Raw genomic sequence first — 135946 nt, 5'->3', positions numbered from 1 at the left:
AATTACGTATGAAAGTGTTCATTTTACTATGAAACATAATTCAAGTTTCCAGGAATCAGGGCATGGACATTTTTGGAACATCTGCATGGAACATGGACATTTTTGGAATATCCTCATCATTAAACTTAAAGATGTCATCATCTAAAGGAAAAGCATCCAGGTACAACACTAATCACGTGGGGAAAATGTGGGCTTGAGGAATTCTCGCCCTATTCAAGATAAACACTGGCTCTGATTTTAGTCATTTTAGAAGGAGATCCACTTCCCAGATCCCAACCAAGAATGCATTGATTAGTAATACAAAACTTCATCTGCACTGAGATAATGTTCTTTTGGGGGATATGCAAACTGAGAGAATATCCATCTCTTGGGTCTGCAAGCCCATTTTTAAAATAAGTGTAAGTATAGGTGTAATCAATTTCATGGTCCTTGTAAGATGTGTGTGCTTTACCAAAATCATGCTTTTAGAGAAGCTAATACATTATATCGGTGATTCTATCAAAATATGAGGATTTAAGTTTACAATCAATGTTTAAGTCATTTGATTTGTAAAATACATAGATTTTGATTTATTGGGTATATAAATCGTGTTTAAATGTTTAGACGATTTTGCTTAAGTAGGTTTACAAGGTAAATAAATTAAACAACAAATAAAGCACAGGTGGAAGTCAGTGTTCCTCTCCAGGTACAAAAAACTCCTCAGACTTTAAGGTTCCAAAGACTAGAATCCAGCTGTCCCACCCCCCTGTACTCACATCCTGACAGCAGATTGCAGCAGAGCAAGTCTCACCACTGAAAGATGAGCTGTAGATCTAAACTCATGGTATCCAGCCACCCCTGGTCCTCAAGCCTCCGTGCAGGTCTCCTGTGGTTTCCTCTGCCAGGTGTTCTCCTCATCCTCCCCAGCATCCAACTGAAGCCTCTGTTCTCTCCTGAAACCTTTCACCCCACCAACTCTGCCCCCACTGTCGGCAACAGACAGCCTCGCTCCAAGAAGCAGCAGAAACACCAGGCAAGAACCCTTCCGACCACCACATCTAGAAACTCACCATTCTCATTTCTGCTTCCTCCTATCTGGCTCAGTAGAAGACGGGTCCCTCTTCTTGTCAGGGCAGCCATCTCCATCCACCAGTCACGGAGCTCACTTCTTCCAGACATCCTCTTTTCTTTTCCTTGCTTCTCTCTTGTAGGTGCAACCTCTCCCTCTCTACTCCTTCCCTTCAGCAGTTGACTGGACTCAAGTATCTTAAATCTGAAAGAGGAAAAGATGGGTGTGGAAATAGTTGTAGGTATAGAGTTGTCCTTGGCTCTGTATGCCCCCGAGGCCAGTTGGCGTCATCTCCCCTCCTCTTTAGAGTCAAATATTTATGCTCACCAGTTTCTCGCCACTTAAGTCAACTATGGCCTCACTACTCCACCTGAACTGCTCTCAGCTGGTCACTTACAACTTCCGTGTCACTAAAGTCAGTGGACACTTCCTGGTGCTTCTGGTTTTCAGGTTCTCCCTAACATTTGACCCTGTTGGCCACACCCTCCTTCTAGAAATTTCTACACCAGTTTCCCTGGCTATATGCCTTCTGGGCTTGCCCTCCACTCTCTGCCCAGGCTCCAATTCCTCTTTCAGGCTCCTCTACCTTTACCTCTACCTCTACCATTACATCAGCCTTACAGCCCCCCAGGAAGGAGAAAGGAAGAAAGGGCCACCAGCTCACTTTACAGAAGCCTTCTGAAAGATGCACCCCACATTTCGGTTGCATGTCATTAGCTACAGTTTAGTCACACCTGCCACACCAGACCAGGGAGAGAGGCTAGGAAGTAGAGTCTCTATCCCAGGCAGCTATGCTCAGCAAAACATCAGTAGTTTTACAATGAGGAAGAAGAAACAGTATATGGTCGGGGCGGGGGGTGGGGGGCGGACAACTAGATGTTTTTGAAAGTGCAAATGGGCTGCAGACATTTGTGAATAATGACAGTGAAGTTGTTAACATTAAGCCCATGACTTAAATGTTGGTTTTCCTCAAAGTTCTGCCCTAGGATTCCTTATCTCCTGACACACATTCGCAAAAGCTCAAATTCCCATCCATGTGCTGACAGCTTCCACATTTGTTCTCTCTATTCCCGATCTCCCTCCTAAATCGCAGACTTACACATTGGATTTCCCACCTTAAAGTCAACCTCCTAAAATGATAGTCTTTCCTCCCTAAATCCGTTCTCTCTGTGTGTCTGTTCTCTGTAAATGGAAGCTCCCAGTTGCCCTAACCCAGCAGTAGCCATCGTCCTCAATCTTCCCCTCTCTCTTATCCCCCATAGCCAATCACTTACACCCATGGGTTTCATCCACTGTTCCCCATCCATGCTGGCTCAAACTACCAATCTCCCAGACAGGGTTTCCCAAAACTTTTTTTTTTTTTTTTTTGAGGTGAGGGAGGGGCAGAGGGAGAGGGAGAGAGAAAATCTTAAAAGCAGACTCCACACTCAGGATGGATTCAGGACTCGATCCCACAACCCTGAGATCAAAACCTGAGCCGAAATCAAGAGTTGGATGCTTAACCAGCGGTGCCACCCAGGCTTTCTAACCGATCCTTGGCCTCCAGTTTCACTTCCTCTGCCCATTCTCCACACTGGGGCTGCCATAGTGATCTTAGTAAATGAGCTTCACCATCTAAAGCCCTGTAGGGGATGGGGGGAGAATCTCAGAATGAGACATTTCTTGGTGTGGTTTTTGAGATCCTTGGTAGTCCAGCCGCTGCAGACTCTCCTACTTCATTTTCACTGTCTACAAGAACGTGGAGGTTAACAAAGTAGCACCAGGTACTCTAGCTGAGGGAACGGGGTGCCATCCTCTGTTGGGGGGCTGGAGCTGGTGTATTAAGTTAAAACTCTGCAGCTTGTGGGCCTGGAGGCACAAGCCACTCACATGGACATAGTAGGCAGGTCGCTCCCTCCCTGGGCGAGCTCTCACCCCGGGGCCGTTTTTACTGATGGTGCAGTTTCAGTACACGCACCAAAGGAAGGAAAGACACAAGGTTTATTACTTACAAATCCCAGAACTGGGGGTGAGGGTGCCTGCAACAAACCAAGGGAAGGGCAGTTGTCCGTCTCTGGTCACAGGTGAATGAGCCGGAGGTAGAGAGCCGGGTGACAAGCATCTATTATTCATAAGGCAGTTAGTTGGCCCAGAGGTCACTGAAATGTTCGTGGGCTCAACTCTCGGCGATTATTTTAAAAGGTGCCCCTAGGAAAAGCAAAGCGGGAACTTGGGGCGGGGTGGGGGCGGGGGGAGCGTGGCCTTCTGAACTCTGATCCTTGAAAATGGCCCTGCCTCTGGGCACCAGCAGGGCTGCCGGACTGCAAAATGGCCAAGTGGCAATTCAAAATCTCACCTCAGAAAAGGAAGGACAGCTCACAAGTCAACATTCATCAGGGCCAAGAGAATCGTTCCTGGACCCACCTGTTTCAGTCTGTAAAGCATCTTAACCTGAACCAGCCCGAAATGGAGAAATCGTAACTGGCACTGGTCAACAACACAGTGAAATATGGAGAGCCACAGACTAAAGGCAGGTGGTGCGGAGGAGCTCTCGCAACGAAGCGAGTATGCTCACGTGAGAAGCAGGGAATAGCGGTTACGATGGTGGCCCAGGAGCTTTGCACTTAGTAGCTGCACGTGACCTTCCGTGACTTAGCCTCTCTGTGCCTCATTCTTCCTCTATACAATGGAAAAAAAAAAACAAAACTGGATCTGCTCCACAGGGTTGGAAAACACTTCGAAGGTGCCTGGACAAAGCAAGGGCTCTCTGTATGCAAGTGACTGTTACCATTTGGATCAGTCAGTAAGTTAAAACTGGTACATGTCCCAAGGATTCTTGGGCAACCTTTAAAAGGCAGGTAGGATATTTTGTTTTACAGGGGCCACTTACCTGTTACAAAACTTCTTTCATTCAGATGTGTTCACTTTTACCCTGAACACAAGGGCTTAGTGACTGGTTGCTCAGAAAACATGGTAGAGCAAAGCTGAGGGGTCCTCATCTCACCAGCTGGTTTGTGTAAGTTGTTTTTTGTTTGTTTGTTTGTTTGTTTGTTTTTGTTTTTTTAAGATTTTTATTTATTTATTTGACAGAGAGAGAGGTCACAAGTAGGCAGAGAGGCAGGCAGAGAGAGAGGAGGAAGCAGGCTCCCCGCGGAGCAGAGAGCCCGACGCGGGGCTCCATCCCAGGACCCTGAGATCATGACCTGAGCCGAAGGCAGCGGCTTAATCCACTGAGCCACCCAGGCGCCCCTGTTTTTTTTTTTTTAAGATTTCATTTATTTATTTGACAGACAGAGATCACAAGTAGGCAGAGAAGAAGGCAGAGAGAGAGGGGGAAGCAGAATCCCTGCTGGGCAGAGAGCCCGATGCGGTTCTCGATCCTAGGACCCTGGGATCATAACCTGAGCCGAAGGCAAAGGCTTTAACCCACTGAGCCACCCAGGCACCCCGGGTTTGTGTAAGTTTTAACATGAGAACGGGATACAATGTGGAACTTTTTTGTCTTAACAGCTTGTGTTGTTACGTCATGGGACTAGCTGTATATGGGCTGGTTTGTAATTTCTCTGCTAGAGACTTGGGGAAGCCCATCTGCCAGTCCCCCATAGATGAAGGGAAAATGGTGGTGGGTATAAATGAAAGAAGCAATGACTGGTAGTCTACCATGCCCCATGACGCTCGACTATAGACAAACGTTTTTTATTCACTCCCCCAAAGAGAAGAGGAATCTCAAATCCTGCTCAGACCTTGTAAGTCATTCAACAGTGAAGAAGCAATATCTCACCATCAGAGGGCTCAGAAGCCAATGTGGGTAAAATCTGATTATTACTTAAAGTTATCCGGAGTAGAAAATGGATTCTGAAGAACCACCTTTCTTTTTATTTTTTTCCAAGATTTTATTTATTTATTTGACAGACAGAGATCACAAGTAGGCAGAGAGGTAGGCAGAGAGAGAGGGGGAAGCAGGCTCCCTGCTGAGCAGAGAGCCCGAAGCGGGGCTCAATCCCAGGACCCCGAGATCATGACCTGAGCCGAAGGTAGAGGCTTAACCCACTGAGCCACCCAGGCGCCCTGCTGAGCCACTTTTCTGATCAGCCCTCCCCTTAGGAGCTCCGAGCCTTTCACTTGCTGATCTGTACTAAGAACGTGTGCCCTGCTCTTAGCAAAGGATCAGGGAAGACCAGGACTTCCCTGAACGGCCTGTGAGCTGAGACCACAGGCACGTGAGCCACAGTCCCCTCTGCCACACTCTCTCTTTCTGCCCTGCCCTGTGTTTGCTTGTTGAATCATCCTGAATCATTTACCTCACCTGAGTGTGGATACCAAAGGGGCAGAGACCATATCACTCCCATTACCTACAACCCACACCTAGACGGGGCCTGGCACATAGTAGGTGCACCATAAATAGAGAATGACAAGGTACACACCAACTGGGGAGTTCTCAGGAAGGACATTTCCTTCCTACCACTCCATACCCCTGCCAGTGCTGAACAGAAGCTTGGGCGGGTGCTGGGTGTCCGGATGGCTCGGTCAGTTAAGCATCCAACTCTTGCTCTTGGCTCAGGTCTTGATCTCAGGGTGCTGGGACCGAGCTCTGCATTAGGCTCTGCACTCAACATGGAATTTGCTTGAGATCCTCTTCTTCTGCTTCTCTCCCCTCTGTTTCTATCTCTGTTTCTGTCTCTCTCTTTCTCTCTCTAAAAATAAATAAAATCTGAAAGAAAGAGAGAGAAAGAAAGAGAGAAAGAAAGAAGGAAAGATGTAAGTTTGGGTAGGTGAAAAGGGCAGCAAGGAGCAGAGGCCCAACTTTGGGAAGCTTGGCCACCATTAGGAGGCCACCTTGGCCTCCTTGGAGGCCACCTTGGCCACCAAGGTCTCTGAGCCTGACGAGCCCAGGGAGAGGGAGAAAAGAAATGTTAGCTGGCATGCAGTTGGCATTGTCAGCTCAGGCTACTAGAACAAAATGCCATAGACAGGGGCTCACACATAGGCATTTCTCTCTCACGGTTCTGGAGGCTGGACATTGACGATCAAGGTGCTGACAGATCCGGTGTGTGGTGAGAGCCCGCTTCCTGGCTCGAAGATGGCCGTCTCCTCACTTTACCCCACATGTGGAGACAGAGCAACCTCTAGCCTTTCTCCTCTTAGAAGGACACGAATCCCACCATGGAGGCTCCACCCTGACGACCTCATGTAAATCCGAATACCTCCGGAGGGCCCTTCTGATACCTTCTAATACCTCCAATATCAAACACCTCCTAACAGCATCCTACTAAGGGTTAGGGTTTCAACATACGAATTTGGGGAGGCTCAAACAGGCAGTCTATAACAGGTGAATGTTTACGTCATACTCGGCACCCCAGTAGCCCCTTTGCACAGATTATTTCGTGTAACCCTCGCACCATCCCATAACTTGGGAATTGTTATCCTGCATCAGGCAGATGGGGAAACCAAGGCCTCGGGAAACGGGTCATACAGGTAGCAGAAACAGAGTCAACCTCCAAGCCTAAGTCTATCCTGTCTCCAGTCCCACAAAGCGGGGCCAGCTCTGCAGCCGTTCTCTCACGCCAGCCTTAATCCAGCTCTTCCAAGAGCTGAAAAAGAGCACCCCCAAGGAAGCGCCCGGCCCCGGCCCCTGCCCAGCCCTGCCGCAAAACCGGCTGTGGGGCCTGCCACCTGTCGCTGCTGGGTGCCGGTCTCCTCGCCTGTGAAATAAGAGCGTGCGTCAGAGGAGCTCGGGTGGAATGTGCCCAGGCCTTCAGCTCTGCACATCAGCCTGGGACTGCCTCCCACCCTTCCCACTCCCAGAACTGAGTCCACAGCTAAAAAGAACAAGACACCAGCTCCATTTGGATCCATTTATTGACAAATAGAATGAAAAATCATATAAAAGGGTATAAGATCATAAATGTGGTTAACAGCAGGGGTGAGGGTAGGGAGACAGGATGTGGGTCCAGCATGGAGGAGCAGAAGGAGGTTGGCATACCATCGGAGGGAGGAGGGGAGAAGCGGAAGCGGAGGGAAAAGAGGAAAGAAGGTATCTGCTAGCAATCCCACGGCTCACCTTTCATTTCTCAGCTGTCACCCATTCTCTCCTGGACAGAATGGAAAGCTGGAAATGGTTTAAGGGTAACATCGAAGCAGTTTGTCTATAAGAGCTGGGAGATGGGGACTTGGAGAGGATTCTGAGGGATTCCCTCCCTCAAACCTGTCACCACCATTCTGTTTAAAGCGAACTGAGAGTTGAGAAGCTAAATCCTGGTCGCAACGCAGCCACCAACTAGCTGTGTGACTTTGGGCACACGGCTTCCCGCTCTGGGCCTCTTGGTAAAACCAGCAGATTGGACACGACAGTGAGCAATGCCTAGCTCTAGGAGTGCCAAGTGCTTTGGCAACCTGGGCCGGACCAGGAGACTGGCTCCGCTTTGGGAAAATAGAACGACTTAGAGGCCCCACAAGAGTGACACAGTGCTGGCCTTCATCTGGAACTACTCTGTTGGTGGAACTGGCGGCCAATCGGAGGGGTCAGTGTTAAGCATACACACCTAAGAGAAATTCACTCTCCCTAAAAGATATCTCTGCAGAGCGGCTCAGAGGGAGCTGAGGTTTGCTGTACACATAAGGCAGGTGCCAGGGACAGGTGATCCAACCAAAGCAGCCACACACGGTGCAGGGTCTGGGGGACACACGGCACAGTAGACAGGGGAGGAGAGGGCTGTGGGCTTTGGGGTGCAGTTGGGAGGGAGAGCCACGCCAGCACATCACCATGTGCCAGACTGCTCGTTTCAGATGCCTTGCCCCCCTTGAAACAGAGGCCTGGGCCCCTAGGTCTAGCTGAAGTAGCTTGTCAGATAGAGATGCCACGCTTGGCATCGAGATCCTTGATTTCTGTGTGTTGACGCCATTTAAGCAGGGAATGGGGACTTGGCTGGAGCCAACTGAGGTAGGCTGTCTGTCTCCCCTTGCCGTTCCCCTATGACAAGTGGGATGCTCTATGTGGCCGGCCATACTCCTACCCCGGCTCCGAGCCCCGGGCTCAGGACGGCCAGCCCCTCCTTGACAGCTGGGCAGACCTAGCCTGGCCTGAGGAAGGTGGCCATGAGACTGGGAATGGGCTGTGACAACCTCATGGATTTGTGTCAGCTGTGTTAACTCGAAGGGCAAAGGGTCCCCAAATGAACAGTTCAGGGGAAGTCCACATTACAGGAGGGAATGTAGTTCCAATTCTGAGGCCCAGAATCACACAAGAAGTAAAACTCTGGGGGGCATGTGTATATACCTGCCCGCGTGTGACAGGATGATGGGAATACTCGGGGAAAGACATTGAGCCTGGCCTACCCTTCCCCCAGGGTGAAATCGCCAGAGGCCCATATCTCACAGCCTTTGACACATTCTCCCAATACCCCAAACTGGGGATGCTTCCATAGGGACACTTGTCCCCAGTTCAAGGCAATTCAGCAAAGCTTTGTGAATCAACTTCTCCACAAAAGGCACAACCGAGGCCCCCGGGGGGCTGTGAGACCACTCCCTGGGGCTGGGGGAGGCCTAGCAGCAAAAGCCCAGGACCTTGGAGTGGGGGCTCTCCCACCGCCCCAGTCATTGCTCCAAGACCTTGAAGGACAGGGGTGTGCCGCTCTTGGCAAAGGCCTTCATCAGACTGCTAGGATAGATGCAGCCAAGCTTCTCCGGAGTTGGGAAGCCCCAGACCCTGTAGAGGGACAGGCTCAGGCGGTCCCCGATATAGAAGGGGCCCACCCACTTGGCACTGCTGCCATTCCTGGGGAGGGACAGCAAAAGGACTTGGTCGCCCACATTCCACTCTTTCTCCTGACTCTCCCGCTTGAAACGCCTGTTCTCTGCCTTTTCACTAGCCTTGTCGGCCACCCGCCAGTGCAGCTCCAGCAGCTCCCCAATGAGCTGCAGCAGGAAGACATCCATCTTGAGGCCTTCGATATTGGCACTGCTCATCTCCCACCACAGGGGCTTGCCGAGCCTCACTTCGTCCCCCGTCAGGATCTGGACAGGCGTGGCCTGGGTGGAGGAGGCCCTGAAGGCCAGGTGCAGCAAGGGCAGGGAGGCTGCCCACTTCTTGCCATGCAGGAAGATGAACTCCTTGAGGGCCCTCTTGAATTCCCAGTAGGCGTCGGAGCTGGTCAGGCAGGGGAACTGGAGGTCCCGGCTCAGGGAGGCTGCCTGGGCTCCCAGAGCCAGCCCACAGCTCACCAGGACGTGCCGAGCAAACTGGGGGCCCTGGGCGGCCTCCAGCCTCACGGGGACGCCCCACCTGGCAAACACGTGCTGCAGCAGCACCTGGGCCACCGCCGTGTGCGTGTAGGGTTTCAGCGGGAAGGCCTCCACCCACCTGGTGTTGGGGTCGGCCACGATCAGCACATGCTTGTGGCCCTCCTCGCTGATGGTGATGGGGCCCACTACCTCGATCTGCAAGGTGGACCAGGGGGCAGTGGACCTGAGAGGCCACGGGGACTCAATGACCTTCAAGTCACTGCCGGTGAGGTTCCGGGGGATACAGAACAGGCAGCTCCGGCAGTAGTCCTTCACATGCTCCTGCATCCCAGGCCACCACCCCAGCAACCGCAACTTCTTGTAGGTCTCCTCGGGCCGCTGGTGGGCGCCCAGGGGCACGTCATGCACAGAGAAAATAAGGTCCCTCCGGAGTTGCCTCGGGACCACCCAGACCCTGGGCCTCTTATCGCCCTTGAACATGAGCAGGCCGCTCTCCTGGTCGAGGCTGAGGGAGTTAAAGACAGAACTGAAGGGGGAGGAGCCGGGCAGTTTCTGCCCGACCCGCAGTTTGGCAATGACCTCAGCCAAGGTGCTGTCACTCTGCTGCAATGCCAGCAAGTCAGGCCTCTTGCCCATGGTGTGGGGGGACACGACGGGGACCGGCACGTCCTTGGGCGGGTCCCACCACTGCCCACCCCCCTGTGCGCCCTGTTTGGCCAGGGTGTCCACTGTCACGGCAAACAGGGAGCCCCTGTAGGAGGTTCGGTAGATAAATGGGAGGGAGGAGAGGCCAGAGGCGAGCGAGATGATGTATGAGAGCAGGCTTGGGTGAGGTAGCGGGGCCCCGTCCGAGGAGAGGAAGCCTCGAGCCCTCCACAGGGGCAGGAGCTCCCAGAGGAGGCTGAAAATCCAGTTGCAGTGCGTGAGGAAAACCACGGGGAGGCGGGACTGGCCAAAGCGCTCCAGGCCACAGGCCACGGCTGCCAGGTGGGCATAAGTTGGTGTGTAAGGGGAGCAAGAGAAGGAAAGGGAGACCGGGGCGCTGGTGGGAGACAGGACATAGAGACCAAAGCCGGCACACCACTCGTCCTCACGGTAAAAGCAATAGCCCGACATGTGGATGCAGACGAAAGTGGACAGGTCGGAAAAAGGAGGCAGGACCTGGAAAAAGCGAGGCATCGAGGATGCGGGCGTCAGCAGCCGGTTTTCTCTCAGAAGGCCTTGGAGAAGGGTCAATTCCAGGGCCCTCTTGCCTTTGTCCTGTACCAGGAGGGACCATCGGATCAACCATGCTTTGGAAACCCTGCGACCCTCCCGTGTCTCAGGGCCCACGGTGGTCCGGGAGGCGTAGGAAAGGTCCAGGACCACCGGGGTGTCTCCAATGCAGCGGGAAAAATGTTTGAGGGCCCAGGCCACAGCATAGGGGCTGTCTCCCCCTGACTGGGGGCCCTCACTCTCCTCGTCGGGGAGGAGAGGTTTTGAGGTATAAGCTATGGGGTGCTTCCTCCCTGAGTGCTCCTGATAGACGACGGCCGTCAGGGCCACCTGGCTCACTGTCACCTCCAAACGGAAGGGCAGCTGGGCGTTGGGGGCCGTCAGACAGAGGGCAGACACCAGGGCTCGCTTCAGAGCCAGGAAGGCCTTCTCGTGCTCCCAGTCCCACTGCCAGTCCGGCTTCTGCTTGAGGAGGCTGTGCAGGGGGCCCACAAGAGCTTCGTAGTCGGGGATGACATCACGGTGGGAGTCCATGAACCCCACAAAGAAGGACAGGGCAGTGAAGTTACTGGGTATGGTCAGCTGAGCCAGCTGGGCCAGGACCTGCTGGCAGGGCGCCTTCCCGTCCCAGGGGATGCCCAGGTAAGGAGAAGCTGGCGCAGGCAGGAGATCGATGTCTAGGGCCCCGTCCGGGGGGTCGTGGAGGCTGAGGCACTGGAGGATTTCCTCAGAAAGGGAAGAGCACTCAGCCCTGAACACTGAGGCCAGGGAGGAGTCTGGGGCGTCTTCTTCAGGCAGCTCCTGCACTCCCTGCCCCTCCCTCTGCTCCTCATCCTGCCCCTCCTCCTTCTCCTCCTGGACGTCCTCTGTATTCGGCAGAGTCCCGGGAGGCGCAAGGTCGACACCGTCGCTAGGCTCAGAGGTGCTGGCCGAGCTGGGAGGAAGGGTCTTCCACACCTTCAGGAAGTTGCCCACATCAGTGTCCAGCCTACACCAGAAGAGCAGAGCAGAGGCGTTAAAGGGCCTCGTGGAGGACGGAGAGGCCCCGCAGCGGAAAACCACAACTGCAGAGCCTTGCCTCGTGGCCAAGTGTCCCTGAGGCCAGGCCAAGTGCCAGCCAGAGACACGGCAGAGCCTCCGTCAGGACCCCGCCCACCAGCACCCCCTCCAACTCCAGTGTGGGATGGGCCTCCATGTCAGAGATCCAGCTGCCCCCTGAAGCCTCATCCAACCAAATCCTCATTAACCAAGCAACATTTTCAACCAGATCTAAGCCGATGACTTGGTAAGAGTGAGGTGACTGGCACTTCCAACTGGCCCCAAGGACGAGCAAGCCAGGGGAAGATCAATAGAGGGAACGGGGCCCGATGAGGGATTGGGAGGGGACAGCAGACAAACACAGGGAGATGAAACTGAGCGAGCTGGGCCTGGGAACAATGCCTGTCCATAAGGTCCTAACCAGAGTTCCCCGTGGGGCCCCGGCAACCGGGAGGTGGGCAGTAAGGTAGCTCAGAGAGAGCAGATACCAGGGCATCGGAGTTACTGAAAACCTGGCCCAGGATGACGGTCATGTATGTCTGACCCCAGCTGTGAGAATCAAAGACAATACATGGGGGGGGGGGGGAAATCCATCAGAATGGACTCTAGCACAGCTGGCCTCGTTCACCAGGAAACAAGAATGAGGCTGTCCACGGCAGCACCGGTGCGATAGCATAACATGGAAAATGTCCATGAGCCTCAAGGAAAGATTCGCTACATCTGCTGGGTACTCGTGGAATGGAATGCCACACAGCCATTAAAATGAACCATGTGAATTCACGTGGCATGGATCTGGGAAAAAAAACAATAAGACGCTGAGTACAAATGCCAGCTGTGACAGGGTGTGTGCAGGATGAAAGCACGTGGGCAAAACCGGAAAGCTGAAAAACCACACTACGGTTGGTTTATGGAGGCATCAATGCGGGAGAAGTATGAAGACCTGAAAAATTGAACTACTCTGCTCATCGTTAAGCACTCGACAAAAGTTGGTGAGCACTGAGGCGTTTCTGGTCGGTCCCGGGGTGGGGGAGGTGGGGCCTGGGAGGCAGCAGACGCCCAGCCCATTACCTGTTCGGCTTCTTCAGAAACTCGTCCAGGGTGGGACCATCACGGCCCAGGGGGTCATCTGGCACCATGAAGAGATTCCCCGCAAAGGTGAAGGGCAGCAGGCTGGACCCGGGAGAGAGGAGACGCGGTCATAGGGGAGGCCTTGACCCACCCATGGCCCCATTGCCCTCCCGGGTGTCCGTACAGGGGTTGAGACCCCCATCTCCTCTCGCAGGCAGGTGCTGGTGGGCACAGCTCCAAGGCCCCTCTCCCGGGCCCAGCACCCACTGCCAGGGGCTGCCTGACCTCCCCAGGCAAGGAATGGCTCCAGCCCTGGGGATCACCTCACCGATCTTTGACCATCAGTTTCTTGGAATTATTCATCAGGACATGGAGCTGCTCGTTGGTAACAATGATGCCGTCTGTCTCCTCTGCCAGCTTCACCATGAACCTGCAAGGAGAGGGGCTGCTGCTCACCACCCAGAAACCCTCCCTTGCCAGGCCTTTGGGGAAAATGAACTCGCAGTGTCACTTGGAGGTGTGCTGACCAAAGAGGCTGCCCGCGGTGGTTGGGGAGCACCAAGGGCTCCGGAGCCCATGCCCTTGTCTATGAGGCCATCCGGGGTCACCACTAGCCCCTGGGAGGGGGAGGTTGGATGCACACCCCCAACCGTACAGGGGTCTGTACATACAAGCACAGACCCCTACTGAAGAGACACACATTCACAGACACATGCACAGACACGCACACGGGAGCCCGCACACGCGTCCGCATTCACACATGCGTTTTTTACCGCTACCGTTTCCACATAGACAAAATGGACAAAAAATACCTACCTTGTATGGCTGTGAGGATTAAACTAAGTGAGACAGGACACTGAAGTGCCTGCCTCAGTGCCTCCCACACAGCATGCACACAAATATTCCATTGTTCCTCTTCACCAGTGCACAACATTCCCATACGTGCCAAGACAGACAGACATACGTCTCTATGTACATATACACGCTACATATACACACCTGTATGTATGTATGTATGTACATATAACCATATATAAAAACACATACCTGAATAAACAAATCCACTTTTCCAAGGATCACCTCTCCTTGAAAGAGGGCTGTGACCAGGAAAGAAAGCAAAGGCCACCTACTTCTCGGCATTCCCTGGAAGCGGCCATTCTGGTGGCCTCAAGCATGCTATTCCACAAGTGCCCAGCAGAGGGGCCTCTGCGGAAAAGCCACCATCCCTCAAAGGCAGCCCGGAAATTGGAGGCACTTCAAAACCTTACCAAAGGGCCTAGCCCTTGAAGGAGGGATGCCTGGGCTATCATGCCCAGCCCTTCCCAGGCTGGGTAGAGACCAGGTCTTGGGAAAAGTGGGGAGAAGCCGAACTTCTCAGTGCCCAGCACAGGAGGTGCTTAAGGGCAGCCAAGACCTGTGTGTGCACGCCATCGGCTCCAGCCTAAGACCAGTGACCAGGGCAGAACAGTCCCTACCCCCCAGAGGCAACATCACAACCCTCCCCCGCACCCCCCCCCCAGGTGCATACTGGTCCTGCAGTCACACTGGGGACTAGGTGTTTAGGACTGACAAGTAGGGAGGCCCTAGGGCTTTAGCGAGGAGACAGGGCCAGTCAAACTCCATTTTCAGAGCCCAGCCAGGGCTCCAAGCACATACAATCACACACATGCCTCCTCCAGGTGCCAGGGCTGGAGGGAGGAAAAGACTGAGGCAGTTCCTTGAGACATGAACTTTAGCCCAAACTGAAGCCCTGAATCAGTCACTTGGGGAAGCAGCTCACTGGAAACACCGGAAGTCCCCTGGGCTAGTCCTACCCAATGTGGTGGGTCTCAGCTGGTAGGTCACAGGAGAAGAAAGCCTGTTGACTAAAGGAATGCAGCTGCAGAATCCCAAAATCGGACTCACCCTTGGCCTTGGGTAGGGCCAATCTTGGAGCCCTCTCCTCATGGCGTCCCTCCCTCTGCTTCCAGAGGGCCCCACGCCCCAGGCCATCCTCTCCAAGGTGCCCCTCGTGCCCCTCGGAAATGCCGGCCTCCATCTCCCCAGAGCAAGGGAGGCAGGACCCTGCCTGACACAACTGCCCAGCCCCTCCCCACCCCCATCCTACCCTCCTGAGCCCTACAGAAGGCAGGCCTGGGCCTGGCACACCTGTAATCGTAGGTGGTGATCTTCTTGCCATTCTCAAGCTGGGAGGGGGTGATTGAAAGCATCTTGAGGGAGTGCAGCTTCGTCAGGAAGTGGCTCTCTGGAGGCAAAAGGCAGAAGACATAGGTGCTCAGAGGACAGGCCACCAGCCAGAGGCCACGGTCGGGATGGAGAGGCAGTGGGCAGCTCACCTCTCACCCTCCGGTTCTTCTTCAGCTGCCAGGTGGGTACGAACACAGTGACCTCTCGGTGGCCCCGGTTCCAGAAATATTGCACTGCCATGGCAATGCCACGGCAGGAGAAGAAGTGCTGGAGACCATGCCTGGGGGGCGGGCAGTGGGGGCAGAAGGTGAACAAATTCCTCCTGAGGAACATGGCCCTGCCCCTCCGCCCTCCCTCAGAGCCAGGCAATGCCACACACCCGCATCCGCGCCAGCAATGTCCTTGTCCCTTTCCTCCATCATCGAACATTCTGGAAAGACCCACTCTGTGAGTGTGTGTGCACATGCTTGGGTGGGGGGTATGTTGAGCACCCGTGTGTGTGTGTGTGTGTGTGTGTGTGTGTGTGTGTGCGTGCGTGCACATGTATGCGCGTGCGCATGCGCATGAATAGGGCCCTCCAGGGCAACAGGAAAAAGAAGGCAGCCTCTATACCCAAAGAACTCAATTCAGGGCTAGAAACAAATGAGCAGCCATTGCCACTAAGTGTCTGCTGGGAGCACGTTCAGCACAGTAACTCCCATCCTCTGTGCGGAAAGACCACAGGTCTCCCACACACCTGGGCGAACACGTGTACAGCAGTAAGCGCTGGGCAGGCAGGACAGTCTCTATGGGTGGCTTAGCGGAGGGAGCAAAGGCCACATAAAGGACACCTGGGCTGGGCCTCCAGGTTCCGGCTCAACACTGACTGCTGGCCTGGGGTTGACAAACACCATACCACGTGGGGCAGGCCGCAGCGGGAGCACAGGACTTAGCAGGGGACAGATGGGAAGCCAAGGCCAGCCAGACCCCTTACTAGGCTCTGGAATCTGGGGCAAGATTTGTCACCTCTTTGGGCCTGGCTCTGCTTCCATCAAAGAGGAAGAAGAGAAATCTCCCTTCGCGGGGCTGTCTTAACCATTCCGTGCACACTGCCGTTTCCCCATTTGAACCCTGTGGCCCCACCGCAGAGCTCAAGAGGGGATGCCACACTCCGTCCCCCTGGGCCACCCCACGCCTGTGGGTACTCACACCATGGCCACACTGCTCCCATCGATGACCACTCGCCGCAGGCCCTGGTTCCCGGGTTCCCCCGACAGGTTCAGCTCAAAAGGTGTGTTCAGGGCCTCGTGGTACCTCTGGAAGCTGGTCACTGTGCTGTTTGCCTGCGGGTGGCGAGGTGGCTGCCTCGGGGCCCCCTCCCGCGCCCCCAGGAACCCCTCCGTCTGAGCTTGGTGCTTACGACTGGGAGCCGAGGTACTGCCGGACTGGGGGCCCTGCCTTTCGGCCTCCCCCTGGCCCTTTGGGAAGGAGGCATCACCCCTTGATGAAGACTGGCCCTCGCTCGGGAGTTTGGCCGCACCTGAGACAGGTCCCGGATCTGCGAGTATCTTCTGAGCCGCAGGTGTTTTGGGAGCTCTGGAGGCTTTGGGGCCAGCAGACCCTGTTTTGGCTAGAGGCCCAGTTTGGGTTTTGGGAGTTTTGGGCCCTGCAGGTGACGATTTCGCTGAAGACGTTTTCTGAGCCACCGGAGCTTTTGGATTTGCAGGTGCCCCTGGAGCTGTTGATGCCGGCGGAGCCACTGCTGTCTTCTGAGCCGAGGGCACCCCTGGAGCTGCTGGCTTCGTGGGGGCCGAAGGCACTTCGAGAGCTGCAGGTTCCGCAGGGACTGCCAGCGTCGTCTGGGCTGTAGGCACTTTGGGGGCTGCAGGCAGCCCTTGATCCGCAGGTGGGGTTTGAGCTGTGGCCACTGCCGCAGCCATGGGCACTTCAAGAGTTTCAGGCACTGTTTGAGCATCAGGTACTGATGGCGTGGTCGGCCCCCCTTGAGCCACGGGCCCCCCCTGAGCTGTAGACACTCCTTGCCCTGGCAGCAGCGCCGGAAAGGGCCCCTCTTCTGGCCCCTTACTGTCCCACTGCCCGCTTCCTTGATCCCCTGGCTCGCTTCCAGTTTGCAGCGGCAGTACAGAGGTCAAGGGTGGCCCTATCTGGGGAAGTCCGGGGCTAGTCTTGTCCTTTACACCTGAGCCCTCTGAGACCACCAATAAACTCATGACTTTCGGGGGGGTCTCTGGCCTCGGACAGTTCTGTAGGGCTGCCTCTCCTCCTGGTCCCGCATCTGGTCTGCACTCAGGGCTTTCCATGCTGGGCAAAGGAACCAGCTCCTTCTGCTTCCACTCGAGATTTAAGGGCAAAGGATTCTGCCCTGGTAGCTTGAACTGAATGGGGCCCAGGGGCCTCTGCCAGAAGGGGAAACTGAAGCACGCCTGGGACAGGAGCCAGGCCAGGTGGAGGGAGTGCAGCTCATTGATCCTCCAGAAGGTGGCGGCGATAGCCCCCGGCCACAAGGGCCCAAAGGCTTGCCCGGGGGTCCAGGCCTTCCAGGGCGGGCACGCGCCCAGGGCTGACACGGGGGGCTGGAAGGGGAGTTTGTCTTCCGCTCTCTGGCCCGGCTTCTGCTGGGACAGGGCCTGTGTGTGGGGTGCAGAGTCCTGGCTGCTGGTGGCTCGCGCTGGTCCTTCCTCTCGACCGCTGTCTGCGCCACCGTGGCTGTTGGAATCGATCCTGGAAAAAGCCCAGGTTTATTGGAAGGGTGGTTAGACCACGTAAGTCCCCCACAACTTCCTTGGGGTGGGGGAGCAGGGAAAGGATCAGAGAAACAGAGAGCTTCTTCAGCAGAACTTACCGTACCAGCTGGTTCGCTGTTTCCTGTTGTGTGTTCTGGCCCGGGGCACCCAAGACCAGGGCCCTGGTGGCTCCCAGGCTGGTTAACCTCTTGGAATGTTCTAGACTCCTGTTCTGGAGGGTCCCCACCTCCAGGAAGGGCCCAGGACCGTCTCCCACAGACACCATGGCCGGGCCTTCCCTCTGCTGGTGGGGAGGGCAGATCAGGACCTCGGGGTCAGAGCGTGACTCGGAAGTGCCGATGCGGCCGAGCCACTCGATGATGTCCTCCTTGCCCGCAGCGTCCCGCACCAGGCTCAGCAGCAGCTCTTGGACCGCTGGGGGCAGCTGCAGCAGATCCCCTGCGTACTGGTCACCGCGGATCCAGACCAGGGCCCCGAAGGCCCTGGTCACCTCAGCCTCCCAGATCCCCCTGGGGGTGAGCAGAGCGGCAGGGCCCCAGCGCAGCCGCCCCACCAGCTCCTCCAGCCAGTTCTGGGTCATGATGAAAGACTCAGTCAGCCCCCCCACCATCAGGGAGCCAGGGGGGCCAGGCACCAGGTAGGCCAGGGTGCTCCAGCAGAGACAGTCGAGAAAGAGGCCCTGAGCCCCAAGGAAGGCGCAGTGCAGGGCCTGCGGGTAGCGAACCTCCTTCCACAGCTCCGGGCTGCACAGGCCCTTCAGATACTCCTGAAGCCACAGTGGGGAGAGGAAGCACAAAGGAAGTCATCCTTTTATGGGCTTGCACTCACTGGCTTGCACTCCCCACCCCAAGGCCTGCCCCTCCCCAAGGACTTGTCCTACCATAATTCAATGCTGCCCTCATGGCCAGCCCCCTCTCTCCTGGTCCTGCCCCCTCACACACTCATTTCTTCCCAGGGAACTCTCCGAAGGGATGAGGGAGGCACCGAGGGGAAGGGGAAAGCACCTAGGCTTGGAGTCAGGGCCCTTGCTCTAGTTCCAACTTGGCTGCACCAGGTGAGGCAGGTTAACTGTGGAATTTTACCTGTTTCCTGGGACCTCTGTCCCTTCGCCTATAAGATGGCAGGTTAAGCGAGATACCCCAGTCCCACCTGCAGTTCTAGAAACAGGAGCCAGCTAGAAGGGGAACTGCACACTACTGAGTATCCTCCCGGTGCCAGGAAGCTACGTGACCTGGGGCCAGTGATCTACCCTCCCTGTGCCTGGGATTCCTCATCTGTAAAATGGGGATAACAGTACCCCCTCATTAGGCTAATATGAAGCTTCGATGCATTAATACAAAGGAAGTGCTTAGCCTAGAGTCTGGCTCAGCCTATTCCCATTCTGCATGCTCAGAAAGGACACCTCACTTGCCCGATGACACACAGCTACAGGCTGAGGGGCCAGGAGCGCAATCCACATCTGTCTGACTCTGAAACCAGGGCTCTTTCTACCTCCTGAGACTACACAGTGACCGCAGGGTAATCCTGTGGGATTCTGGCTTAATCCCCCTACAGAAGGTCTCTAGCACAACCCATACCTGTAACCATGGTAACTCTGTTGCTCAGAGGAAAGAGAGGAGGAGGTAAGTCACTGGGCCAGCATCCAGGGGAGCCCCACAGATATGCATGATGGCTGAACCAGAACGAAGGCCTCTGGCTCTCTGGGAAGACCATCTCCTCATGTTTACAGGCCTCACACACTCAGGCAGCTGCTGGGAGGGGACAGGTTGGAGTTCTCCCCTGCACGGCTAAGCTATACCAGCATGGCCCTATGAGTTCCAAGGGAGCATGGACACTCCCTCGCCGACCCATGTCGATTACACTCACCCTCATGTCCCTCCTGTCCCTCCACATCTCCACATCCCTGACTGTCATCCCTCTTCCTGTTTTCCCCTAACAGTTCCATTACGGAGCAAAGGCTCCATTTTAGATCTCCAGCAGCTATCCTGAAGACCACTCCAGCCCCTTGCTCAGACCACCCTGCTCAGAACCGTGCTTACCTCTTCCACCTGGGCTGGGCCACAGGCCTCCAACCCTTTCCCCAAAGGGCCTAAAATACACCTAGGTACTTAGGCCCAGGTCTAACCCCTTCGTGATCAGTCCAAAACCAGCTCAAAACATGATAGACATCCCAAGCATACCCCTCCCACCCAGAACCTCAGCCGGTCCCACTGCCCAGCAGGGTGAATCTGACCAGGAGCGGGATAACTGTCACAGTCATCCAATCTGTCCCTTCGCCTGTAAGACCAATCCCCACCCCAGCACCCTACATTCCAATTACTTGAAAAACAATATGTAAAAATGAAGAAATATGCTAGAGAAGAAGACTGTGGGTGGTTTCTTCTCTTTGTGCAAAGAGCTTAAAATAGTTATTGTTCCATTAACTGTTCAATATTTTTTAAAAGATAGATTAAAAACTAAGATCATTTTCCAAATAATAAATGTGAACTAACATTCATTGAATACTTACTGTGCATCAGGCTTATATATACATGATCTCATTTATTCCTCTCTCAGCCCTAGAAGGAAATGGCTACCATCCCCATTTTAGATGAGCAAAGAAGGGCACAAGTCCAAGGTTACACAGATAGTGGGCTGGGATACTCAGGCGCTCTGACTCCAAAGTCTGGAGCCTTAGCCACGGGGCTGTCTACACCATTCAGCAAAAAAAGGTAAAGAAACAACAGAGTGGTTAAGTTTGAGCCCCACGTTGGGTATAGAGATTACTTAAAAATAAAATAAATAATAAATAAAATGTAAAAGTAAAAACAAATAAATAAAAAGTCAGACTGAGGCAAAGTTTGAGGAGTATTTAGAGCCGGGAGACCAACCAGCCCCTCACGCGAAGGCTGGGCAAGTACCTCCACATACGCAGGGAGGCTTGCTCTCTAGACAAACTAGCAGGCGGGAAACAAGGTCCTGGGATTAGAGGTTCATCACCATACTTGAGGGTGTGGAGACCATACAAAAAAACATGAAGGAAGGGAGGAGGGCCAAATGATAAAAAGTCTGCAATGAAAGCTGAATGCAGAGCAACTCATTCTTCCCATTCAGCAACTCAGCAGCCAGACCGTGACCCTCCAGGACAGAGAACAGAGAAACATTCTGGAAATCTGGCCAGCCAGAGAGCAAAGACCTAAAGATCACCAAACAGGCTCCCTGACAGACAGTGCCCTCAGGTCTCTGCACAAACAAGTTCAAAACCAACAAGAGTCGGCCTCGTGCAAGGATTACCATGACACATGGAAAAAGCTTCTAATGTGAAATAAACAACACAGGGGCGCCTGGGTGGCCCAGTACATTAAGCATCTGATTCTTGATCTCAGCTCAGGTCTTGATCTCAGGGTCAAAAAAAAAAAAGGAAAAATGGAAGGAAAAGAAAAAGAAAACATACAGAAAGGGGCAGGTAACAATTTGAAGGAAGAGAAACAAGGCAGGGAGAAGAAAACTTCAAAACATTTACTATCATTGCTCTCTCAGGGAGATAATAGACAACACTGCCATATTAAACAAGAATAAGATACTATTTTTTTTTCAAGATTTTTTTTTTTGAGAGAGAGTGTGTGTGCAAACGGGGAGGGCTGGCAGAGGGAGAGGGAGAATCCTCGGGCAGACCCTGGTGAGTGTGGAGCCCGAGGCAGGGCTTGATCCCAGGACCCTGAGACCACAACCTGAGCCATAACCAAGAGCCGGCCGCTTAACTGATTGAACCACCCAGGCACCCCTTTGAAAAGAGAATTCAGAGAACATAAATGACTTTTTTTTTTAAGATTTTATTTTTAAGTAATCTCTATACCCAATATGGGACTCAAACCTGCAATCCAAGATCAAGAGTCACATGCTCCACCAACTGAGCCACTCAGGCACCCCCATAAATGACTTTAAGATACTAAAAAATATGATGGCAGTGCAGTGCCCGACTCTTGATTTCAGCTCAGATCATGATCTCAGGGTCATGGGACTGAGCCCCAGGTCAGGCTCCACACCCAGTGAGGAGTCTGCTTGAGATTCTCTCCCTCTCACTCTGTCCCTACCCCCTCCCAAATAAATATATAAGATCTTTTAGAAAATTAAAAAATAAAAAAGTTGGAAGATAAACTTCAGGAAATCTCCAGAAAATAGAGCAAAAAGTCAGAATTGGAGAACAGCAGAAAAAATAAGAATAAGTACACCAGGCCAGAAAGCTCAATGTCTGAAGAGGAGTTCCAGAAAGAAAGGATAGAGAAAACACAGAGGGGAGAATCATCAACAAAATAGTTTCTGAAAATTTTCTAGATCTGAAGAACATGAGTGTCCAGACAGACAGGCCCACAGAGCACCACAGTAGTAACTGAAGATGGATGAGACAGACCCAAACAAAGGGTTCCTACTGAGAAACCTCAAAACAGTGGGGAAACTACAAACTTCCAGAGGTAAGACATTTCACACACAAAGGACCTGGGTCCTGAAGAGCTTCAGATATCCCAAAAACAAGAAGTCAATGGTGTAAGGCCTCTGCATTTCTGAAGGAAAATGATTTTCCATTTATAATTCAATACCAACCAAACTCTCAACATCAAGTGGTCTTCAGACTTCCTATGTAGATATGCAAATATGCATACCATTTTACCTCCTATAAAACCTTTGGGTTGGTTGGGGTGCCTGGGTTGCTCAGTGGGTTAAAGCCTCTGCCTTCAGTTCAGGTCATGATCCCAGCTGCTTCCTCCTCTCTCTCTGCCTACTTGTGATCTCTGTCTGTTAAATAAATTAAAAAACAAGACAAAACAAAATAAAAACCTTTGGGTTGGCAGGGGGCTTTCTCAGGAAGCTACTGGGGAATATCTTCCAGCTAATCACCAAAGGAAACCAAGAAAGGACATCGGAAAAAAAAAACAAAGAATCTCCAGGATGACGATGAAGACAGATCTCAGAATGGATCCATCCATCCAACAAATCATCACCGAGCACCTGCTATGTGCCGGCCACTGTTCTAAGAGCACAAGCATCCGCAGGCAAGGCAAACAGCTAGTTTGGTCTAGAGGGTCAGACCCAAGAGACAAGCTCGTTGAGAGCAGTCACCAGCATACCCTTCAGCACTGTACCATCTTTCTCACTTGATGACACCACCGATGGATGTGCTTCACCAACCCAAGAAAGAAAAAGACATTCAGTCCAGGAAACAAGGCATTTGACAAAGAAAAAAGGCAAATGATGCCAAGGACAGCAAACTGAAGTCTCGGATGCCAGCTGTGCAGTCCTGGCTAGACAGAAAGATGTCTTCAAGAAAAAAGCTGGAACTGAATAACACCCTGAGCTCATAGATTGACCTTCTAGAAAACTATAGTGAGAGGCTACTAAAATTTTAAGAATTGGCTACAGGTACAAAGGAAAACCAGCAAATTGAAAAATAAGGGGTTCTTAGCCTTAGTGAAGTATAAAAGTGAGAAAGAAAACATAAGCAGAATACAGGGCAATGCCCAGATGTGAGTGATGCAGGTTTGACGGAAAACTGAAATATAACTCTATTGGGAAAAAAGAAAGGATGGCGATGTAAGGGACTAAAAAACTAATAGTACGCTATCTGTTATTTAATTGGATTTAAACTTTAAAAAGAGAAAAATACATGAAAATAAAACCAATTAATCAAAAGATAATAATATACATATACATATATCTGTGTGTGTATGTATAACATATACACTATTTTTTTAGGAATGTGGAGATGAGGAAATGCCAAAGGGAGTACTGTCTAGGAGGAAGAGCACAGAAGAGGCAGTTGGGAGGGACACAGCAGGGAATCACGGTGTCCTATTGTCTGCTTTTTGAAAAGTATTGGACTTTTTAATTGTGCATTACCTTTATAGAAGAAAAATTAAGTTTAAAAAAAGAGAGAGAGATGAGTTGCCCAAAACACAATTAGATGTGCTGGTAAGAGATTGACAATCAGCCCCTGGGGGCGGTGGGGTGGGGGGTGGCGAGATGATAACCCTGATTTGTAGCATTTGACAATTTCTATGGCATAAGTACTCCCACAATGGCTGATTTCAAACTACCAGTGGGGTGCCACTGGTTTGCAAACTTCCTGAACCGTTAACATGGGGTTCGTAGCACCCGAGCTCCAGCATATACCTGGCCACTAACCTCCATGTGACTTGCTTAGGAGTGGATCAAGGGACCTATCAGCTTTCATCTGACAAGCCAAGCCCAAAGTCAGCAAACCACGCCCTGCCTCACAGCTCTCTGAACCCAGTCTCTGGTTCCCCCTCCCCTCCCTCCACCATCTCCAGAAAAGAGGCATCTCCAGAAAGGAGGAAAGTGAAATGTCACCTCTCCTCTCTGTGCTCAATGCTTCCTTGCCATTGTCAAGGACAGAGCGCTGAGCAGGGCTTGTCCGTGGGCAACTCTGATCATTATTAAAACCCTCCTTTCAGGGACCCCTGGGTGGCTCAGTCAGTGAAGTGTCTGCCTTGGGCTCAGGTCATGATCCCAGGGTCCTGGGACCCAGTCCCGCATCGGACTCCCTGCTTGGTGGGAAGCCTGCTTCTCTCCCTGCCTGCCGCTTCCCCTGCTTGTGCACACTCTCTCGCTCTCTTTCTCTAACAAATAAATAAATAAAATCTAAATAAATAAATAAAACCCTCCTTTCCACTTGCAGATCTCACCTCAGAGAGGCCAGCCCTCCCGCCCAGTGTTTGTTTTTTTCCACCTGGGAAGGTGATTTCTGGCAAATGACTTCATTATTTCTTAAATCCCACCACAAGATAACAATTTGAAGGCCCTCTTGAGTTCTACAGACATTTTCCTGGAAAGCCAGTGCATATAATTCAGAAGCATACCCAGGCCCTCCTCCAGATGAGCCTGTCTCTTTTACCCCTCCTCCCCTCCCCATCCAGCCACCCCCATGCTCACCCCTCTCCCAACGGTCAGCCTCTGGTCTCACTAGGTCCTCTTTGCTCATTGGCCTGCGTATCACAGCACGTTATCAAAGTGCAGGCTTCGGTGTCCCCACAGCTGGGATTAGAGTCAGCCCCAGCACCTCCACATGGAAGCCACAAGACATCATTAGATTTGAGAAATCGTCACAGATCAGATTGCTCGACCCTGGGGAGCATTTCGTCTTACTTTAATTTCAGCTTTTCATTTTACAAACAAGGAGACTGAGAATCAGAGACAAAAGCACTCGTTCAAAGTTGTACAGTAATAACTGACATCGTGGGTGGCTGGATTGGTCGGTTCAGCGCCCGGCTCTTGGTTTCAGCTCAGGCCACAAGTTCAGGGTCCTGGGATGGAGGCACCTCCCTCACCCCCATGGAGCCCTCGGTGGGGAGTCTGCTTGAGGATTCTCTTCCTCTTCCTCTGCCCCTCCCCCCAAAGTAAATAAATCTTTAAAAAAAAGAATAACAATAACTGACATCTATATCACATAGCTCTCCACATCTGCAAACATTCTTAAGCCTGCATTATTTCAGCAGACTCACAACCCCTCTGTGATATGGGTGCTATATTATTATTTTATAGATGAAAAAATAGGCTCCAGAAAGAGTCAATTATTTGACCCAGGTCACCCGGTTAGAGGCTAGCAAACCCTGATCTCAAACTCTCTCTGCCACATCCCTCAGTCCCAGACACAGCTTGGTGACAACAGGTTGAGCCCAGATCTCCTGAGTCCTGGGACAAAGCCTTATCCTCCCATCCTCCCTGCTCTCCTGCTCCAAACCTCCAACCGTCTCTTCTCTCTGCTCATTTTGTGCAGTAAGAGAGGGACTAACCTAGAAGACCCTCATGTTCTGTTTCCATCTTAAACAGGGCCTTTCCCCGAGGGAAGACAAAGGGGAAGGAGGTGACAGGTAGGGGAATCAAGAGAGCCACTGGTTACATTAGCAGGGCCTGGGGTGTGAGGGAGGGAGTGGCCCACGGAACCCTGAGACAGTAGTAGGAGCAGGAGCAGACAGGTCTGGAGAAGCTGATCCAGGATTTAAAGCAAGGGGCAGGAACGCTAGGCACCTCTGAAAATACAAATCAAAAGGATGAGTTGTTCTATTTCAAATTAATAAAAAGATTAAGAATTGGGGTGCCTGAGTAGCTCAGTTGGTTAAGCATCTGCTTTTGGCTCAGGTCATTCCCCCCCCCCCGAGTCCTGGGTTCGAGCCCCGAGAGCCCCTAGCCCAGAGTGGGGCTTCCTGCTCTGTGGGAGCCTGCGTCTCCCTCTTCCTGCCATTCCCCCTGCTTGTACTCTCTCTCTCTGTCAAATAAAAAAATACAATCTTTAAAACAAAATAATAAAAAGATTAAGAACCCAAAACAACCCCAAAGGCTCCTCTTGTTAGCCCACCCTATTCTAGCTACGGAAGTCTGAATCTCAGGGGCTCCGGCCCATCCATTCTCTGGGCAGGCACCCCTCCCCTCCCCCTGCACCTCTGTCAGAACTGGAAAAACTGCTGACCAAGCAGCTCAGTGGAGGGGCTGAGGGAGGAACTTTCCAGCCTGCCTGCCTGCCACTGGCCAGTGTATTCTGGGTTCCCCCACCCATGGCCTTGACCAATTAGGATATTGGCATAGACCCAGCTGGAGAAGGGGGGTGTGTTGGGGGGTGGGGGGTGAGAGGTGCACAGGAAGTGGGTGACCTGGGACCCAGGGAAGCTGAAGCATTCCTACCAGGAAAAGATAAGGGAATCTAGGGGAAGAGGGAGACCTTGGCCATGACTGGGAGTCAGAGGGAACCGGAGAGGCCCAAGTGGAGAAGCTTGTGAGAGAAGCCAGGGAAAAGGCAAGAGAGGTGCACTGTGACCTAGCCTTTCCAGCACCCAGCCCCACACAGCAACCCCTTTCATCTGAAAGCCCACAGCCCTCCTCCAAGATTCCCACCCGTCCCCAAGGACTGCTGTCTTCCAGAGCATCTGCACACACACAAACACACACACACACCCCAGCCCCTGCAAGAGGCTTCCTAGGGCATTAAGAGTGTGGGGCAGGGAACCCAGAGCCCTGGGTTCTGATTCCAGCACTTGCCACCCTCCCCCCATCCCCACCTGACACTGTGGTCAAGCAAGCCCCTTACCCTTACCCTCTCCAATCCCCAATACCACATCTGTAAAATGCCAGCATTGCTCTAGAAGGGTCTCTAAGGGCCCCTCCTGTCCAGCACTCTGAGAGGTTCCAAGGGGGCAGCCCAGGATTTAAGGAGACTTAAAAGGAGATAGAAGGACCTGCGCCTTCTAGCTTCTTGGTAGAGAACAAAGAGGTATTGCAGAGGCCATAGAAATGCTGAACCTGGGCGCCTGGGTGGCTCAGTGGGTTAAAGCCTATGCCTTCGGCTCAGGTCATGATCCCAGGGTCCTGGGATCCAGCCCCGCATCAGGCTCTCTGCTCAACGGGGTGCCTGCTTACCCCTCTCTCTCTGCCTGCCTCTCTGCCTACTTGTGATCTCTCATCAAATAAATAAATAAATAAAATCTTTAAAAAAAAATTGCTGGACCTTAAGTTGTTCCCCAGATAAGAGAGCAGGCTATGGATGCTGGGATCCTGGCCATGGAAGGCTCATGGGTGAACACACACCATGGAGGCTCTCTCAGCGCACTTGAGAGACAGAAGTGACATGCAGGAGAGGGGTGAGGCCGAAAAGAAAAAGGGAACCAGAGGGAAGGAACCAAGGCTGCAGATCTGGAAAGACGGGAGACTGGTCCACCACCTGCCCGCCATAGTGCCGAATCCAGGTCGAGGGACCTCTGGGTACCCCCGCCTCCCCTGGGCAGGGGAGCGCGAGAGGAGTCTGGCTGGAAGGGGCGGGTGGGGTGGGGACGAGCTGTTTACCTTGGCTTTGCTCATGTTCTCCTTGGGCCCCTCGAGCTGCAGCCAGAAGTAGGGGGTGTCTGGGCGGCTCTGGAAGGCGTTCAGCTTGACCCTGAAGATGCGCTGCACTTGCAGCCGCTGCCGCTGCACCCGGGGCTTTGATTTGGTCTGCACCATGAACCATTCCTGCGCCGGAGGGTCGCCCCCGGACAGGAGCATGGCTGCCCCGCCCGTCCCTGGAAGGAGGTCGCCGACAGTGTCACCGGGCTCCCAGCGCGGGAGGCGCCCCAGCCGGGTGCCCGAGGAGCCCAGGCCACGCCCCCTCATGCGAGGGGCGCGCCCCCCCGCGGGAGCCGCGGTCCTCCCGGCTCGCGTACCCTCCCGCCACCGCCCGGGCGCCGGTCCGCCGGAGCTGCGTCTCTTTTGGCCGCGGCTCCCGCGACAATCTCTTCCTGCCGGGGGCTGCAGCTGGGGGTGGGACGGCTAGGGCTCCCGCCGCCCTTCCCTCCGCCCCCAGCCTTTCCCCTTCACCACTGCGCCAGCCCCCGCAAGATGAACCCTCTCTCCGCCCGCCGGGTGGCTAGAAGGGGCGCGGAAGGCCGGGGGAGGGGGGGACGAATGGGGGGGAAGGGACGGGAGGGTCCTCAAAACCTCCGCCTTCCACCCAAGTTTTAGGCCGCGAGCCAGAATCAGGGGTCAAAGTTAATTTCCTTCCACGTTCCCCTTTCCTGGGTGGAAGGAAGAGGAAGGGGAAGGAGGGGCGTTCGGTGCGGGAGAGGGGGCTTGGTTTCTGGGACTTTCTCCCAGCTCCTCCCACCGCGCCCCTCCCAGCCCTCGCAGGAGTAGCGGACCGGTGCCACTCCTCCCCCTGCACCACCACCCCGCCCACCCCACCCCCACCAAGGAAAGGGTTAAGGGAGAGCAGGGTGGGGAGCGGGGGAGGCCGGGGCCTGAGGAAACTCCGGGCTGGAAACCTAGCAGGAAGCTGAGAGAAACTGCACCGCCTCCCCACCCCACCCCCAAGTCGGGGGACAGCCAGCCGGGGCTGGCAGACAGCCCAGACCCTCCTGAAGCCCCCAGGGCTGGAGGGGCGGGAGAGCCGCCCGAGTTTTCAGACTCGCGTTGTTTATGAAAGCCCCTTTTAGCGAATTTCAGTAATGCCGGGAGGGGAGGCTCCAGGATGGGAGTGAGGGTCTGGCCTGGAACGCCGCCTTTGAGGGTTCCCTCAACCCTTGACCCACAGCCAACCGTTTGGCATCAGCGTTCACGGAGCAGCTCTGGGCTGGGGGAGGCCAGCCTCCAACACCCCGCGCCAGAGACATCACCGGCACAAAGAACACCTTATGCAGCCCTGCAGCCTGAACAACCTAGCTCTGTGGAAGGGCACAGTCTGGGTCCCGGGCTTCAGTGACCTTTATTTTACAAACCCCAAATGAGACCAGTATTCCAACAGGCACAAGTGTACCTATGGGGAAGGGCAGTGGACTTTAATTTTAGGCCGGCCCTGGAACATCTGGCTGGCCTGGGCCATGACATGACTGTGTGCATGAAGATGAGGGGCGGAGAGCACCCCACTGCAAGGAAAGGGCCCAGCTGGGGAGAGGAGGGGGCTCATACCACTCCTAGTCTGGACTGGACACAGCCCATCCTGTCCCAGCCCACCCCCACTCCTGCTGATAAATGGATCAAAGAGGGTAATTTATGTAAACTCTTGTGACTGAATTTCTTCAGCTCATAAAAATGGGGATAATAATCCCTACAGCACAGGCTGTAGATCTGACCGTACAGGGACCACATCTGGCACATTTTCTGGCACAGAGTAGATACCCAATACATTTTAATTTTCCCTCCCTAGATCTTGTCTCTTGTCCCCACCTCACCTCTGGCCCATATGTCACCACAGCTTTCCAGAGATCCCCTCTTTCCCACTGTCAACAGCCTGGCTCCTGGATGGGGCTCTCCTCACCCTTCCTGCTAACCCATCCCCTCCTGCTTCTCCTCCTGGATACAGTCAATTTAATTAAATAGCCTGGCTCCAGTCCTGACTTCACCAGTGATGAGTTGTGCACGATTAAGCAGGTAGCTGAGTCCTTGACCTCTCTGGGCTTCCTCATCTAAATTCATTCAGTGGGCCAAATCCATTCACTCATTCAACAAATTCAGTACATCTTTATTGTTTACTCTAAGCCAGGTCCTGGGAGTATAGCACTGACTAAATTAACTCCTGGCACTCATGGACCGGGAGAAGAAAGAAGAAAACAGCTGTGATTTCAGGGGATGGTAAGTATTCTAGAGGAAAGAAAGTAAGTTGTGCTGATGAAGTGCCAGATGGGGTCTCTCTGGTGAAGGGGAGATTTCAGCTAGAGGGAGAGCAGGAATGGGCACTGAGATGGTAATGTACAAAGCTCTTAACAATTTTTGATCCAAGCCTCCCCCGGCATGAATCTTTTTAGTGATTCTTTGCCTCCAACTTAGGTTAAGACTTGCTCGATTGTGTTAAGAGGCTTTCCTTGCCCTGGCCCAAATCTACCTTCCCAACCTTGCGTGGAAGGCTCCCAGCTCAAGTTAAGGAGAATTTGATCTGTCTGGGCATGTCTGGCAAGAGGAAAGCACACCCTGCCTGGAGCCTGTTTGAAAAGGAATGAGAAGCCTCCAGAAAAAGATAGAGATGAAAGGAGGGGCCTTCCCTGGAGCCTGACAGATAGGCCTTTTCCAGTTGCTGGAGGTGGGGGTGGGGAACCCTGGGATCCAGGCAGCCTGCTTGGGACCTTGGTGTGGGAGTAACCCAGAGCAGAGACAGGCTTCTCCCTGACTTTGCCAGAATCCTGAGCAGCTTGCCCTCTCCCACTGGAACAGAAGTTGCTTCCCAGAGGCACAAAGAACGGTCATGACGTAAGGATGTTCCAAATAACCAAGCAGAGGCAAGAGCCAAAGAAACGAGATTTACTCTGGGGGAGAGTGATGGTTCCCCATATTGGTCATGAAACACATGGTCGCCTCAAAAGGAATGACTGAAGGAAGTTTACACAATGGATCTTTATGGGGATGTGGGCAGGGTGAGGGAAAACCAGTAAAAGGTTCTAGGGCTAGTGTGGGGGAAGCTGTTACCACCATAGGCCTGAAAGGGAAAGGGGAAGAAGTGGTTACTGGCACCAACTAAGAGACCAGAGCTGGAGCTGTAGAGGGCCACAAGACAGGAGCTGTGGCCTTAGGTAAAGACGAACAGCCACTGACAAGCTGTGACCCAGCGTGGAGGGAGCAGACTTCCAACTTGCTGCCAGTGACTGGCATTGGCCAAACCCAGACGGAAGCCAAAGGGCAAAGAAGCAGGGTGGCGGCAAGGCCATTGAGGTCAGCCTGCTGGACACTAGGCAGGGCGCTGGAGAGCAAAGAGGAGAAATAGAAGGGACACAGAATGACCAGCATACCCCTTTGTAACACCCATAGGATGATGAGACCCAAGGAAATTGGGGATGCATTAATTTCTCCGGCTCTTCCCCTCACATGCCCTTTCAGCGATAGGGATGAATGTGAGCCTTCTGAGCTAAAATAAAATATCCATACCTCACCTCGTCCACCAAAACAAGTTCCTGAAAAATCACCTATTTAAATATTGAAAAAGAAATCATAAAAATACTATAACCATGGGAGAATATTTTTATTATTATATTTGGGAGAAGCATGCTTTTCTAAGAATGACACCAGATCAGAAGTCATCAAAAACGTGTTTAATACATTCGGTTACATAGGGGCGCCTGGCTGACTCAGTCCACAGGGCAAGTGACACTCGAACTCTAGGTTGTGAGTTTGAGTCCCAAGCTAGATGTAGCGATTACCTGAAAATAAAATCTTAAAAAAAAAAAAAAATGAAAGAAAATACAGGGGCTCCTGGGTGGCTCAGTCGGTGAAGCGTCTGCCTTATGCTCTAGTCATGATCTCAGGGTCCTGGGATTGAGCCCTGCATCGGGCTCCCTGCTCATTCTCCCTCTCCCTCTTCTGCTTCCCCTGCTTGTACTCTTTCTCTGTCTGTCTCTCTCTCTCTGTCAAATAAATAATCTTTTTAAAAAATACATTCAGTTACATAAATGCATTTTTTCCCCAGGGGAAAATAAACCCCATAAGCAGAGTCAACAGACAAATGAAAGCCAAGAAAACTGATTTGCCAATTATATCCAGACCAAGAGCTGATTTCCTTGATATTTCAACAGCTCCTACAAATCAATAAGAAACAGACTAACTCAATAGAAAAATGGACAAAGGATATAAACAGTCCACAAAGGAGAAGATATAAATAGTTTTTAAACATATGAAAAGATGCTCCCTTTCATTCTTGATAAGAGAAATCCAGATCAAAACTATGGCAAGATTTTTCACCTACAGAGTGGCAAAAATCAGCAATGTTTGCTAACAAAGCGTTGGCTACGCTCAGACCCTGCTGGCAGGTCCTCACAACCTCCAAGGACAGCAGTTAGCAGAGCCCAGCGATCACACTCTAAGAATGTATTTTATAAATATATTCTCACACATGCTTAAAAAAATAGAAGCAAGGGTATTCTTTGCAGCATTGTTTGCCGTGGCAAAATGTGGATGTCCATTCATGCAATGGGATACTATCATTCCAAAAAAGTAGGGGGTAGGGGCCCCTGGGTGGCCCAGTTGGTTGGGCGGCTGCCTTCAGCTCTGGTCATGGTTCTGGGGTCCTAAGATCGAGCCCCACATCGGGCTCCCTGATCAGAGGGTAGCCTGCTTCTCCCTCTCCGTCTCCCTGTTGCTCTGCCTACTTGTGGTCTCTCTCTGTGTGTCAAATAAGTAAATAAAATCTTTAAAAAAAAATTTTTTTAAAAAGTAGGCACCTGGGGCACCTGGGTGGCTCAGTAGGTTAAGTCTCTGCCTTCCACTCAGGTCATGATCTCAGGGTCCTGGGATCAAGCCCCACATCGGGCTCTCTGCTCAGCAGGGAGCCTGATCCCCCCACCCTCTGCCCACCTCTCTGCCTACTTGTGCTCTCTGTCAAATAAATAAATAAAATCTTTAAAAAAAAAAAAAAGTAGGCATCTAATATGTCCTAGTATGGAACTAGGTCCAAGACCTATACAAGTGAATTTTATAAAGCCCAGTGCAAGAGAAGGAGGGCTGGGGGGGAACCAGCCAGTTGCTGATTGCCCCAGCGCACCCACCGGTACTGTGTGCTAAGGAAGCTGAAGCTGAAGGGGCCCTGTGGAGCACAGGCCCCTGTCATGTGCTCACACAGTCTTACGTTTTTGTGAAATGTGCAAAAGATATTTTAACCCCATTGTATAAGACTACTGTGTCTTTCCCTTCAGACTTCCCTCTCCCACACTTCCCCAAGGGCAGTTTTGGGATCTGGCAAAAGGGAAGGTGAGATGAGATATATTAATTGTAAGTTTAGTGAGAGAGATTTATGCGGCTTGTGGTAACTTCCACACAGAGTTACTGCTCGCCAGCCCTGTGCTAAAATGGCTTTCAGAAATATGCCTTTTGCCTGACCTGGGATAGTCACACAAAGATTGAAGTCACACAAACTCACATCAGGCAGTTTATTATTTTTTTTAAATTTTATCCATTTATTTGAGAAAGAGAGAGAACATGAGCAGGGTGGAGAGGCAGAGGGAGAGGGAGAAGCAGACTCCTGGTTGAACAGGGAACCCAACATATTGCTTGATCTCAGGACACCAGGATCATGACCTGAGTCAAAGGCAAATGCTCAACTGACTGAGCCACCCAGGAGCCCAGTTAATAAATTTTTAATACCATGCTATTTTTCCGGATTTGGGGGTGTTTATGGTATTTATCAGCTTTTTTAAATGTGTGATTTAGGGGCACCTGGGTGTCTCAGTGAGTTGAGCCTCTGCCTTCCACTCAGGTCATGATCTCAGGGTCCTGGGATCAAGCCCCACATTGGGCTCTCTGCTCAGTGGGGAGCCTGCTCCCCCACCCCCCACCTGCCTCTCTGCCTATTTGTGATCTCTCTCTCTGTCAAATAAATAAATAAAAATCTTAAAAATAAAATAAAATGTGTGATTTAGGGGTGCCTGGGTGGCTCAGTTGGTTAAGCGACTGCCTTCAGCTCAGATCCTGATCCTAGAGTCACGGTATCGAGTCCCACATGGGGCTCCCTGTTCAGCGGGGAATCTGCTTCTCCCTCTGACCCTCTCCCCTCTCATGCTCTCTCTCTCACTCTCTCCCTCTCAAGTAAATAAATAAAATCTTTAAAAAATAAAATAAAATTTGTGATTTAGTTTGAGTTTCCTAAGTTTTGTATCAAAAATTAAAAATAAATGCAAGGGGCGCCTGGGTGGCTCAGTGGGTTAAAGCCTCTGCCTTCAGCTCAGGTCACGGGATCGAGCCCCGCGTCGGGCTCTCTGCTCCTCAGGGAGCCTGCTTCCTCCCCTCTCTCTCTGCCTGTCTCTCTGCCTACTTGTGATCTCTCTCTCTGTCCAATAAATAAATAAAATCTTTTTTAAAATAAATAAATAAATAAAAATGGAAAATATCTTGCTAACCTCTGTCTTTAATTAAAAAAAAAAAAAGCCATTGTCAAGAATACCCCTCCTGTTGGCCTGGACCTCAGGAGTCCCAGTAGCCTATTTGTCTCTCCTGTTTGTCTCCCCAAAAGGGAAGCTTGTTGGTGGGAGACCTGCTGGGTGAGTTGAACCTCGGATAAGCAATAGGGAGTGGTGGGGACTCCAAAGATTGGAGATGGAATGTACAGTGTAAAATGGACAAGTCGTCGCTCAGCTCCAGCAGCTTGTTGCCAAATCTCCTCATTTTTCAAGAAAAAAATAGTAAATCCGATCTTTATGTAAAATCTCATTTTGTTTTTACGTCACCAACTGTGGTAGACTGCCAACCATGGCCACAAATTCCTCCCACCCCCATAGGCACACCCTTGGCAATGGGACCTTGCTGTTCTGCCCAATAACGGTGGAGTCTGCTTCTCTGCTCCCCACTAATTCTGGCCTGGCCTGTATCTGTTGTTGACCGAAAGGATGCAGTGGGAGTGACACAGGCAGCACTGAGCCAAAACCTCAAGAGGCCTTGTGACTTTGTCTTTTGCCCTTTTAAATTGCTGAGTAGCCCAGGATCACCTAAAGGAGGATGAGGCCCCACAGGGAGAGAGGCCATAGGGCCAGAGAGAAGCAAATTAATCCCAGCCATTCTAGCTGTCCCATCTGGGGAGACGTGGGAGTGAGGCCATCTAGGACCCACTAGCTAAACTGTCCCCTCAATGCAGCCACCTGTGTGTGCCCAGGTGAGACCAGCAGAAGAACCACCAGAGTACACAACAGAATGGTGAGGGAAAGTAAATCATTATAGTTATAAGCTACTAAATTGGGCTGGTTTGTTACATAGCAAAAGAAAAAAGGCAGAAATTATTAAAACACCACATTAACCAAACTCTTCAAGTCACCGTTAGTGATCTCTTCAATGTGAACCCCTGGAGGACAGGAAACAAATCTTACTGATCTTAGCATCCCCAGTGCATAACATTGCCGGTGTTTCCTACTTAACAAATCCTTTGTGAAGAGGGCTCCTGGGTCGCTCAGTCTTAAGTGTCAACCTTCAGCTCAGGTCATGATCCCAGGGTGCTGGGATCAAGCCCCACACTGGGCTCCCTGCTCAGCGGGGAGTAGGCTTCTCTCTCTCCCTCTGCCACTCCCCCTCCTTGTGCGTGCGCTCTCTCTCAAATAAATAAATAGAAAGAAATGATGGATTAGTAGTGTAAACTGCACACTAGAATGGAATTCCAGATGAACAGGTAAGTCAACAAGAATTTTGGTGACAGTGTGCTACATCTTGGGAGAGCAAGAGAAGGTCACTCTGACCAACTACAACCTCGAAGAAACAACAGGGAGTCTTGATGGAGGCAGGAAACAGAGTGGAGCCAGGCCACCTGAACCTGGGAAGCTCCAAAACCAGGCACAGTGACAGTCGGTGGCCAATGGGGTGGTAAATTAGAAAGTGTTGGGATTTTCAGGATGGAGAAAATAATCCAAAAACAATGCAAAATGGAACTGAAACATAATCTTCTCTGCCTTGGAGAAAGCTTTAATGCTCTGCAGCATCATTCCTGTTAGGGGTCATAAAGCATTCCAACATTTGGTTGAATTTAAGGACTATGGCTTTGTCTGCACAGCCAGGGTGTGGCAGCTGGCCAGGTAACAAGACAGGCCAAGGTGCTGGCCCACTTTCTTTTTTTTTTTTTTTTTTTTTTTTTAAGATTCTATTCACTTACTTGACAGAGAGAGAGGTCACAAGTAAGCAAAGAGGCAGGCAGAGAGAGAGGGGGAAGCAGGCATCCCCGAGACCACGACCCGACCGACCGAAGGCAGAGACCCAACCCACCGAGGCCCGGCCCACTTTCTTCTTCAGCCCTTTGCCACAAGGGGGACAAAGAATGAAAAAGACCTCTCTCTGAGGCTGAGCAAAGTCCTTAAAGGACTTAAAGAATGCAGGGAAAAGGGCTTAGTGGGGGTTCAAAACAAGATCTTCCCCTCATCTCTACATACACCCAGCCTGTGTACCCCTTCCCCACCCCACACCCTCAGAGGCGATGAGGACATCCTGTTGTTTATTTATTTAGCGACCCTGAGTGGGCAGTCTCTTTCTGCAGCTTCCTCTGTCAGCTGCCATTTGCAACATAAATTCCTGGAGTGTTAGAGTCAGAAGAGATTTCAGACACTGTTTGAACCAGCCCAACTTCTGTAATTTTTTTCCTTAAGAAGTGAATGATAGCCAGACAAGTGCATGAATCCTAAAACCTTTGATTGAAAGTCTGAAGTTCAGGGGCGACCAGGTGGCTCAGTCAGTTAGGCATCTGCCACCAGCTCAGGACCTCAGGTCAAAACGCAGGGTCCTGGAATCCAGCCCTATGTTGGTCTCCCTGCTCAGTGGAGTCTGCTTCTCCCTTTCCCTCTGCCGCTCCCCTGCTTGTGTGCTTTGCCACACTCTGTCAAACAAATAAAGTCTTAAAAAAAAGTCTGAAGTTCAATCTCTGGGCTGTCTGGTTACCTCATTCAAAGGGAACCCTTGATGTTTGTGGTTTTTTGGGTTTTTTTAAGATTTTATTTATTTGAGAGAGGGGGAGAGAGAGAGTGCCAGTGAAGGGGAGCAGAGGCACAAGCAAACTCCCCCTTGAATGGGGAGCCCAACGCAGGGCTAGATCCCAGGATCCTGACAGCCACCCAGGCACCCCTTTGGACGTTTACTTTGAATCTGATTTCACCCATGTATAAGGAATCAGTTACAGGATGGTGGGAAAGATCACTGGACCTAGAGTTGGGAGTAGTCTTCCAATCCCCACTCTGTCCCTGGGGAGCTGTGACTCTAGACATTTAAGTCTTCTGTGCCTCCGTTTCCTCATCCACAAAACACGGATAATTATAGGACCGTGCCAGGATTGTTGGGAGAGGATTAAATGAGATGAGCTATGTAAAGGGCTTGATGAGGTCCTGGGAGCAGAGTGAGCACCCCTGTTGCCTATTTCTGTCGTTGCTATCCTCAGTGAGTATCTCCCAGCGTTAATTTGAGATTACAGCAAATTTGGAGTTAAAACACAGAAAGCACTCCTAATATGCACACAAAATGGCAGCTTTTATTATTCACTGTAGAAGGAGGAACAAAGAATTATAAATGTAAACACGGGCTCTGCTTTTTAGGACCTCACAGTCTGGCAGGGGAAACAGGGGAAGCTCCCTAGAAGTACAGTTAATGAGGCAAAACTATGATTGCCAAGTGCCAAACGACCAATGATTCTGAGAAGTGGGAGCCGGTCTGTGAAGGGCGGTCGGAGAAAACGCACAGGAGAATGCGCTGTGAGTTCACGTAGGCACAGAGGCGTTGTTTTTCTGACCTTTCTCCTCCTCTCGCCTGCCCACCCCACCTTCCACTTGGTTACTGCTGCCCCCTGGTGTCAGTCACCTTCCCAGCACTCCTGGGTGATAATCCGGACATTGTTCACCCCGGGCAGTCTGGAAGGGGAGACAGCCACCTACCCCACCGCACGTCCGGGCAGGACTTGAAGCTGAGTTGGGTACCCCCCCCCCCCCCGGGAAGAAAGGAGGTCTCTCTGCTTCAGTTCTCCAGCCTGGACAAGGACACAAACAGCAACTGCCTAGGTGAAGGGAAGGGGGATGGAGGCAGGGTCCAAGTGTTTCACTACGAGTGCTGCATCTTCAAAGGTTACAGAATCACAAAGCTTTAGACGGCGCCGCCCCTCCCTCTACAAGAACTTCAGCTTCCCTCCCTTCCGGCATCAGTATATAAATCTGCGTGTGATTTTCCTCGAAATGAGAAAATTGAAACCTCAACCTCTTTCAGGATTTGTGGGTAGATCTTTTGTAGGATGTTGCCCAATTTAGGTTAGACTGAGATTATGGGATTTGGGAAAGAATTTCACAGAGGTGATGTGTGCTTCTCAATGCATCACATCAGGGGCGTCTGATATCAACCTGAATTATTGCTGATGATGTTAACCTTGATTGCTCGGTTAAGGTGGTGTTTGCTTGGTTTCTGTACTGTAAAGTTGCTCTTTTTCCCTTTCCATACTTTATGTGTTAGAACAAGTTGCTAAGGCCATACCATGTTCAAACGAAGAGGAGTTAAGTAAGCCCTGCCTCTTAAAGCAAGGCATATTAAAGAACCTGGGATTGTATTTTTTTTTAAGATTTTTATTTATTTACTGACAGACAGAGATCACAAGTAGGCAGAGAGGCAGGCAGAGAGAGAGAGAGGGAAGAAGGCTCCCCACCGAGCAGAGTGCCAGATGTGGGGCTCGATGCCAGAACACCGGGATCATGACCCTAGCCAAAGGCAGAGGCCCAACCCACTGAGCCACCCAGGCGCCCCTCTGGGATTGTATTTTAAAACCATCACAGTAATGAGTGTATTTTGGAACAGATATTTTGCGGCCTGCAAACATCTTATTCTTCCTTAAAGTTATACCTACTGATTTTAGTTAGGATCCATCGATGGATCTTGCCTGTAGAATTATTAATGTGATGATCTAATGATGATTTTTTTAAAGATTTATTTATTTGACAAAGAGAGAGAGCGCACAGAAGGGGAAGGAGCAGAGGGAGAGGGAGAAGCAGGCCTCCTGGATGAGCTGGGGAGCCCAATGTGGGGCTCAAACCCAGGACCCTGGGATCATGAGCTGAGCCAAAGGCAGACCCCTAACTGACTGAGCCACCCAGCTGCCCCTAATTGTGATTTTCTACTTCACCTATTCCTTCTACATTTATTAACTGGAATTCTTTAAAAGAAACTTGTCCCTTCTCCACCAGTGAGTTATTTATTCAGTCATTTATTTGTGTCTGTATGGACTTATATAGATTTATTTTATAATTTGTGTTATAATCTAATATCATTGTTATTTATTATACTGCTCAAATTGTTTCAGCCTTGGCTATTAGGACATCTTTGAGTTGGTTCCTGCATCCTTTTGATATCCACCCCACAGTTTGATTTTTAGCCCTAATTTTCTAGAAATTCAAGTTGCTCCAGGTTTATCTTGCATTAGATAGTCCAGCCCTAGAATTAGTCATTTTCCCAAGGAACCCTTGTTCTTTTTATTGAAGAATGGTATTTAGAAACCAACATCTGGATGTTAGGTGTGTTCATTGTTAACGTGGTGCCCCTTCTTTTGTGACTTCTTAGCAGACAAAACTAGCAAATATATGTATGTATATTTGCTCACATATACACACCATTTATCTCTATATTATTTGTATGCCTATATATACAATACAGATATATAACATATAATTATTCATAATATAATTATAAATATATTTTCTATATTATATAAGGTTTTATATGTTATATAAACTATTTTACAGGTATATAATATATATAATAAGTATTATGTATATATTATACAGATATCTGTGGCTTATGGATCTATATAGAGTGACATTTATCTGTATAAATCTCTCACATATAGTCTCTAATACTATGTGTATATGTATATAAAACAAGCATGAGCTCTTACTGGTATATCCAACTCAAATCCAGTCCCACAAGGCTTATTCTAGCCTTTCTCCCCAACCACCACCTCTTTCTCTGACTATAAGAAACTTATGTCCCATTAGCTACTGTTTACCTACTTATTTGTTCAAAACTAATACATATTTAAATCATTTCAGAATTGTTAACCTGTAACAAATTTACCAACTCTAATGTTTATATATGATTCCTTTTTTAAAAAAAATGTATGGTTCCTTTTGTCTATAGCCTTACTATATCCAGTCAAAAGATTGTTTTCCAAATTTACTTATTTTAGCTTTTCTCCCACCTCCACCCCCACTACCTTTTTCATATATATTTGTAATACAGTTACATTCATATGTGACATCCTGGGACTGATGATTTTTTTTGTTTGGACACAATGAAGTTTAGTCTCTGTAGAGGTCTATGGATTTTGATAATGGCATAGTCATGTACTCACCAACCTATTATACAGAACAGTTCCATGGCACTAAAAATCCCTGTGTGCTGTCCCTTTATAGTCAACCATTCCTTGTTTTCTAATCATTCCCTCCGATGATCACTGATGTTTCCTTTCCCTATCATTTTGCCTCTTCCAAAATGTGAAGCCTAGGTCAGGAGCCCCAGTTTCCACAGTATTACGAGTTTCCCCTGTCTTGGCATTAAACTTTCTGTATTCACACTTCTCACCCTTCTATGTCCTTGTGAAGCAGTATATCCCAAATTGTGTCAAGCAGATTTTGAGTGAATAATGTCACTAGAATGTGAGCACACGAGGATAGGGATGTCTCTGCTGTGTTTGAAGTTGTGTCCTTGGTGTCTAGAACAGTGCTTGGCATATAGCTGACACCAGTAAATATTTGCTGAATGAATGAATAAGTGAAGATTCATATTTGTGGTACCAGCCTCCCAGATGGTTCCTGTGAGCCTCACTTCCTGCTGTTCCCAGAGTAAATCAGGGCTATGCTCTGTAACTAACAAAGTATAATGAGGATGACCAAAGCTAGCTTGTAAAGTTTCCACCTTGGCTTCTTGGATGGCTATTGCTAGAGAAAGCCAGCTGCCATGTCATGAGAACACTCAAGCAGCCCTGTGGAGAGGCCCATGAAATGAAGAACTGAGACCTTCTACCAATAGCCAGCATCAACTTTCCAGCCTAACTGAACAATCTCAAAAATGCATTCTCTGATTCCAGCAAAGCCTTGAGATGACTGCAGCCTCAGGAAAGACTCCAAGCCAAATTGCTCAGCCAAATCTCTGACCCTTGGAAACGGTGAAAGATAACTTTTTATTGTTGTTTTAGGCCACTAAGTTTTGGGATAATGTGGTATCTCAGAACAGATAACTAATCATATATTGTCCTAAATAAAAGAACTTCATGACAAGCTGCATTTAGGAAACACTGGATTATATAGCTAAAGGGATTTATTTACTGGAGGAATCTTCAGAGCTTTTAATATGCTAACTGCTCATTGAGAATGCCCATTCTCATTTAACTGTTTACTCCTTGTTCAACTTGTTACCTTTCCAGTTTGGAGATGTCAGTTGTAAATAAATCTACAATCTCCCAGCATCCCAAGTAAAATGGAGATTGTCCAAAAACAGCAGGAAAAGGAGAATCTCCTGAGGATTGAGAGAGTTGGCCTTAAAATTCCTATTCATCACTACTTCAAGTAGCTACTTCAAAATCACCTTTCATTTGGGAATTCCATGCCTCATGGCTGCATCCACCCAGCCAGCATCAAAAGCCACTGCTGTCCCATGCACTGCTTGGGTCCAAACATGGACACCCTTGCTTAACTTGCCATAACACAACTGAGATCAGAAAGATTGACAAAACTTTATGTGAAATTCAGTGTGGTAGATTGAATTGGGTCACCAAAAGAGATATGTTCCAGTCCCAACCTCTGGTACTTTTGAATGTGACCTTATTTGGAAATAGGGTCTTTGCAGATCGTATTCAAGTTAAGATATAGTCATACTGGATGAGGGTAGGCTCTAAATTCAGTGACTGGTATCTTTATAAGAGAAATTTGGACATAGAGACACAGAGGAGACATAAGGAAGAATTACACGTAATAATAGAGACAGAGATTGGAATGATGTTTCTGCAAGCTAAGGAACACCAGAGATTGCCAACAACCAGGAGAAGTTGGAGAAGAGATTAGAAAAGATCCTCCCTCAGAGCCCCCAGAAGGAACCAACTCTGCCAATAACTTGATTTCAGACTTCTGGCCTCCTGAATTGAGAGAAAAATGTCTATTGTTTTAAGCCACCTAGTTCATGGTGCTTTGTTATGGCAACCCAAGGAAACTAAGACATTCGAAAAGGGCTAAAAAGGAAGGACACCCGGCGGGCTCAGTAGGAAGAGGATGTGACTTTTGATCTCGGGGTTAAAAGTTCGAGCCCCATGTTGAGTATAGAGATTTACTTACATATATACATACATACATACATGAAAGAAAGAAAGAAAGAAAAGGAAAGGAAGAAAAGAAAGGGGGCACCTGGACGGCTCAGTCAGTTAGGCATCTGGCTCAGGTCATGATCTCAGGGTTATGAGGTAGAGCACTGCAACCCATGCTGGGCGTGGAGCCTGCTGGGATTCTCTCTCGCCCTCCCTCTGCCCCTCCCCCTCCTGCCTCATTTCCCCCACCAGAACCCACACCCACCCCCCAACTCAGGCCCATGCATCCTCTACACCAGCCCTCACTCTCTCTCTCTCTAAAATGAGAGAGTGAGAGAAAGAAAGAAAGAAAGGAAAGAAAGAAGAAAGAAAAAACTTAAAAAAAAAAAAAAGAGCTGGGGCACGTGGGTGGCTCAGTCATTAAGTGTCTGCCTTTGGCTCAGGTCATGATCCCAGGGTCCTGGGATAGAGCCCCACATTGGGCTCCCTGCTCATCGGAAAGCCTGCGTCTCCATCTCCCAATCCCCCTGCTTGTGTTTCCTCTCTCGCTGTCAAACAAATGAATAAAATCTTTTAAAAAAAAAAAAGAGCTAAAAAGAATTACTCAGAACATAAAATGTCGTGTTACCTACACATGGAACTATCATCTTGCCCAACCTTGGCCCCTGACTTACTGCCCTGCCAGGATCCTGACCCACTGTGGTAGAGGATGCTTGGACGCACTCAGGTCTAACTAGACCCCTCAGGGTTCAGGCCTAAGAGAGAAAAACAGAGCAATGCTCCTTCCAATGCTACACAAGGTCTCATGATAAATCCACATTTCCTGACCCTGGACGCTCTTCATCCAGGATAACTGACATTGTGAATATCCATTTCTTTCAGGGAATGTCTTGTCCACACCCCTCCCCCACCCCTCAAAGGGATGGGTTCAATAGATTCTTTCAGAGCATAGTCATCTACTGTTAGATGATACACAAATAGTGGGAACAGAAGGTTCAGTGAGCTTTCTGAAAGATCCAGGAGCGCCCAGTACTTCCCCACCATTACACATTGTTCTGTAACTGCCTATTATAAACTCTTGAGTTCCGTGAGAGAAGGAACCATGTTTGTCTCACGTAGAGTTCTATCCCCCCCAATAGCTCTCCCAGAGGCTGCTGCATAGTAGGATGGCGATAAACATTTACAGATGAGGCAGCTAGCGCCCAGTTAGTTCTGGGACATGCTTGAGATCACACAAAGAGTTGATGGTTGAGTTGGTGTCCAAGCCCAGGACCTTTGTTATTCCTTGACTCCCCACCTTATTTGAACCTATTTAGCTAAGCTGATCAGTAGGTAAAGCCCAAACTTCTCTTGCCTAAACTACCACAAAACTGTTTCTGATCTCCCTACCACTATTTCTCCATACAGTTTCTAAATCTTTTTTTTTTAAGACTTTATTTATTTATTTGACAGAGAGAGATCACAAGTAGGCAGAGAGGCAGGCAGAGAGAGAGGAAGAAGCAGGCTCCCTGCGGAGCAGAGAGCACGATGCAGGGCTCGATCCCAGGACCCTGAGATCATGACCTGAGCTGAAGGCAGCAGTTTAATCCACTGAGCCACCCAGGCGCCCCACAGTTTCTAAATCTTAAATCACACATGTGCACATCCACACCTGTAGACCCTCTAACCAAATCTTTGGTACTTTGCATAACTGATTAAAGCAGCTCACGTCTGATTCCTTCCTAGCGTGTGGGACCTCATGTTTTAGCTTGACCTCATGTTTTTGTTTTTTGGTTTTTTGGTTTTTTTTAAGATTTTTATTATTTTTTTTTGACAGACAAAGATCACAAGTAGGCAGAGAGGCAGGCAGAGAGGAGGAAGCAGGCTCCCCGCTGAGCGGAGAGCCAGATGCCGGGCTGGATCCCAGGATCCTGAGATCATGACCTGAGCCAAAGGCAGAGGCCTTAACCCACTGAGCCACCCAGGCACCCCTTGACCTCATGCTTTAACTCTCAGGCATGACCCCCCTCTCATATCTCTTTTGTTTGTCCAGAAAATACCCCTTTCTCCTTGAAGACTGAGCTCAAAATCACCTGCCTTTATAAAATGTTCTTTAACCCTCCTTCTCAAGCTTAGCTCCCAGTGTTTCCATAGCAACAGACCATTTCTGCCTCTTGGGCAGCTCACATGAAATCACCTCACCCTTGTCTCCAGGGAGGAAGGTCTCCCCTACTAGTGACTAGTTTATCTGGTTTATCTATGGCAAGGCCCCAGTGTGATGCCCATGGTGCTTGTGCCTAGCACGGGGCTTGGCACATAGTAGGGGCCCCAGGGGGCTTTCTGGGGAGTTGGCCAAATGATCAATGAGACACTGAGGCCACTAAAACTAGCTTCCAAAAAAGCAGCCATACCTCTTCACCCTTCCCACATCTGGAATTTCCAGGAAGTGCCATTTTTTTCTGCAACCTTCTTCAAGACAACCGAGATTATCCAAGCAGCAAGACAGAGCCAGATGAGGGGAGAGATGGGTTGCAATGTCAAGAATGTGTGTGCCCTTCCCCTCTCCTAAGAACACTTTTCCAGGTGAGCCTCACCCAGGACAGCCCAGGCAAGATCTATGAGAAGGGGACAGGGAGCCATTTTATTCGAGTCTGGAGTGGGAAGGAGCACACAAATGACTCTAGCCCTCAAGCATTCTTGTGTTGAGTGATTACCTAGGGCACTCTTTTTTTTTTTAAGATTTTATGTATTTATTTGACAGAGAGAGAGATCACAATTAGGCAGAGAGGCAGGCAGAGAGAGAAAGAAGCAGGCTCCCTGCAGAGCAGAGAGACTGATGCAGGGTTGATCCCAGGACCCTGAGATCATGACCTGAGCTGATGGCAGAGGCTTAACCCACTGAGCCACCCAAGTGCCCCTAGGGCACTCTTTAAAATGCAGGTACCAGTGCACCAGAGTGGCTCAATCCCTTAAGCATCCAACTTGATTTCAGCTCAGGTCATGATCTCCGCATCATGGAGTCAGCCCAGAGTCAGGCTCTGCGCTCAGCGTAGAATTTGTGTGTACCTATCCTTCTGCTTCTCTCTCTCTCTCTCTCTCTCAAATAAATAAATATATAAATAAAAATTTTTTTTAAATGCAGATACCTGTGTCCTGCCCCCAGAAACTGTAATTGAGTAGGTCTAGGGTTGCCTAACAATTTACACTAAAAACTAAAACAGAGGCACCTGGTTGTCTCAGTCATAGATTGCAACTCTTGATCTCGGGGTTGTGGGTTTGAGCCCCACCTTAGGTGTAGAGATTACTTAAAAATAAAATCTTTAGGGGCTCCTGGGTGGCACAGTTAAGTGTCGGTCTTGGGCTTGGGTCGTAATCTCAGGGACCTAGGATCAGAGCCCTGCATTGGACTCCCTGCTCAGTGGGGAGTCTGCTTCTTCCTCTCCCTCTGCTGCTCCCCCTGTTGTGCTCTCTCATGAATGCTCTCTCTTAAATAAATAAAAACAAAATCTTTAAAAATAAATAAAATAAAATCTTTAAAAAACAAAACAAAAGCAAAAAACTCTCCCCAGTGATTCAAATGCAAGAAATCTCAGACCACACTTTAAGGAATCATGGCCAAGAAAGCCTTTTCTGGCACCAGCTGAAGATCTGGCCTCCTCCTCTCTCTCTCAAATCCAGCTTCAGGGACCTAGATGCCTATAGGGATCCTGGGAAGAACAATGACCTTGAGAGAATGACCCACATCAGGATTCCAATAGGAAAAGGAGTTAAGCCTATAAAGTGTGGGCCCAGAGGACAGAACAGGCCTGGCACAGCAAGTCACAGGGAGGCGGATGTCAGCCACCCCTCTCAGGAAGACTCATGGCCTATCTATTGGATCCCTCCCAGCTTGAGGCCTGCCCTCTAGAGGGAATTCTCCCACCATCCCTGGATAACTCTCAATACCCTGGCATGGCTACAAGGCCCCTCAGAATCCAGCCCCTGCTCACTTCTCCAGTCCTTCAGAGTCCCCCACTTCCAGAACTTAGCCCGCACCACCCCACACCAGACAGAACCTCTCCGCTCCTCCAGGAATGCCAAGACTTCAACCTATTAGTCCTCCTCCAGGATTGGACCCATTCTGCTAGCTCGGCCTAACCTGCTCATCCCTTAATTCCATCATCCTGAAATTAGCCCCTTAAACCCACAGCTGGATGACATGTTCCCGATCTCTGCTCCTTTTATACCCTGTATTAAAATTATTCGCTGCCCACCTCCGCCCTCAAGACCTGACATACTATCTGTACAAGAAATATTTACTGGGTGCCTGGGGTGGCTCAGCGGCATACTCTTGATTTCCGCTCCGGTCACAATCTCAGGGTTGTGAGTTTGAGCCCCATGTCAGGCTCTGCATTTAGTGGGAGTCGGCTTGAGATTCTCTCTCTCCCTCTGCCCCTCGCCTAGCTCACACTCTCTAAGTAAATAAAATCTTTTTTCTTTTTTCTTGAAGAAATATTTACTGAGATAAACTGTCTGATTTTTTTTTTTTAAGAGACCAACTGAGCCAGCAAGGCACCCTGGGGATATCTTTAAAAAGCACCCAAAGCCCAGTGAGCTGATCATTTGATGTCAGTTTGGTTCACAGAAATTTGTATTCACGAAGACAAAGGAAATCCATTTCAGTGCAGCAACCCAGATGGAAGGGGGTGGGGAGAAGGTATCACCCTGGTTTTCCAATCCTCTGATCCAGCTTCTGCCACACCTGCCCCTGAAAAAATAGGTATTTGACCCCGTGGGCATAGAGAGGCCCCAGCAGCCTTAGGTGAGGCAGAGTCCTCAAGTACTAATTCCCTGAATATCTTTTGAGTATGGCCCCCTGCCGCCAGTCCTCACCAACTCAGCCTGGTGGTACTCAGTGCCTACTGTGTACCAGGCTCCTAGTGAGCAGGGCAGACAAGGTTTGAGTCTCCCTAGCCACTGGTTGGTCCCAGAGCCTGTGAACTGGGGTAAACCAGGTTTCCAAGCTTGGTCTGTCAGTGGTGACATGTGGGTGTACCCTCAAGGTAGGCCAGAAGGTCATACAATGCCCTGAGCCATGGCGAGTTGTGGCCAGAGACGTTAGGGAGCTGTCTGGCTTCCTAGTCTACCTCTGAACCACAGATCTTTCCAGAATGTCTTCACAGTCCCCAGCAGTGGGAGAATCCAATGTAGATGGATCCATGCCAGCCCTCCCTCATCCCCAACCCTCCTCTAGGGAAGTAAGCCTTCAGTGGGGCTTGAGCCCCAGGGGTGAGGGTATCTGAAGAGGGGCTGGGAGCAGGAGCCCAGGAGTGTTTTCGACCTGCTAGTTGATTAGCTGTGTAACCTTGGACAAGCCCCTTTCCCTCTCTGAGTCAAGATTCCTCCTTTATAAATGGGGGAAAGGGACTAGACTGCTATTTTTTAATCTTGACTATGAATCAGAATGATCTGAGCAGCAGCAAGAGAAAGGAACTTGAAAACACACAAATCCCTGGGCCCCATCCCAAAGCTCCCAAAGAATCTGAATTCCCATGGAGGAGAGGCCTCCTCCAGCTCTGGCCCCCATCCTCACCCCAGCTGGGGAGCCTCTGGAGTCCCTCCAAACCTTCCCCAGCACCCCTCCACTGAGAAACTCTTTGGGATACAACCTGTAAGCCTCCTTGGACCAGGGCTAGAGTAAGCTGCCCCATCTCTCTTTCTCCAAAGACTTCTGGAGCCTGAAGCACTAGTCAGTGAGCAGTTTATTATCCATCAATCTGTCCCCAGCCTCCCAGCACTGTGGCCTGTACACAACGAGACACAGTCTTCACTCCCGTCTATCCTCACTCCTGGTCTCGGGCCCCACTCCCATCTTAGCCCTCCAAGGCAGCACCAGGCCCAAGGGCCACACCTCAGCGAGGGGCAGGGGAGAGGAGGCATATCAAGCTGGAGAAAGAGGAGCCAGGTTGGCCCAAGCTTCTGAAACCACCAACCCGGGATGAAGGGAAAGTGGGCGAGGCTGGGCAGGGCTGGGGTTTGCCAGGCGACGCTTCAGGCAGGAGGCTCTTCTCCAGGAGGTGCAGGGAAGCCACTCAGGTCTCGGCCAATGATTTCACTCACTGTAAAGGAGGGGCAGTTGAAAGACTGGGCTAGGGACTAGTCCCCTCCTTCTCCAGAGACCCCCAATCCATTCCAGGCAGGCCTCAGTCTACGATGCCTCTAGGCTCCTCCTCCACTGGTTTCTCTTCCACGGGGCCTCAGTTTCCCCAGTGTGTCTGGATACCTGGTCCCAATCCAATCTCGCTCAGTTCCATCCATGTGGCTCCCAGGCCCCCATCCCAGCCCTGTCCTGCTGGCTTGGCCTGCAATGTCAGGGCAAGTGCAGTCAGCAGTGCTGCGGGTAGGGGTAGCCAGTGGGAGGAAGGAGATGCAAAATACCAAGGCTTGTCACCACCAACCCCAACCACAGTCACCATGTGGAGCGGAAAGCTGAGGAAATATGCTCCAGTGGGACCTCTGAGAACCCCTACCCCTCTCTGAAATACAGTGCCTGAGTCCGCAGATGCAGGGAGCTAGGCTGCATGACTTTTAAAGTGCTTCTAGCCCTGAGACTGATCTGGGACAGAGAGCCAAGGCAGAAGGCCTGGGGCCGGTACTCCATGCACCCTTTGGAACTAAGTGGAACTGGATTCAGGTGGCCACATGCACCAAGCATGTGCCTCCTGAGACCCTCTGACTGGCCCCAAGGGACCAAGGATGCCCAATCATGGAAGCCAAACTCCAGCCCTCAGCAAACATGCAGAGCAACCTCTTACACACACTCACACTCACAGCCCCCAGGCACACACCCACCTTCCTCCAGCGTGATACCCTGGATAGGGACACTGTCTCGGAAGCCGCTGCCGTAGCCATCCCTGGATTTCTCCTGCTCCGGAGCCCCCTCCCCAGGGCCATAGCTCGGCCCTACCTCATTGTATCCCTCGGTTGGTGCCGGGGGAATGCCACTCTGGGGAGGGAAGGGGCCTTCAAGCGGTGGGGATGAAGGCAGTGGAGGCCGAAAGGGGGCTGGAGGAGGGAATGGCAGCCCCAAGGGAAATGGGGAGCCCCGTCCTCCATAGGGGTCACTAGGGAAGGGCCGGGGAAGGAAGGAGACTGGAGGGGGGCGGGCACAACCTGTGGCACCCCCGGTCTCAGGGAACATCCGCAGGCCAGGTCTGTAGGATGGTGGGGGCCCCGTCTGGGGGTACAGAGGGGGTGTGCCATAGCTGAAGCCTTCTGACAGGTAAGGAGTTTCATAAGCAGGGTCTTCGTGGGGATAGGAGGGGTAAGGGGGCCTGGGTGGTGAGAAGTCCATGTCAGTGCCAAAGGGGGGGCCAGGTGCTGAAGGGAAGCCACGGAGAGATGAATCCGGTAAGGGCTCCTCCTTGAAGATCACTGGGTAGAAGGGACAGCAGGGGAAAATGCTGGTGAGAGGGCGGGCTGTCTCCCCACCGCACAGCCTCCAACCACCTCTCCATCCCCAGACTTCAGCCATCCCTTGACCCCTAACCATGGGGGCACTGCAGCCCTCTGCCCCACCCCCACTCCCCATATTCCCACACCCCCACCGTGGGCTGTCCTCAAGCGTACCAGGCAGAAACTTGAAAGTCTGGGTAGGACTGCGCTTCCTCCGCCCATTGGAGACATAAAAGTAGACCTGGACTGGCCGGGACACCCGCTTGTTGCTGTACTCAGGGACAGTCAGGGTCAGCGTCACCTGGAGAAGAGCACAGGAAGAGGCAGTGAGCCCTCAGGGATCTAGACTCAGCCCATCCCTCCCAGGGATCCAAGCGCCACCTCCTGGTTTTGTTCATTTGCTTAACAGCAAAGTTCAACCCCTAGAGATGAACCTGCTTCTATGGTAGGCAGGCTGCCTCCTCCAGATAAGAAAAGGTAGCTTCTGGACTCCATTCCCACGGGCAAGAGACAGAGCTGTGAATTTCCTGACTTCTGCCACCACCCGCCCAGGGCACGTGCCCAAGTGACACTGGTACCTCGTTGCTCTGCAGCCGGTTCACTGTGGCCTCCTCCTCCCACTGCAGCTTTCCATCTGTGCAGGAGGAACAGAGAGCTCCAGCCCAACTCCACGGGCCCTGCCCTCTGCCCCCTGCCATTTCCCCTCCTGCTAGAGCTGAGGTCAGACTCAGAAGTCCCCTATGGGGCCTGGCTCACAGAAGAGCCCACTGAGTGTTTATTCAATTGGATGGAAGAGGCAGCAAACTGAAACCAAGAGAAATGGCAGGGCCAGCCCAGGAATCAGACAGAGTTCATGATGGAGGCATGAATCCTCCCATCCAGCTCCAAACATTCCCTCCAGTCATAGTGCTGGGAGGAAATTCAAGGGTAGGAAAGGGTCCTCGCTTGCAGGAAGGCAATGAGACCCCAATCTCATGACCCAGAACCTCTGCACCTGCTTTGACATGGTCTCAGGTTGCTAAATTTGAGTGTAGGAGCTGGGGCTCTCGATGGGCAAGGTTAGGGGAGGTGGTGGTTTTACCTGAACCCCTCGGTCTCCCCTTCTCCAGCCCTGCAGCTGACCTGAGGCCCCTCACAAGCTTTGCAATCACAGTTGTGCTACCAAGCCCATAACTCGGGGGATTTCAGGAGCTGTGACTATCTAAATCCGCTCTCCCCTTCTCCTCTATAGCCTATCCACATGGGAGTAAATTATGTCAAATCTGACTCCTCTTTAATAAAATGAATGTGGATTTCTTACATTTGTTCACCTTGAGCATTTTATTTTATTTTTTTAGATTTTATTTTTAAGTAATCTCCACTCCCAATACGGGGCTAGAACTCACAACCCTGACACCAAGAGTCTCATGCTCTACTGACTGAGCCAGCCAAGGACCACCCCCCCTCCTCTGAGCATTTGAGATTGCTGTCACACCAGTCTCCCCTGGGGAAGCAGACAGGACAATAGGAAGGGCAATCTAACTGTTCCCTTTTACAGAGAGGGAAATGGAGGCTCAACTTGCTAGTTTAGTGATAGCACTGGAGATCATTCACCTGCTGGTTCCAAACTCTTCCTACCTGCCCCCTACCACCGTGGGTGCTCACCAGGGCCCCTCTCGATGAACACCACCTTGGAGTCTGGCAGGAAGTTGGAGCCAGTGAGCACTAGTTCCTCTCCTCCTCTCACGGAGCAGGCACTGGGACTGTAGGCCTCTACCTGGGGCAGCTCCTGGGCTGAGCGCTGGGCTGCAGAGCAGGGCAGGAGAGAAGCTGGTGGGGCTGCGCACGAGAGGATGGCCTCCTCTGCCCCCACCCTCCTTGGAATCGCTGCCACAGGACCCCAGAGGAGTCCTCCTCAGCAGCAGACACACAAGTAAACCAACAGTATCCCTGGGGTCATACAGACCAGGTAAGGAGCCTGGGCAGAGAGAGAGATGAACAAGGTCACCAAAGGCCAGAAAGTTACCCAGACAAGGACACAGAGCAACCCAGGGATACTCTAGGCCAGTCCAGACAGTCTGAGAACACTGCCCCCACCCCCTCCATAAGAGAAATAAGTGCTGAGTCCTTTTCAGGGCTACCTAGGACAGACAGGACACAGGACACGATGCAGAAGAGATGGGAAGCCAGACAGACATACAGAGAGGGAGCGGCAGGAGACACAGAGCCAGCACAGGGCCTCTTTGCTCACAGCACTCAATGGGCACTGATGCTGTCTGCACTGAGACGACCTTCCCACTGCCCTGGGGCACGTGCACCCGGAATACGAGCCGCACTCGCGTGTTCTTGCGCCCGATGTCCGTCTCCCCCTTCCGTAGTTCAATGTCTGAATTCCGGAGCTTCAGGATTCCAGCACAGTCAATGCTGAAGGCAGAGAATGGAAGGCAAGCCCCCCCCCCGCCCAGGTGAACAGTGATGCCCTCACAAGAAGGAAACCCCCACCCTTCATCCAAAGCCCTCTGGGAGTCTGGGAGGGGGGTGATTTTCTAATCAAATGTGGTCTCTCCAAGGTGCTCCCTAACCCCCAAAGTCCTCTTCTAGATCATGAGAAGTCCAAAACCTGCTCCTAGGGGTGATGTCTAGCTCTTCTGGGAAGAGGAAGACCTCATGGAAAAGGTCAGTCCTAAAGCCTGAAGACTGAGGGGAAGTGAAATGGGGACCTACTTGGCTGCCATGTTGTTCTCAGGAAGCAGGGTCATCTCCAACACTTTGGTACCACTGACGACAGCTTCATAGCTAGCTGTGGCCACCATCTTGCCCGTGATACGGTGCACCTGATAGAAGGCATGAGGCCGCAGGTTCCGTTCATCTGCAGTGCCAATGAACATCTGTAGGGTCAGTGGCTTCTCACTGTAGCCCAGGAGCTGGCAGAAGGAGAGAGAGGCCACCCAGTTGAAATCCCCACTGTCTCATCCTTCATCCATCCCTGGGTTTTCAGTCGACCCGGGGATGAGGATGGTGAAAGATAAAGGATATCCTGGAAGGGACTCCCAGGGGGAATTGGGCATCAGCTGTGGAGAAAACGTGGCCTGGAGTTCACAGTGCTATTCTTGGAATAAGGCCCAAACTGGGTTGGGCAAAGGGGAAAATCTTCCAAGAGAGACTGGCCCAACTCAAGAGACAACCTAACTCCCAGTGAACTTTGGCCTCAGCCTCACCCCATCCCCCACATCTGGCACGCCACCATTTTCCAGAGTAGACATGAGACTGGTGTCCCTTGGGAAGAGTGGAGCGGGGGTGGAGGGACAGAGAAGTAGAAAGTATATCCGGGTCCTTGAAGTGCACCCTTCCTCCTCTAACTCCTGCCCCTCCCCCAGGCTGCCTGCAAGGTCATTGCTGAGGGAGTGTGGGAAAGGGCAGTGCCATGGGTCGGCACAGCTGGAGCCCATCTGCAGGGATCTGGGACTGGAGAAGAGAAAGTCTATCAGGCCTGCCCTCGGCCCCTTACCTTGACTACAGGGTGACCACCAGGGGCAGCTTTGACAGCTCCTCGGCTGCCCTCAGTCTCATAGTGGGCCCGGTGGTGGGCTCTGGGCTGCACCTCGATCCTCAGCTCCAGCTGCTCATACTGGCTGGGCAGCGGCCAGTCCAGCGGGGGTAGGGCGGAGGTCCTGGAGTGGAGAGAAGAGCACTGACCATCTGTAGCCTCAGATCCGTCAGGGAAGCACTAGGCCCAGTTCCCTGCGATGTGAGGGAGGGGGTATTGGGTGTGGGAGAAAGGAAATCACAGCAGAAATAAAACAGTCCGAAAGCCCAGAAGCAGGGGGAGATAGGAGACAACCCTCTCAGAACGCCTTGAGATGAGGGTGTGGAAGATGGCACCAGGCCTGAGACTCCTTTCCTTCCAGCTCTGAGCACAGGGTTTGGGATGGCAAGGTTTCATTCACCAGGATACAGTGGTCACCCTAGACCTATTCCTAATCCCAGACCTGGACAGGAAGAGTCAACTGAAGAAATACTGAGCCTGGGTGGCTCAGTGGGTTAAGCCTCTGCCTTCGGCTCAGGTCATGATCCCAGGGTCCTGGGATTGAGCCCTGCATGGGGCTCTCTGCTCAGCGGGAAGACTGCTTCTCCCTCTCTCTGTCTGCCTGCCTCTCTGCCTACTTGTGATCTCTATCTGTCAAATAAATAAATAAATAAATCTTTTTTTAAAAATCTTTTAAAAAAGAAAGAAATACCACTTCAGACCAGAAAAGTCCTCAGAGGTTCACTCCTTCGTTTTTCAAATAAAGAAATTGAGGCCCCAGGGAATAGAATCCAGCAGGCCAAGCAAGACAGTGACTGACAGAAGCCGGGACTATTTCCAGCACCTTTTCCACTAGCTGGGGCTGGACAGGTCAGTTCCAGAAAGCCAGGGGTTACAGATGGGCAATTTTCCTGTACTGAGCCGGAAGATATCCTCCAGGTGGTGGCTGGCAATGTCTGGAGACACTTTGAGTAGAACCAACTAGGGGACAGGGTGCCACTAGTACCTAGCAGATAGAGGCCACGGATGCCCGCCACAGCCCCATACAACCCTGCTCTACAGAAGCCCAAGGCAATAGACGTTAAGGTTTCTTTCCCCAGGAAACTCTTTTGGATGGAGCCAGCTCAATGTGACATCCCAAGATTCAGGATGATTGAAGTGGGCAGGGTTCTTTGAGAGTGAAAGGGGTGGAAGAACTCTAAGCACCCTTGTTTTAATAGGAATTCTTTGACTTGCAAGCTATTTTATTCAAATTAGCAGCTACGCTTTTAATCAGTAAATCATTGCCCTAGAAATTAAGTGAAAGAAGAGAGACTTCCTGCTACCCAGCGCAGGGTTTAAATCCAGCCAGCCTCGTGCCCAGTGCAGAGCTGGGGCGGGGGACACGCTAGAGGCCAGGCACTCCTTCTTTACCTAAGTGGTCCTCCTGGGAGGTAGGGAGGTTTTTCCTTATTGGTCCATGGGGAGGGATTGTCCTTTTGCAAATTATGTTTGGAGGGGGTGGGGTTTGGGTTGGTTTAATTCTCCCCAAAACTGAGTAAGGTCGAAGATTCTCTTTTGAAATGCCAAGGGCACGGAAGCAGGACCGTCCTTCTAACCCATTCCTTGACCTTCTCCTCCCTCAGTGGGATGGCTGGAGACACAGGTGGGGCTAGGTGCAATCCTCACCTGAAGATGGGGCTGTGTCCCCCAATCCGGGCCTTGGACCAAGCCAGGGGGGAAGGCACTGCCAGATAGTCCATGCCGGCCACCTCCTTTCGAGGCCCCCCCGGGGGCGCCGCAATCTCCTCGGCCCCTGACTGCAGCTTCCCATTGCATGAGGCAGGCTCCTCAGACCGAGGCAAGGCCACTGCCTGCTCGCTGGAAGTCCGCCGGGTCTTCTGCGGGATGCTCTCCGCAGGCGGGGCTCCCACGTAGTCAAAAGGGCCAGGGGAGCCAGGGTCCCGGGCCAGAGGCAATGGTGGTGGTGGAGGTGGCTCGGGCCCCTCCTCCCCCAGGCTGCCACGGCGGGACAGAGCTGGGGAGGCCGAAGATGGGGTTCCCGAGCTGGAATAGCGCCGCTTGCCACACGGAGAGGCGGGCCGTGGGGAGGCTGGGGTCGGCCCAGGAGCGCTGAGGAGTAGCCAGCTATCCTCTGGCCCCCGGCCTCCGGGGCTTGGACCATACAGGTTCCAGGGATCGTCGGGGGTCCATGGCCTGGGGGAGGCCCGGGGCGAGGGCAAGGGGGAGCCCAGGCCAAAGCGCGAGGCTGCCTCATTCAGCTCAGACTCCACCTCATCGCAGGCTGCGTACAGGGCTGCCTCATCTGAAGCGTCGGAGAAGAAGCTCCACGAGGACAGGCTACTACTGCCAGGGCTGGGGCTGAAGAAGGGGCCCCCGCCCTGGCCCCCCGTCTCTCGGTAGCCCCCAAAGCCTTCTGGTGGTGGGTAATCCCTGGGGGAGCCGTCCCCCCAGGCATCGGGGTTGTCCTCCAGCGTGGCCGGCGGGTCAGGGGTGGGAGAGATGGAGGTGATGCGGATGCTGGGGCATTCAAGAACACGGCCTCCCCCAGCCCCCCCGGAAGCCCCTCCCGGGCCCCCCAGCCTCACTGACCGGGCGGGCTGGCTCTCCCAAGTGCCAGGTGAGGGGGCTGGGCGGGGTGGTGGCGAATGCATGCCAGGCCGAGGGGGTGGAGGCCGGGGAATGCCAATAGGGGCAGCGCCATAGGGAGGGGGCTCCCCCAGGGCCAGACGGCAGCATGGCGGGGCGTCCTCTGAGTCCAGTTCTGTCAAAATGGGAAGGGAGGGGGACAGAGAGAGGGATGCCACAGGAGATGGGGACAAAGAGAAGCAGGTGAGATGTCTGGGTTCCTTGAGTGGCCAGCCCTCCAAATCCTGTATGCCACCCCCTCCTCAGCATAAGGGGGGGGGATCCCTGAGATGCCCTTAAGAGCCACAAAGACAAAAGCAAAGCTGGACCTCAGAAGGTGGAGTACATAGATCCAGACGGCCCAGGCCTTTTCCCACTCGAGAACCTGACACTCTTGAGCCCCTGGCCCTGGGACCTGGGGTACCAGACGGGGCGGGTCTTAAGGTGAGGGAGGCGACTGGAGAGGGGCTGGAGCTGGGCCTGGAGGCGTGTTTAGGGAGGCGCTGGGCTGGGCTGGGGGCGACTCACACATGAACCCAATTAGCAGCGGTTCCCAAACCCCCAAACGGTGCTGGCAGGAGCCCCAGTTGCCATCGCAACGGTGGCCAAGGGGTGGGGGGGCGCCGGGGCTGTGGCGACAAGGGGAGGTGGCTCCTCCTTCACTCCCCCCATCTGTGGGCGGGGGTGCAGCGGAGGGGATGCTGCGTGCGGGCCCCGGGCCCGGCTCCGGGGAGGGGGGCGCGGGCAGCGCCGATTCCGTGAGAGCGGCGGCCGCCGCCCCCGGCTCAGTCCCCGCCATCTGCCTCTCATTGCAGCCGGCGGGGGGAGGGGGAGGGGCGCCCTGGCGGGGCCCGAGAACTCCCCCAGCCCCCGGCGTCGGGTCCTCGGGCCCAGGGCCGGGCTAGCCAGCCGCACGCTCCAGAGACCCCCCCCAACCCCGTTCGCCTTCCCCTGGCGGCGCCCGAAGCTCTCGGGGCCGCTCTTCTCGTCCGCCCCCCATCCCAGTGACAGACGGCCCAGCCGAGAGGCGGCGCGCAGCCAACGGCACCCCCACCCCCACCCCAGTCACGACCTAAAAAGGAGAAAGTGGTGCCGGGCCCCCAGCCTCACCTCCGCAGACCCCCGTGCCCCGCGACTCCCCTCCACCTCTAAGCCCCTCATCCTCCACCCCAGGCTCCCCGCCCTAAAATTCCCAGACTCGGGATCTCTGGGCCCTTTCCCTCACTGACCCCGAGACCCCTTCCCAGCCCCGCACTAACCTTCCCCCGACCCCCCCGCGCCCAGCGGGGGGGTCTCCTTTTCCTCCCCGAACACCAGCTTAAATTCCAGCTCCTCATCCTCGCAGCTTGCGGCCCCCATGGAGCCGGCCAGAGCCCCCAGGTCCCGGTCTGGGTGGGAGGGGGGAGCTCAGGAGGCTGCCGTATCCTCACCCGTGGCTCCCTCCCTCCCCTTCTTTGAGACGCCCCCTCCTCCGCCGCTGCCTCCTCCCTCCGGACGCCCCCTCGTTATTATAGAAACTTTTCCAAACTTTTTTCCCCCAAACTTCTTCAAAGCGCCCCCCCCAGCCTGTCCCTGATTGGCTGCCCGGGATGCTCCAGCCCCTCCTCCAGGGATGAGATGAGAAAACCACGCGCCCCTCGTCCTCCCCCACCCTCCCTCCCTCTGTCCTCTCTCCAGTCCCTCCCCCTCAAAAAAAAAAAAAAAGAACAAAACTGAATTGGAAAACTGTCCTTCAAGCGTGGTGCGACCTTACTAAAGCTTATTGGCCCTCAGTCATGACAATCATATCCCGCAGGGAGCACTACCACCACACACACACACACACACACACCCAACTTAGTCTAAGTTGAGGGCTCCGGGTCCGCGCGCCCTAAGGCGGCTACATCCTGGGCCTGTAGTGCGGAGAGCCCAGGGAGATCCTTTCTTAAGTTCTGAGGAGTTGTGCGGTCAGCAACTCTCAAGGAAGGACACCTCTCCTCCCCTTTCCCTCCAAGCCCTGAGGCCCAGGGGGCTCTGGGGTTCAGAGTGGCTACAGGCTGCTCTGAAAAGGAAAAGGTCATCGTTCCCTTGAAGCCGCCCTGCCCAGTCAGCCCTCTCAGGCACCGTCTCTCCCAAACCCTCAAAGGTGAAGAACATTTAGGCGTTTTGGGGAACTGTTCAAAGGTCCTAGCCCCTGATTGGGCGGTGATCCAGGCCGGGCTTTACCGCTGCCCGAGTCCCAGCCACCCAGAGGGGCCATTAATTAGCCTCCACGGGAAGTCGGCTCCCCCTCCCAGAACTGTAGTCTGGAATGACTCTTGGATCCGCTAGCATCCCGCTCCGACTAGCCTGGCAAATCCTAGCCAGGTTTTCTAGGAGCCCGAAGCCCGAAGACCTTGTGGGCCCCGGGGTTGGACACCTGTCACCTGGGCGGGGGGAGGAAAGAAGACTCGGGCTGGAATTCAAGGAAGGGCAGGCATGGCGGGGCCTGTTGGGGTAAGAGGGAATTAGAATGGAGATTCTTGACTCGAAAGGCGGACCGCGGTGTGGGAGTACCATCCGCCACCCCCGACCAGCACCGAAGGTGTACTTCAAACCTCTTTAACAGGCCTCAGCGACCTTTAACCTGTATCCTTCCAGCTCAGGGCTGCGCCCCCTGAGGCGCCTCAACCCCGCAACTAAAGGGTTAAGTTAGGGCCCTCGGGTCAGACGTTTACAAACACTCGGGAGCCGGGCGGGGACCGCGCCCATTACTCTAATGAGAAACAGGCTCTGCGGGGCAGAAGGGAAGAGGGGAGGGTTGGCTCCGCAGGCCGGAGCTCCGCAGCGGCAGAGGCGGCTCCCCTCCCTTCCCTCCAGTCCTCGCGTCCTCCCGCTGGCCCGCCCTGGGGACCCCCCCAGCCCCCGGGGACCCCAGTGACGTGCGAAGCGGCTCCGGCTCCGAGCCCGGGACCGCGACGCTGGAGGGGCGGGGATAAGAGGCCAGGCCGGCTGGGAGAGAAGAATGTTCCGAGGCCGAGCGGGGAGGCGGCTTGGTTTGATTTTTCTTTCTCCCGCCCCCCCCCCCCACTTTGGTTGGTCTCCTCAGGTTACATTTCCCTTCCAGCTTCATCTCGGAAATAAAGGAAGGAGAGACCCACGGGGAGGGAGAGCGAGGAACACCCTGAGACCCGCGACAAGCCTCCACCTAAGGCGGGGGGGGGGGGGGTGCAGAGGGAGGAGGGAAGCGGAGGCTAGAAGGGCACGGGTAAAGACCCCAATCCAGCCCCTGCTTCCCCACACGCCACCCCCACGCCCCCCTCCGCTGCACAGGCAGACGCGCACATTCTTTTCAAATGTCATATTTCCTTTGATCCTGGGCAGCGTTTCTCCATGTGTCTGGCTCAGCTCCTGCCCAGCCAGCCACCTCCCCCTCTCACCCCCCTTTGTATATTTTCCTGGAGAACCCTCCCCTCCTCCAAGCATCTGGAAGGCCCTGAGGGCTGGCGTCGGCGCACATTCCCCGGGCGACTCGGGCCTCGCCTCCCAGTGACTCAATTTCCCCTCTGCGGGTTTGGGGGGAGGGTGGGGAACAGAGGGGAGAGTTGTTGAGCGCCCAAGTGGTACCAACGAGCCTGAAGACTGCTCAGAGAGCCAAGCTTCTCTCTGGGGAAGTGGAGGGGGGTGTCCCCTGGAGTCTGAAAATCCTCGATCCGTTTGGGGTGCAGCAGAGGGATGGAATTTATGACTTCTGCAATGTCCTGCCTGTAGAATACCGGGTATTTGTAGGTTTAGGTTGCCCTACACTTCTGCTCCCTGGCGACCACAAAGACCCAGCCGCCCTCCCTTCGGGTCCCAGATTTCTCGCCCGCTTGGCCTTTGTTCTCGCTCCGCTGCCCCCTAGCGGGCAAACCTGATCACAGCTCGGCTGTCTCACCTTGTGCTAGTGGAGCGCTTTACCTTTGGCTCTGCACTTTCACTGACTTGATTCAATGGCCTTGGAGATGGACAATATTGGGTTTGTTGGGGTTTTTTTTAATAATTACACAGATACATTATCCTTGTAAACGATTCAAGTCATATAAAACTATATGGCAAACCGTGGTAGTCCAATATTTTGTATACATTTGTTAGCATATATGTACACACACTTGCTCTTTTTCAGGAACATGAGACCCTTGCTACAGCATTTTTCTTGACCTGTTTTTATTTTGTTTTTTCCGTTAACAAATGGCATGGAGGGGCGCCTGAGTGGCTCAGTGGGTTAAAGCCTCTGCCTTCGTCTCAGGTCATGATCCCAGGGTCCTGGGATCGAGCCCCACATCAGGCTCTCTGCTCTGTGGGGAGCCTGCTTCCTCCTCTCTCTCTCTCTGCCTGCTTGTGATCTCTCTGCCTACTTGTGATCTCTGTCTGTCAAATAAATTTAAAAAATTTTTTAAAATGGCTGGAGATCTTTTCTTGTCAGTACATGTGCATCTGAAAATGGTAATAAAAGTGTCCATCTCTTCAAGGGAGGTTAGTGAACAGCTAGGTCTGTGGGTCTTTTACCAGTGCTAACTCCTCCATGCCACATTTTACATAGGAATCAGTCTTGGCCTGGGCTCCCCCGGAAAGCTGAGCCTGAGACGAGAGTGACACGTGGGTAGTTTATTGTGGAAAACAATCCCAAGAGACAAGCCTGGTGGGGAATGGGAAGAGGGAAGCTAGGAAGGCAGGCCCAAGGATGTGATACTGAGTTGGTTGCTGTCTGGACAACTGGAACATTGTCCGGCTGGAACCTTCTGTAGAGCCATACAAAATGTGATTCAAGAGACACAGGAGGGGCGCCTGGGTGGCTCAGTCAGTTAAGTATCTGCCTTCGCCTCAGGTCATGATCCTGGGGTCCCTGATTGAGCCCCACGTTGTCGTCGTCATCATCTTGTCTTCTCATTGCTGTCACAGGCGTCAGGCTCCCTGCTCCTTGGGGAGCCTGCTTCCCCCTCTCCCTCTGCCGCTCCCCCTGCTCCTCCTCTCTCTCTCTCACTCTCTCAAATAAAGGATTTTTTTAATTTTTAAAAAATTTATATAAAGAGACAGGTATATTTATCCACTCACTCTTACCCCCAATGGCCAAAAGGTGCCCCTTGAGTGTTAATTCCCTCACTCTTCAAAATTTACACAAGTGTCAGGAATGGTAGATGCCCCACAAGGCTGCAGCAAAGGAGTCCCTGGGGAAAGGCAAAGATAGGAGCTGTAGTTGGGAGCAGATACTGTCAGGTGACACCTGCAAGCAGTTGGTTGCCAAGGTAACAGCTAGAGTAAAAAGATGGATGGAGAGTGCATGAGGCGAATAGGATGTGTCCTGTACAAGATCATTCATTCATTCAGACAAAAAATATGTACTGAAGCACCTCTATGTTCTGAGGCAGTTCTAGGCATGGGGTACCTATACTTACAAACCAAGCCCCCAAGAATTGCCAGTTATTACCAAGCTGGAAATATATTTCTTACTTGACATCTCCCTCTTCTTTGCCCCTGTAACTGTAGAAAAGTATCAGTTTTATTCATGCAGTATCTATCTACTTCCTTTCTATTCCCTTCATGGTCATCCCAATCTAGACCCTGATTGTTTTTCTGACTTAGACTCGCAATAACAGCATCTAACATCAACCTTACACATTTGACAACTGAAGTTTATATATCATTTTTAAAGCCCATCTCTTCTGTAACAAAAAATTATTTTCAGGGGTGCCTGGGTGTCTCAGTGGGTTGAGCCTCTGCCTTCTGGCTCGGGTCGTGGTCCCGGGGTCCTGGGATTGAACCCCACATCAGGCTCCCTGCTGAGCAGGGAGCCTGCTTCCACTCCCCACCCCGCACCTGCCTCTCTGCCTACTTGTGATCTGTCAAATAAATAAATAAAATCTTTTAAAAAAATTATTTTTAGTATTAGTCATAATCTGAAACATAATCATGACCAGAAAAGAAATACAGAGAGTACAAATTTTCTTTCATTGACCTAATTTGTTCATAGTAATGTCAATATTATATGTCAGTAATGCATATGTATGTATATATCTAACACACATGCATATATATCAAACACATGTATGTATGTATATATACATATATGTGTGTTACAGTACAAGAAAGGAAAAAAGGAATGGGTTAATTGTAATTATATACATATATTTTATAAATAAAAAGGAGAAACATATTTACATATTGGTTTGTCATAGGAATATATTATAAAATATATGTCATAGGAATATATTACAATTTATTTTTCAGGTCTTAATTTTTGCAAATTTGTCAATGATTTTATAAAAATTGACCTTCCCATATAGACAATAGAGCCAGATTTATTCATCTATCTCACTCAATGGTTGATCAAAGGAAACTTTTTAAAAATATATTTATTTATTTGACAGAGAGATACCAAGAGAGAGAACACAAGCAGGGGGAGTGGGAGAGAGAGAAGCAGGCTTCCCACCAAGCAGGAAGTCCAATGCAATGGGATACAGGGCTCCATCCCAGGACCCCGGGATCACGACCTGAGCTGAATGCAATCACTTAATGACTGAGCCACCCAGGCACCCCCAAAGTAAACTTTTTAATAATTTTAAGTGTTGGGGAGCCTGGGTGGCTCAGTCAGTTAAGCCTCTGCCTCAGGCTTAGGTCATGATGGCTCCTTGCTCCACAGGGAGCCTGCTTCTTCCTTTCCCTCTACTTCTCCCCCACTACTGCACGCGCGCACTCTCTCTCTCTCAAATAAATAAAAATAAAATCTTTAAAAATTTTTAGTAATAATTTTAAATGATTTTAAGATATAACCCATATACTATAAAATTCATCCTTTGAAGGCATATAACTCAGTAGATTTTAGTATATTCACAAAGTTGAACAACCCTCACCATATATATCTAATTCGGGATATTTTCATCACCCCAAAAAAGGTGATTAGTAATCATTCTCCATTCTCCTGTTCCTTAACTGCTGGAAACCACTAATCAACTTTCTGTCTCCATAGATCTGCCTATTCTGGACATTTATTTTTTAAGATTTTATTTATTTATTTGTCAGAGAGAGAGAAAGAGACCATAAGCAGAGGGAGAAGCAGATTCCCCCACTGAGCTAGGAGCCTGATGCAAACCTTGACCCCAGGACCCTAGAGTCATGACCTGAACTGAAGGCAGATACTTAACTGAGCCACCCAGGTGTCCCTGGACATTTCATATAAACATACAACTTTTATGCCTGTCTTCTTTCACTTATAATGTTTTCAAGGTTCACCCATGCTGTAGGTATCAGTATGTCATCATTCCTTTTTATGGCTATCAATTTTAATTTTGAAATTTTTCTTTACACAAAGCAACAGATATATAAATAGTTAGAAAAAACTGTTGCATTGGTTATTATTAAATCCTTCTATTAGTATATAACTTTTCACATGTTTACATCTTATCTCCCAATTAGATAATATATACCTGGAAGGAGGTACTAAGTTCTGGGGTGATTTGTTACACAGTGTTTTCTCAAGCTTGAGGTCCAAGAGCTAAGTGATGAGATCTGGGCCCTTCCACCTGAGCTTGGTGCCATGATGGATTAGACTTTAAGATTTTAAGGAGGGGGGATGACTATGAGAGGGATGTGAATTGCTATGACCAACAGGCAGAATGTAACAGACTTTATTTTCTGGAGATGTATGTGTTTTCCCATTCATATGTGCCCTTCTTACAGTGTAACTCCTAGTCCTTCCACCCAGAGATGAGAGGTCTATGTTCTCCCCCTTGATTCTGACCAGGAGCTTGTAACTGCCTTGACCAATGGCAGACAATAACTTTCAAGACTAGGTCATAAAAAGGATATGTCTGGAACTTGATTGCTCGCTTGTACTCTCTCTCTCTCTCACTCACTCTCGTTCTCTCTCTCTCTCTCAATGCTTGCCATGTTGCAAAGAAGCTCGATTCAGATGGAGAGGTCACATGTATGTGGTACAGCCAATTGTCCTAGCTATAGTCTCAGCCAATCATCAACATCGATTGCTATGCATGTGATGATTCTAGCTTCCAGCCTTCAGGTACCCCACCAGACATTGTGGAGCAGATAGATAGGAGCCTTTATCAACATCTGTTATGTGCCATACACCATGCTAGACTCTGGGATACAGAGATTCGTAGAAGATAGTTGACCAATTAAAGAGTCAGTAAGAGATGGTATTTAAATAACTAGGTGCATCCATTAGAATTAAGTTTCCTATGTATATATAAAAAGCTGACCTAGGTGCGCCTGGGTGGCTCAGTGGGTTAAAGCCTCTGCCTTCCGCTCGGGCCATGATCCCAGAGTCCTGGGATCAAGCTCCGCATCTGGCTCTCTGCTCAGCGGGGTGCCTGCTTCCTCCTCTCTCTCTGCCTGCCTCTCTGCCTACTTGTGATCTCTGCCTGTCAAATAAATAAATAAAATCTTAAAAAAAAAACCTGACCTATTAGCAGCTTAAGCAAGATAGAAGTTTTATTTTTCTCTCATATAAAAGCTCTACATGCAGGCACTCATATAAAAGCACTACATATATGACAGCTCCACAGCTCTCTGGCTTCCAAGCTCCTTCTACTTAGTTCCACCATCCCTAGCCTTCCACTTCATGGAAGACCCATAAAGGATCCAGCTCAAGGTCCAGCCATCATGACCATATCGAAACCAAGAAGAACAAAGAAGCGTAGAAGAATACACACCCTCTCCTTCCCTGCACCATTTATATTTACTTCCAATTGGCCAGAATTTAGTCATATGACCACACATAGCTGTAAGGGAGGCTGGGAAATGTGTTTATTCCAAGTGGACATACATCTAGCTAAAAATGTCATGTTCTATTATTAAGGAAAATGGGGAGAAAGACTCCAGGAGCCTATTAGCAACCTCTGCAAACTAGAGAAATGGGATTTGGGGATTATCCATAAATTCCAATTACATATATATTCTCTTTCCTCTAATACAGGATATTTTCTTCACTTACTACATAATTATCCTCATTATGTATTACACAGAACAAGTCAAGTTTATTTTATAGCCAAGAAGAAACAGCTTTATGAGATTTATGGCTCTCCTATTTTAGGGATTCCGTCATGATGTTGTCTAAAGCAAGAGTCCTCACTCTGTAACCAGGGACACTATTCTTTCAGGTCTCAGCGAGACCTACACTTCTCCCAAATTATCATGCAAAAGGCAAAACCATAGAGACATTTAAAATGGTATATGCTGGGGTGCCTGTGTGGTTCAGTGGGTTAAACAGCCGCCTTCGGTGGCTGGAGTCATGATCCCAGCGTCCTGGGATCGAGCCCCGCATTGGGCTCCCTGCTCAGCAGAGCTTGCTTCTCCCTCTCTGCCTGCTGCTCTGCCTACTTGTGCTCCCTATCTCTCTGTTGAATAAATAAATAAAATCTTTAAAAAAAAAAAACCTCACTCTTCAGAGCTTTTTCTATATCTTCACTTAATAAACTTCTTTCGCTTTACTCACAAAAATCAATCAATCAATCAAGTCTTGGAGACTAAATAATAAGTAAATAAATGCAAAAATCTTGTTACCATAAAAAGTTTTTTTAATAAAATCATTTTTAATAAATTCATGATAACACACATTAAATTTCATGATCACATAGAATTCCCCTTAGAAATTTCCTGTAGCTCCTTCTGAGTATTCTTTTTTTTTTAAAGATTTTATTTATTTATTTGACAGAGAGAGAGATCACAAGTAGGCAGAGAGGCAGGCAGAGAGAGGAAGGAAAGCAGGCTCCCTGCTGAGCAGAGAGCCCGATGCGGGGCTTGATCCCAGGACCCTGGGATCATGACCCGAGCCAAAGGCAGAGGCTTAACCCACTGAGCCACCCAGGTGCCCCTGAGTATTCTTTTCATTTACTTTGACATGTTATTGTTTCTCACCCTCTGGGTCATCCTGATCATAGGAAAGGAAGTGAGATATGGGGTACAAAATAGTAAAGCACTCTCCCTTCTGCAAGAGGGACACATGAAAAGACATTTCAAAGAAGACTATGGGACTGGGTTTTCCCCACATACCTAGTTCTTTTCTTATGTCCATATTCGTGGGGTTTTTAAATTTTTTTTCCTAAAGATTTTATTTATTTTATTAGAGAGAGACAGAGAGAACGCATGAGAGGAGAGAGGTCAGCGGGAGAAGCAGACTCCCTGCTGAACAGAGCCCCAGTGTGGGATTCAACCTCCAGGACTCCAGGATCATGACCCAAGCCAAAGGCAGTTGCTCAACCAACTGAGCCATGCAGACGCCCCTAATTTTTTTATTTTTAGATAATCTCTACACCCAATGTGGGGCTCCAACTCACAGCCGTGAGATCAAGATCTGAGCAGAGATCAAGAGTTGGACCCTCGACTGACTGACACCCCAATCACTGCAGAGTCTTGATAGGGTTGCAAATTTATCTGCAGTTCAACAACATGCGAGATCAGTTTCAGCATTCAGTTTCTATCTGACATCTACAGAGAAAGATGCTCGCAACTGTGCCATATTTTCTTCTGCACTTGCAGATTGATATTCTGTGTTCTAAGATTTTTATTCTCTGAGCTTTAGCTATCCAATACTATTGGAAGAAAAATCAAACCCTAAAATTCCACATCCCTCACCACCTTCAACTTATTCTATAGGAACTGCTACCTGGTCCCTTAGAATCTCATCTAGCTTGCTTTGCTAGAATATGGAAGGAGTCTCATTTCCTTTTGCTCAGTCTTTACTCCATATCCAAGTCCATACATCCTGCATATTCTCTGCATACAGTCCTACCTATAGATTAGTGAAAAGGCTTATTGAGCAATCATTTAATTCACCATCATGGAGAGAACATATTGAGGTTAAGTGCTCTTTGTACTTTGACCTAAGTCAAGTACTTAGTGACTTGTGCTCTCTCTCTCTCTCACTCAATGCTTGCCATGCTGCAAAGAAGCTCGGTTCAGATGGAGAAGTCACATGCATGTGGTACAGCCAATTGTCTTGTGACTAATACAAGGTATTGTTTATTCAATACCGGAATAGATGGTTCATGAGAAACAAGATGTGGTAGACAGAATAATGGTCCCCAGGGGTGCCTGAGTGGCTCAGTGTGTTAAGCTTCCAACTTTGGCTCAGGTCATGATCTCAAGGTCCTGGGATCCAGCTCATTGGGGAGCCTGCTTCCCCCTCTATCTCTGCCTGCTGCTCTGCCTACTTATGATCTCTTACTCTCTGTCAAATAAATAAATAAAATCTTTTTAAAAAAAGAATAATGGTCTTTAATTATTAGGTAAGAGTCTGAGGAAAAAATTTCAGCAGTCTTACGGTACTGAGAAAACAAAAACTGGAGTTCAAGACCTGTCAAGACCGAGGGCCCTGGTTAACACCCCAGGATTTCAGTTAGGGCCCCTGGAGAACTTATACCCTCAGACAAAAGCTGTATCAGTAGGGTTCTACAAATCACACAAGAATTTGAACCAGGGAAGTTTAATATAAAATTTCAACTCTAATAGGGTATTAGAGTACTGAGAGATTGGCCAGTAAGAAGAAAAGAAATTCTAAAGAAGACAGGGGTAACAGATACAAGAGCCACTACCTCTAAGGCTGGAATAAAATGTCTAGGAAGACCACTCACCCTGCCCCAAACTCCCAGGGCTGACATCCAGACCTAACTTAAGAGAACTTAAGAGAGGGGCGCCTGGGTGGCTCAGTGGGTTAAAGCCTCTGCCTTCGGCTCGGGTCATGATCCCGGGGTCCTGGGATCGAGCCCCGCATCGCGGGCTCTCTGCTCCGCAGGGAGCCTGCTTCCTCCTCTCTCTCTGCCTGCCTCTCTGCCTAGTTGTGATTTCTCTCTGTCAAATAAATAAAATATTAAAAAAAAAAAAAAAAGAGAGAACTTAAGAGAACTGTGACTCACTAGGGGGCAGAGTCATCACTGGGATGCCGAGATGCTGCCCCTCAGAACTCACTGCAAACCGGTCCAGTCATTTAGGGGAATGTGCTTCATCAGCTGCAATTCACTGGGAAGCCACCCAAGGAGGTGCCAGGTGAAGCTGTTGGTCCTTGGGCACTGCCGATTGCCTTGTTCTGCAGGAGTCAGCACTGAACGAGTTGTACATGCCACTGGAACCTGGCCAAAGGAACACCAGAACTAGGAAGAGAACCCCTCCTCCTCCAGTGTTCCTCCAGCACCCTCTACTGACAATGCTTCACCTTGTGCCAGCTGGCAAAAGAGAAACAGAGAATCCAGCTCCAATATTGCAAAGCAGGAAGCAGAGGGTGGGTTTGGAGCTGAGAGTTAATTGATAATTGGCACAAAGGACAATTCAGAAACAAAAGAGCCCAGACTAAGACTGAAATGCAGCTTCAAATCAGCTTGACCCCGTCCTGGAGGAAAGTAATTTTCTTCTATTCTAATTGCCTACTAGAAATAGAAGAATTATCTCTGAAGAAACCTAATATTATCCAGAGACACGACTATCTCTATGATTTTTCATAGAAAATATCTGTCATTCGATCAAAAATTACCAGACATACCAGAAGATATCATTAAATGGCTGAAAACCAAGCAGGAAAAAAAAAAATACTCCATAGAAACAGACCCACAGCTGAACCAATTATTAGAATTATGAGACATGGATTTTGAAATAACTACAATCAACAAGTTTGAGAAAACAAATGATAAGGTGGAAAATTTCAGCAGAGAAATAAAATCTATTAACCAAATGTAAAACCTAGAATTGAAAAAATCCAATTGTCTTTATTTCTTAATTCTCATAGAAGTTGATCCATGCCCAAGTCCCACTTAATCTTTCCCATTCAGAAAATTGCTTTATTTAATAATAATTATCTTTGACCGCCCATTATACGTCAGGTACAGTAATATAGGCATCATACACTTCTATCCACCTGTTGACCTTACGCAAATACTAGTTTCCCCATTTAATACATAAGGACACTGATACAGATTAAGCAGTTTTCCCAAAGACAAACAACTCTGAAACGGTGGGGCTTAAATCCCCGCCCAGGTCTACCAGTCTGACTCCAGATCCGTGTTCTTCCCACTGCTCCACACTAGATCCCTCCTCCCTACTAGTCTGAGCAGATGGAAACTACTTTCCTTCCTATCTCTGTAGCACAGTGTAGTATCTTCACCTATCCCCCCCCACTTTTTTTAAATTTTTATAAAATTATATCCTTATTTTTGTGCAAGCCTATTCCTTCTACAGGAGCCCCTGAAATCCCCTTAGCCATTATTCAGGGTCCTTACTCCCTCCCTCAGGCCTGTGACTCTTCCTTCTACACTGCCATTCCCCCTTCCTCTCCACTGCTCCAAGTCATCCACCTTTAGAAAAAAGAATCCCTTGATCCTTCTTTTTGCTTCATCTAACATCTGTTCCTCTTCTCCTTCCTTTACTGCCAAACTCTCAAGAGTAACCTCTGCTCTCTGCTTCTACTTCTTCAGATCCTACACACTTCACTCACTCAAAGTGAGACATAAAACTTTTCCTCACAAAGGTCACCAGAGTCCTCTTTGCCGGCAAACCCCACAGGCTGTGTTCACCTTGTTCATCATTCTAGCAGATGCCTGTGGTGTGCTCATCCCATCTCTGGGTTTAGCCACAGCTGTGGTGCCCCATGTGCCCTCTGCATGAGGCCACACTCACCTTGCACGACTAGGATCCTCAAGTCTGCTCCTTGACCTACATTCTGCTTCAGAGCTATATGAGTCAGGGTTCTCCAGAGAAACAGAGCCAATAGAGTGTGTGTGTGTGTGTGTGTGTGTGTGTGTGTGTGTGTGTGTTATTTATTATTATTATTTTTTAAACTTATTTGACAGAGAGAAATACAGCGAGAGAAGGAACACAAGCAGGGGGAGTGGGAGAGGGAGAGGCAGGCTTCCCGCTGATCAGGGAGCCTGATGCGGGGCTCCATCTCAGGACCTCGGGATAATGACCTGAGTCCAAGGCAGATGCTTAACGACTGAGCCATCCAGATGCCCCCAAACATTTATTTTAGAGATGTATTACAAAGAAATTGTTCACACAAATATGGAGGCTGCCAAGTCCAAAATCTGCAAGTCATTTTTTTGAGCCTGCAGGCTTAAAACCGGAGAGAGCTGAGATCCTAACTCCAGGCCAAAGGCAGGCAGACGGGAGATTCAAGAGCACTGATGATATAGGTGGAGTCTGAACGTCTGCCACTGGATAATTCCTTCAACTGATTAGATGACCTCTACCCCTATTATGAAGGCTGCTTTACCCAGACGTTCACTGATTTAAATGTTAATCTCATCTAAAAATACCCTCCAAGTTGACATATAAAATTAACCCTCCTGTTTCCACACAATGGGAGCTTGCTCCCTACCCCTTTCTTTGCCCATTCTGATGCAAACACAGCCAGGAAACTCGAGGAAGTTAGTGCCCCAGGTGCGATCCTTGAGCAAGCTACAGACCTGGGGAAAGAATAGTCCAGCCTCCCATCTCTCCTGTAGACAATCTTGGGAGGCAGTCTCTAAATTTGGAGGTTCTGCTGGAAGAGAGCTTCTCTTGCAGAGCACTGCAATCTCGATAAAACACCCTTCTGTTGGCTTTTCCTCCTTCCATTTCCTCCTTCCCTCCCTTCTCCTGCTTCCTGCGATCTCTCCCCAAAAGTCTTCCTTGCACCTAAAACTATGCTGAGGCTCCTCTTTGGGGGAACCCCGAACTTAGATGCCTTCTCAGTAGCGGCTGACTCTGATGATTGTCTCCTGATTGTGCTCCTGCCTTGCTGACCTGTTTCTCTCACTGGTTTCCCTTCTGTTGGCCTGACCTTAATTACACTGGGTTCTCTTCTGTATTAACCCAAGAGAAGTGAAAGTATATGCCCATACAAAGACTTGTATATGAATATTCATAGGGGCTTTATTTGTCATAGCCAGAAATTCTGTCCAGGAACAGGTAAACATATAAAGAAATTGTGTTATAATGGAATACTACAAAGCAATTAAAAAAGAACGAATCATTGGTAGACCCAATAATATGGGTGAATCTCAAAATAAGCACATTGAGTGACAGGACAGACAAAAAAGAATACAAATTATGTGATCCATTTATATAAAATAGAAACTGCTCTGGGGCACTTGGGTGGTGCTGTTGGCTAAGCATCCAACTCTTGGTTTCAGCTCAGCTTGTGATCTCTGTGTTGTGAGATCGTGCCCCACATCAGGCTCTGGGATTAGTGCAGAGTCTGGTTGAGTTTCTCTCTGCCTCTGCCCCTCCCCATCGTGGTCTCTCCCTCTCTCTAAAATAAATAAAATCTTTAAAAGAGAAAATGTGGGGCACCCGGCTGGCTCAGTTGGTAGAGCATGCTATTCTTGATCTTTGGATCATGAGTTCAAGCCCCACATTGGCCTAGAGCTGCTTTTAATTAATAAATAAATACATGAATTTAATTAAATGAATGGATAAGTGAACAAATAAATAGAATCAGTCTAAGGGGACAGAAAGGAGATGAGTGGTTGCCAGGAAATGGGGCATGGCATAGAGGGTGGAAGGGGAAAATTGAAAAGGAAGCTTTGTGGTGTGATAAATACATTCCCCATCCTAATCGTGGTGATGGTTTTATGGGCATAAACATATGTCAAAATTCATCACGTTGTACACCTTAAATACATGCACTTTATTGAATACCAATTCTACATCGATAAAGCTGTTAAAATATCTTTAAAAACCCAATAGTTTCACGTGATTCAAAGCCCTGCTTCCAGATTCTGTCAAAGGACTTCACTCATAAAGGCAAGTAGCTAAAAGAGCAGAGATCTGGGTTTAAAACCCGCTCTGCCATAAAGCCGTTGTGTGACCTTGAGCTGGTTACTTAAATTCTCACAGCCTCCAAATAGCTTCTTCGTCCGTAAGATGGGGCTAATAGTAATATGCCTCACAGGTTTGTTGCTAAAATTTGAGGGCAATAACAGAGAATCCCTAGCACATCCTAGACCCCAGAATACAATTAGGTCCCATCTCTGAGGCAGTTAGATTCCTTTCTGTTCCCTTCCTCTCCCCTCTCCTTCCAGACAGGGAGGGATCCTAGTCACAAAGACAATCAGAGGAGAAACAATAAGGAGGAAACAGGGCAAAGGGCTTGGATTGTGTTCCCCTGAAAACAGTGCCTGAGACCAGAACTCGAGACTTCCTGGAGGGTGGTCCCAGGGATGGGGGGGGTGGGAGGTGGGACAGAAAAATGTGAGTCAGGGAAAGAGAAAAGGCCAACTGACAGGTACATCTTGAACTGGCCACTGATACGGAGCTCAGTAGTCAGAGACCCTCTGCGGAATTGTAGAACGCACCTCAGAATGGACCCTTGAAGGACAGGAGCCTGGGGCACTGGCCCGGGTCCTCCACGGCATGAGTGTGGCCCTCAGTATTAGCTCCTCGCTTCTCACCACACTTCTGTTAACTGAGGCAGAGACAGGCCTGCTGCATGAGGCACCGGCAGGGTTATGGGACCGTCCATGCAACCTCAGCTCAAATCAAAGGTGGCCAGAGGACATGTGGTGTGGGGCCCCAAAAGTAGCTGCCTCAGTCCCAAAGCCCATGCTGTAGTCAACAACATGGAGTACCTCCATGCCAGGCACACAACTCAAGTACCTTAGCTGAGAAGCCAGAAACCTGGGATTAAAGTCCTCTCTCCCCAAGACTCCAGGCAGGGACACAAGTGACTTCCTCAATCCCTCCCTCAGGACTTTTGTCTGGGAGAGGACAGAATACCTGAGGGGTGAGTCACTGAAGGGGCCCTGGGAGGAAAGGGTGGGGCTGGGAATTTACCAGAAGAAGGAAGAGCAATTTCACTGAGCAGTAGTTAAATCACTGGTCTCTGCTCTACAAATGCTCTGTGAACTAGAAATGTTCATCAGGTTGAAAACACAACAGTGTTTATTGCATGAGTACCTATCACTAATGAAGCACGTAATTTGTGCCTAGAAATGCCCCGCGTTCTTCTACGCCTTCTTTCACATCAGCCCCACAACAATCCAATCCAGTAAAGACTGTAATTAACTGACGATCAGAGAGGAAATGTCAAACAGCTAGTAAGTTGCAAAGCCAGAATTCAATCCCACCTAGTCTGACCTCAGAGCCTGGAACTTTGACCATCAGGCTGCACTCGACTCCCTCTGTACATACATACATACATACATACATACATACATACATACATACATACATACTCCAGCTGGAAAATCAATTTGAAATAGTGACCTGCCCTCCACCTCACCCCCACCAGGGATGAGAGGGATGAGATCCTGGGATGAGAGGGCCTGGGAGATTATCAAAATTAGATCTTCAGCGTTAACTAGACACAGTGAGCAAAGAGAGGAGGACTCCATATAGATAGAAAGTACATTCTGATTGTCATATGTGTGTGGACAATTATCATTGATGGCTGTTCAAAATCGTTTTTAGTCCCATCTCACTAAGGTAGAGTTTAAAAAAAAAGAAAAAAAAGATTACCCTTTTCAGCCTCCCCTGCCTTGAAGATGCCTGACAGGCAATTTACAAACTGCCCACAGGACATCATACCCACATTTGCTATGAGGAAATAGATGACAAATGAGCAGGGATTCCATTTTGCAGGGGCAGATGGCCCTAGGGGCAGCGTGGTTCTTTGTGAAATCATCGTTCTCTCACCTTTGCTAAGGAATAACAAGTTAAATAGGGCCTTTGATCTGCTTGGACTGCTAAAGGATCCTAGGCTCCGGAAAGGGCTCCCAAAACATCAACCCCAAGGACGGAGAGTAGCAGGGAGCATGGTGGGTGGGATCCTAAAGTTCCAGACCCAAGTCCAAGGTGTGTAGCAAGAGTTTACCACACCACCGAGAAATTCTCAGACAACAGCAGAGTGTCCTACAATTCAACCCAATTCTGACACTATCTCCCTGGAGACAGTATCGGATCCCACAGGTGAAGGGCTCTGTCTCACAGGAATGACACTCACACACCCTGCTAAAGACACCAATTGCAAATTCAGATTGTCATCAGCTTCTGACTAAGAAGGCTAGAGGTTCCACTGAACCCTGCCTTGGGTTTGATTAATTTGCTAGAGCACCTCACAGAACATGGAAAAAACATTTTATTTACTAGATTCCTGGTTTTTTTAAAAAAGATTTTATTTATTTATTTGACAGAGAAAGAGATCAAAAATAGGCAGGCAAGCAGAGAAAGAGGGGGAAGCAGGCTCCCCGCTGAGCAGAGAGCCCAATTTGGGGCTCGATCCCAGGACCCTCAGATCATGACTTGAGCTGAAGGCAGAAGCTTAACCCACTGAGCCACCCAGGCACCCCAGATTCCTGGTTTATTATAAAGGATTTAACTCCGGAACAGCCAGATGGAAGGGACACATGGAGCATGGTGTGTGGAAAAGGGCACGGAGATTCCCGGCACCATGAGAGCCCACTGTCCCAGCACCTCCTGTTCACCAACCCAGAAGCTCTCCAGAGGTCATCCTTTCGGGGTTTTATGGGGCTTGGTCACACAGTCTTGAACGACTGATGAGTCCCTGGGGATGGATTCAACCTCCAGCTCATGTCCCCTCCCACCGAGGTCAGGCTGGAACTGAAAGTTTCAGTCCTCCAGTTGCAGGAGTGGCAACCAACCTCTACAACCGGCCTCCTCCCTTAGGTTATCTCCCCGCTTTCCGAAGGTCACCTCATTAACATAACAGAAGACACCTTTTTCCGCTTTCCTCACAGGAAATTCCAAGGGTTTCGGAGTGCTGTTCCAGGAATTGGGGTTGAATATCTATTTCTGATTGTAAATCGCAATATCACGGATCCCACTCCGAGTGGAACAAACCCTGGCATTTGTTTTGTGACTTTTCCGAGTCGTGTGCAGTCCAGTCCCCCAAAGTGACAGCTCATTTGTCTACCATTCGCCCTTGCCCCTCTGATGAGGGATTGTTTTTCAGCAGCTGGGAGCCGAGATAAGGGTGCCCCCCCAAGGAGCAGGAGAGGCTTTGCATGGGGGGGGGGGCGGGGAGCAGTCCGCACTGCAGCCCTAAATAACTTCCTGATCACTTTCTGTTTGTTTTTCACATCCAGACAAAAGAAGGAGGCCTTTGTGCTTCCTCAGCTACAGAACTTGATGGGAGGTCCAAACTCAAAGAACTGAGGTGACTTGCCCTAAGCGCTTTGAGAACTATCAAGGGTAAAAAAGACCAGCTTTTGTCATCCTTGATGACAGAGATGAAGAGAACAGTGCTTGGGGGAGAAAAAAAGTCACTCAGCCAGTCTGAACTCCTGCCTTTTCCAAAGTTCATGTTGTGAACTTTGCACATTTCTTTTTTTTTTTTTAAGATTTTATTTATTTATTTGACAGACAGAGATCACAAGTAGGCAGAGAGGCAGGCAGAGAAAGAGAGAGAGAGAGAGAGAGAGGAGGAAGCAGGCTCCCTGCTGAGCAGAGAGCCCGATGCGGGGCTTGATCCCAGGACCCTGAGATCATGACCTGAGACCTAGGCAGAGGCTTTAACTCACTGAGCTACCCAGGTGCCCCCACATACACCTTTTTAAAAAAGACTTTATTTATGTGAACTTTGCACCTTTGCTCACAACATCCTCTCTAACTGGAATGACCTTTCGGGGTTTGTCTGTCAGAATGCTACTCATCATTGGACTGCCAAGGGCTAACTTCAACCAAGTATCCAAAATGATGCCAGTAGTCCTTCTTTTTTTTTTTTTTTTAAACTTTATTTATTTATTTGACAGAGAGAGAGATCACAAGTAGGCAGAGAGGCAGGCAGAGAGAGAGGGGAAGCAGACTCCCTGCTGAGCAGAGAGTCTGATGTGGGGCTTGATCCCAGGACCCTGAGACCATGACCGGAGCCGAAGGCAGAGGCTATAACACACTGAGCCACCCAGACGCCCCAAGATACTGTTTTTTTAAGTCATCTCTGCACCCAGTATAGGGATCTAACTGTAATGGCCTATTTAGCTAGAGCGATTCCATCCGGTTAAACAGTGATTTTGTTGTTTATACAGTAAAACTTAAACTGACCCTGCCCCTCACTCAGGGAACTTACTTAAAAGCAAGTCCAGGAAACCAGATACAAGGGCCAGTCAGGCCAGATGGAGACATCCAATCAGTGGGGCATGCATATTTTCTCCCTAGCTACCAAGGAGAGTGGGTCCTGCCTTTTCGGTGCCAATTCTGACCAAGGTGATAGGCTAGTTCAAATATCTACTAGGGTAAATTGTAATTCAATTGTTCCCTAGTGTGTGACCTAGCATGACTATGAAGCTTTCTCTGTGTGTTGCAATCTCATTGGCCACCTGTGTGTGGCCAGGCCCAACTTCATGGCCTTTGCTCTATAAAAGTTAGTCTGTAAGGCAGGGAGGGGTTGTCTCTTTGTAAGAGAGGGCACTGACCAGTCAGTTTGAGTCTTGATGCTTGGCGCGAAATAAAGCTTTGCTTAACCTTCGCTTTGTATCAGTCTTGTTCCTTTGACCATGGACCCAACATAACAAGAGTCCCATGCTCCCCCCACTGAGCCAGCCAGGGGCCCAGGTAGAAGGTCTTTTTTTAAATCAATGAGCCAACTTCTCCCTTTTCTATGGGTCTGATATGATGCTGATTGGATTCCTGGTTGAATTTTTGGGAAAACTGCTCTTCTTTCTTGCCTTTCACAGGTTCTGTCCGACATAAGTTTTCTTTATCTTCTTGGTTCACATCCATTAGAATTCTTCAGGGTCGGGTCTGATGGTGTTAAACTCAGTGTCCGTTTATTTGAAAATATTTTTTTTAAGCCTTTGTTCTTGAAAAAAAACAACAACAACAACATTTTTCTGGGTATCCAATTCTATGTTGACAGACCTTTCCCCCTCTCTTTTACCACTTTCAGTCAGTCCAGTGTCTTCTGGCTTCCACTGCGGCTCCTACAAAGTGTGCTATTGGTTCCGTCGAGTTCCTTTGTAGAAGCTCTGTCTTCTCTCCAACTGTGAGATTGTTTCCTGGTCTTCATGATTCTGCAGTTTTGCTGAAGTGTATCTAGATGTGGATTTCTTTAGAGTAATTCTTCTTAACATAAACCGTGCTTTCCATATTTGTGGATTCTTGTCTTTCATCAAATCTTGAAAAATCTCAGCCATTTTCTCCTCAAATACTGCCTTGCCCCAACTTTTTATTTATTTTTTCTTTCTCTCTTCATGGGAATCCAGTCAAATTATTGTGAGACCTCCTAATTCTTGGTCCCTCAATTTTTCTATCTGCTTGTCTCTTTCTGCTACATTTTGGGGAATTTCTTCAGATCTATCTTTTGGTACGCTATTTCTCTCTTCAGCTGGGTTTTCGATTTAACAAAGCATTGCAACTTCAATTTTAATGTTACATAATTTAAAAAAATTCTTGATGTTCTTTTTTTTTCCCTAAATCTATCAGGGAGTGGGGAGGGGGGGCATTTTTTATTATCTCTTATTCCTTGCTCATTTTTTTCTTTTTTCTTTTTCTTCTTCTTTTTTTAAGATTTTACTTATTTGACAGAGAGAGAGAGACACCACAAAGAGGCAGAGAACAGGCAGAGAGAGGAGGAAGCAGGCTCCCTGCTGAGCAGAGTGCCCAATGTGGGGCTTGATCCCAGAACCCTAGGATCACTACCTGAGCCCACGGGGTGTCCCTCATTTTTTTTTCTATTCCATCTTTTATCTCTTCAAACTTTTCCAGAAGCTTTAGATTCTTCAACTGATTACTCCAAATTCTGAAGTTCTTCAAGATCCAAACCTGTTGATTTTTTATCTTGCTGATACTCCGTCATGGTGTTTTGAATCCTTACATATTTAGAATTTTTTGTGTGTGAGTCTATATATGGCAGAATTTAATACAGAAGTTTGGATTGAGCTGGGGTTGAGCATGCTTTCCTCTAAGGAGGATTCAGTTTGCTTCTGTCAGATTCCAGAGGGCATTAATAATCCAGGGCCACTTACATTATTCAGCTTATGGTTTATTGATCAAAGGAAGAGTAAAAATTCCAACCACAGATCCTTGTGAGAGCAGATCTCATGTGGAAAACATTTTTTTTTTTTTAATTTGATAGAGAGAGATCACAAGTAGGCAGAGAGGCAGGCAGAGAGAGAGAGAGGGGGAAGCAGGCTCCTCTCTGGGCAGAGAGCCCGATGTGGGGCTCAATCCCAGGACCCTGAGATCATGACCTGAGCCAAAGGCAGAGGCTTAACCCACTGAGCCACCCAGGAGCCCTGGAAACCAACATTTTTTTTTGTTAATTTTAACATCTAGTGCTGCAGCCTAGACAGGCTTCCTTGTAAGTTCCCTTGGTAAACAGCTGGACTTTTTCCTTTCCACTGGGAATGTACCACTTTTGAGGGTCCAGCTCTTTGGGGAATAGGGTGTCTCACAATTGGTTCTTCCATCTTCCTAGGCCCTATGACAGGTTCCCTCTGTGGTTCTTCCCCAACCTTCCATATCCCTTTCCCTGTCCCTAAAACTCTATGCTTCTAGTTAGTTGACTTACTGTTTACTTACTATTTACTTTTTGTTTTGTATTCTTTTATTTTATTAGTTTCAGGAGGTTGTCCTTGGGAGATTACCTTTCTTTTCTTGGGAGCTCACTAAGGAATTTTTTTAATGTGTTGGTTATGTTTTATGTAGTATTCAGGTATCCTACTATAGGTTTTTGAGAACTCTGACATAGTATTGGAAGAGAATTTTTGAAACAAACAAAAATGTGATTATATGATACATATTACTTTATAACTTGCTTTTTCCCCCCACTTGATATATAATAAACACCTGTCATATTAATAAACATAGGTTTAGGGGCACCTGGGTGGCTCAGGGGGTTAAGCCTCTGTCTTCGGCTCAGGTCATGGTCTCAGGGTCCTGGGACACATTGGACTCTGCCCAGAGAGGAGACTGTTTCCCCCCTCTCTCTGCCTGTCTCTCTGCCTGCTTGTGATCTCTCTGTCAAATAAATAAATAAAATCTTAAAAAAAAAAACACATAGGTTTAGAGCATCATTTTAAAGGCTACATGGTCATCCACTGCATAATTTATTTATAATCTTTATATATATTTATTTATGTATGATCTTTTTCCTATCATTGGATATTTAGGGTTCTATTTTTTCACTGTGCTAAACAACACTTCGGTGAATATCCTTACAGCTAAATTGTTGCATACATGTGATCTTCTTCCTTCCTTAACAGCTTATAAAAGTAATATATACTAATAGAAACTATTCAAACACTAAGGAGAATGAAAATTCCCCATAATCATTTTTACCATCACCTCAGTTTATACCATTTGATCTATAATTGGAATCTCTCTTTTTTTTTTAAAGATTTTATTTATTTATTTGACAGAGAGAGATCACAAGTAGGCAGAGAGGCAGGCAGAGAGAGTGAGAAGGAAGCAGGCTCCCCGCCAAGCAGAGAGCCCGATGCGGGACTCGATCCCAGGATCCCGAGACCATGACCCGAGCTGAAGGCAGCGGCCCAAACCACTGAGCCACCCAGGCGCCCTATAATTGGAATCTCTTAATCAAATGACAGAGAAGAATTGGTTAGGGCTAGAATATGTAAGAAAAGAAACCACATCCTTTGCCCTCCCACCGCCACAACTAACGATAGGGAACCAGAGCAGTTACAAGGGATGGGCTGAAGGTAACCAAAGACAATCAGGAGCAAAGAACTGAAGGGATGAGAGACACCTAAAGAGACTCCAAAAGCCTGGGACAGGGACAGGGCAGAGGCTCTGGTAGGGGTCAGTGGCACAAGGCCTCAGGAAAGGCCACAGTTCCCAAACCCAGGGATCAATTCTGTTTCGCCAGGTTCCCTCCGCCGAGAAGCTGAGAAACTGAAGGTCTCCTCAGGCACTCACTCCAGGGTCCTCTCGCTGCCCCTCTTTCTTTTATATGGGTTTGGTTTATTTTGAGTCAAAGAGCAGTAGAGGCTCTGACACTCTCCCCAACCCCACGCTTTATAGCTGCTGACCCCTGATGCTGACCCCTGATTATCCCAGTCGGAAGCTATTTAACAATAAAAGGTTGGTAAGCACCCTTCTCATGCCTTTCTGCCTGTTCCCCTTCAAGGGGAGCCCAGGGTCTTCTCCCAAAAAAGAATCATGAAAAAGATGGCTGCCCTCTCTGGTGGCTCTTGACTCCTGACTAGACTTGAAAACCTTCCGCACTTGCCTTGATGATTCATCGAGATACCATCATGTCTCTGCAATAAAGTTGACTTCAGGTGGCTTCTGTCAACCATGCAGGTACAGGGAAGAGCCCCCAAACCTTAGAGAAGCTCGACCTCCTTTTTTCCTCCCAATGAGTATGGAACTTCAGCTGGAGTGATCAAAGTTCTAAGGAAGCCCCCAAAGTCTTGCTTGTTCATGTGTTAATTCAATTCAACCAATATTTACTGGGTGCCAATATAGCACAAACTGACACCTTCAGAATTCATGGGGTGGATTTTGGAGTTCCCAGCCGCTCTAGAAATCATAGTTAACTGCTGGCCCCTCTTGCTCCTTCCAGCAGAGCCCATGGACTACTGGATGGAATGGAAAATGCATAAGAGTCCCATCTTCCCATGAAGGACTGAATGTCTAGGACTGGCCACATAGAGTTTCCACAACGTCCAGCCACGGTCAGGCTTGGATATCTAGCCCAAGAATGGAGAGTAGGGAGTGGGTAAAACACAGACACCTTTTTTTTTTTTTTAAGATTTTATTTATTTATTTGACAGACAGAGATCACAAGTAGGCAGAGAGACAGGAAGAGAGAGAGGAAGGGAAGCAGGCTCCTGGACAAGCAGAGAGCCCAATGCGGGGCTCGATCCCAGGACCTGGGACCATGACCTGAGCCAAAGGCAGAGGCTTTAACCCACTGAGCCACCCACGCACCCCCAGACATCTTTTGTTTACCCTAAATCCTTAAGGATTCCCAAGCTCCTGAGTTCCCAAAGCCCCCTGTCCAGAGTATATGCTTGTTGGGAACACGTGTTAAGCAGGGAATTTGCATGGAAGAGTTGGTACGGGGGGAGAGGGCAGGGATGCATGTCCCCTCCCATGTCTACCACAATGCCAAGTGCCTTTGGCTGGGCCAGTTCATCTAGCTGACCACCATGCCCTGGGAGTCAACTTACTACCAAGGCCAAGGTCTTGCCTTGGCAAGAACACCTGTCAGGGATCCTTCACTACACTATTCACACCTTCTTTAGCCACATTTAGGGCCTGCTGGGAGGTAGAGCCCAGAAGCCTGTCTGAAAATAGGAACACTTGATGATTCTGAGGTACGCTTAATGTCAGCTCCACACTGACTTGAGTAAGGTACTTAAACTACTTTAAGTACCTCAGTGCCTTTTTCCTCATTCATAAAGAATAAAAGCAGGACCAATCCCCTTCGGGTTGATGTGAGCAGCAAGTAAGCTAATACAGGTACCTAACACATTAGAACTTCACAGAATTGTTAAACATAATCGTAGGGACATTTGGGGGATTGCTGAGCGCAAAAGCAACATAAAACCCACCTCAACACCACCCCCTCCCCACCCCAGGCTGGGTAGGTGGTGGAGCCCAGAAATCCCTTGGGAGAAGGGAAAGACACTAGCTGCAGGAGTAGACTGTGGGCTCCTGGAAGATGAGGACTCCTTCTGTGGCCCTTTAAATGTCCAGGGACAGTTAAGCTCTCCTTGGACCCGCAGCAGGTGCTCAGAAAAGCACTCGCTTCCGTACTGCCCCCAGTGTCCACCGTGTTGTCAGATGCTCTGGGCTGAGCCAAGGCTTCCGTTCTGTCTCCCTCCCTGATGGGGCGGGACCTAGTTGCACCCGCCTAAGAAGGAAGTGGTTTAGTCACTGGGTAGGGGAGCAACCAGGCAGTCGGAAGTCAGAAGCCCTGCAGTGACATAGAGATTGACCCCTCTCAAGACACCCTGCCCCTCTCTGTGGGGCTCCCAGAAGTCACTCCTTCCCTGTGGACTTGCACCTTTCAGCCCGATGTCTGGCGGCAAGTTATGGTTAGTGGAGAGCGGAATATACGCACAGTGGGACCCTTGCCCCCCGGGAGGACAGGAGTGGGTCCGGGGGGTGGGGGTGGGGGGACTAGACTTTGAACTGACCACATGGAGTCACCGAGGTCAAAACTGTCCGGGTGGAGTCACTGGGGTCACAGAGGTGGGGCCAGTACAGGGAGCAGCTGGAAGACCAGGACTCCTCCTTCAGGCCCAGCAGTACCCCAGCCTCTCTGGTGTCTGTCGAAGAATTGGAGAACCCAAAGTTCATTGGTGCAGGCAGGTTCGGGGTGGTGTTCCGCGCGCGACACAGGACGTGGGGTTTAGATGTGGCTGTCAAGATCTTGAAGGGGTGAGTGACCTGAGCCGTGGGCCTCTCAGGGTCTGGCCAAGGAGGAGGGGCGAGGTGCTGCAGGTCTGCATGGGGAGGGGAGGGATTTTCCAGGCGTCAGGGGTGTGACTCCAACCCTTTTCCTGGAGCGTAGGAAGGCGATATCCAGGGAGGTGAAGGCCATGGCAAGTCTGCGGAACCAGCACATACTGCTCCTGCTGGGGGTCACCCAGGAGCTCCAGTGGGAATTCACCTGTGGGCCAGCTCTGGTGACTGAGTTCATGGAAAATGGTTCCGCGGCAGGGCTGCTGCAGCCCCACTGTCCTCGGCCCTGGCCTTTCCTCTGCCGCCTGCTGCAGGAGTTGGTCCTGGGGATGTGTTATCTGCACAGCCAGAACCCCGTGCTCCTACACCGGGACCTCAAGCCCTCCAACGTCCTGCTGGACTCAGACCTGCACGCCAAGGTCAGCCTCCCCATATACCAGCCCAGCATCTGGGCACAGAACTTCTCGACTCCATACCCCCAGCATCTCCTTCTGGACACAGGGCTGTGGAGGGTCAACGCCCAACCAGGAGCTTTAGCCCCTACCCTGCCAGGTGTGAGCAACCCTGATCCATACGGTCTGTCCACAAGCCCATCCACCATTCTGTCCAAAGACCCATGGCTGACCTTGCCTGGGAGACTTAGACCTTGACCTAACCCCCTGAAGAGGGGACTCAGGCCTCCAACCCAAGGGTTCCATTGGTCCTACCATTCCCCTAACCCTCAAAACCCCCTTTATAAGGCTGGACCTGCACCTTGTGGTCAGAGAAGGGATTATGGAAGCTGCCTGGCCCTGTCCATCCTCTACCTTCTCCCTATTTCCTCCTTTTACAGCTGGCAGATTTTGGCCTGTCCACGTTTCAGAGAGGCTCAAGGTCAGGGGCTGACTCCCCAGAGCCAGCCTACTTGGCCCCTGAACTGCTGGCTGATGTAAACCAAAAGGCCTCCATGGCTAGTGATGTCTACAGGTAAGGTACCCACTCCAAACACACATTCCACATTTCTGCACCTCTCTGGGCCCTTCTAGGGGGCCATGTGTTTGGAAAGGAATCTCTGCCAGCAGTTGGGCCAGGCCTCAGCTTTGTGTCTCCTGCAGCTTCGGGATCCTAATGTGGGCAGTGCTAGCTGGAAGAGAAGCTGAGAGTAAGACTCTGGGCAGATGCTGGGATCCTTAACTCTGGGTGCCCTCCTCCTGCAAGTCTCCAAAACCCTCTTCTTCCAGCTTACCACTCAGACTGCCCGACTTTCTCCTCACCCCCCCCTTGGACTACACTCCTTTCTTGCTTCCACGTTGGAGCAAGTGGCCCCTCCTACCCTGAATGTCTTCTCTTTGCATCCCCCATCCCCACTCCAGCAGTGTCTGGGACATCACTTGAGCAGGAAGCAGGGTGTGAGAGGCAGATTCGGCCCCCGCTGACCAAGCTACCCCAACCCAGCGCTGAGACTCCTGGCTTGGCAGGACTGAAGGAGTTAATGCAACACTGTTGGAGCCAGGAGCCCAAGGACAGGCCCTCCTTCCAAGGTGAACTGGCAGTTCAAGGTGAACTGCTAGTTAGCTGGCAGCCAGGGTAGGCCTGGATCTGTCAGCAGGGGGCTTCTCCCTGGGAAAGTCTGACTCACCTGCCTGCCACCCACTCTGCCTTGTCTCCAGAATGCCGACCAAAAACCGAGGAAGCCTTCAACCTGGTAAACAAGGAGATGGATGCTGCAGTCTCCACAGTGAGTGTCCAATGCCACCCCCCCAGCCCAGGAGCTGGGCAAGGATGGTGTGACATGGCTCCCTTGGCCACTCGATGCCTCCTCACTGGCCACTGTTCTTTGTGCCTTACTCTTTGTCCTCACTCTCCCCACCTCACCACTGATTATGGACCAAGACATTACTCTCTTGGGTTTAGGCTGCTTCTCTTACCTCCCTGCCCAGAAAGCTCCCTATGTCTTTGCAGGTGAAGAAATTCCTGCGTGAAAACCAGGGCAGCAACAGGATGTCATCTTCCCTTAAGCCAGGCCCAGAAGGGACAGAAACAGAAGGCCCTAGGGGAACCACAGGAAGCCATGACATCATAGCCATGGAGATGCTAAACAAACTAAATCTGAAGGAGTCCCCCAGCTCTGTTCCTAAAAAATGTACAAACCTTCCCAAGAGGATCAGGGCACAGGGAGACAAGGTTCAGCCGGCCCAGATAGCAGGGACGCCTTTCGATTCAACAGCCCCATCTCCCCAGACTCCAGAGACCTCACCTTCAAGAAATTGGGTACCCAGCGCCAACTTGGCTTGGACCCCAGGTCCTGGACCTGCAGGGAATCAGGTGAGACACTGGCAGGACTAGGGAATGCACTAGGACTCCCCTGAATCCTGTCCCCCTTGCCAGGGAAGACTTGGGCCTGAGGGGGATGCAGCATGGGAACTCGTCCCAGGACAGGGAACCTAAGAGAGCTTTGTTGTTTGCAGGGGGCTGAGAGACATAGCACCAACTGGTCTCCCAGGGCACCACGGCCCAATCCAATACCAGGTACCTGCTCCTCACTCCTTTCTCCTGCTCAATTCTTCCAGTGGCTTCTTCCTCAAGACTGTCTATAGATCCGGGGTACCTTAGGTAGCAGGAGGGAGAAAGGGCTAGTTGCCACCTACCTCAAGCTTCTCATGTCATAAATGAAGAAACTGACACCCGCCAGGACTGGGTCCTGCTGGGGTCACACAGCAAAGTCTGGATTTGCCCTGGGCCTTCCAAATTTCCCCAGAACCAGCTCTGTGAATCCCTAATTTCCACCATTGCTATGTTGGTCCAGAGGGGCTCCTAGAAGAAAAAACCCAAATATCAGGGTCTCAGGTATTAGTTGCCACTCCTGAGCTTCCGCAAACCCGGTTTCGAAGGGGCAGCACAAAGGTGAAGGCCCAAGGCACGTTTGACACAGGCACAGGCCACCCTAGAGACTCAATACTTGCATTTCCCCAGGATGGACACAAGGTGCCGCTGCCTCTCCACCCCGCTGCTCCTAATTTTGAGTTAACCATCCCACCAACACCACAATTTCTCTTAAAGGTAACCCTGTTACCATACGTGACAGCCACGCGGTGCAGGTGGGAGACAACAACTACTTGGTTATACAAAAAGGAACTGCTTTGCCAACACAAGGCCTGGCGCCCTGGGGTATGGGTCGAGGTTGGCGGCGTGCCCCACACAAGTAGGTTGGAAAGGAGAGCCACAAGAACCAAGAAGCCTGGAGCGGGCCCATGGCAGGGCTAGTATGATGCAACTTCTGACCTACCTCTTGGATGTGAGGTAATTAGCTGAGACTTTCTTCGAAGGCCAACTGATTTGTGAACTCGGAAGTCAATAAACATGATGGATTTTTTAAAAAGATTTTATTTATTTATTTGACACAGAGAGAGAGAGCAAGCACAAGCGGGGGAATGGTAGGCCAGGGAGAAGCAGAGCGCCCTCTGAGCAAGGAGCCTGATGTCGGACTCAATCCCAGGACCCTGGGATCATGACCTGGGCTGAAGGCAGCCACTTAACCGACTGAGCCACCCAGGAGCCCCAAACCTGATGGATTTTTAACCAAGGCGCCACACTTGGGAGGCTAAGGTTTAGGCCAGGCGCGGGCGGTGGAGACCTGTATGGGAGACGGCAGGGCTGACACGGAGGGAGGCAGAGGCCCTACCGGCTAGCTGAGGCCGGAAGCGGGATGCGCAGGGCTGGGGGTGGGCCGGCAGCGTAGCACACCAGGTCAGGGCGCAGCTGCCGGCAGGAAGGAATCCGAGAGGCCTGGCTCCTGGGGCCGCTGTAATCTCTGGGCGGAGCACTTCCTCTGGATCGGGTGAGACCCCACCCTAAACCAAAAATCTGGGGATCGCCTCACTGCCTCCCTACCGAGAGACCACAGTGGGGGAGGAGTGGGGAGGAGGCTCTCCCTGGGCATTGGAAGACCACGGCACATCTCTTGTCTCGCACAGTGCCCCCAGCCTCTCAGAGGTCAGCCCACACACTTATTTCCCTCCACCACAAGCACTCACTACCAACACTCCTGGGCTCGCTGCTTCCCAGGCGGAGCCCTTTGACTCTCAGCTGGTGTCTGGAGTGGAAAGCTAAGGTTCCGCAGCAGCGGCATCCAGTCAGGAGGGGAGGAGAATGGGCGCACCTCAACCCCCCATTCCAACCTAAATCCTAGCCCCATACGGCCCCAAATTCTTCCCTACATTCTGGCTAGCCTTCACTCTAGCACTCCATTCTCCCCATGCCCAAGAGCTCCACCCCCATTTTGACACATGCTGCTCAGCCTGGCCCAACCCCTCGCCTCTCCCAAGGTTGCATTCGCCTTTCTGGAGGGAGCTGAAGGGCAAAGGCAACGACGGTGTTAGGGGAGACAATGAGGGAGGGAGGAGGTCTGGGGAGTCCGCCTCGGCACGGGAAGGGGCCGGGCAGTCCCGTCGGGGAAGTGGGAGGGGTCCCCCCTCCCGGCGCCGGGAGGGAAGCGCCTGCTGCCTGGGGCTCTGAGCCACTAGCTTCTCGGCGGTCGATCAGGACTCCACCACCAGCTGTCCTGGGCTCCCTCCTTGGGCCTGGCCCATTCAAGCCGCGGTAGAATCGCGGGCAGTGAGTTTGGGGGGCGGAGGGAGGACCTCGAGGCTCCTTTTCTTCAATCCCAAATCCTGCTTCTCCCGGAGAGGAGGCTTTTGCTAGGGCATCTCTGCGGTCTGGGTTCGAGGGGGGAGGAGCGAAAGATGGGCCAGTCTTCTCACAGCCAACTGAGAAAAGGCTGGGAGGCTACAGGGAGCGCCTGGCGGATGGGATTGCCGCGAGGCTGGGGAAACCGGGTGGAAGTGGCTTGGACCCAGTGAGAGAGGCACAACTGGGGTCCGGACCGGCCACAGGCAGTAACGCTACACCTGGCCCTCCCCAGCCCTGGGTCCGCCCTCCACCCCGGCTAGGCACGGCTAGGCACGGGGGCAGGGAGGACCATGGCCCGCCTCTTCAGTCCCCGGCCGCCCCCCAGCGAAGATCTCTTCTACGAGACCTACTACAGCCTGAGCCAGCAGTACCCATTGCTGCTGCTGCTGCTGGTGATCGTGCTCTGCGCGCTCCTGGCGATGCTGGCTGTCGCGTCAGCCAGCGGCAGGGTGAGCGGGGTCGCTTCTGGTGGTGCGGGGCTCCCTCCTGAGGGTGGCGGGAGGGTAACCGCCTAGAGGGCGTTTTCTGGGTAGGGACTTAGGGCGCGTTCTTTGCTGGAACCCAGGAGAGAAGCACCGAGCCTTGCTAGGAAATGTAGTGATCCTGGACAAGTCACTGCACCTCTCTGGGCCACAGTCGCTCGGCCGCTGGGAGAAAGCTGAGCCCTGGGTGCTTTTAGCTTTTCTCAGGGTACTGACAGACCTTTTGAGCTTCTGTGATCTACTGGTTCTAGAGTAGATTCAACACCGGGTTTTCCAATTTTCCAGAAGGGAAATTACACTGGGCCCCGTGGGAATCCATTTCCTGGTTTTCTTTCTCTCAGAGAGGCTGTAGGGCAGCTGTACCCATAGACTCTCAGAAGGTATCCTCCATCCCACTCACATCTAGTCCCCAAATAAAGCCATATCCAGTTTCTTCCCCGCCCCCCTTTTCGGAGAAAGGGGGTCTTCAATTCCATTTCTGGAAATATCTTGCTCCAAGTTTTCTTTTCACTTTTCGGAGGCAAGCTGGGGAAGCCACTAAACTGACCAGTTCTTGCTGGGCCACCTGAAAGTCCAGAAAGAGGTGGAGACACAGGACTGGGACAGGGGCAGGAGGTCCACCTCCAGAGGTGGGTGGTGAAAGTGTAGGGCTCCCCACTGACCCCCCACCCACCCCTGCCAGGAGGGAGGTTCCTTGCCCCTTGCTGCTGGAGCACTTTTTGGGGCTGGGAGGGGCTACTCCCAGACCTGTGCCCAGGGCAGAAAATCTCCTTAAACAAATTGTCCAGATTTGGATACACTCATTCCTAAGTGTTCCATGAGGTAGGATTTTTCACTTGCATGGGGACCCCAGGATGGTATTCTAATTCCTACCTGACAGATAAGAAAACAGGCTCAGAAAGGTCCCAGATTCACAAATGCGTCATATAGGTAGACTCTGGGTAGATGGCCCAAGCCGTCCCCATCCCGGCTGCCAGTGAAATATTAGGTTGAATCATATGAGACAGCAGGCTCTGTAGATTAAAAACAGATTCTTGGCAACTTCCTATGGTTCAACCTAATCTGAATAGACGGCCCAGATACCCTGTCTCCTTTTCGGACTTGAGTTAAAGACACTTTCCAGAAGCAGCCTGGGGGCTGCCTGCTCTTCAGCTTGGAGGAGCTTCCCAACCTCCGCACTCCAGTCTTGCCACAAGCACCTCCTCCCCACAGGATCTAGTTTCAGACCGGGGCTTCCTGACCACTGTGCTGTGCGCACTGGGTGGCTTCTCGCTTCTCCTGGGCCTGGCTTCCCGTGAGCAACGACTGCAGCGCTGGACACGTCCCCTGTCGGTCCTCGTGTGGGCAGCGCTACTTGGGCTAGGCCATGGCTTCCTGTTCACTGGGGGCCTGGTGAGCGCCTGGGACCAGGTGAGAGGAGCGGCAGGTGGAGCAGGGGACAGGAGCACATCCAGGCCAAGAGCAGCCAGCAGCTTCCGGTGCCTCTGCTTCCCCAGGTGTCCTTTTTTCTCTTCATCATCTTCACCGTGTATGCCATGTTGCCCTTGGGCATGCGGGATGCCGCAGCTGCGGGCCTTGCCTCATCACTGTCCCACCTACTGGTCCTTGGGCTATACCTTGGGCCTCAGCCAGACTCCCGGCCGCCGCTGCTGCCGCAGGTGAGAATGCATGTAGCACAGCCTGCGCCCAGGGGCCGGGCAGCGTGCAGGACTGGTTCTACTGGCCACCATTGGTTCTTCTGAGCATGCGCCGATCGTTTGCCCAGCTGCGACTCCACGGCAGGATACCACGCTAAGCACAGGATACAGACCCATAGCCCCAGAGGGTAACCTCAGGGAGCTGGTACATTACTGCAGCCCAGGCTGCAGACGCTAGAAATCGCCTCTGGGCCCCCGGGGAAGGGACTTCACCAGGGGACCAGAGTTGTGGGGACAGATTTGAATGACAGAACCTTCACAAAGAATGTAAAAATTGGGAGCTTAAGCGGTTTTGTGCTCGGGGGCCACAGATGGGCTTAGATGGTGGGGTGATATTCCAGGCAGAGGAAACGTGTGTGCAAGGGTTTCTAGACCTAAGAGACCTCTTTGGTGCACAACTCAGTCTAGAGCAGGGATACTGGGGCCGGGAAAGCACCCACTATGGGCACGGCAGTGTGGCACCGATTGCCTGGAAATACTTGGGTCTCTAACTGTGGAGTCCTCCTCAACCCTCTTGGAGAAACTCCAGCTGCACAGGTAACACTGCCCACCACCTGCAGCCAGCACCCTCTAAGGCTGATCCTCTCCCCCAGCTGGCAGCAAATGCCGTGTTGTTCTTGTGCGGGAACGTGGCTGGAGCCTATCACAAGGCACTGATGGAACGCGCGCTGCGCGCCACGTTCCGGGAGGCTCTTCGGTCCCTGCACTCGCGCCGGAGGCTGGACACTGAGAAGAAGCACCAGGTATGCTGGGCCTGGGAGGCTAGGCGGGACAAGGTTTGAGAAAGGAGTTGTTTATATCACACAAGGGGGCTCCTTTGCAAGGGGAATGACTTTGGGCAAGCTACTTGCCCTTTTCTCTCCTCCTTTGTAAAACGTGGCTACCACCACCTTGGGGAGTTGTGTTAAGTCTCAAAAACCCTGAAGCTTGTAAAAGCACTTTTTCTTTTTAACATTACTCCTTTTTTTTTTTTAAAGATTTTATTTATTTGACAGAGAGAGAAAGATCACAAGTAGGCAGAGAGCAGGCAGGGGACAGGGAAGCAGGATCCCTGCTGAGCAGAGAGCCGGATGTGGGGACTCGATCCCAGGACCCTGAGATCATGACCTGAGCCGAAGGCAGAGGCTTAACCCGCTGAGCCACCAGGCACCCTGTAAAAGCACTTTTATGATACTAAATGAAGAACTCTAATTCTGGCATTGGTGTGGGGAGTTCAGTCCCTAAAGGTGATTAGTGCTAGTGCAGGATGGGGTGCTGAAGCCCAGCTCTATGTGATGGGGAGGACCTGGGGGAGTACTTTGGGGCACACTAGTGGGGCTGGGGAAGTGGGTGAGCTCCTAGATTGTTGGGAGGCTGGTTTTAGGTTTCAAGAAGCTGGTTGTTCATAGTGATCTCCTCTAGGAACACCTACTTTTGTCCATCCTTCCTGCCTACTTGGCCCGAGAGATGAAGGCAGAGATCATGGCACGGCTTCAGGCTGGACAAGGGTCACGGCCAGAGAGCACCAACAACTTCCACAGCCTCTATGTCAAGAGGCACCAGGGAGTCAGGTTTGAGAGAGGATGACCAGAGGGGAGGGGGGGGATGGGCTGAGATCTTGACCCCACTGACACCTTCTGCCCTGCCTAGTGTGCTGTATGCTGACATCGTGGGCTTCACACGGCTGGCCAGTGAGTGCTCCCCTAAGGAGTTGGTGCTCATGCTCAACGAGCTCTTTGGCAAGTTCGACCAGATTGCCAAGGTCAGAGGGGGCCTCCCTCCCTACCCAGGGACCTTCAAATGCCCACCCTGGAGAACCCTTTACAAGGGAAACTCCTGCCACCTACGATCCCAGTCCCATTTCAGAGCCCATGTATTCTAATGGAAGATATTCCAATGGAACTAGGAAATCCTTTCAAACAACCCCAGGTATGGAGCTGCTCACCACACACCTCAAACCTGGAGAGACTTCTCAACAATGCCCCACAAATGCCCCAATGACAACACCCTAAATATGCTCAGAGCCCTCAGTGGAGGGGGTCTCTGGATACTACAACCAAATCTAGAGAGGTTTTCAGATGTTCTAATCTTAGATTTTCCAAGAGAAGTCTCTGCCTCATGCAACATCAGTCCAGGCCAGACCTGCCTCCTGTTCAGACCCCAGGGATGCCCCCAACAAACCTAATCTTGGGTCTCCCCGAGCAAGCTGCAGTCTTGAGGCCACACTCATGTGCTCAAATCTGAATACGCCCTACATGTGCCAAAGATGGGGGAGAGCTACCAACCTCAGCCAGCCCCATATCAAGTTAAGGGAATCCCTAGATCTGACCCAGAGACTTCCAACCTCAGAAGTTGTTCAGGAATACCATTTGTTCCCACTTGTCCCAGCCCCCTCGTGCCTCCTCTGACCTCTAACCAGGTGCCCCCCACCCTCCCTCTGCACACACACACTCCCAGGAGCATGAATGCATGCGGATCAAGATTCTGGGAGACTGTTACTACTGTGTCTCTGGGCTCCCGCTTTCCCTGCCCGACCACGCCATCAACTGCGTGCGCATGGGGCTGGACATGTGCCGGGCCATCAGGTCAGCTCAGGTGGGCGGGCAGGAGGGCTACCCAGGGATGGATGTTGGGGAGGAGCAGGCAGGGTACTGGAGGACCTCTTGGAGAGAGGGAGGTGTATGGCATGCGTAGGTGCCGAAGGCAGCGTTCAGACTGTCCCCTGCATACCCTGCTCAGGAAACTCCGTGCAGCCACTGGCGTGGACATCAACATGCGTGTGGGCGTGCATTCGGGCAGCGTGCTCTGCGGAGTCATCGGGCTACAGAAATGGCAGTATGATGTCTGGTCCCATGATGTCACGCTGGCCAACCACATGGAGGCGGGTGGCGTGCCAGGGTGAGATGTGGGGCTGCAGGAGGCCACAGGAAGAAACCAGCCGGGCTTCGCACGTGCTGCCACCCTATTCATAGTTCCCTAAAATGAGCACAATCCTACCTGGGGCTCAGGGAGATCCTGATGTGCAGGGAGGGGTGCTGGGAGACACCTCTGGGATCACAGGACCTTGCTTAAAGTCAGACCTCCAGGAAGGACCCTGGGGAAAAATGAGAGGTTTGCAGGCCCTCCCTCCTGACTCACTGCCCCCTTTCCAGACGAGTGCATATTACAGGGGCTACCCTGGCCTTGCTAGCAGGGGCCTACGCTGTGGAGGATGTATCCATGGAACACCGGGACCCATACCTTCGGGAGCTAGGGGAGCCCACCTACCTTGTCATCGATCCCCGGGTAAAAGCCCAGCCTGAACCCCATGGGCCGGCCCGTACTAACCACCCACAGCTGACAGGCCTGATCTCTTCTCCTATGCCAAACATTGAATTCCTGGATTCCAGTGTGCGCATCAGGGGGGAGGAGAGCCAACCTTCTAAGGGGGGTGGGGAGAATGTAGAATGCATTTGTGATCTTGACTCTCAGCTCTCATATGCCCCAGGCTGAGGAGGAGGATGAGAAGGGCACTGCAGGAGGGCTGCTGTCCTCTCTCGAGGGCCCTAAGATGCGTCCATCACTGCTGATGACGCGCTACCTGGAGTCCTGGGGCGCGGCCAAGCCTTTTGCCCACCTGAGCCACCTAGAGAGCCCTGTGTCCACCTCTACCCCTCTCCCGGTAAGCGCATCTCCATCTGAGCCCGAGCACTTATTAACCCCACACTGACCGCCCCTCCTGTCTTCCCTGTCCTCACCACCAGTGAGTCACTTGATGACATCCCAAGGCCCTGAACTGTCTGGTTGCCCCAGTCCCTGGTTCAGGCCTTTCCTTGCCCTTCCTTCCAAAGAAAGGGCAAAGATCACTGCCCTCTGAGCTCGCCTGAGATAAAAAATCCTATAGACACTATCTATGTCCATTGTTCCCCAGCCTCCACTCGGGAACCCCCTTCCATCAGTACCACAGAGGTATAGCCTACACACGTCCTGGGTCTGAAACCAGTGCTTACAGCCATTCCCACTGGGAAATGTCTCTGTCCAACTTCATTCCTGAGATTGGACCCTCTCTTTTCATCCCCACTAGGACTGGGAAGGTGGGGGCAAATCAGTTCTTGTCCCACTCTCCAGCATTGGTGTGAGGATAAAATGAGGCGACAGTGAAAATCTTACTTGGCCTTGAAGGAAGTCATCCTGAGCAGGCAGGGGTCATGGAAAGAGGAAAGAGAGGACACCAGGGGATGGTGGATTACTGGTTGATCCTATGCTTGTCCCCCTCAGCTCGTCAGTGACCCACTAGCTGATGCAGGAGCCTTTATCTCCCCCACTAGCTGGCTCTCAGGGTTCGTGCTTGGTAACAAGCAGCCAGAACCCTCTCTTGCAGGGACTGAGGCCTTGTCCCCAAAGGCTTGCCCCAGGAATAGGTTCCCCAGCCTGCTCTCCTCCTCTTCACCCGATCTTCCCCAAACTTTCCCAGCCACCTTTCTGCAGATCTTCTGCTCAGAATCTTCTCTACTGGGTAGACCCAATTGGGTATGTGGGATGACTTCAGAGTACCCTTTCTGTGTTCTATCTCCCCACCCCACCCACCCAGCAGGAAAGCAGGCCAGAGATCAGTGAGCACTGTGGAGTGGGGCAGGGGCAGGGGGAACCTTGGCAGCAGTGGTTCAGGAGAATACCTAATACTGAGCCTTAACATAGAGTAGGGTAAGGGCCAGAAGGGCTTAGTGGGCAGGAGGGAGAGGAAGAAAGAATCCAAGACCCTTCTGACCCCTGCAGGATGAAGCCCCCCAGGGGGAGGTAGAGTAGAGGGTGGGCTTTGATGGGAGCCCAGGGACTGTGAGACAGTGTTGGGTGCAATGCCTGTGGTGAGATGCCCCCCAGAACCCACGCCAGACCTCCCCAAGACCCCACTAGTGTGCAGGCTAAGAAGTGTCAGGGTAGAGAGGTAGGAACCCCTGATTCAAGGGTATCTCCCAAGACAGGACTTCACCAGCCCAGAAATTCACTTCCCACCCCCTGAAGTGCCAAGCCTTCAGTCAGATGTTAAGAAAATCTGAGAATCACATCAGCTTACCCTTACAATGGGGACCTCTGGGATGTTGGCACACGGTTGGTACTAGTATATACCATCCATCCATTCAACCAACCATCCATCCATCCATCCATCCATCCATCCTTCCACAATCTTAAACCACTTACCATGTGGCAGGCACTAAGCTAGTTCTTGAGAAGACAGAAATGAATAAAACGTTTTCCCTGCCTTCGAATAACATATAGGCATTGAGCAAGGTAGAGAGGCAGGTGGGTAGCTTGAAAAAAAGTTAGGCTCAGACCAAGATGCATAGATGGGCTCCTACCTAGAACATCCCTTTTAATCTCCCTTCTCCTCCCCTCTCCCTCTCCTATATGCCAGGTTTGGGTCTCTGGGGACGATGTGGCCCCCTGTGACCCTACTGCCTTCACTTGAGCCAGGGGAGCAGGAAAGAATGGTCCTCAGATGCCTGGCCCTGGGCAGTGGCCGCTGTGCTTCGCTCTCTTTCTTGGGACTTTACTTGTCTGCTTGCTTTTGATTCTTTGCACACAGCATGCCTTCCTTTTACTGCAGAAAAGAATAACTGTGACCAGGTTTGGTTTTTTCCTTCCTCTTTCCCTTCCTTCTAGGTTTTTTGTTTTCTGCTCCCACCACACCCCAGCTCAGCCTGACCACAAGGGAGTCAGAAAGTTTGGCATTGTCCCTCAATTTAAACCAACGAGGATCTTTGGGCATGCTGGGGGGATGGGCAAGTCTCCGCCTTTGGGATTTGGTTAGTCCCTAGGGAAGATGACCACCCCTCAAACCTACAGGGTTGTCTCATTAAGTGGTAGAAACTGAGGAAATAAGAGCATAAGAACCCTGGGTATCTGAAGAGTCAGAAAGAACCTTGAAGGAATAAATGTGGTTTGACCCTTCCCTTCAGGGCAGGTGGGATTTGATAGAAAGAGGAAGTCATCTGAGGCAGGGGAAACACATCAGATGCTCAAGGTCAAGGACGTGTATAGATATGGAATGTCTCACCCTAGAGAGGCTTCAGGGATTTTCAGCATTGCCTCATCACTCCCTCCCCTGTGTTTTTCCAACAGGAGAAGGCCCTTGCCTCCTTCAGCCCGCAGTGGAGCCTGGACCGGTGAGGAGGCCCCAGCATCTCTGTCTGAGTGACTTGCCTCCATCCTCCCTAGGGGGGCTGCTCCTGCTTTGCCCACATGCTGTGGAGGGTCTCCTGTGGTGACAGGCTGGGCTCTCACTGTGCAGGAGCCGTACCCCCCGGGGACTAGATGAAGACCTGGATACTGGGGATGCCAAGTTCTTCCAAGTCATTGAGCAGCTCAACTCTCAGAAGTATGGAGAACAGAAGGCAGCTGGGAAGGGTGTGGGGCTGGGCCCCCAGGTAGCAAATGGATGTGTTCCCCTGATGAGCCAGCGGGAAGGGAGCAGTTTTCCTGCTCCAGCCCAGGAAAACACACATCTGGCCACCAGGGCCACCACCAGCCTTGCCCTGCCCTTTCCTCTCCGGGGCTCACTGCCCCCCACCTCCCACCAGACAATGGAAGCAGTCAAAGGACTTCAGCCCACTGACACTGTACTTCAGAGAGAAGGAGCTGGAGAAAGAGGTGGGTGTGGGGGGTGGCAGTGGAGAATTTTCTAGCCTTAGTTCCTTGGCCTTGGAGAGCTGGCAAGCCCCGTGGTCATACCTCACCTCTCAGGTCTGCTCAGTTTGTGATTCTGGGCTGAGGGACTTTGTGCGTCTCTCCAGATGGAGGTCACCCTATAGATTGGATTACTAGGTGGGGATGGGAGGGAGGAGGCGGGCTCCTGGGAGAGCTGTAGCAGCTACCTGAGACTGAGTGGGAGGCTGGGATACCTGCTCCTTGCCTGCAGTGGACACTGCCAAGGTTATGGGCAGCCCTGGTTGCTCCTGCCACCACACTGACCCCTGTCCTTCCAGTATCGACTCTCTGCCCTCCCCGCCTTCAAATACTATGCAGCCTGCACCTTCCTGGTCTTCCTCTCCAATTTCATCATCCAGATGCTGGTGACCAACAGGTGAGAGTCCCAGGCAGGGGTGGCCCTGAGTCTCAGACACAGACCACCAGGCTCCTGCTGATCCTTGACCCACACTTTCTTCCTTTACCCACTTCCCCTTGGCTTCAGACGCTGAGCCACAGAGGAAGTATGTGTTCTGGGGAAGCAGTGATAATCACAGCCTTCATTTTTACTGTCACACATCCTGTGGACTGTCTATGTAATCTGAGCACTTTCACATGCCCATCTCTGGGTCCTGATCGCTTTTCCATGAAACAGGTTCTGTTTCATTGAGAAGCCCAAATCTCACAGCAGATGAGCCTAGGAAGCAGGTCCTCATTTTTAGCCCATGGCTGGGAGGGGCTGCAAGGACTCGTCCAAAATGCAGCCAGGTGGAAGAGCTTTGGCCTGAAGGCTCAGAGACTGGCCTGATGCAGCCGCGGCCCCTCGTGAGCCCCTGCTGCCTTCCAGTACTGTTCCTGCCCCACCCCACCACCGCCCTACACCCCCTCAGCTTTCCTGGATCGCTGGCATGCAATACCTTTTATCAGTGCAGACCCCAGTGGGGGCCAGTTCAGATCCCCAGGACTGTTCCTCCCCACATCTCCCAGCCAGGGTACACAGCACCTCCCAGCACACAGAGCATCGTCTGACCCTTCAGAGCCTCACTCACTCTTGTCTCCCTTTAGGCCCCCAACTCTGGCCGTCACCTATAGCATCACCTTCCTTCTCTTCCTTCTCCTCCTCTTCGTCTGCTTCTCAGAGCACCTGACGGTGAGGTGGGCTCGGGGGATGGAAGTGGTGAGCTGGGCCCTTACCATGACCTGGTCTGAGGTGGGGTACCCCAGCCACATGGCTAAGGTTCTTGTGCTCCTTCCACAGAAGTGTGTCTTGAAAGGCCCCAAGATGCTGCACTGGCTTCCCACACTGTCTGGCTTGGTGGCCACACGGCCCGGACTGCGAGTTGCCTTGGGCACTGCCACCATCCTCCTCGTTTTTGTCATGGCTATTACCAGCCTGGTGAGGGCAAGAGGGGGCCCCAGGCAGCCCCGTCAGGGCCTGGTGGACCCATAAGAGGCTGAGTGGGGACCCCTGGATTTGGGAGAGCAGCTGCACTAAGGCCGGGGGATTCTGGCAATGTTGGATGCAGTGTAAAGAAAAAAATTAATCTGCCCCCTGTATAATTGTTCATAACTCTCTGGTGGACATCCTTCCTATCTTTTCTATGTAGGCAGATATTCATTGTTTAGCTCACTCACTATGATTTTTGTAGCTGAGTCTGGCGGATTTTTCAGGACTTACAGTCACTCTTAGAATTCTATCCCTGAAAGACACCTTAGAAATCATCCCCTAGCCAAGTCACAGAAGAGGAAGCTGAGGCCCAGAGAGGTTAAGTGGCTGGCAAGAGATCACACGGTGGCTCCACTGGCAGACTAGCGCTCAGGACACCCTCTCCTCCCACCCCTGACTGCCCAGCAAGGACGCCAGCACTAAGGCTCCCTCACCAGCCAGAAATGGCAGGATCCACCCCTTTGGAGGAGTCTGGCCCTCATCCCTAGGTCAGCCGAAACCCAGCACAAGCCACCACTGGGCCCCAGGAGCTGCCTGCCCACCTCAGCTCTTCACCTCCTTCTGCAGTTCTTCTTACCGGCAGCATCAAACTGCCCTTCCCGGGCTCCCAATGTGTCCTCTGTGGCTTTCAACCTCTCCTGGGAGCTCCCTGGGTCCCTGCCTCTCATCAGCGTCCCGGTGAGTGTTCGTCACAGCCCTGAATCACTTTATCCAGAGCCTTCCTTTGCCTGTCTGCTACCCCATTGATTGAAAAACATTCCACCCTGTGAATTGGGATGGATATAAAACATTTGGTGTGTGTTTGTGTGTATGACACCCCTTGTCCCCAGATAGGACCTGGGCCCTGGGAGGGGTGGAACAGGAGCCCTGAGATATTCTCCCACCGTGGCCTGTGGCATATGCCCCGCCCCTTGACAGCCCCACCCTGCCTCACAGTACTCTATGCACTGCTGCGTGCTGGGGTTCCTGTCCTGCTCCTTCTTTCTGCACATGAGCTTTGAGCTGAAGTTGCTGCTGCTCCTGCTGTGGCTGGGGGCCTCCTGCTCCCTCTTCCTGCACTCCCATGCCTGGCTGTCCGACTGCCTTATCGCCCGCCTCTATCCAGATCCCTTGGACTCCAGGTGCGTATTACCATGGGACAGAGGTGCCCAGAGCTGTCCTCGCCTCACTGACCTGAAAGGGGGAGGGTGGCTAAGGGTTACATGAACACTGGGGGTAGGGAGAAGGCCATCGGGAAGGGGGGCGCAGAGCAAGGGGCAACCCTGATCCATGGCCTCCTCAGGCCAGGGGTGCTGAAGGAGCCCAAACTGATGGGAGCTATCTCCTTCTTCATCTTCTTCTTCACCCTCCTTGTCCTGGCTCGGCAGGTAAGTCACCCAGCTCAACCCACCAGAGCTTCCCTTTGAAGGGGGAGGCGGGGGTCCCCATATTTGTGACTTGGTCTCTCTCACCCTTTCCCTCAATCTTACATCTTCAGGATTGAGCCCAAATAGTGTGTCGACTGGAAGCTTCTAAGTGAACCTTCCTGCTCCCTTTCTTTCTCCTTCACTCCCCAAGGGAGGTGCCCTCAAATTCTCCCTCCCTCGTCCCTCCCACCCCAAGTCCAGGAAAACCACCCATGAGAAAAAATCTGCTGCCAAGTCTGTCTGGTTTGAATCTAGTTCCAAGGTAGCCTCCCCAGGGATAGTCGGCCCTTAGGCCTTCTCTCTAGACTGGGGAGTGGTATGGTTTGAGGCATCATGGAGTGGGTGGGGGGTGAACACTCAGGAGCTGAGGCTCCCCCTGCACCGTGCCTCCACTTGGGCCCCTGGTGACCTTGCCAGAATGAGTATTACTGCCGCCTGGACTTCCTGTGGAAGAAGAAGCTGCGGCAGGAGCAGGAGGAGACAGAGACAATGGAGAACCTGACTCGGCTGCTGCTGGAGAATGTGCTCCCCGCACATGTGGCCCCCCAGTTCATCGGCCAGAACCGGCGCAATGAGGTGACTCCCACCCCTGACTCCTGAGCCCCAGATGCCACAGGGACTAATTTTGGATGAAAATCTTGGCCCTCAGCCCATCATCTCTGGACTCCCCCACACTGGGTTGGGTGGCTGCCTGGGTCCCTGTCCCTGTCAGGTAGGTGCCTCCGTTTTCATAAGCTCTTGGGCTTAGTCTGCTGAGCATAGAACCTCTGCGTTCCAAGTACTTACTTAGCAGGAGTGTCTTCTCCAACCCATGGCCACTCCATACCTTCCAGAAGCTTCTTCGAGTGTTGATGGGAGATGTATGGAGGACACAGTGCACCCAGCCCTCTGGACCTGCACTATCCAGGATGGTAGCCAGTAGCCATGTGGGGCCATTTAAATTAATTAAAATGGAACATCCAGGGCCTCAGCCTCACTGGCCACATTTCAAGTGTCTAAGAGCTGCTTATGGCCAGTGGCAATCATATCAGACATCACATACTCAGAACTTTCCAACCACAGGAATTTCCATTGGTAGATGTTAATCTCCATCCTCAAATGCTCTCTAGTCAGACCATCAGAGAAGGTCACCCACATATTAGTGCCATTTTGCTTGTACCACCTGAACTTCTCCCTGTCTGCTATGGAGATACTGTTGGCCTGTCTTGAGGAATGTTAAAAAGAAACAGGTCAGGGTCTATTCACAGCTTTATGCCCCCACCAGTTGCTCTCTGTGCTCAAGGTCGGCAGGAGATCTACTTCCGCTGGTTTCTACTCTTATTTATACTGGGACTCTTGTAACTGTTCCTGTTTCTGTCTTCACACGGGCTGCTAGAAAGCCCAGAGCCAGAACCTAGGACTGACAAGGACTTCGTGTCACCCCTTTTGTGAGCCAACTTCAAATAGGATTCCATCTTTCCTGTCTTACTTTTATTTTTCCTTTGTCACATTTCCCCTATTATTTTGTCTTCCAAATTGAAGCTATCTTTGCAAACTGAGTTAACAGGCTTAACACCCATCAGCAGTAAGACAGGACAGAAAGACAGTTCTCACCGATATGAGCCCAGTTCTTGAAGAGACGCCTCTCACATTGCTGTGAGGTGACCCTGACTCCAAACCCCTATCTTTCCTGGAATCATAATGAGACCCAATCTTTGACTACTGAGTCACACATCCAGGGTAATAACCTGGCCCTATCCCTCTCCCTCCTTTCCAATCCTTCTTAAATAGAGGAGTAAGAGTATGGACACAGGGAAGGGGCCCATGCAGACCCATGGGGGAAAGAACGTGGCTTGCTCCCTCATCCCAGCCTCCCACCCTCCAGGATCTCTACCACCAGTCCTACGAGTGTGTCTGTGTCCTGTTCGCCTCAGTTCCAGACTTTAAGGAATTTTACTCTGAATCCAACATCAACCACGAGGGTCTAGAGTGTCTGCGGCTGCTCAATGAGATCATTGCAGATTTTGATGAGGTGACAGCTCCAAGGGTCCCCCAGACCCTTTGTCCTGGATGCTAGAATTTCCCACCAGTCCCTCCTGCCCACTTGCTCTCCGGCCAGGGGCCCATGCTCCTCTCCCTGGCCCTGCCGCTCCTCCTCTGATCCCCAGCTCTCCAGCGACTCTTCCCACGATCCAGTCTCCCTCCTGCCACACTCCCTGACCCCACGACCTGGTCCTTTTTCTCTAAAGGCCTGGGGCTGGGCTTCTGAGATGGAGGAGGGAGGGAGTAAGAAAGACTGGGGACGCAACCTCCTTTCTGTACAGCTGCTCTCAAAGCCCAAGTTTAGTGGGGTGGAGAAGATCAAAACCATCGGCAGCACCTACATGGCAGCCACAGGCTTAAACGCCACCTCTGGACAGGACACACAGCAGGTACAACCTCCCTTCCTCACCTACCAGCCCCCCTCTGGGCTTGTGCTGCTGGGCCCTCACTGCCCCATCCTGGTGGACTGGCCCATTGCTAGGATGCTGAGCGAAGCTGCAGCCACCTGGGCACCATGGTGGAGTTTGCAGTGGCCCTTGGATCAAAGCTGGATGTCATCAATAAGCACTCATTCAACAACTTCCGCCTGCGTGTGGGTGAGGGCCCTCCCTTGCTGGGCCAGTCTGGGACTTCCTCTTCACCTTCTTCGGTTCTTCCTCCCCCAAGTCCTTTGTTAGCTATTCTCCAGCTCATCCCTGGAGGCAGAGCATGAAGCTGCTGGGCCAGGACCTCTGGAGCTCAGCTACCCCTTCCCTAAGCCACACCCCTCCAGACCCATTCTCCTTTCTTCTAAGATCTCCAGGTCCTTCACCATAAGTTCTGGAGCTTCCTCCCTCTCTCTCCTTCCTTAAATATTCCCCCCACCACCTCCCAGGGCCCCTCTTTACCATACCTCTTATCAGGGTTGAACCACGGGCCTGTAGTTGCTGGAGTGATTGGGGCCCAGAAGCCTCAGTATGACATCTGGGGCAACACGGTGAACGTTGCGAGCCGCATGGAGAGTACAGGAGTCCTGGGCAAGATCCAAGTGAGGAGACACATTGGAGGCATGGGGTTGGGGGAGGGGATAGGGCCACCACCACACTCCAGGCTCACACCCTTTCAATCACAGGTGACTGAAGAGACAGCCCGGGTGTTGCAGTCCTTAGGCTATACCTGCTACAGCCGGGGCATCATCAAGGTCAAAGGCAAAGGGCAGCTCTGCACCTACTTCCTGAACACAGATTTGACCCGAACTGGCCCTCCCTCAGCCACCCTAGCCTGAGACCCCCACCCATCCTCTCTATTCTAAGATCTTCAATAAAAAGACTCTGGGGGCACCTGGCTGGCTCAGTGGGTTGAGTGTCCAAGTCTTGATCTCGGCTCAGGTCATGATCTCAAGGTGGTGAGATCGAACCCCACGTTGGGCTCAGCACTGAGTATGGAGCCTGTTTAAGATTCTCTCTCTCCCTCTCCCTCTGCCCCTTCTCTCTTTCCTCTACCTATTAAAAAAGAAGCAGCAGCAGCTCCTGGTATAGCTACAGATCACCTTCTCCTTGCCTCTCAGCAGGATGCTTCTTCCCAAACTAAACTGAGTATACACAAGTATGATCGTGAGTGTATTAGAAAGGAGTGATTCTTCACAAGCTCAGGAAGAGGACTGCCTCAGCCTCCCTGCCTGATTCCAGCATTTTGTACACCTCGGAAGCATAAAGAATTTTAGCCACATGGCTCAAAATAAGGATTTGTCTTTTCCTGTTTCCCACCCACAAATATTGGCTAGGAAAATGTCATTTAACCTTTATTCATTCAATAAACACTAAATAAGCATCTACTCTGTGCTTCCAAGGCAGCAAGGGCACTAGAGGCCTAGGAAATGATCTGTTGGATCCCTCCCTGTTGTCAAATTGACCCATGCTTTCCAGCCAAGACCTGTAGACAGTTTGGGGCTTCTCTTGTTCTCAGGTGCCTCAGATACTCTCTTGCTTCCTTCTGCAGGTGCTCATTTAGATGGGTCTTGAAGCATCCCTGGTTCATTCCTCCTTTTTCATATTTGGAGTCTGTGAGCAATACCTTGACACCCTAGGTTTGTTACAGATGTTACCCATGGATTCTTGGTTTTTCTCCTAGTTGCTCTTTCTTTACAGGAGAGATTACGAAAGTACACTGCTGCCACTTCTTCTACCATCTTCCTAAAATGCAGCTGGAACAGAACCAGTCTCCGGCTCTCTAAAACAACAGTCATCCCTCAGAAAGAAAGACTTAACCCTCTCACTTACAGGAATCCTAATTTCCCAAGAATGACCAGGGTTACAGAGGGCATCAGAGTGTATTTTGGGTACTGGCAGAAAGCTGATGTGCAGGATTCCACAGCCTGAGATCTGATGAGTTTGGTTGCAAGTGAAACCTTGGAAAATGGAGGGAAGTCCCCTAGAACATTGCCCACTGAAAGGACAAAGATGAGTAGCAGGAAGTTGGAGTCATGGTAACAGTGATACCCATCACAAGCTTGGGGTAAAAGTCCCACAGCAGTGCTAAGTGTACTTAGAACATCCGCTGATTCAGGGAGTCTGGACTGATAGGCCCTCATGGGTGGTCTTCCTTGGTCAGCTCCTTCAGGGGTCTGTAGCCCTGTATTGTTCTAAGTATGATCTGCAGAGCCTCAGAATCGAGGAAGAGAGGGGATTCTGGTTTCTGTGCCTTTGTGTCCCTTTCCAAACTGAATATCACGGGAAACTAAAGGATGTGCCTCTCACCTGTTGAGAAGAACCCCCCTCCGCTAAGAGTGCCAGGAGCATCCCTCTTGCCCCTAATGCACGTGCCCCCCACACAGGGCTGACCCAACGTGATACCAATTTTAATCGCAAAGCTGCTCCAGGCTTTCACTCTGCCCTTACCTGCCCCGCCCCGCCCCTCCCTCCTCTTCCGCTCCAACCCACTCCCGTTCTACTCCTCCTCCTCCTCGAGGTAAACTGGGTCAGGCCAATGTGGGGGAACATTCCGCCACAAGGACCGCTAGCGTCCTTCTACCAGCAGCAGCAGCACCACCACCAGCAGCCCCTAGGGTTAGTTCGGTTCGCTTCAATGGAGAGCGTCGATGGAGTCGGCGAGGCTCCCGGAGGGGCCAGTCTCGGAAGGGGCGGGGGCGCCCCTCACCGTCTGGCCCAGGGTGCCCCCGCGGCGGGTGCTGGACGCCTCGGAGCCAGTGCCCTCCAGCAGCTTGGCGACGAAGCCCACGCCCGCTGAGCGCAGAAGGCCGCCGCCGGCGCACGCATACAGCACGGGGTTCACGCTACTGCTCAGGAAAGCCAGCGCAATGAACACGTGGCGCGCCAGGACCAGCGGGCCTCCCATGGGTGCCGCGCCCCTGCCGGCCAGCACCCGGCCCGCATCGACTAGGTTCACCAGGTGGTAGGGCAGCCAGAAGGCTGCGAAGGCCAAGATGATGAGCACCACCAGGCGGCCAGTGCGGCGGCTGCGGCGGAAGCGCCGGGCCTGCAGCCGGCGCCTGATGTCCGAGTAGCTGGCCACCACCACCAGGAAGGGCAGCAGGAAGCCGGTGAGGGCCTCGAAGAGCAGATGGAATGCCTTGGCTCGCTCGCTGGAGTACGTTGGGAAGCAGCGGGTCTGGTTGTCCTGTCTCAAGCTCACGTTGCGGTACACGATGACAGGTATGGCCAGCAGAAAGGACATCACCCAGATGCTTGCTAGCACCCACCAGGCAACGGCCTTGGTACGAAACTTCTGGGACACGAAAGGGAGGGCGACTGCCAGCGAGCGGTCCAGACTCATGGCCGTGATCAGCAGGACGCTGGCGTACATGCTGACTCCGCAGGTATAGTGAAACAGGCGGCAGCCAAACAGTCCAAAACCCCAGGTGCCCTGGGCCACAGAGTAGAGGAAAAAGGGGGCTGTAAGCAATACAGCCAAGTCTGCCAAGGCCAGGTTCAGCACCAACAAGGCAGTGACAGAGCGCTTCCTCATCTTTACCAGGATGCTCCACACCACAAAGCTGTTGCCGGGAAGCCCCACAGCCAGCGCCACTGACAGTAGGATGATAGTCAACGGAACGATGAACATGACCCCTAGTGAGGAGGTACTGCCCAAGATGTAGGGTCCGTGGCCACTGCGAGGACCTGGAGGGTGAGGGCGAACACAGGCATGAGGGTAGGGGACCAAGGTTTCCTGACACCTAGCCTGAGAACTCTAGTCCATCTCCAAGATCAGCAGCGGCAGATGCACCTCTGCGATATATTGCCTTCAGCACTTCATCAACGGACCTGTCTTCAGGGAACCTGGCAGAGCACAAAGACTGGTTTTCTAACTGGATCATGGGGCTCCTTCCTGCCCACAGACCCAATTGCAAAATATGGAGCAACAGCAGCAGCAGTACTTTCATACCCTTTCTGCCTCCTTCCCTTCTGAGACCCAGAACCACATGGGGGAGGGGGACCTTCCTTACCAAAGCTGCACCCCTCAAAAGCCTAATTTCTCTGTCACCTGCCAGGCCCTTAGACCCCTCAGTCCCACTGACTTCCTCCAGTCACTGACCGACTCTCTACAGAGCTGCCCAGGGCCCACCAGGAAGAACAGGGATGGGGAGGAGTCTGAGGCTACGAGACAAGAACAAGTCCTCCCCAGTCCTTTTACCACTGCTCCCGCCTTCTTTGGAAATTCCTTTGCACCTTCTCTCATGGTTGTATCCTGCCTTTACCTCCCCTATTCCTAGAATACTTACTTCCAGGCTTTGCCGTGTACCGGTGGGAAGCTGGTGCCAATCTCAAGGCTGGGGCAGAGTGGCGTAGCCTATTACCAGACCTGCCCCTGTTCCAGGGTTCCCAGCCCCAGGTCTGGCTGCTGTCGGTGAAGTCCGCCAGAGAGGAAGTACCAAGAAGGCAGAGGAGGGGGAAGACACATCATGCTGAGGGTGGGGCTGAAAGCCCTAGCCCTCCCTTCACTGGGGTGGGGGAGAAGAGTCTTTGTGTTCCAGAAGAGTCTAGCAGGGAGGAAGACTACTCCAGGGGTGGGACCAGATGAGAAGAGCCCAGGAAGGTGCAGTGAGAGGAAAGGGGTGAGGGGAGTGAGTAGGCTGGGGTGTGGCCTCAGACACAGGTCTAGACTGGAGAGTTGGATAGAGTACTAAACTGTCATACAGGAGAAGGAGGGAGGGACGCCAAAGAAGGGAAATGGGCTCAGTTTGAGAGGCCAGAATATGGGTATCTTTATTTATTTATTTATTTATTTATTTATTTATTTATTAAAGATTTTATTTACTTATTTATTTGATAGACAGAGATTACAAGTAGTCAGAGAGGCAGGCAGGAGGAAGCAGGCTCCCCGATGAGCAGAGAGCCCAATGCAGGGCTCGATCCTTGGACCCTGAGACCGTGACCTGAGCCCAAGGCAGAGGCTTTAACCCACTGAGCCACCCAGGTGCCCCTATGGGCATCTTCATACCACTGTGTAAATAATGTAGATTTTTAGATTAATAGTAAGTGTAGGTTAGGCCTGTGGCTAAGTTATGGGTTAGGGTTTAGGTAACATCAGGGCTTAAAGAGGACAGCATCCTGTCTTTGGCTTGGGTTCAAGTCATAAGTGGAGTTGGAGGGGGAGGGCCCTCCTCCAGCGCCCGCATCTATTCCCTCATTTAAAGCAGCTGCTTCAGCTCTAGGTCAGTCAGTTCTCCCTTCCCTCTGGCAGAAGCTAAAGTCCAAAGGATCTCCTTAGTATCCCACAAAATTTCAGTTTCTCCCCCCTTCCCCAGCCACTTGCCTTGCACTTGCCCCTGTGGCAAGTGAATCTGGATTTAAGATCTGGGCACTGGTCGGGGCGCCTGGGTGGCTCAGCGGGTTAAAGCCTCTGCCTTCGGCTCAGGTTGTGATCCCAGGGTCCTGGGATCGAGCCCCGCATCGGGCTCTCTGCTCAGCAGGAGCCTGCTTCCTCCCTCTCTCTCTGCCTGCCTCTCTGCCTACTTGTGATCTCTGTCTGTCAAATAAATAAATAAAATCTTTAAAAAAAAAAAAAAAAAGATCTGGGCACTGGTCAAAGAGGTCAGCAGCACCTCTTTCCTACCTTCCCATAGTTGGCTGTCCGGTCCCAACTTAGACACACAGAAAAAGTAGAGGCTGAGCACAGGGAGAGGAGGTAGCGGCAGTTTGTTTGTTTGTCACACCTGCCCTGCCAGGAGGGGAAACCAGGAATGTGCAAGGAGGAACAGCCCCCCCAAATGGTCACTCTTCTCCCTTCCTGGAGGGAGGGCAGTCTCCCCCTTTGACCTCTCCTGCAGGGGCTAACATCTGAAATATCTTTCGTTCAATCTGACTGTGAGCCTTCCTGCTTCCCTGCCAATTCTGTCACTTGTCAGGAAAGATGTGGCCTGTGATGGTGGTCATGGAGGTCCTTTACCCTTTGCGGCATGCCCACTTTCTCTGCTTTGAGGAAAGCCCAGTGCAGAGCCGACCCAGTAGCTGTGAGGCAGAGGATGTGATGCAAACAAATGGGCTGAAACCGCAGCAGGAAGGCAGGGTTGAGGAAGGGCCTTCTGACCACAGAAGTTGTGAGATGGGGACTTTGGAAGAGAGGAAGTTAGGGAGACTCTGCCCCTGCACATGAGAGCCAGAAGAAGCCCCTGTTGTCCGTGTCTGGGGAGGTTCTGACTCAGGGCTCCAGGGTCAACCAGAGGCTCCATCTGATAGAAGCTGGGCTATCTTTGCCTCCTCTCCCACACTACTCTCCACCTCCATGTCTCTCAATGGCCTTTCTTTCTCCACCCCAGACTAGCTACTCTAAGCGTACTTCCTGACCCCCAAATCCGGAGCTCCACCCTGCCCCAGTTTAGGTGGCCCTGGCGTGACCCTGAGGACTGAATTTCCTTAGCTATTTCTTGGCCTCTGCCTGGGTGGTGTAAACAAACAGTCACTAAAGGAGAACCTGGGGTGACGGTCCGAGGGAGCACTCAGGTAACCGGTCAGTGAGGTTTGCCAGGGACTGAGGGGACTGGGACAAGAGGCTTTCAGCACTAAAACTGGGAAAGTCTTGGGCTAACCGGATGAGTTGGTCAATCTAGTGACCACATGTGTGTGCACATGGACACCCTCTAAAAATGAATCCTATCCTACCTCCCCAAACTCAAAAGCATCTGGATCCAAAACAGCTTTGGGACCTAGAGATGGAAAGACTCCCAAAGATGGGGGCCAAGAAGTATTGGAGAGTGCTGAGCTCTTGGGGGGGAGTCAAGATTTGGCAGAGAGAAAAAGAAGACAAAGGAGAGGGGGCGCCTCCTTGAAAAATTCTTCCTGTCCTCCAGCCATCCACACCATTCCCCATACCCACTCAGCCCCAAGCCCCAAACGTCCTCCGGGTGAGCATGTACAGGATCCTGGGGTCCTTTTTGAGTCATGTGACCTTTGCGGGAAGAGTCAGATTCAGAGGGGAAGACAAATATGACGCCCAGGGCTCCTTCCCCACTGCACCAGCCGCAAGACGGGAAAACTTTCCTTCCAAGCCCCACGGATGGTCTTTCTCCTTCCAGAGCCAGGTTTTTCTCCCCTCAGCTCTTTCAGACCCCAGAGAATGGATCCCGTCCCCATCTGTCATTCAACTACCCATAGCTTTCCTTTTTTTCTCCCTTTATTTCCAGAGTGGTTCAATGGGTTGGCCTGGGGGAACTAGGCCACCTGGGCTGGGGAGGACAAGTCAAGATGCCACTGAAGGCTGGCGGTGCCCAGCCTTGGGCTGACCCAGTAGAGAACCAGGTGGCTTGGATACAAGTCAGGCATGATGAACCACCAGTGGGGGCATGCTTATGCCATCACATGATGCCCCCCTCCCCTGCCTTTATTTCACAGTATCTTTTGGCAGCAAGTCAGCAGCTCTGGCACACGGGCACAGGACAACCTGCAAGCACGCAACACCATCACCCCTTCCAGTCACTCCGTTTGGAGGGAGCTGGGCCTGTCCAGAAAGATCCAAACTGTGGCCAGAGAAGGTTCCCCAAACCCTCCAGAGCGGTTCCCTGAGTTTTGGGGGAGGGGCGATGGAAGGGGACAGGGAAGAGGCAGTCCAGGTTTTAGGCTTTGGTGTCAAGGATCCCATCCCTGACTGTCCCTCTCCACTCCGCCCCCGGGGTCTCCATCGCCCCGGCCCTGCCCCACCACTTTGAGCCGAGGGGTAGCTCGGAGCTCCATGGTCCCCTCCCTAGAGCGGCCGCCCCCTCGAGCCTCTCCCGAGCCCTCAAAGAGCCGCGTAAGGAAGCGGGGGCCGGCCCGGGGCAGCAGATCCCCGGCGGTGAAGACGTAGAGCACAGGGTTGATGCTGGAGCTGAAGAAGGCCAGGGCGGTAGTCCCAGCTCGAGCCGCCTGGCCCGCCCCGCCCAGCCTCGCAAGGGCCCCTCCCGGCGGAGCCAGCGCGGCCGCCACCTGCAGGAGGTTGACGGCGTGGTAGGGGGCCCAGAGCAAGCCGAAGGCGAGCACGATGGCACCGACCAGCCGGCCCACCCGAGTCCCATGCCGCCCAGCGCCCCAGCGGGCGCCCCGCAGCCGCGCCAGCGTCAGGCCGTAGCAACCGAGCACCAGCCCGAAGGGGAGCACGAAGGCTGTGAGCGTCTCCAGGCTCAGGTGGGCGGCGGCATGGGCAGGCGACGGGTGGCACAGCTGGCACACGCGGTCTCCCCACAGGTGGCGGTAGACGGCGGCCGGCGCGGCGAGCAGCAGCGCGGCCAGCCAGACGGCCAGGAGCAGGCGGCGGGCCAGGGCCGGGCTGCGCAGACGGGGCGCCAGGAACGGCCGGGTGACGGCCAGGCAGCGCTGCAGGCTCAGGAGACTGGTGAGCAGCACACTGGCGTACATGCTGAGCGCGCACGCGTAGTACACGGCCTTGCAGCCCGCCTGGCCCAGCGGCCACGCCTGGCCCGCCAGGAAGGCCACGAAGAGAGGCGTGAGCAGCAGCACCGCGCCATCGGCCAGCGCCAGGTGCAGCACGAGCGTGGCCGCCAGCGGTCGCCCCCGTGCGGGCCGCCAGCCCGCCAAGCTCCACACGACGAAGCCGTTGCCGGGCAGCCCCAGCAGCGCCGCCAGCAGCAGGAAGGCCGTGCCCGTGACCCTCGAGGCCTTCCAGCTCAGCAGCGTCTCGTTCCCTGGGGGTCGGTAGCAGGCCAGCATTCTTCCACGTCTGGTGGGGGGGGGGGGGGCACGGAAAGGACCAGAGAAGGCATTGAGGGGGTGGGGCAAAGGCCCCTTCTGCCGGGGGAGAAGGGACTGTGTCTCTCCCCACTTCCCTGTCTTCCCTCTAGGAGCCTTGACTTTACTTCCTGGTGGACCCTAGCTCCAGCTCAAACACTGCTTCTTGGAACCCAAATCCCCTCCTGTCAGTCTGCTGACCACCCCCATCTCCCAGTGCTGACTCCCCGGTTCTCACTACCTCCACCTCCACCCCTGTAGCTGGGCCCTCCTTTGTCCAGCCCCATTCCTTCTACCTCAGCTAAAGTGAGTGGTGGGAAGTCCCAAGTGCAGATCGACTTACCCAGCCGGGAGCTAGTAAGATCCTGGGCCCACAAGGAGCCTGGGGAAGCTGAAAGTCACAGCCACAGAAGGTGATGTGCCTGCTCCTGTCCTGCGCCTGTCAGGTTTGCCCTGTGAGATGAGAATGGGGAGGGACGAGGTGGAGCTCTTCTCCAGCCTCTCACTGGGGCCCCTCCGGCACTCTCCTCTTTCCCATCACTAACACGTCTAGGCGTGTGAGAGTCCACCTCCCTAGGAAACAGGTAAGCTGCAGGGTACAGATTAGGTTCACAGATCATGTAGGGACACTGCTGAGTCCTGAGTTGGGGTCCTGCCTGTGCACTCATTCCTCCCCCACTTCTGGCCCTAGTTGTCCCAGTCCTGCTGCGGGTCTGTTACATGCTCTCAGCCTTCCCGGGCCTGCACTTAGCAGAGAAGGTGACCCAGATTACTCATTACCCCGGCTGCTCTGTCTTGGCCCATTTCCAGACTTCTGATCCTGCTGAGCTCTTGTTTTTCCTCAGTTTCCTACCTGTTCCTCTCATCTCTAACTTCAGGCCCTGCTCCTGTCATCCCCCCGCCCCCACCGGGGTCTCTCACTGGGCTATCAGTGACAACTTCCAGTCATGGTGCTGAGTTCTGGAGGACGCATGGAGGGGCTTATAACCTCCGTGAGGAATCACAACATACAACCTCCAAGACACCCTGCTACAAGGCTCCACCAGGATACAAGCTAGGAAGAAAAGAAATGGTGCATTAGTAGAACCATGCCGACAAGAAGCTTCTCTGGGTGAAGAGGTCAGGCAAAGCCTGGAAATGCAGAAATTTCAGGGGGACCTGGTACACTGATAAAATGGAAGTAAGAGGGAAGACACCTGCCCAGTCAACAGCTGGAACTGGGGGCTCCCAAGGAATCAGGACACCAGTGCCCAAGCCCTGCCCACCATCCCACCCTCAGCCGGGCCTCCCTTTTCCCAAAGCTGCAGTTTGTGGCTCTCACAGTAGGTGGCAGCAAGTCCAGCACAAATCACAGAACGCTGCTAAGGGCTGGGAGCCAGAAACAATCCCTAGAAATTCTCCCATAGAAAGAAAAAGACCAGAGATCATATCCTGTCCTCTCACAACATTTATCCTTAGCACACACCGGCAACACACACACACACACACACACACACACACACACACACAAGCTTCAGTGACTTTTGCGGGCAACTCTGGGCCTCAATCCCTCCTCCATGGTCCCATGTAGGCCCCTCCTTTCTCCCTCCCCTTTCCCTCCCCTTAGACTTTGCCCTTCTTACTGGCCTAGCAGGGGAGGCCAGAGTCCGGGGTGACTCATCCTCCATCTCACTGGGGCTGAGATCTAACAGAAAACACCACCACTTCAGCCCCAGCACAGCAGAGAACCACGGAGCCCAGAAGTCACTGGGAGAGGCAACACTCCTGCTCCTTCCCTCCACCATGGAGTACCTCTCAGCCCTGAACCCCAGCGGCCTGCTCAGGTGATTTCTAACCCTCCTCTCTACCCTCCAGCTCTGAGGATAGTGCATGGCAACCAAATTCCATTCAGTGGCTAGGAGACTCAGAGACTCATGTACCCCTTCTCCTCTCCCCTCCCCACCACTTTCCACAGCGGGCTTGTCCAGCTATGGAACCACCACTCACCACCCCCACTCCATGGTCTCTCCCTCTCTCCCTAGGCTACTCTGATCTCCAAACCCAGATCCCTCCCTAACTCTCCAAGCACCCCTCCCCCAATCATCCCCACTGCAGTCACCGAACTCCTCAGTTCTAGACCTTTCTTCCCTACCACCAGGTCGGTATCCAGTATGGGCTCTGAGTTTGGCCGGAAAGTCTGGACTTCAGCTTCACCACCCCAGCGACCTTTCCGAGTCTGTGATCACAAGCGGACCACGCGGAAAGGTCTAACAGCTGCCACCCGCCAGGAACTGCTAGACAAGGTAAGCGAGCCTAATCCCTAAGTTCCTATTGCAGTGGCAGCCAGAGGGCTAGAGAAGAGTAAGAACTTGGAGTGAGCAGAAAGACTGAGGTTAGGTACAGGGCTGCCCATCCTTCTGAGGACTAAAAGGGGGTGGGGGGAGATTTTCAGCCCAATGACCAATGCTGTACTTGGATCAATTCATTTCTTTTCCAGGGGGTAGAGGAAGGAGTAGAAAGGGAGGGTTGGAGGAATGGCATTCAGAAGTCAGTGTGGAATGATTTGTATGACAAATCAAGTTCAAGTCCTGATTCCATCAGGACTTGCAGGTTTGCTAATGTCAAACTGTAGGAAGTTGTTCAATCTACCAAAACTTCAGTTTCTTCATCTACTAAAAGGAAATAAGGATACACCTTCCTTCTAGAGTTACTGAAAGGAGTCAAAGAGGACAATGTATGTAAAGTGCTACATAGATATGTGACACTAAGACTCAAAAAGGTTAAGGGTCATTATTACTGAAAACAGTTCTGGAGGACTCTCTGAGGGTGGGGGACCGCGAGGTAGGACACTGGAGATAAGACCGAAGGATGGACCTCAACAGAAGCAAGTGAGCTTTTTCAATTCTAAGCCGGTAGGAATGGCTCCGAGGGGAGGAGCAGGAGAAGACAATGATGTGGAGAATGACTTAGAACAATTAGGAAAAGACGTCAGCCCTTAGTGAGGAAGTAGAGTTGGTCTATCAGCCAGTATCTAGGACCAACCAATGGACGCAGGGTCGCTGGAGAGGGAAGGGCATGGCTAAGCTCTGCCCTTTCCCTCCTGCTTCCGTGGCTGGGCAGGCACTGGAGGCCCTGCTCCTGAGCGGGATGCTAACGCTGGTGCTGGAGGAGGATGGGACCGCTGTGGAGAGTGAAGACTTCTTCCAGCTTTTGGAGGATGACACATGCCTGATGGTGCTGGAGTGTGGGCAGAACTGGAGCCCCAGCAGGGTGAGAGGCCCACAGTGGGGCTGTTGTTGGCCACCAGTCCTTTCTGGCTCTCTCTTCTAGCTTCTCTAGCCCAGCCATGATCTTGGGGGCAGAGGCACTGGGAGAGGCAAGGAATTTGCCAAGGACTCCTTATAGGGGACAAACAGTCCAGGCAAGGGTGGGTCTGACCCAGTGCTGCTGGGGCATAGTGGTGGCTCCCTGTGTGTGGGGTGCATTGCACTGATGGAGGTGCCCTACAGAGTGGGATGCTGTCATATGGCCTGGGCCGGGAGAAGCCCAAGCACAGCAAGGACATCGCCCGCATCACCTTCGACGTATACAAGCAAAACCCTCGAGACCTCTTTGGCAGCCTCAATATCAAAGCCACATTCTATGGGCTCTACTCCATGAGCTGTGACTTTCAAGGACTCGGCCCAAAGAAAGTACTCAGGTCAGAGACCAACAGGTCATGTCTCCCCATCCCCCTACAGTTGCAGCCCCCTAATTCCTTCTGCACACACCTACCCCATTAGCTCTCCCTTGTGGAAAACCCCCTCGATGGCCTCCTCCCACCCATCTGACTCCATCTTGTCTCCACCCTTCAGGGAGCTCCTCCGTTGGACCTCTGCATTGCTGCAAGGCCTGGGCCATATGCTGCTGGGAATTGCCTCCAGCCTCCGCCATGTAGTAGAAGGGGCCGAGCAGTGGCACTGGCAACGGCAGGGTCACCTCCATCCCTATTGAGAAGGGGCTCTGAGCTTTCTGCCCCTAGACTCGTTCCAAGAGACACACCGTGAGGACTGTGACAGCATTGGCTTTGGAGATGTGAGGACAGTGCAGATGAGATGACTCACCTGATTTCCCCACTGTCTTCTAAGCCCATTGTTATGGCATACCATTGTTAAGGCTTTCCAGCCCTAGCCTATACCCTGTCCTGAAGAATGCTCTTTCTTTCCTAGCCATCTTTCTGGCCTCCTACTTACCATGAAGGACCGCAAGCCCATCGGCATGCATCTCGATTCCACCCTGATCATTGCTACATCTCGATTCTTTGCACCTCCTCCTGCCCCTCAGCTTCCCAAAGCACTGAATTCAGCTCTCTCTGCCTCTGAGACCTTGATTTCTTTATACCCTTCTCCCCAAAATAACAAAACAGTTCCAATAAAAATACAAAAAAGTATTTATTATTAAGGCTTTTGACTCCAACTTAAACTACAAAGGGAACAGGACAGATATGCCCTTCACCACTCCCCCATCACCATTCAGTCCCAGATCCAAAGGCCTCAGTCTTCAAGTATTGAGTTCAAAGCCCGCCTCCTCTTGGCCACTGCCCCCTGCTGCTGTTCCCAAGCCTCTTGGCGCTTCAGGAAAGTAGTCAGGGCTACGTTTCGAGCCACATGGTGGCCAAAAGGGTCTCTCATCAGCTCCTGGTTCCGCTCACCTGCAAATGGAATCATTCATGTTCAGTATCGTCATGCAATCACCCACCATGCTCAAAGTGACTCTCCCTGAGTGAAGGCCCCTCCATGTTCCCTGGGCCCTGGGCTGGTCTCAGGACAACTAATACCTCACTCTCCAAAGAGAAACCAGGGGAGGCATGGGTGCACAGGGCTGAATAATCAACAGAGGAGAAGGGGAAGAGAGCAAACTGCTAAGAACTCATGGCCATCATCACCCTTTAGAACCAAAGTCTCTGCTAAATTTAAGTCCCTTCTCCAGCTACCCAGCTACCTGAAGTGAGGAAAGTTTGGAAAGGTCAGAGAGAGGGGCCGGTACTCACCCAGCTCAGTGGCAATTTCCTTCCGGGCTCCCAAGGCTGCTCCACTCCAGATGGCATCTAGTACACGGCTGCCGTGGCGACTACAAGCCAGAGCCACATATTGTCCCTGCAGTGAGACAAGCAAGGTAGGTGTGCTGGGAAGGGCAAGGGGGAAGTGAAGTTTCTGAAGTCTATAGGTGGAGTCAAAAGAATCTGAGAACTACATATTCTCTCTCTGACTCTGAAGGACAGTACTGGGGCAAGCTCATGTTCTCGTAAATGGATGCTGGTGGGGGCATCAGATCAGAAACAGAACCTTTAGGGTCTTCAGCACACGGCGGCGCTGCTTGCGCGTCACGGAGGGGCTGCTCAGGACAGCATCAAACACGTGTGAGCCAGCAGGGCTCTGGGCTAGAGTCAGAAGCTGTGGTCCCGTCAAGGCACCCAGACTTTGAAGTATGATACCAGGGCTAGAGAAATGCAACAGATGCTGGAGCAGGAGGGACCCCAGGACTGTCACGTCCCCCAGCGCCCTGGCTGTGGCCATGTCCACCTGGAAGGACAGAGAGAGGGCATTAGGAGGCAGCCACCAAACTGCCATCTCTGCCTGGATGAAGCCAGAGGCCTTACCACCTTCACCACAAAGGTGAAGGACTTTTTAAACCCCGGCCCCCAGTTAGTCACTGGCTTGGCCCCACTCCTACCTCACCTGGTGCTCTGCAGGCACCGCCCCCTCCTCCTCCAGCAGTCCATAGTACACCTCATAAGCCATCAGAGTGGCGAAGAGAGGCACACAGGCCACTTGCCGGGAAGAGGGCTCTGCACAGTGGAAGGCCTAGAGGGGAAGACAAAACATGATGAATATGAGAACAACTTCATCCCTAACCCCAACTCTGTAGACAGGGGAAAGCATTCAAGAGACATGAGAATGTAAACTGGGGGAGAGGGCACGATTTCATCTGCCTTGCTGTATCCCTAGCCTCTATACACATGACAAGGGCTGAACAAACATTTAGTCCTTAAGTTGCTTAGTTCTGGGAGACAATTTTCATGCCAGGGCTATGAGATGGGTTTGGCTTCATTTCGCTCCATATCTGTGAACTCCTCGGGAATGAGACCTTCTGAGACCAGAGATACAACCACCAAAGATCAGAGAAGTCTTCACCAGTAGAATTTGAATAGAGGGCATAAACGGGTGGCGGGTAACATCACCTCCAACAACAGCTGCAGGACCTGGGCTTGGTGGGCCCCAACTCTGCGGCAGGCCCCCACAAGGGCAATGACCACCCCTGGGTGACCTTGAGCCAGCACAGCTTCCAGGGCAGGGCTCAGCTCCTCAAACACAGGCGACAGCTGAGGAGAGACACAGAAAGAAGAATATTTGACATTTTGTAACAGTAGACTAAGTTATTCAGAGAAATCCTACTGGAAACTAAAAACATTAGATAAACATTGCCAATATCAGGGTTTTGGTTTGGTCACATAAAGTCCAGGATCAGGGTGCAGTCTTCAAGGTACCCCCTCACTTGGGGGGAGCAGGGTACTTTATATGGCCACCCTCTCGAGATAAGGGAATAGTAGAATTAAATCTGCCATTCTTATTCCAACTCCCAACCCATGAGATCACAGGCAAGCATGCATTGGTGCTAAGCAGCAAAAGCAAAAAGAAGCTATGGCCATAGCTCCAGCACTCATACATATCTGTAGCTAAGTACCCAGGGTCTGAATGGACCATGGAACCTCAAGCTGCAAATCTGAATTAAGCCAGTCTCCTGCCAGGGACCTGAGAAGCTAACACAAATCCTTTCTGGGAAGAAGGCATTTTTGTCCTAAGCTCTGAGAAAACCCCAGGAATAACCCTTCCAAGAGAATGGCCAGCACACAGAGACACCAAGGTAGGCACATGATAAAATAAAGCCCAATGAACAAGAACTAGCAAAAACAACAGGGTACAGAAAGAGATCCAGCCCCATTCTCAACTCACCAGCTCAGGGGTAGTAACAGCATCCAGTAAACGCTGCAAAGGGAAGTTTGCAATTGGGTGTGCAGCAAGGGCCTGCAGCTGCCCTTGGAAGTGATCCTCAAAGAGGCTCTGGAGCCTCAGGGGCTCCAACACCAGCAGGACCTGCTCCAGGAGTCTGGAGCTTGTCTGATCCCGCAGAAATAGCAGCAGCGGGCTAGGGACAAGGAGAATGTGATCAGGCAGCCTTATTCTACTTCACCTAAAATACCCGAGTCACTCCAATCACTTCACACAGTCTGAGCATACCTGCCGTCTGCTGAGGGGTTGCGGCTACTCAGATAGCTGATCACAGCACTGCAGACATGAGCACAAAACTGGGGCAGTTTGCGGTGTAAGACTTGTAAGGCCACTTGAAGGCAGAAGCTGGAGATCTTGTCAGTGATAAATACTGGGGGAGACAGCAGAAATAATAAAAACAGCTCTTCCAAAATCCAGACAACCTGTATAATCTCTAACCTCAAGCAGTAAGGTACCAGGGACTATGGACATAAAGACTCTATACAAAGTCTGCAATATAAACCAGATCAGATTCGAAGAGGAATATGACTGATCTAAGTGAGGGCTTTGCATGATGACAATCACCTCCAGAAAAAAGGGTCCTAGACCCTCCTTCTCTCAGCCTCCTTACCAGCAATGTCCTTCAGAAAGCAAGAGCTCAGGTCCTGAAGGCGATTCAAGAAAGTTTCAGGGACCTCAAAATCAGTTGGCTTACATTCCCGAGCCGGGGCCCTTTGTGCATCTGAAAGAAGAACAAAAACCTGTGCAGTTCTGGGATCAAAAAGGACCATCCAGGAGGGAGAATGAGTCCACAGATGATCAAAGATTCAGCTTCGAGATGCAGTATATGTATGAATCTGTCTTTTCAACTGGATGACTGAACTGAGACTATGTTTCTGTTTTAATTTTTCTGAATATCAACCAGCTCTCCAGAGGTCCATAGGAGATAGGCCAAACTCTCAATCAGGAATTCAAGTTGTTCAGAAATCAGGCCTCCTTTAAACTCTCTAACCTTATTTCCCAGAGTTTTTAAAAATGTAGGGCACTGCCTATGACTGCATCATGAAACCACTTTAGTGGATCTTAACCAGGTCTTTTTCAATGGAACAGAACAGAATAAAATATACCAGAGAAGGGGTGCCTGGTTGGTTCAGTCATGTGTCTGCCTTCGGCTCAGGTCATGATCCCAGTGTCCAAGGACGGAGCCCGGCAATGGGGTCCCTGGTTGGCGGGAAACCTGCTTCTCCCTCTCCCTCTGACCCTGCTCGTGTTCCCTCTCTTGCTGTGTCTCTATCAAATAAATAAATAAACAAACCAGAGGAAAAATATCAATTAAGAATATTGTTTCTCAAAGTTCTGGTTTGAGTTCAGTATCTATATACATACACATAGGCAGTTCGGTGATGTTTTAAAAAAATTACATAAGTTGTGGTTAAAAAGAAACTGACATCCATTGCCCAAATGAATCACCTCTTGCCCCAGGCCCATCCCACTAGCTGCCCCTCAAACACACAGATGCAGCCTCACCTCTGTGCCTTTGTTCACACTAATCTTTGGTTTATTAAGCTTTGTCCTCATTTCTCTGCTAATTCTTCAAAGTCATGAGGAATTACTCCTCTGCTTACTCTCTCCTTCTGGACTTCCTAAACTCTCCTCTAGGTCCACTCCCTCTCTTGCAATACTTACCAGATGACTGGTGTCTGACACGGTGTCTGGTTCTCTCAGACTCCAGGAGAGTCCCTCCCAACACCTGCAGCAGAGTTCTAACCACGAAGCTGGCATGTGTGTCTCCACAGTAGGAAAGAAAATCATCACACACTTCAGAGGCTAGTCCCAAAACCAGCTCCTCCAGGGTCTCCAAGGGACCATCCTTGCCATTCTCCTCCTCCTCCACGTCCTTCTCCGCCGGGCTCCCCAGCAATCGAGGTAGCTGCAGCAAAGCACTCTGCAATACATGCACCCCGCATCGATGACAGGCCACAGAGCGCAAGCTGGAGCGCAAAGCAGCCCAGACGCGACAGAGCGGTTTCAGGGGACTGAATCCCAACAGTTCCTGCATAATCTCACTGCCAGTCCTGTTTGTGGCCAAGGCTAGGGCCTGAGCCTCCACTTCCTTCAAAACATTGTGCACCATCAGTTCTGGATAGACAAGAAAAGAAATTTTTAGAGACTGAGAGGAAAATAGTTTATGTTCCATCAGTTAACCGAGTGAGGGAGAGAGGGGGGAGCGATGAAGAGGGTATGGGAGATGAGATTAAGTCCCTTCGCCCTGGGGACCCATGAAAATTTCCCTTCCTGTCCTGGAATTTATGCCCAACGAATCTCTCCTAGTCCCACCCTGCGGTTGCTCCCCACCTCGTTCTTCTCCGGTCTCGGGAGCCTCTTTCAGCGCGGACAGCGCCCGGCGGAAATACCCGAGAGCTTCGGGACTCAGGTGAGAGTGCACACCGAGGGCCGGCTCCGAGCTCCCCTCGGGAGGCGAACAGGATGGCCGCTGGCGGCCTGGTCGGGGGCGCCCCGACCCCTTGGCCCCGCGCCCCCGTTTGCCACCTGCTGGGAGCCGACGCCCCGCCTTGTTGGGGGAACGCGGACCCAGCCCCATGGGTGGTAAAGCCAGTGTCCGTCCGCCAACGCTTCCCCGGCGAAAAGGGAACCTCAAGCTGCCAGGCGCATGCAGGGACTGGACCGCACGCAGTTTAGAAACGCCGTCGCGCTCCGGGCGCAGCGTATACGTCATAGTCCCGCGACGGCTCCTACCCTGGCGGCAGTGGGCGTGCTCCCAGGTCGCCCCGCCTCCGTTCGTTTAGCCCTGTCTCTCCTGAGAATCAGCCCAGACCGACCCAGACCGACCCTCTCCTCCACGCCCCCAGCTGATCCTAGGCCAGAACGCAGACTGGCTCCCCAGCCTCATACTCTGACTCAGTTTCAGGCATCCCCATCCTGCCCCAGCGGCCGGAACTGAAGTTCTCGAAGACCAAGGACTTTGCGAGCCAGACGGCGCCGAGACTCCAAGACCGCACGAGTAGCAGGTAAGGAGTGCGAGCTCCCACTACTTAGGACTCAGGGTCCCTGGGCTTTGCGCTTACCCTGGAACTGGAAGCCGCGCCTCCGTGCTAGGCCTGACAGGGCCACGCCAGAGCCCAGAGCTCCTGATAGCCCAGCAGCCTGCGTGGACCCTCCGTGAGGGGCAGCCACGCCAGAACCCCACCTTGTCAGCCGCTTTCAGAGTCCTGGTAGGTGTCTAGCCCTGGACAGTCCTACTCAGCCCCTGGGGTCTTTGTGCCTTGACGGCTCCTAGCCAGCGGCAAAGGCCAACTCGTTCACCTCCCAGAAAGGACTAACAATCTTGCCCTGCAGCCTGCCCAGTTGTCCCGCTCTGAAACTTCTCTCTGCTCGAAGGATTCCAACCTTGCCTCCCCCTCCTACCGCTATCAGGATCACCCTTATGCATTCACAGTTTGCAGGCTTCCCTAGAGCAAGTCTTTGCTTCCACAGATTTCCCCCTTTTGTTTCCGAGTCATGGCAGCTCCTATGAAAGGCCAAGTGTGTGTGGTGACTGGTGCTTCCAGGGGTATTGGCCGTGGCATCGCCTTGCAACTTTGCCAAGCAGGTGCCACAGTTTACATCACTGGCCGCCATATGGACACCCTGCGGGCCACTGCTGAAGAGGTGGGTGCTTCCTCTGGGACCACAGGAGCAGAAACCACCTGAGGTAGCCCTTCCCATTAACCACTGTGTCCACTAATCCCTTACCTGAAACCATAATACTCCTCAACACAGTGTCCATATTTATTCAAACTAGAATAAATAAAGCGAATAAATAACTTCAGATCAGGTCAAAGTTTGCCACTGAGTTTTATGAAGAAACTTTCTGTTTAAGACCTTTGGGAATTGCAACTGAAGGGTTGTGGCCTGTGGTTTCCTTTATTTTAGGCAAGACTTTATTGAGCTGTGCACTTTCGCTTGACTTTTCTACTGGATTTCAGTTAAATAAATATTTGGTTTGCCAGACATTGCATGAAGCACTGAGGTTAACCAAGACTAGTGAGATGTCACTTCTACTTCTAAAAGATAGGGCCTTGGCACGAAATCAGAGGCACAGAATGCTCTGGGAGCTTGGGCGAGCAGTTAGGAAGCAAGGAGGTAAGAGGGTGGGACCCAGAGCATGGATCTGGAGAATAGGATTGGTCTTGAATAACGTGTTTTTCTTCCTGTGAAATTGGAGGATTGGGACACATTTATGGAAGGTGAGATAGAATGGAAAGTAGAAATAGTTCATAGCTGAGAGTTTTGGTTTTTCAGTTGCTAGGTGGGAGCATTGGTGAGGTGACTGTCAGAGGGCTGGGACTGTGTAGGGTGGGAGCTCAGAGCATGAGAGATGGGAATGATTGAGAAGAAGGAAAAAGAGAAATACTCTGGGGCACCTGAGTGGCTCAGTGGGTTAAGCCTCTGCCTTCGGCTCAGGTCGTGATCCCAGGGTCCTGGGATCGAGCCCCACATTGGGCTCTCTGCTCAGCGGGGAGACTGCTTCCCCCTTTCTCTCTCTCTGCCTGCCTCTCTGCCTACTTGTGATCTCTCTCTGTCAAATAAATAAATAAATAAAATCTTAAAAGAGAGAGAGAGAGAAATACTCCTTTCTCAGGAGCAGCCCCCTGCCTTATTTGTGCCTTGCCTTCCACTAGCAGAGTACAATGCTTTGCCCGTGGTAGGCCTCAGTAAATGTAGATTTTAAACCTGAAATCCCAGTACATTGGGGTCTGCAGGAAAAGGACCCAGCGTTCGTGAAGCTCCTCAGATGGACACCAGAGGGCGATATTGCTCATCGTCATCCCTCAGCTGCTGGCTTTGATGCCTCCAATTGCCCTCTCTGTCCCCCACGCTGGGAGTTGAAGAGAGTTGCCTCGCGTTGCACATTCATGTGCAACTATAAACTCATATCCCCTCTGTCTCTCACCAGGCACAATCTCGAGGGGGCCAGTGTGTTCCTGTGGTGTGTGATTCAAGCCAGGAGAGTGAAGTGCAAAGCTTGTTTGAGCAAGTGGATCGGGAACAGCAAGGGCGTCTAGATGTGCTGGTCAACAACGCCTATGCCGGAGTCCCAGTACTCTTCAAACTTTGATTCCAGCTCCACATGCCTAACCTCCCCCTCTGACCCTGGAATGCTCGTTCTCACTCACCGTCCCTTTCATTATCCAGCCCCTCATACTTTCCTGCCTTCAGGTCTTCCAACTCACCACACCCCCTGTGCTTTCCAGGCACTTATGAAAAACATTAAGAAGGCATTCTGGGAAGCCCCTGCCTCCATCTGGGATGATATCAACAATGTTGGACTCAGGTGAGTGTTCCCTTTCTCCTGCCACAAGGGCTGCGTGCACCTGGACTTCTCCCCATGTGCCCTCTCCTTGTCCCTCTGACCTTCCCATCTCTTCTCCTTGTCCCATTCATTTTATACCCCTGGGGAATTTCCATCCAGGTGGCTCTGTACCTGGGAACATTGAATTTTACCTTGTTTCTGTCAGTAATTTCATCTGAACTTGCTCTTGGCCTCTTTCCTGCCTTATTCTGCACATCTAAATGCATGGCCCAGAAGGGAGCCTCCTTTCCTCAGTCAGGCACACCACCTGTAGTTGATCTTGACAGAAATGCTTAGAGGAAGAAGTTCTTTTGTTTTAGATCAAGAGACAGTCATTGAGAGTGAGTGCCTGCCGTTTCAGATCCGCAGGCAGGGGCACTCCCACGTCAGAGTTGCACATACTTCTGGCATGGGAACGAGATGAAACACAGCAGGCAGAGTTCCCCTAGCATGATACACCAGTTGTGTCTCTTTTTTTAGTATTGGAACAATGGTGCCCTCTTGGAAACTGCACTCCGTGGGCGTGATCAGCCACGTGTGGGAGTAACTGAGAGATTATCTGAAAATCTGTGACTAAGGCATTTAGGAACACCCACAGCTTCTAGTGGCAATCCCAGGGAAGCAGGATTAGAATCCAGTTGTGATTTCCAAGGTAGAAGAAAGACGACGAGGACAGGGAGGGGTGGTCAGCTAAGAGGCAAGAAAAGAAAACCCAAAGGCTGGTACTGGCAATGCCCGCATGCTTAGCCCTCCAAAGGGAAAGGCCCTCCACACTCTCATCTCTTTCGAGTCAGGGTTATGAGCCTATAAGGCAGAGAAGTCCAGACCTTGGCCCCTGAGCCCTGATGAATTTTCCAAAATAAAGGCCACTTGGTGAGCCTCTTGGAAGCCCAGCAACATGTCCTCACCTCCCCCACACACATTCATGTACACATTGATCGTGCCTTTCCTCTGTATTGCCTTACATTGGGCTTTCCTTTTGAAACTATAATTCTTTCCTTGTTTCCACTTGGAGGGTCCCATTTTCCATGCAAATGAAATGTTTTTCTGGTTACCGAGTATGTGTGCACTGGGTTTTCCCTACATAGAAAGGTGAAAAACTAAGTTTTTCCTTTTAACTCATCCATTGGTGGTTCGTTTTACCAGTATTCCTCTCAGGAAGTGGCCTCTAGCCCTTGATTCCCCAGGTCCATGGCTGCCCCATGTGGCCTTCTCTCAGCAGTCACAGCCACTGGAGGGCAGAGGAAGCTGCCAGGGCTATGGCAGCCAGGCCAGCGGTGGACATCATTTGTTCCTTCTCCTTCCTTACCCCACTCTCTAGAGGCCACTACTTGTGCTCAGTGTATGGAGCACGGCTCATGGTTCCAGCTGGCCGGGGGCTCATCGTGGTCATCTCCTCCCTTGGGGGGCTGCAGTATCTCTTCAATGTCCCCTATGGTGTGGGCAAAGCTGCGGTGAGGATCCAATAGCACGGGGGTTAGGGAGGCCTTGGACCATGATGGTACCTCTAGCTCAGGAGCTACAGTTCCCAGTGGTCAGAGTAGTAAGGCCGACTGGCCTTCTCCCCCTCATGCCCCTCCATAGACAGCTCCTCTGCCCGGGCTCCTTCTACGTGGCCAGAATAGGCAGCACACTGGGGAGGTAGACAGCTGAGACAGGGCTCTGGGAAGGGTAAGGGGGCTGGGCGTCCCCAGCAGAAGCAGGGAAGGCAGGGGAGGAAGGGGATGTGGCCACATGCCCTGGCTCTTACCCTGCCTTCTGTCCTTCTACAGTGCGACAGACTGGCTGCGGACTGTGCCCAGGACCTGCGGCGCCATGGGGTCAGCTATGTGTCTCTGTGGCCAGGGTTGGTGCAGACAGAACTTCTGAAGGAGGTCATGGTGAAAAACGATGATACTAACGATCCCCTGTTGAAGGAGGTGGGCAAGGGGAGGGCGAGGGAGGCAGAGGATGCAGAGGACTCAGCCTCTCCATCCCCAATGATAAGACAGTAACACTAACAGCCAGTCCCCTGGTGCCTACTCTGGCAGGCGCAGGGCTGAGCACTCGACACACGTTATGCCCTTTCATCCTGTAAGGGAGATACTATCTCCATTTCCCAGACGGCAAAACCGAAATGTTAGAAACTTGCTCAAGGTCATGTATGCCATAAGTGGAAAGGCTTCGTGCCCTGAAGCCCATGCTCTTGAGCCCTGCACTGAACTAGCCTAGGTGGTCCAGACGTAGTTGACATCCCAAGATGCTTCCACTTAGGAGAGGCAGTGGGTCCAGGCTTCACCTGGATGTAAGGAAGAGTTGCTCCAGCACCTTCCGGGATTCTGAGTCCTGCAGGTGCAGTGATGAGGGCCTGTCTCTCCTGGAATAGGAACTGAAAGTGGGGAAGAAATGTGGGCAGTTCTCTTGGAGATTAGCCCTTTCCTTCTCTGCCCCTATGTTTCAGCTCAGATCTAATTTCTCCTCGGGGGAGACCACAGAAATGAGTGGCAAATGTGTGGTGGCTCTGGCAACAGGTAAAGAGGTTGGGGCAGGTGGTAACAAGAAGGGGGCTGGAGATGGGACACTCATGGGGCACAGTCAGTTAAGTGCCTGCCTTCAGCTCGGGTTGTGATCCCAGGGTCCTGGGATCGAGCCTGCATCAGGCTCCCTGCTCAGCGGGAAACTGTTTCTCCCTCTCCCTCTGTGTGCGCTCTCTCTCTTTCTCTCTCTCAAATAAACCTAAAAAAAGAGGAAGGAAGGAAGGGCGGGCAGGTCTGGAGAACCTGCAGGGAGCTGGCATCCAGTCCTGAGTCCTGGCTCAGGAGGTGGTAGAGGGACAGGACCTTCTTTTCTCTGACTTCTGGAGACCCAAAACGGCCCAGTCTGAGGTTTTGGGAACCTCAGGAACTGGCTTACAGGAAGTGTAGCCAGGAGCCAGAGGCTAAGAACCTTCCTAGGAACCGGAACAATTCTGGGCACCTCAGCCTGTCTCAGTGGTGCCCTGTCCCTTTGGGCCCAAACCTTGTCACACTGCATCACTTCCATGCCTCCTCGGCTGTATCTGCTCACAGACCCGAATATCCTGAGCCTGAGTGGGAAGGTGCTGCCATCTTGTGACCTTGCGCGACGCTACAACCTTCAGGATGTGGATGGTAAGAGCTCAGGCCTCCCGTCCTCTGTTGCCTGCTCACTCCTCCTCCCACACTCTTTCAGTTCCTTCTTCCCTCACATCCCACTCAGGGTTTCAGCCAAGGCGGAGGTGTCTAAGGAGTGGGAAATGAGGATCTAACCCTCCTCCTTTTCCTGTGGTCCACAGGCCGCCCCGTCCAAGACTATTTGTCTTTGAGGTCCGTCCTCTCCCATGGTTCCAGCCTGGGCTGGCTGGCCTCCTACTTGCCTGGCTTCCTCCGTATGCCTAAGTGGATTATGACCCTCTACGCTAGCAAGTTCTAACCCTCCTGGCCTGACGTCATAACTCTGCTCTCCCTCAGGCTACGCGGTAGGGCCTCTTGGTATAACAGGGCAGCCCCTCCTGCCTACCTCATACCCTTGCTAGGGACAGAAGACCTCCCCTGTGTGTCCTGGGTGAGCCCTGGGGCCTTTATGGATCCTCCTTTTATGCCTTAATTTTACCTGCTCCTACATATTACTTCTTGCCTTAGTATTGGAAAACATTCTGGGGGCTAATAAGTCTCATTTCTTGGAGTGCCTGGGTGGCTCATGGGTTAAGCCTCTGCCTTTATTTCAGGTCATGATCTCGGGGTCCTGAGATCAAGCCCCACATCAGGCTCTCTGCTCAGCAGAGAACCTGCTTCTCCATTTCTCTCTGCCTGCCTCTCTGCTTACTTGTAATCTCTCTCTCTGTGAAATAAATAAATAAAATCTTTTTAAAGAAAAAAGTCTCATTTCTCTTTCGGCAAGTTTTGACTGTCGATTGTGTGCTCAGCAAAGTGTTAAGAGCTTGAGAGAAAAACTCCAAGATATACAAAATGTTTAGGTCCTCAAGGAGTTCCCATGCCAGGACAAAGCCCCTTTCCTCCAGATGTGTTCCTGCTCTTCCCTGTAGAGCTGCCCATCTCAGGCCACGAGGCCTGTTTCCGCGCCTCCCTGGGGAACAGGGTCCCTTCGCAACCAGAAGCAGGCACATCCCTGTCTTGCAGTCCTTTCCCACTCCCACAGTCCACCATCTCCTCAGGGATGCCCGCTGCCTTCTAGCTGGGCCTGATCTCAGGGTGCCAAGGGCAGATTCCTTGGTGTTTATGATTTCCTGGCATTAGGGAAATTACTGTCCATATCGAAGCGAGAGGCGGAGGAAGAGCTGCAGGCACCTTCCTCTCGGGACGGTACCACCAGAATTGCTTCCCGAGGAATTGGCTGCAAGAGCCCTGTAGCGCTGCCTGGCCTGCGCCGGGAGCTGTCCCAGCCTGAGGCAAGGCCACCTGGGGTGTGTGACCAAGGGGAGCCCAGGACCACTGTGAGGGAGCCTGCCCAGCAGCAGCCTAGATGGCCATCAACATAATGGGACAGCCACTGTCCATCAGAGGCACAAAGACCATTTCTCCTCTTTGCAAAAGGCAGGGTGAGAGCTAAGGCTTCTCAAAGCTGCCATAGCCTGTGTGGAAGTTGGGCTTCCTGTGGCTTCTGGGGACAGCACTGCTTACCCACCGCTTTACGTGCCAGCAATGTACGTGAGGGCAGCTCCCTGGCTCGTGAGCACCGACTCTGTGCTCTTCCAGCTCTGCAGTCTGTGGTGACTTCAACATTTGCAGCTTGACTTTAGCCTCAGCGACAGTATGCATGCCACAAAAAACAAGAAAAGCTATTAATCAGGGCTTCTAGTTATTTATTATTTATTTACTTAGAGCTGGCTTAGCATGTGATTGGAACCATATACCTAAATCCACCATTTGGCCAAGCGCCCCATGTAGGTCACAGTGATCAGATGTCCTCAGCACCCTCTTGCCCCCTCCCACTCATCCCCCCTCAGTTCCTGTTATCTCCTAAGGTTGTCGAGGGGGCAGAGGCATTGCCTATATGCTACAATACCAATAAGGGCCTCTCGACCTGCAGCCTTCCACAGCCGTCATTAGAACAAATCCTTGCGTGATGGCATTGCCGCCTAAAGGCCACAAGGAAAATTTGGAAGAATGTGGGTTCAGATTCATGCAAATCTACATAAAAATTTTGGCTCTAACACTTTGAGAATGAAATGAAGTAACGTATAAAACCCCAGGCGATATGCAGCCATCAAAGCCGTCAGTTCCTTCTCCTGACAAATATTTAAGAATATGCCCTGTACCAATCACCATTCTTGGCTTTGGGAACACAAAGCACAAGATAAACCAGGCCTGGCCCACAGAGGGCTTTCAGTTCAGCCCCGGAAGAACTTGGAAGCCATCTTGACTTTCCACTGATGAGGAAGGGCGTGAACTGAGGCCTCCAGGGTCCACAGAACGTGGAGAGAGACCTCAGTACTGGTATCCCAAGAAACCAGAGGGGCAGTGTTCTTCCTGGCACCCCATCTTGCTTCCCTCCAACAAGTGTCAGTCATTCTTCAGAACAAGCAATAGAGTAACAGCTCAGAGGGAATGAAACATGGACAGTGGGTTTTGATTGGAGGTGGAAGAGAGTCAAGATCTGAGAAGCCCAATAGCAGAGTCACAGGACTCTGGTCCGGGGGTTCAATTCCAAAATTCATTCCAAAAAAATGTTTGTTTATGCCTACACACAGCACCATGCCAGGCCCTGGGAAGACTAGTTACGTTTGCGATATGGGTGCCATAGCCAAGTTCACACTCTGAGAATACAGGTGGGAGCAACTAGCTCCATTAGAGAACTGACCAAAGACTTAAAAAATGGGGAGAGAGGAGGAGTGGGGAGGTTTAATTATTTCTAACTAAGAAAATTAAGGGCAGGGGCGCCTGGGTGGCTCAGTGGGTTAGGGCTCTACTTTCGGCTCAGGTCATGATCCCAGGGTCCTGGGATCCAGCCCTGTGGTGGGCTCTCCGCTCAGCGGGGAGCCTGTTTCCCCCTCTCTCTCTCTGCCTGCCTCTCTGCCTGCTTGTGATCTCTCACTCTCTGTCAAATAAATAAATAAAATCTTTAAAAAAATAAAGGGCATGTCCTGAGACACAAAAGGGGTCCTTTTCCCTCCTAATTTCCTTCATTACCAAATTAAGCACAAGCAGCTTCCAGTTCCTCTGGTCTTCCGGCACACAAGCCCAGGCAGGCCCTGGACCCCTTGACCTTGCTGCAAGCAAGCCGGCCCACTTCTAAGCTCCCTGAGGCACCTCAGCACAGAGGGCTGTGGCATCCACCCTGAGAAGGTCCAGCCCGTGCCTGTCCTTCGCTCGTGCTTGGGGCCGGTTCTGTCTCTGCAGCTCAGTGTGAGCTCAGCATGGGCCAGGTCGGCCTGGTCAAACGGGAAGCCCCAGGACTCTGTGAATGATCCCTGGGCAGGGGCACCCATGGTCGAGTGTGGGGTGGGGTGGCCGGCCGAGGCGTGTGTCAGGGAGGGATCAGGACAGACCGAGATGAGCAAGGATGCCCCCGGATGCCTGGAGGTAGAAACTGAGATGGAGATGAGGTTTTGCGGGGAAAGGCAGGGATGAGAATGTTGTGACATGCCCAGGAAAGTGAAACCCAAAAGGAGCAAGAGTTGTGTGCAACCTGGGAGGCAGCCTGGCTACCCTGACCCCTCCTGCTTCTTTGAGTCCCACCCTGGGTCTCCCCATGGTTGTCTAATTGTCTCATGATGATAACTGAAAGCACATCGAGAGCCAGACCTTTGTTTCACGAGGCCTTCCTTCACCCATCCACCTTTCCCTGCCCAGGGCTGGGCACGGAGGAAGCTGCCACCGATGTCAGCTGACCGGGAGACAGAAGGGCAAGGGGAATATTCAGCACCGGGGCCAGGGAAAGGGCAGAGGAGGATGAGCTGTGGGGCCAGGAGGAGCAGTGGAAGGATGGGGGCCCTGAGAGGGCATAGGCAGAAGGGTCCAGAGAGAGGGGCTTTGTGGAGGGGTGGACCAACCTAGGTGGTAAAGACAAGGGGACAGATGGGATGGGGGGAGCTTTAGCAAAGTGACTTCTGAGGTCACCATGGGGACTGTGCCCAGGGATGGGGAGATCAAGTTGCTGGAGGGGCCTCTGAAAAGATATCAGAGGAAGTCAAGACCTCTGAAGACTGTGGGTGGGTAGGAACCAGAATGATGAAGGAAAAAAGACAGGCCTGGGCTCAACCACCTCATCTTGATTTGCCCATTGGGCTTAGGCTCCTGTGGGGCCCTCATGTGGGCTTTTCTTTACCCTTGCCTGGATCTCCCCCCTCACAACACCCAAAGGGGACTTCAGGAACTGATGGGAACTCCTCCTCGGTGACCTGTCCTGAAAGCTAGAATCTATACACCTCGGTCCAGTCCTTGCTCATCTGGGTCTGCCCTGATCCCTTCCTGACACACACCTCGGCCGGCCACCCCACCCCACACTCAACCATGGGTGCCCCTGCCCGGGGATCATTCACAGAGCCTTGGGGCTTCCCGTTTGACCAGGCCGACCTGGCCCACGCTGAGCTCACACTGAGCTGCAGAGACAGAACCGGCCCCAAGCACGAGCGAAGGACAGGCACGGGCTGGACCTTCTCAGGGTGGATGCCACAGCCTTCTGTGCTGAGGTGCCTCAGGGAGCTTAGAAGTGGCCGGCTTGTTTGCAGCAAGGTCAAGGGGTCCAGGGCCTGCCTGGGCTTGTGTGCCGGAAGACCAGAGGGACTGGAAGCTGCTTATGCTTAACTCGGTAATAAGAGAAACTAGGAGGGAAAAGAACCCCTTTCTAAGCCCTTGGAAATGGAGGAGCCCATGAGAAATGCTAGGAAAGAGGCAGAGGGAGGACAAAGGGTCAGCTTGGTGTAGTCTCTGTTAGCAGGTACAAATGCATATGCACCTGACCTCCAGTGAGCAGATCTTGGCTCCCCACTCCTTGCAGAGGTGGTTCCAGAAGAAATAAACAAAGCCTGAACTCCACAAACAGACAATGCCTGGCATCCCCAGAGGGGTTCGTATAGGAGGGAACAAAGGTGACTCGGCTTTGGACTTAGACTGTCACTTAAAAACAGCTGAGCCAGCCAGAGACTTGTATTATGGTAAAAGCTGAGGGAATTAGCATCTATTGAGCACCTGCAATGACCTGAGCAGTCCTCCGAGGTCTTACTTAATCTTTTCACATCTGCCACATTAGGTAAGTACTCTCTTACAGCTCTGGAAACTGAGGCTCAGAAAAGTTGAGGTCGTTGTCCAAGCTGCAAGTCTTTACAGCAAAAGCCTAGCCTCAACGTATGACTCCAGAACACAGGCTCTTTGCCAAGCACCCCCCTGCCTCTGCTACTTGGTTTTGGGGGAATGGGGTTGTTTGGTTTTGGTTTGGGAGGATCTTGGAGTTGGCGATTGGGCAGGATGGTGAAAGTGTTCCCAAGGTCATTCAACCCAAGAGTGCCCTGGCCAAATTCAGACTTGCTCTTCCCTCAACTTGACCACCTCCCTTCCGTGGCTTTGCTCCAGCTATTCTGTTCCCTGAGGTGTCACCCCCTCCCAACCCCAGCCCCATTTCTACCTGCCAGAATTGTTCTCATAAGACCCATCTCAATGTCTTAGAAACTTTTGCCTCCTTCCATTGCTCCTGTCCCTTTCTGGGGAACCTCTGACACTCGCTTGGCTCTTGACTAGTATTGGAGCCATAGATGTTCTCCTCACCTTATCCCCTAGTTAAGGTTGACAAGCCCCCCAGGTCAGAGGTTGGGCCTTGGACCTTCACTCCCCACACTCACAGAATCTTTAAATCCTGCAGACAGAAGAACACAGTGCCTGGAGTATCCATACTACCCAGAGCATGGCTGAGCTCCCAAGCCCAGTGGGAGCTCCTGGAAAGGGTCCTACTTCCCTACTGGAGTCCGATGGGCTGGACCAGCTTATGTGCCCAGGTCTAACCCTCCCCAGACAGCGCTTTCAGGTATTCCTCAGTCCTTAGCCTCAATCCTGCTCACCACATATATCTCAGCCTCCACGACCCTTCCTCAGGGGCTTGGGCCCAGGAGAAGACTGCCCAGTAAGGCTGCCAGCTAGGTGCCCCCTCCCCACCCACCTCTGCAGGGGGCGGGGGGTGAGGCTGGCCAACCCAAGGCAGGTTCTCTGAACCTCAATGCTGGGCCCTCCCTGCCCCACCTTTCCCCTCTGAGCTCAAACCTGAGTCATGAATGGATGTACGGGGGACAAGCACACAATTCCAGTCCTGTCAGCACTTCCGGTGTACTCCTTCCTTACTCGGAATTTTGAGTTTCCACAGCACTCCCTGTCCATTTCCTCCCCGAGCACTCAGACCTGCCCAGAGGCCTGGAGTGCAGCCACCCCTGACCACACCTCCCTACCTTGCTCCAAGCTCCCTGCCCTAGGATCTGAGAGTCTTGGCTCCCCTCCAAATCCCTGCCCCAGCCCAGTGGGGGTGCAGTGTGCATGCTCTGACCTTAAGTGCTCACCATTCATTCCTTCACTCATCCTTTCTTCCCCAGGACTCCTACCACCCCTGCCAGCTCGTGTCAGTCCTTTCTTCAATTTTCCTTGGGGCACTTACAACTGGCTAAAATCACCTTTTATATGTATTTGTTTCTACAGGGTGTGTCTCCCCGACTCAAGTATAAGCTCAGTGACAGCAGGGGCTGTTCTGGGGCTCACTGATTGTTGCCTGATGACTGGCTGGATTGTGTAAATGTTTGTTGAGCAACCACTGTGGTCAAATGAGCTTCCTTGGATAGTTCACAGTGAGAGTGGAAATAGGGATGCTGTACCCCACAGAATGGGTTAGAATGCAGGCGCCACAGGCCCCACTATTGGAGCAGCACAGAGGAGGTGTGGAACCAGCCTCCAATCCACAGCCCCAGCTCTAAGCTCACTACCCTGGGAAATCTACACCCCCCCCCCCCCAGAAGACAGCTCCTCCGCCACCCATAGGACACACCAGCACGATACCCCTCTCTGTAAGGGCATGACTGTAACCTTACACTTGTGTGTACAGTTATTTGGCTACCTCTTTACACTATTTCCCTCATCCAGAAAGTTCTATTGGACAGGCCTACTCTGGGCCAGAAGCTCCATGAAGGCAGAGGCTGTATCTGTGTTTTCCTCACTACTATAGCCCCCATGCCTGTCACTGTGTCCAGCACAGAGGAGACCTAGTTGCTATCTGTTGAATGAATGAAGGGGACAGGGAAGGGCTCAGGGCTGGGTCTACCCCCACGGAAGTAGTGCCTCCTTTCCGGGACTAGTTGTTTGTCCCCCATATTCATCTACCAACCAGAGCATCTACCCCTTCCTGCTCCAGACACCCACAGTCTCACCTTGTTCCACGGCTTCTGTTTTTCACATGGGCACAGAGCCTGAGGGCACTGCCTCCTGGCACTATTCACATTTTATATGCCCTGAACCCAAAGCACCCCCTGGAGTCGTTCAGGGGTGGTCGCCACTCAGACCCTGCCAGGCAGTGAGCTTCTTGGCCACATTCTCACCTCCACCAGTGCTCTTGATGTGGGCAGGCTGGGGCCGATGACCTAGAGGGGTGCCACGGGACCAGCCAAGAGGGTCCTTGGCTTCACATAGGATAGAATACAAACTCGAGCCAGGAGAAGGTGGGAGCAGAGTTTACCGAATAGCGTAAGTGATAGAGTCTAGGAGACGGAGGGTCTGGGACACTTAGAAAAGGAGTGAGTTTCTCCATTGCTGGGGGCTAGGGGCTTATTCTGGAAAGGGGTCCAGCACACATGTTCCTCCAGGCATCTGGAGTAGGTCCGATCCAAGGCAGGTGTCAGTGTTATTCTGTAAATCACTGAAGTTAAGGGGTATGGACACATGACCGATGCCGGCCACAGTTTGTTCAAAGCGAATGTCCTGGAACATGCTCAGGATCTCTAGATGTTATCAGGCGTACGGGGGCCTGGAATAAAACACAGAGAATGATTCACTTTCTTGCCTCCCTCTTAGAGCGGGAGCAAAGGAGGACTTCTTGTACTCAGATGCAAGGGGAAATACAGAGCATATGTGAGTGAGGCCTACCAGAGAAAAGCAGAAGTGGAGCCTTTCTAAGATGGAGTCCCTTCAGCTTCCATATCTTACCCGAAGCAATTGTAAGGCAATGCTGTCATGATCACCACTCGCCCCGTGCAGTGCCTGGTGCCATAACAGAGGCTCCACTTCTGGCTCAGGGAGTTTTTCCAGCTTCTCAGCCCCATTTCCTGGATGCTTTCCCTGCATCTCTTCCCCCAGAAATGCCGACATGAGTCAGCACCCACTGTGCCCTGGGTGAAATACCATGCACTGTTGTGGGGACTTTCCCTTTGGGGTCCTCCTATCTTTTGGGTCTGTCCTCCTGATATCATCATCGAGCCCATTCCTTCCTTTTCCCCAGCCAGGAAGTGTGCCATCGAGTGATTTTCCCAGCCTGGCAGAAGAAACTGGGGAGCAGGGAGAAGAGAAAAAAATCCAAGCACTCAGACCAAACACCCAAGGAATTCCAGGAGCTGGGGGAATGGGTGATACAGAGGATCTTCTTGGACTTTGAGTCATTCTGGTCCCCTGGTCCACCGAAGGATCAGAACCTTTCAGAACTCTGGGGTGGGTCCTTCAATGTCCTTGACCACATTGTCAAAAAGTGGTTAAACAACACATGCTTGATTACCTCCCATGATGGTAAGGTCACAACTCACTCATTCCATCTTTAGACAGCTTTAATTATTAGAAAGTCTTACCTCATAGTGGGTCTATATCCACTCACTGGCCCCCCTCCTCACATTGCTCTCTACTCCCTGTATTTCTAGAAGACAATAGCTCCCTTTCCCATACCTGTGGCTGAGGAGTTCAAAGTAGCTCAAAGTAGGAGGATCAGAGCTGAACACTTTCAGTATATATGTTGCTCTTCATTGACAAGTTTTACAGGAAGAAAAAAGAAACATTAGGAGTTTTTTTTTTTAATATTTTATTTATTTATTTGACAGAGAGAGAGATCACAAGTAGGCAGAGAGGCAGGCAGAGAGAGAGGGGGAAGCAGGCTCCTCGCTGAACAGAGAGCCCAATGCAGGGCTCGATCCCAGGACCCTGAGATCATGACCTGAGCTGAAGGCAGAGGCTTAACCCACTGAGCCACCCAGGCACCACAAAACATTAGGAGTTTTAAGAAAAGAAACCCTAAACCATTATATATCACTAGAACTAGAACAAACGCCCCTTGACCTCAGTCTGGGTCAGTGCCTCTTCTCCATGGGCCCCTGCCCTGTTCCAGCTTACATGCTGACATGTCTGTCTCACCCATGAGACTGTTCTGTCCAATACTAGCCACTAGCCCCATGTAGCTGTTCAAACGTAAATAAATTAAAATTAGATTAGATTAGATCCATTGCACTGGGCACATTTCAGGTGCTCAATAGCCACATGAGGCCAGCGGTGACTATAGTGGATGGCACAGACACTGAACATTTCCACACTGCAGAAAGTTCTAGTCTAGCATAGCACTGCATTAAGTCTAGCTCCAGGAAGTCAGAGACCAGGTCTTTCTGGTCCTGCACTGTATCCCGGGCACCCAGAACACTCTCAAACCCAGCTCTGATACTAAACAAATATCAACATATTTCATATGCTGCCACACTCTGCACAAGGCCCAGCACTGGCGATGGGACCCACCTCCCCCTTACTCTCCCCACCTTCAGATCATGGCTTCTAGCCAAGCTTTGACTGGGACTGTGACCAAGGGCTCATGGTCTCCTTGCTCCCTCCGAACCATCTCTGGTCCATGACTGGCTCAGGGTTCTAGGAACATTGTGAGTGTGTGTGTGTGTGTGTGTGTGTGTGTGTGCGTGTGTGTGTGTGTTGGGGAGTGGTTGCAGAGAAATAACTGGCAGGGGAAGGGGTGGTCAGCATGAAGGGAACAAGGGTTCCAGGCCTTAAGAAGCTCAAATTTGAGCCTCTAGCAATGGCTGCTCCCATCTATATGGTAGGCAGCCACCCAGGCTATGGTTCGAATTCTGGTTGTGTTTCCTCCCTGCTGTATGACCTTGGGAAGCCACTTAACTTCTGTGAAGCCACTATATGCATTGTTTTCTCATTTTAAATATGGATAAAATTAGGGGCACCTGGGTGGCTCAGCAGGTTAAAGCCTCTGCCTTCAGCTCAGGTCATGATCCCAGGGTCCTGGGTTCAAGCCCCGCATCAGGCTCTCTGCTCAGTGGGGGGCCTGCTTCCCTTCCTCTCTTTCTGCCCGCCTCTCTGCCTGCTTGTGATCTCTGTCAAATAAATAAATAAAATCTTTAAAATAAATAAATAAATAAATATGGATAAATTAACAACTTGATATAGGTAGTGAGTACATTAAAGAAGATGTGTGGGGTTCTGTTGGTACTCAATTATTGCTTGTTCCTTTGTCCACAAAGAGGGCAGTAAGAGCTTTTCCTTAAACATCATTCAGATCACAGCCCTCAGACACCTGTGTGGTTCCCACTTCTCCCACACAGGAGACCAAATATAACTCCTGATAGCGCCCTTTGCCTTAAAGCAAGACACTTGTCATTCATTCCATTGTACTTACCTCCAAAGTTACCTGGTATCTGCCAGCCAGCCAGGTCTGTTCTCTCCCCCACCTTCATGTCCCAGTACATACCTGAAATGCCCTTCCCGCCCTCTCTTTTCTAAACCGGTCCCTATCTTCGCAGATGCAGATTCTTTCCAGAGATTCATTTCCTCTCTTAGGCCTACTTGATTCTACCTTTCCAGTTTCAAGATTGCTAATCACTAAAAATCATTTCATGCCTACTTTGGCCTTCAACCAGCCCCTTTGCCCCTCCCTTAGTGATTAAGATATAATCTGTGTTCCCAGGTATCTGGTTGTATATGTGAGTGTGTATAGAGCAGGAAGCAATAGCAGGTGGTGACCAAAAGAAAACAAAAAAGAAAGGAAGGAATCCAAAAAAGGAGTTGGAGAGGTGGAAGAGCTGGACCAGACCAGACAGAGGTCCCATTTGGCCACTTACTACATGGATGGCCCTTAGCAAGTCACTTAATTTTTCCAAGCCTCAATGTCCTGGACATTTTTCATGAACATGAGAAATAATAATACTATCACTACCATTACTATTTATTGAGCCCTTACTTGGTATAGGCAGTGTTCTAAGCTAAGCACTTTACAAAGATTCTTTCATTTAATCCCCACTTCAACTCTCCCAGGTAGGTAATACTTCTTCTTTGTTACTGTTGAAGAAACTGAGGCACAAAGGAAACAACACAGAGGTTAAGTCCCTTTCCCCAGACCTCACAGCTATTAAGTGGCAAAACCAGGATCTGCACCCAGGCGCCCAAGAGTCCATGTTCACACACACTCTGTTTACTGCCTCCACAGATAATCCTGTGTGCACACAAAGCTCCCGTCACAATACCTGACAGAAAGATAACCAGTAAGTGGTTATCTTT

At 51.6% G+C, this 135946-nt stretch overlaps 9 protein-coding genes across 22 annotated transcripts; 4 read left to right on the top strand and 5 right to left on the bottom strand.

Moving 5' to 3' along the window:
• Positions 1 to 6868: 6868 nt before the first annotated feature.
• On the bottom strand, positions 6869 to 27870 carry NYNRIN (NYN domain and retroviral integrase containing). The gene is made up of 8 exons (XM_046009089.1): positions 27349 to 27870; positions 17619 to 18286; positions 15965 to 17497; positions 14926 to 15056; positions 14738 to 14834; positions 12918 to 13019; positions 12590 to 12691; positions 6869 to 11471 (listed from the first exon to the last, which is right to left on the bottom strand). Exons 1-8 carry the CDS (start codon positions 27652 to 27654, stop codon positions 8621 to 8623), a joined length of 5790 nt encoding a protein of 1929 aa, XP_045865045.1. The 5' UTR covers positions 27655 to 27870; the 3' UTR covers positions 6869 to 8620.
• Positions 27871 to 47389: 19519 nt separating this feature from the next.
• On the bottom strand, positions 47390 to 56787 carry NFATC4 (nuclear factor of activated T cells 4). Of its 4 annotated transcripts, XM_046010314.1 has the most exons (11): positions 56546 to 56787; positions 54327 to 55422; positions 52641 to 52803; positions 51857 to 52056; positions 51384 to 51556; positions 50798 to 50938; positions 49732 to 49787; positions 49328 to 49454; positions 48551 to 49132; positions 47982 to 48060; positions 47390 to 47817 (listed from the first exon to the last, which is right to left on the bottom strand). In XM_046010314.1, exons 1-11 carry the CDS (start codon positions 56643 to 56645, stop codon positions 47811 to 47813), a joined length of 2724 nt encoding a protein of 907 aa, XP_045866270.1. In that variant the 5' UTR covers positions 56646 to 56787; the 3' UTR covers positions 47390 to 47810. The 4 variants fall into 4 exon arrangements, with proteins under 4 accessions (XP_045866270.1, XP_045866269.1, XP_045866271.1 ...); XM_046010313.1 differs by having other exon boundaries at positions 47390 to 48060; XM_046010315.1 differs by lacking the exon at positions 47982 to 48060.
• Positions 56788 to 81069: 24282 nt separating this feature from the next.
• Positions 81070 to 84957, top strand: RIPK3 (receptor interacting serine/threonine kinase 3). Of its 3 annotated transcripts, none has more exons than XM_046007074.1 (10): positions 81070 to 81229; positions 81435 to 81575; positions 81914 to 82018; positions 82432 to 82565; positions 82694 to 82740; positions 82952 to 83119; positions 83249 to 83316; positions 83541 to 83903; positions 84047 to 84107; positions 84639 to 84957. In XM_046007074.1, the coding sequence occupies exons 1-10, from the start codon at positions 81227 to 81229 to the stop codon at positions 84782 to 84784; spliced, it is 1236 nt and encodes a 411-aa protein (XP_045863030.1). In that variant the 5' UTR covers positions 81070 to 81226; the 3' UTR covers positions 84785 to 84957. The 3 variants fall into 3 exon arrangements, with proteins under 3 accessions (XP_045863030.1, XP_045863029.1, XP_045863028.1); XM_046007073.1 differs by having other exon boundaries at positions 81709 to 82018; XM_046007072.1 differs by having other exon boundaries at positions 81364 to 81575; positions 81709 to 82018.
• A 138-nt stretch (positions 84958 to 85095) lies between these two features.
• On the top strand, positions 85096 to 101389 carry ADCY4 (adenylate cyclase 4). Of its 5 annotated transcripts, none has more exons than XM_046009346.1 (25): positions 85096 to 85416; positions 86500 to 86716; positions 87962 to 88159; positions 88246 to 88407; positions 89040 to 89189; positions 89848 to 89996; positions 90076 to 90187; positions 90883 to 91010; positions 91165 to 91323; positions 91578 to 91710; positions 91913 to 92086; positions 94525 to 94568; positions 94694 to 94780; positions 94983 to 95052; positions 95388 to 95485; positions 96154 to 96484; positions 97103 to 97213; positions 97472 to 97656; positions 97818 to 97902; positions 98359 to 98517; positions 99806 to 99952; positions 100245 to 100352; positions 100445 to 100559; positions 100866 to 100990; positions 101075 to 101389. In XM_046009346.1, the coding sequence occupies exons 2-25, from the start codon at positions 86558 to 86560 to the stop codon at positions 101225 to 101227; spliced, it is 3342 nt and encodes a 1113-aa protein (XP_045865302.1). In that variant the 5' UTR covers positions 85096 to 85416; positions 86500 to 86557; the 3' UTR covers positions 101228 to 101389. The 5 variants fall into 5 exon arrangements, with proteins under 5 accessions (XP_045865302.1, XP_045865303.1, XP_045865304.1 ...); XM_046009347.1 differs by lacking the exon at positions 85096 to 85416 and having other exon boundaries at positions 86052 to 86716; positions 90845 to 91020; positions 96154 to 96238; positions 96347 to 96484; XM_046009348.1 differs by lacking the exon at positions 85096 to 85416 and having other exon boundaries at positions 86053 to 86716; positions 96154 to 96238; positions 96347 to 96484.
• Positions 101390 to 101513: 124 nt separating this feature from the next.
• Positions 101514 to 104819, bottom strand: LTB4R (leukotriene B4 receptor; the record flags this gene model as incomplete). The annotated part of the gene is made up of 2 exons (XM_046007866.1): positions 101514 to 104078; positions 104681 to 104819. Coding segments are annotated over 2 exons (1194 nt in total), but the record flags the coding sequence as incomplete, so codon positions are not given.
• Positions 104820 to 107621: 2802 nt separating this feature from the next.
• Positions 107622 to 110168, bottom strand: LTB4R2 (leukotriene B4 receptor 2). 2 transcript variants are annotated; one of them, XM_046008698.1, is made up of 3 exons: positions 110040 to 110103; positions 109462 to 109571; positions 107622 to 109110 (listed from the first exon to the last, which is right to left on the bottom strand). In XM_046008698.1, the coding sequence occupies exon 3, from the start codon at positions 109098 to 109100 to the stop codon at positions 108024 to 108026; it is 1077 nt and encodes a 358-aa protein (XP_045864654.1). In that variant the 5' UTR covers positions 109101 to 109110; positions 109462 to 109571; positions 110040 to 110103; the 3' UTR covers positions 107622 to 108023. The 2 variants fall into 2 exon arrangements, with proteins under 2 accessions (XP_045864654.1, XP_045864653.1); XM_046008697.1 differs by having other exon boundaries at positions 109462 to 110168.
• A 598-nt stretch (positions 110169 to 110766) lies between these two features.
• On the top strand, positions 110767 to 113516 carry CIDEB (cell death inducing DFFA like effector b). Its single transcript, XM_046008696.1, has 5 exons — positions 110767 to 110941; positions 111256 to 111400; positions 112218 to 112367; positions 112607 to 112797; positions 112952 to 113516. The coding sequence occupies exons 1-5, from the start codon at positions 110901 to 110903 to the stop codon at positions 113088 to 113090; spliced, it is 666 nt and encodes a 221-aa protein (XP_045864652.1). The 5' UTR covers positions 110767 to 110900; the 3' UTR covers positions 113091 to 113516.
• A 15-nt stretch (positions 113517 to 113531) lies between these two features.
• On the bottom strand, positions 113532 to 118842 carry NOP9 (NOP9 nucleolar protein). Of its 2 annotated transcripts, XM_046008693.1 has the most exons (10): positions 118481 to 118842; positions 117812 to 118264; positions 116757 to 116867; positions 116375 to 116516; positions 116090 to 116282; positions 115318 to 115458; positions 114815 to 114940; positions 114422 to 114658; positions 114127 to 114232; positions 113532 to 113787 (listed from the first exon to the last, which is right to left on the bottom strand). In XM_046008693.1, exons 1-10 carry the CDS (start codon positions 118725 to 118727, stop codon positions 113630 to 113632), a joined length of 1914 nt encoding a protein of 637 aa, XP_045864649.1. In that variant the 5' UTR covers positions 118728 to 118842; the 3' UTR covers positions 113532 to 113629. The 2 variants fall into 2 exon arrangements, with proteins under 2 accessions (XP_045864649.1, XP_045864650.1); XM_046008694.1 differs by lacking the exon at positions 114422 to 114658.
• Positions 118843 to 118897: 55 nt separating this feature from the next.
• On the top strand, positions 118898 to 125278 carry DHRS1 (dehydrogenase/reductase 1). 3 transcript variants are annotated; one of them, XM_046008700.1, is made up of 9 exons: positions 118898 to 119154; positions 119643 to 119794; positions 121083 to 121226; positions 121381 to 121460; positions 122800 to 122932; positions 123251 to 123397; positions 123919 to 123988; positions 124526 to 124606; positions 124771 to 125278. In XM_046008700.1, exons 2-9 carry the CDS (start codon positions 119645 to 119647, stop codon positions 124905 to 124907), a joined length of 942 nt encoding a protein of 313 aa, XP_045864656.1. In that variant the 5' UTR covers positions 118898 to 119154; positions 119643 to 119644; the 3' UTR covers positions 124908 to 125278. The 3 variants fall into 3 exon arrangements, with proteins under 3 accessions (XP_045864656.1, XP_045864655.1, XP_045864657.1); XM_046008699.1 differs by having other exon boundaries at positions 119621 to 119794; XM_046008701.1 differs by lacking the exon at positions 119643 to 119794 and having other exon boundaries at positions 121083 to 121460.
• Positions 125279 to 135946: the final 10668 nt, after the last annotated feature.

This window comes from Meles meles, chromosome 6, assembly GCF_922984935.1.
Source record: "Meles meles chromosome 6, mMelMel3.1 paternal haplotype, whole genome shotgun sequence".
Lineage (NCBI taxonomy): Eukaryota > Metazoa > Chordata > Mammalia > Carnivora > Mustelidae > Meles > Meles meles.
This window is presented reverse-complemented; position numbering and strand designations above follow the sequence as displayed.

Excerpts from the sequence above, each read along its gene's own strand:
- NYNRIN (XM_046009089.1), bottom strand. The coding sequence starts at position 27,654 with ATGAGGGGGCGTGGCCTGGGCTCCTCGGGCACCCGGCTGGGGCGCCTC. Across the intron at positions 17,498-17,618 it reads ACAGCGAACCAGCTGGTACG|GATCGATTCCAACAGCCACG; the intron begins GTAAGTTCTGCT and ends GGCTTTTTCCAG. Across the intron at positions 15,057-15,964 it reads GGGAGCAGTGTGGCCATGGT|GCATGGTCTCCAGCACTTCT; the intron begins GTGAGTACCCAC and ends CCCGCCCCCCAG.
- NFATC4 (XM_046010313.1), bottom strand. The coding sequence starts at position 56,645 with ATGGGGGCCGCAAGCTGCGAGGATGAGGAGCTGGAATTTAAGCTGGTG. Across the intron at positions 49,133-49,327 it reads GACTTTCAAGTTTCTGCCTG|TGATCTTCAAGGAGGAGCCC; the intron begins GTACGCTTGAGG and ends CCTTCTACCCAG. Across the intron at positions 48,061-48,550 it reads GGGTATCACGCTGGAGGAAG|GCCAAGCCAGCAGGACAGGG; the intron begins GTGGGTGTGTGC and ends CTGACATTGCAG.
- RIPK3 (XM_046007072.1), top strand. Across the intron at positions 82,566-82,693 it reads ATGGCTAGTGATGTCTACAG|CTTCGGGATCCTAATGTGGG; the intron begins GTAAGGTACCCA and ends TGTCTCCTGCAG. Across the intron at positions 82,741-82,951 it reads AGCTGGAAGAGAAGCTGAGA|CAGTGTCTGGGACATCACTT; the intron begins GTAAGACTCTGG and ends TCCCCACTCCAG.
- ADCY4 (XM_046009346.1), top strand. The coding sequence starts at position 86,558 with ATGGCCCGCCTCTTCAGTCCCCGGCCGCCCCCCAGCGAAGATCTCTTC. Across the intron at positions 88,160-88,245 it reads TGGTGAGCGCCTGGGACCAG|GTGTCCTTTTTTCTCTTCAT; the intron begins GTGAGAGGAGCG and ends CTGCTTCCCCAG. Across the intron at positions 90,188-90,882 it reads AGTTCGACCAGATTGCCAAG|GAGCATGAATGCATGCGGAT; the intron begins GTCAGAGGGGGC and ends ACACACTCCCAG.
- LTB4R2 (XM_046008697.1), bottom strand. The coding sequence starts at position 109,100 with ATGCTGGCCTGCTACCGACCCCCAGGGAACGAGACGCTGCTGAGCTGG.
- CIDEB (XM_046008696.1), top strand. The coding sequence starts at position 110,901 with ATGGAGTACCTCTCAGCCCTGAACCCCAGCGGCCTGCTCAG. Across the intron at positions 112,368-112,606 it reads AGAACTGGAGCCCCAGCAGG|AGTGGGATGCTGTCATATGG; the intron begins GTGAGAGGCCCA and ends GGTGCCCTACAG. Across the intron at positions 112,798-112,951 it reads GGCCCAAAGAAAGTACTCAG|GGAGCTCCTCCGTTGGACCT; the intron begins GTCAGAGACCAA and ends TCCACCCTTCAG.
- NOP9 (XM_046008693.1), bottom strand. The coding sequence starts at position 118,727 with ATGGGGCTGGGTCCGCGTTCCCCCAACAAGGCGGGGCGTCGGCTCCCA. Across the intron at positions 115,459-116,089 it reads CTGTTACTACCCCTGAGCTG|CTGTCGCCTGTGTTTGAGGA; the intron begins GTGAGTTGAGAA and ends GTCTCTCCTCAG. Across the intron at positions 114,941-115,317 it reads TCCTGCAGCTGTTGTTGGAG|GCCTTCCACTGTGCAGAGCC; the intron begins GTGATGTTACCC and ends CTTCCCCTCTAG.
- DHRS1 (XM_046008700.1), top strand. The coding sequence starts at position 119,645 with ATGGCAGCTCCTATGAAAGGCCAAGTGTGTGTGGTGACTGGTGCTTCC. Across the intron at positions 121,227-121,380 it reads ACGCCTATGCCGGAGTCCCA|GCACTTATGAAAAACATTAA; the intron begins GTACTCTTCAAA and ends TGTGCTTTCCAG. Across the intron at positions 123,989-124,525 it reads TGTGGTGGCTCTGGCAACAG|ACCCGAATATCCTGAGCCTG; the intron begins GTAAAGAGGTTG and ends ATCTGCTCACAG.